The 128,485-nt window shown below is 56.4% G+C and overlaps 37 protein-coding genes and 1 non-coding gene across 38 annotated transcripts in view; 21 read left to right on the forward strand and 17 right to left on the reverse strand.

Annotated features, from left to right (window-relative positions):
- Positions 1-2,141, forward strand: part of DICSQDRAFT_147584 (uncharacterized protein) — a gene marked incomplete at both ends in the record, with an annotated part of 2,232 nt that extends 91 nt beyond the window's left edge. The window contains 6 exons of the mRNA XM_007366328.1: positions 1,036-1,114; positions 1,184-1,283; positions 1,388-1,541; positions 1,648-1,699; positions 1,750-1,793; positions 1,865-2,141. Coding sequence (XP_007366390.1) covers positions 1,036-1,114; positions 1,184-1,283; positions 1,388-1,541; positions 1,648-1,699; positions 1,750-1,793; positions 1,865-2,141 — 706 coding nt within the window. The remainder of the gene's footprint in view (positions 1-1,035; positions 1,115-1,183; positions 1,284-1,387; positions 1,542-1,647; positions 1,700-1,749; positions 1,794-1,864) is intronic.
- An 8,516-nt stretch (positions 2,142-10,657) lies between these two features.
- Positions 10,658-11,428, reverse strand: DICSQDRAFT_155538 (uncharacterized protein; the record flags this gene model as incomplete). Its single annotated transcript, XM_007366329.1, has 2 exons — positions 10,658-11,001; positions 11,032-11,428. 2 exons carry the CDS (start codon positions 11,426-11,428, stop codon positions 10,934-10,936), a joined length of 465 nt encoding a protein of 154 aa, XP_007366391.1. The 3' UTR covers positions 10,658-10,933.
- Positions 11,429-12,433: 1,005 nt separating this feature from the next.
- On the reverse strand, positions 12,434-12,784 carry DICSQDRAFT_36115 (uncharacterized protein; the record flags this gene model as incomplete). Its single annotated transcript, XM_007366330.1, has 1 exon — positions 12,434-12,784. A coding segment is annotated over one exon (351 nt), but the record flags the coding sequence as incomplete, so codon positions are not given.
- A 520-nt stretch (positions 12,785-13,304) lies between these two features.
- Positions 13,305-16,142, forward strand: DICSQDRAFT_137081 (uncharacterized protein). Its single transcript, XM_007366331.1, has 3 exons — positions 13,305-13,739; positions 13,797-15,090; positions 15,155-16,142. The coding sequence occupies exons 1-3, from the start codon at positions 13,665-13,667 to the stop codon at positions 15,511-15,513; spliced, it is 1,728 nt and encodes a 575-aa protein (XP_007366393.1). The 5' UTR covers positions 13,305-13,664; the 3' UTR covers positions 15,514-16,142.
- A 5,646-nt stretch (positions 16,143-21,788) lies between these two features.
- Positions 21,789-23,845, forward strand: DICSQDRAFT_147611 (O-acetylhomoserine ami; the record flags this gene model as incomplete). The annotated part of the gene is made up of 14 exons (XM_007366332.1): positions 21,789-21,823; positions 21,879-21,993; positions 22,050-22,075; positions 22,132-22,174; positions 22,229-22,356; positions 22,417-22,435; positions 22,502-22,520; positions 22,573-22,727; positions 22,779-22,833; positions 22,886-22,993; positions 23,056-23,299; positions 23,362-23,558; positions 23,612-23,712; positions 23,774-23,845. The coding sequence occupies 14 exons, from the start codon at positions 21,789-21,791 to the stop codon at positions 23,843-23,845; spliced, it is 1,317 nt and encodes a 438-aa protein (XP_007366394.1).
- A 115-nt stretch (positions 23,846-23,960) lies between these two features.
- DICSQDRAFT_137082 (uncharacterized protein) lies at positions 23,961-25,055 on the reverse strand. Its single transcript, XM_007366333.1, has 3 exons — positions 24,806-25,055; positions 24,538-24,746; positions 23,961-24,481 (listed from the first exon to the last, which is right to left on the reverse strand). The coding sequence occupies exons 1-3, from the start codon at positions 25,031-25,033 to the stop codon at positions 24,256-24,258; spliced, it is 663 nt and encodes a 220-aa protein (XP_007366395.1). The 5' UTR covers positions 25,034-25,055; the 3' UTR covers positions 23,961-24,255.
- Positions 25,056-25,989: 934 nt separating this feature from the next.
- On the forward strand, positions 25,990-26,573 carry DICSQDRAFT_170721 (uncharacterized protein; the record flags this gene model as incomplete). The annotated part of the gene is made up of 2 exons (XM_007366334.1): positions 25,990-26,308; positions 26,335-26,573. 2 exons carry the CDS (start codon positions 25,990-25,992, stop codon positions 26,571-26,573), a joined length of 558 nt encoding a protein of 185 aa, XP_007366396.1.
- Positions 26,574-27,194: 621 nt separating this feature from the next.
- On the forward strand, positions 27,195-27,503 carry DICSQDRAFT_170722 (uncharacterized protein; the record flags this gene model as incomplete). Its single annotated transcript, XM_007366335.1, has 1 exon — positions 27,195-27,503. One exon carries the CDS (start codon positions 27,195-27,197, stop codon positions 27,501-27,503), a length of 309 nt encoding a protein of 102 aa, XP_007366397.1.
- Positions 27,504-30,486: 2,983 nt separating this feature from the next.
- Positions 30,487-34,412, forward strand: DICSQDRAFT_155541 (argonaute-like protein; the record flags this gene model as incomplete). The annotated part of the gene is made up of 16 exons (XM_007366336.1): positions 30,487-30,829; positions 30,956-31,122; positions 31,194-31,312; positions 31,368-31,431; positions 31,493-32,005; positions 32,064-32,252; positions 32,311-32,418; positions 32,474-32,633; positions 32,686-32,747; positions 32,806-32,924; positions 32,977-33,072; positions 33,126-33,502; positions 33,562-33,579; positions 33,648-33,837; positions 33,901-34,049; positions 34,115-34,412. 16 exons carry the CDS (start codon positions 30,487-30,489, stop codon positions 34,288-34,290), a joined length of 2,850 nt encoding a protein of 949 aa, XP_007366398.1. The 3' UTR covers positions 34,291-34,412.
- A 1,249-nt stretch (positions 34,413-35,661) lies between these two features.
- Positions 35,662-38,738, reverse strand: DICSQDRAFT_181100 (uncharacterized protein; the record flags this gene model as incomplete). The annotated part of the gene is made up of 7 exons (XM_007366337.1): positions 35,662-35,990; positions 36,051-37,714; positions 37,777-37,918; positions 37,975-38,282; positions 38,338-38,462; positions 38,517-38,646; positions 38,708-38,738. The coding sequence occupies 7 exons, from the start codon at positions 38,736-38,738 to the stop codon at positions 35,847-35,849; spliced, it is 2,544 nt and encodes an 847-aa protein (XP_007366399.1). The 3' UTR covers positions 35,662-35,846.
- A 1,528-nt stretch (positions 38,739-40,266) lies between these two features.
- Positions 40,267-41,828, forward strand: DICSQDRAFT_62065 (uncharacterized protein; the record flags this gene model as incomplete). Its single annotated transcript, XM_007366338.1, is given in 7 exon segments — positions 40,267-40,517; positions 40,576-40,620; positions 40,680-40,833; positions 40,887-41,005; positions 41,073-41,313; positions 41,330-41,478; positions 41,582-41,828. 7 exon segments carry the CDS (start codon positions 40,267-40,269, stop codon positions 41,826-41,828), a joined length of 1,206 nt encoding a protein of 401 aa, XP_007366400.1.
- A 1,054-nt stretch (positions 41,829-42,882) lies between these two features.
- DICSQDRAFT_137086 (uncharacterized protein) lies at positions 42,883-43,487 on the forward strand. Its single transcript, XM_007366339.1, has 2 exons — positions 42,883-43,080; positions 43,147-43,487. The coding sequence occupies exon 2, from the start codon at positions 43,203-43,205 to the stop codon at positions 43,428-43,430; it is 228 nt and encodes a 75-aa protein (XP_007366401.1). The 5' UTR covers positions 42,883-43,080; positions 43,147-43,202; the 3' UTR covers positions 43,431-43,487.
- Positions 43,488-45,267: 1,780 nt separating this feature from the next.
- DICSQDRAFT_61852 (uncharacterized protein) lies at positions 45,268-46,980 on the forward strand (the record flags this gene model as incomplete). The annotated part of the gene is made up of 5 exons (XM_007366340.1): positions 45,268-45,728; positions 45,912-46,074; positions 46,162-46,322; positions 46,401-46,560; positions 46,864-46,980. 5 exons carry the CDS (start codon positions 45,268-45,270, stop codon positions 46,978-46,980), a joined length of 1,062 nt encoding a protein of 353 aa, XP_007366402.1.
- A 1,192-nt stretch (positions 46,981-48,172) lies between these two features.
- Positions 48,173-52,294, reverse strand: DICSQDRAFT_106929 (5-oxoprolinase). The gene is made up of 14 exons (XM_007366341.1): positions 52,053-52,294; positions 51,861-51,977; positions 51,400-51,777; positions 50,865-51,312; positions 50,590-50,805; positions 50,326-50,529; positions 50,187-50,270; positions 50,001-50,129; positions 49,101-49,947; positions 49,023-49,046; positions 48,888-48,960; positions 48,745-48,829; positions 48,350-48,683; positions 48,173-48,280 (listed from the first exon to the last, which is right to left on the reverse strand). The coding sequence occupies exons 1-9, from the start codon at positions 52,183-52,185 to the stop codon at positions 49,326-49,328; spliced, it is 2,331 nt and encodes a 776-aa protein (XP_007366403.1). The 5' UTR covers positions 52,186-52,294; the 3' UTR covers positions 48,173-48,280; positions 48,350-48,683; positions 48,745-48,829; positions 48,888-48,960; positions 49,023-49,046; positions 49,101-49,325.
- Positions 52,295-52,509: 215 nt separating this feature from the next.
- Positions 52,510-54,623, reverse strand: DICSQDRAFT_137089 (beta-tubulin 1 tubb1). The gene is made up of 7 exons (XM_007366342.1): positions 54,568-54,623; positions 54,410-54,443; positions 54,336-54,351; positions 53,930-54,274; positions 53,481-53,858; positions 52,913-53,426; positions 52,510-52,856 (listed from the first exon to the last, which is right to left on the reverse strand). The coding sequence occupies exons 2-7, from the start codon at positions 54,440-54,442 to the stop codon at positions 52,802-52,804; spliced, it is 1,341 nt and encodes a 446-aa protein (XP_007366404.1). The 5' UTR covers position 54,443; positions 54,568-54,623; the 3' UTR covers positions 52,510-52,801.
- An 859-nt stretch (positions 54,624-55,482) lies between these two features.
- On the forward strand, positions 55,483-56,503 carry DICSQDRAFT_170730 (Coproporphyrinogen oxidase; the record flags this gene model as incomplete). The annotated part of the gene is made up of 2 exons (XM_007366343.1): positions 55,483-55,830; positions 55,907-56,503. 2 exons carry the CDS (start codon positions 55,483-55,485, stop codon positions 56,501-56,503), a joined length of 945 nt encoding a protein of 314 aa, XP_007366405.1.
- Positions 56,504-56,805: 302 nt separating this feature from the next.
- Positions 56,806-59,060, reverse strand: DICSQDRAFT_137092 (ENTH-domain-containing protein). Its single transcript, XM_007366344.1, has 5 exons — positions 58,798-59,060; positions 58,670-58,748; positions 57,913-58,593; positions 57,667-57,857; positions 56,806-57,616 (listed from the first exon to the last, which is right to left on the reverse strand). The coding sequence occupies exons 1-5, from the start codon at positions 58,959-58,961 to the stop codon at positions 57,010-57,012; spliced, it is 1,722 nt and encodes a 573-aa protein (XP_007366406.1). The 5' UTR covers positions 58,962-59,060; the 3' UTR covers positions 56,806-57,009.
- A 2,079-nt stretch (positions 59,061-61,139) lies between these two features.
- DICSQDRAFT_155547 (uncharacterized protein) lies at positions 61,140-61,946 on the reverse strand. The gene is made up of 3 exons (XM_007366345.1): positions 61,903-61,946; positions 61,297-61,850; positions 61,140-61,234 (listed from the first exon to the last, which is right to left on the reverse strand). Exons 1-2 carry the CDS (start codon positions 61,936-61,938, stop codon positions 61,308-61,310), a joined length of 579 nt encoding a protein of 192 aa, XP_007366407.1. The 5' UTR covers positions 61,939-61,946; the 3' UTR covers positions 61,140-61,234; positions 61,297-61,307.
- Positions 61,947-62,814: 868 nt separating this feature from the next.
- DICSQDRAFT_170733 (uncharacterized protein) lies at positions 62,815-63,441 on the reverse strand (the record flags this gene model as incomplete). The annotated part of the gene is made up of 2 exons (XM_007366346.1): positions 62,815-63,354; positions 63,406-63,441. The coding sequence occupies 2 exons, from the start codon at positions 63,439-63,441 to the stop codon at positions 62,815-62,817; spliced, it is 576 nt and encodes a 191-aa protein (XP_007366408.1).
- Positions 63,442-63,701: 260 nt separating this feature from the next.
- Positions 63,702-65,869, forward strand: DICSQDRAFT_181107 (uncharacterized protein). The gene is made up of 4 exons (XM_007366347.1): positions 63,702-64,644; positions 64,699-64,762; positions 64,816-65,611; positions 65,671-65,869. The coding sequence occupies exons 1-4, from the start codon at positions 63,779-63,781 to the stop codon at positions 65,703-65,705; spliced, it is 1,761 nt and encodes a 586-aa protein (XP_007366409.1). The 5' UTR covers positions 63,702-63,778; the 3' UTR covers positions 65,706-65,869.
- A 621-nt stretch (positions 65,870-66,490) lies between these two features.
- On the reverse strand, positions 66,491-74,147 carry DICSQDRAFT_87357 (uncharacterized protein). Its single transcript, XM_007366348.1, has 22 exons — positions 73,348-74,147; positions 72,379-73,252; positions 72,245-72,327; positions 71,996-72,194; positions 71,843-71,935; positions 71,613-71,788; positions 71,109-71,550; positions 70,758-71,043; positions 70,431-70,699; positions 70,190-70,374; positions 69,070-70,140; positions 68,782-69,012; positions 68,682-68,725; positions 68,363-68,627; positions 68,099-68,305; positions 67,938-68,043; positions 67,700-67,882; positions 67,335-67,645; positions 67,122-67,276; positions 66,825-67,068; positions 66,685-66,767; positions 66,491-66,624 (listed from the first exon to the last, which is right to left on the reverse strand). The coding sequence occupies exons 1-22, from the start codon at positions 73,884-73,886 to the stop codon at positions 66,584-66,586; spliced, it is 6,087 nt and encodes a 2,028-aa protein (XP_007366410.1). The 5' UTR covers positions 73,887-74,147; the 3' UTR covers positions 66,491-66,583.
- Positions 74,148-74,460: 313 nt separating this feature from the next.
- On the forward strand, positions 74,461-76,672 carry DICSQDRAFT_137097 (uncharacterized protein). The gene is made up of 12 exons (XM_007366349.1): positions 74,461-74,845; positions 74,916-74,933; positions 75,040-75,071; positions 75,125-75,202; positions 75,277-75,428; positions 75,481-75,628; positions 75,684-75,721; positions 75,774-75,864; positions 75,921-76,014; positions 76,062-76,127; positions 76,183-76,287; positions 76,347-76,672. Exons 1-12 carry the CDS (start codon positions 74,540-74,542, stop codon positions 76,521-76,523), a joined length of 1,305 nt encoding a protein of 434 aa, XP_007366411.1. The 5' UTR covers positions 74,461-74,539; the 3' UTR covers positions 76,524-76,672.
- Positions 76,673-78,325: 1,653 nt separating this feature from the next.
- Positions 78,326-79,100, reverse strand: DICSQDRAFT_170737 (uncharacterized protein; the record flags this gene model as incomplete). The annotated part of the gene is made up of 6 exons (XM_007366350.1): positions 78,326-78,376; positions 78,430-78,447; positions 78,507-78,516; positions 78,774-78,787; positions 78,842-78,917; positions 78,976-79,100. 6 exons carry the CDS (start codon positions 79,098-79,100, stop codon positions 78,326-78,328), a joined length of 294 nt encoding a protein of 97 aa, XP_007366412.1.
- A 534-nt stretch (positions 79,101-79,634) lies between these two features.
- Positions 79,635-83,252, reverse strand: DICSQDRAFT_106945 (uncharacterized protein). Its single transcript, XM_007366351.1, has 5 exons — positions 82,676-83,252; positions 82,043-82,618; positions 81,118-81,981; positions 80,567-81,062; positions 79,635-80,509 (listed from the first exon to the last, which is right to left on the reverse strand). The coding sequence occupies exons 1-5, from the start codon at positions 83,201-83,203 to the stop codon at positions 79,938-79,940; spliced, it is 3,036 nt and encodes a 1,011-aa protein (XP_007366413.1). The 5' UTR covers positions 83,204-83,252; the 3' UTR covers positions 79,635-79,937.
- Positions 83,253-83,613: 361 nt separating this feature from the next.
- On the forward strand, positions 83,614-84,984 carry DICSQDRAFT_137099 (uncharacterized protein). Its single transcript, XM_007366352.1, has 6 exons — positions 83,614-83,807; positions 83,868-84,043; positions 84,108-84,322; positions 84,381-84,505; positions 84,558-84,747; positions 84,803-84,984. Exons 1-6 carry the CDS (start codon positions 83,733-83,735, stop codon positions 84,838-84,840), a joined length of 819 nt encoding a protein of 272 aa, XP_007366414.1. The 5' UTR covers positions 83,614-83,732; the 3' UTR covers positions 84,841-84,984.
- Positions 84,985-85,754: 770 nt separating this feature from the next.
- Positions 85,755-86,156, reverse strand: DICSQDRAFT_170740 (uncharacterized protein; the record flags this gene model as incomplete). The annotated part of the gene is made up of 3 exons (XM_007366353.1): positions 85,755-85,801; positions 85,904-86,045; positions 86,121-86,156. The coding sequence occupies 3 exons, from the start codon at positions 86,154-86,156 to the stop codon at positions 85,755-85,757; spliced, it is 225 nt and encodes a 74-aa protein (XP_007366415.1).
- A 512-nt stretch (positions 86,157-86,668) lies between these two features.
- Positions 86,669-88,104, reverse strand: DICSQDRAFT_61988 (drug/metabolite transporter; the record flags this gene model as incomplete). The annotated part of the gene is made up of 10 exons (XM_007366354.1): positions 86,669-86,788; positions 86,850-86,915; positions 86,976-87,069; positions 87,129-87,219; positions 87,282-87,319; positions 87,376-87,508; positions 87,560-87,711; positions 87,770-87,847; positions 87,912-87,961; positions 88,048-88,104. 10 exons carry the CDS (start codon positions 88,102-88,104, stop codon positions 86,669-86,671), a joined length of 879 nt encoding a protein of 292 aa, XP_007366416.1.
- A 1,131-nt stretch (positions 88,105-89,235) lies between these two features.
- DICSQDRAFT_155555 (uncharacterized protein) lies at positions 89,236-92,241 on the forward strand (the record flags this gene model as incomplete). The annotated part of the gene is made up of 21 exons (XM_007366355.1): positions 89,236-90,174; positions 90,225-90,303; positions 90,354-90,367; positions 90,440-90,481; positions 90,540-90,596; positions 90,657-90,666; positions 90,731-90,748; positions 90,839-90,864; positions 90,927-90,952; positions 91,002-91,036; positions 91,091-91,115; positions 91,186-91,197; positions 91,257-91,272; positions 91,329-91,365; positions 91,416-91,516; positions 91,574-91,633; positions 91,698-91,725; positions 91,838-91,895; positions 91,946-91,970; positions 92,028-92,154; positions 92,223-92,241. Coding segments are annotated over exons 1-21 (990 nt in total), but the record flags the coding sequence as incomplete, so codon positions are not given.
- Positions 92,242-92,660: 419 nt separating this feature from the next.
- DICSQDRAFT_87372 (uncharacterized protein) lies at positions 92,661-95,173 on the forward strand. Its single transcript, XM_007366356.1, has 9 exons — positions 92,661-93,001; positions 93,070-93,136; positions 93,198-93,480; positions 93,541-93,615; positions 93,684-93,698; positions 93,758-93,904; positions 93,968-94,028; positions 94,089-94,182; positions 94,243-95,173. The coding sequence occupies exons 1-9, from the start codon at positions 92,721-92,723 to the stop codon at positions 94,387-94,389; spliced, it is 1,170 nt and encodes a 389-aa protein (XP_007366418.1). The 5' UTR covers positions 92,661-92,720; the 3' UTR covers positions 94,390-95,173.
- A 344-nt stretch (positions 95,174-95,517) lies between these two features.
- DICSQDRAFT_t96 lies at positions 95,518-95,589 on the reverse strand. The gene has a single exon. It is a non-coding gene; the product is annotated as a tRNA-Glu (tRNA).
- A 110-nt stretch (positions 95,590-95,699) lies between these two features.
- Positions 95,700-96,818, forward strand: DICSQDRAFT_61984 (ribosomal protein S5 domain 2-like protein; the record flags this gene model as incomplete). The annotated part of the gene is made up of 5 exons (XM_007366357.1): positions 95,700-95,863; positions 95,942-96,061; positions 96,133-96,235; positions 96,285-96,422; positions 96,498-96,818. The coding sequence occupies 5 exons, from the start codon at positions 95,700-95,702 to the stop codon at positions 96,816-96,818; spliced, it is 846 nt and encodes a 281-aa protein (XP_007366419.1).
- Positions 96,819-97,062: 244 nt separating this feature from the next.
- On the reverse strand, positions 97,063-102,558 carry DICSQDRAFT_137105 (uncharacterized protein). The gene is made up of 2 exons (XM_007366358.1): positions 98,012-102,558; positions 97,063-97,953 (listed from the first exon to the last, which is right to left on the reverse strand). Exon 1 carries the CDS (start codon positions 102,479-102,481, stop codon positions 100,571-100,573), a length of 1,911 nt encoding a protein of 636 aa, XP_007366420.1. The 5' UTR covers positions 102,482-102,558; the 3' UTR covers positions 97,063-97,953; positions 98,012-100,570.
- A 2,538-nt stretch (positions 102,559-105,096) lies between these two features.
- On the forward strand, positions 105,097-106,458 carry DICSQDRAFT_62097 (uncharacterized protein; the record flags this gene model as incomplete). The annotated part of the gene is made up of 6 exons (XM_007366359.1): positions 105,097-105,192; positions 105,331-105,407; positions 105,573-105,780; positions 105,846-105,955; positions 106,011-106,057; positions 106,166-106,458. 6 exons carry the CDS (start codon positions 105,097-105,099, stop codon positions 106,456-106,458), a joined length of 831 nt encoding a protein of 276 aa, XP_007366421.1.
- Positions 106,459-109,033: 2,575 nt separating this feature from the next.
- On the forward strand, positions 109,034-111,031 carry DICSQDRAFT_147615 (glycoside hydrolase; the record flags this gene model as incomplete). Its single annotated transcript, XM_007366360.1, has 12 exons — positions 109,034-109,215; positions 109,281-109,309; positions 109,379-109,467; positions 109,529-109,659; positions 109,721-109,812; positions 109,935-109,972; positions 110,026-110,048; positions 110,101-110,136; positions 110,194-110,281; positions 110,340-110,459; positions 110,550-110,612; positions 110,672-111,031. 12 exons carry the CDS (start codon positions 109,034-109,036, stop codon positions 111,029-111,031), a joined length of 1,251 nt encoding a protein of 416 aa, XP_007366422.1.
- A 2,035-nt stretch (positions 111,032-113,066) lies between these two features.
- DICSQDRAFT_137113 (uncharacterized protein) lies at positions 113,067-115,338 on the forward strand. Its single transcript, XM_007366361.1, has 3 exons — positions 113,067-114,689; positions 114,745-115,219; positions 115,274-115,338. The coding sequence occupies exon 1, from the start codon at positions 113,993-113,995 to the stop codon at positions 114,320-114,322; it is 330 nt and encodes a 109-aa protein (XP_007366423.1). The 5' UTR covers positions 113,067-113,992; the 3' UTR covers positions 114,323-114,689; positions 114,745-115,219; positions 115,274-115,338.
- Positions 115,339-115,820: 482 nt separating this feature from the next.
- On the forward strand, positions 115,821-117,707 carry DICSQDRAFT_137120 (peroxiredoxin). Its single transcript, XM_007366362.1, has 6 exons — positions 115,821-116,056; positions 116,117-116,140; positions 116,208-116,293; positions 116,350-116,548; positions 116,742-116,820; positions 116,885-117,707. Exons 1-6 carry the CDS (start codon positions 115,956-115,958, stop codon positions 117,038-117,040), a joined length of 645 nt encoding a protein of 214 aa, XP_007366424.1. The 5' UTR covers positions 115,821-115,955; the 3' UTR covers positions 117,041-117,707.
- A 1,709-nt stretch (positions 117,708-119,416) lies between these two features.
- Positions 119,417-120,484, forward strand: DICSQDRAFT_24287 (HET-domain-containing protein; the record flags this gene model as incomplete). The annotated part of the gene is made up of 2 exons (XM_007366363.1): positions 119,417-119,576; positions 119,868-120,484. Coding segments are annotated over 2 exons (777 nt in total), but the record flags the coding sequence as incomplete, so codon positions are not given.
- Positions 120,485-125,199: 4,715 nt separating this feature from the next.
- Positions 125,200-127,806, reverse strand: DICSQDRAFT_61886 (uncharacterized protein; the record flags this gene model as incomplete). The annotated part of the gene is made up of 14 exons (XM_007366364.1): positions 125,200-125,351; positions 125,426-125,499; positions 125,564-125,657; positions 125,715-125,767; positions 125,823-125,924; positions 125,987-126,075; positions 126,102-126,243; positions 126,306-126,327; positions 126,394-126,686; positions 126,748-126,875; positions 126,941-127,188; positions 127,246-127,339; positions 127,404-127,577; positions 127,639-127,806. 14 exons carry the CDS (start codon positions 127,804-127,806, stop codon positions 125,200-125,202), a joined length of 1,833 nt encoding a protein of 610 aa, XP_007366426.1.
- Between the last annotated feature and the right edge of the window lie 679 nt (positions 127,807-128,485).

The raw sequence follows: 128,485 nt of genomic DNA on the forward strand, positions 1-128,485 counted from the left end.
ACAGGAGTTGGCTACTATGCATACCATACGCGCTCAGAAGTCGAGCGTTGAGTCACGGCAGCTGCGGATACGGAAGCATCCGACTCAGATGGGGCGCTTTCACGCGCCTCTTGACCTTCTACAGCACCCGGTCGCCGGCTCGAAGACTTGCCACTTGATCGTAAGCCAACTCCGGTACGTCGATTCAGGCTTCGTCGCCCCATTTCTATACAGTTCGCGGACGAAGATAGAACACGTTGTGACTCACCCGTAGGTAGTCGGATACTTCTCCTTCGACACGCAGTTGTCCACCCAGAGGCAAAGCGTCAGCACTGTCGCGGCCGGTGCCATCGGAGCCGTTATTATAATGGTCTATGTGTACCGCATTTCGGGAACCTATTGCACTATATAGTCAGGTGCTATGGTGGTGTATACTCTCCCAGGTGCCCACGTTTCCTTCGTGCCGATGGCCTCGTCTGAGCTTGGTATAGATGGAATGCTATCCTCCTATACCTGGGCGTAAGTTCCTGAGTGGCAGAAAGAGAAAGTCATTGACAATATCCCCTTCAGGTCGTTCCTGATCTACTGGAGCGTTGCCATAGGAGGTACGTTCTGTTGAGTTTTTATTTTGACACTCTAACATGCGATTGCAGCGTTGACGGTTTATGACTCAATGATTACGCTCTCTCGGGAAATACGCCTTTTCTTCCCAGTGAAAGCGAGAAATATATCGGCATGGCTATACTTCTTCAACAGATATATCAATCTCCTTGGTACACTGGTCAGTCTAACGCTATATGGCAGGTGGTCTGCTGAGGTATGCTTCTTGTTTCTGCTAGGGCGCATATCAGTCGTTGACTAGGGCAATACAAGAGGTGTGTTGTGATAGCAGGGTCATGAACCTGCAGTAATAAACCGAAACGACTCTTATTTCTTCAGCTGTAACCGCATCCTGATAGCAAACAGCATCTTAGGGTACGTCATGATGGTCCCTCCCGCAGGTACGCACTGGACAAGGTGTCTTGGTGATACCCTTCGTTGAAGTCTCGCGTGCAGCGTTCAGTGGGTTGAGAGCTCTTGCACTCAGCCGATCTTGGAAGATATCAACGCCTATATTAGTTCTCTCGCTAATGCCGTGTGCTACTGGGATGGTGCGTCCATCCATTCCATCACAGAACGATATTGAGCTGCACGTATTCATCAGACATCATTTGCATACGGTTTCACCGGGATCCAAGTTACCAAACCAAGCTTCCCCGGGTGTGGGGTTATTGTCGGCTACCCTCTTGCTCTCGCCCACAGGTGTGTCGACTTCTCTCATCCCACGTGCTGTACTTGATGTAGCCATGCCAGGAGTATGTACTCAATGTCGGCATCTGCTCACCTCACTCACTCCACCATCTATCAGTGACAATCATCAATCGAATATGTGCTATCGTTGCCGATACCCTACTCATTATCCTTACCTGGCGATCACTTGGCGGAGGGGATGTGATACGCGCATCTAGCGTCCTGACCGGACGGGGTCTCATAGGTGTTTTCCTCCGAAATGGTACGTTTCTGTCTGCTTTCCATATCACATACTGACATACCGTATATAGGGATTATGTATTTTGTGTGGGTGCGGGCGGCTGGCTCCTGTAAACCTTCTATTGATGTCCCCTCAAGCGGGATCCTTGCGTCGAATATTTCAATTCTAACCATTCTGCGACAATCGGAGGTGAGTACCCGACATATACTCAATGACGGCTAGAGCTAACGGTGAAATAGTTGCACAACGTCACTGCCGACATAGCCTCGACTTATGTCACTCCGTATGTCTCCCCTTCAAAACGGTCTGAAAGGTGGACCTGCATCTGTCTCTGGTTGAATCCCTATCATGCAGGTTGTCGTCTATCCTTGTGTCACACTTCATGCTAGACCTTCAAGAAGCATATCAAAAATCAAATATGGTTCTGGATTCGGACAATCCCCTGAATACACTGACAAGCCCCAATCCTGGTTCGAGGAACTTTTCTCCCGCACTAGGCTCGTTTTCGGCACACTTCGACAATCTGGGTACCAACGCATCATACGCGGAACGGGAAAACGCAGGCGAGGAAGCTGTGGATATGACAGCTGACCCGTCAACGTTGGGTGGTGCAGGACCCGTCTCAACATAAAGCCCCGCGAGCCGGCCTCAGTACTGTGGGGCATGTCACAACAGAAGTAGATATATGTGAGGCGAAGGAAGCTTGGAGGGAGGCAGAAGTGTTCCGGGAGGGTTTCGAAGCTTGGTAGAACTATTCGAGCTTAGTGGTCAGGGCCTGGCAGCGCTTCGAAGGCTAGAGCGCACATGTATACGTCTCAACGCACTCGTACTCCAGTCTCCCCCACCCTCCGCGCGACGAAGTCGTCTGAAGTGGGCGCCACTAGTATTGTTTGTCATTGCAATTCCACTGAGCCCGAGCCTGCGCCGGGCTTTGCGCTGTGGCGATCCTGTTGGATGTGATTCCCCCGACCGCCATCAGATCGTATCCTTGACGTAGTGGTGAGTACGGACTCGTTACACACTACACAATACATGGGACACAGCGTGTTGCACAGACGGTAGCGGCCTCCGCGGCCAGCGCAGACGACACTAGGGGCGCTGAGTGATTTGGTGGATATAATTGGACTTGCAACTGGCACAGCCGCTACCCGGATGCCTGTGCGGATGAACACAGGACCCCCGGCAATAGGCCCAAATGTATGATGCCTGATCCGGACGAAATTGGCCCCTCAAAAAGGCCTATGCCTGGTCCAGTCCGGTCAAATCGACCAAAAATTTGCGGATGGCCTGCGCCATACTCCGGACAAATCTGACGTGCTCAGGTCGAGGCCTGATCCCAGGCGGCTGTCGGGAGAGGACCGGTCCGGGGAGGCCTTGAGGATATAATGTCGTTGGCGCACTTACTTATACGTCCTTATACCTATGTTTATCTGTTGCTACTTACTTCGTGTCACAGCCATCCATGTGTGTAATATAGGTTGTTGTACATCTAGCCCGAAGTGTGACACCTCCTTACTCAGTCTATCTCCCAATGTCACACCTGTGCAGGCGGCGGACAACGTCAGGAGCATTTCGAATCGCAAGAAGACAAACGAGCTATTGCTAGCCTACGCCGTCACTTAATACTGCTCGCTATAATCCCTATGTCTAGAAGCTCAACTATATTCATCTCCGATGACGACCCTCCCAGCAGCGACACACGAACCTTCGTTCCATCTGAATGGATTGCCTGCGCAAAGACATACCCTGCTCTTGAGACACCACCCTTCATCCTCGCTGCACGTCAGGCCGCTCTTACCATCCCCCCGGAATACAACACCCTCATGCCCAACCCCCACACTTCCGTGCTGCATTTGCTCTGCACAGATCTTCCCCCTCGTCCATCGGCACTCACCTCTCAGAAGGCCTCACATGCATTCAGCGAAGATCCTCCGAACGAGACCCTTCGTACACTCTTCGGTGAATGTAGCGCCGGACATCTAGAGTGCCGTATGCGAGCTCCTCCTTGCGTCCTTACATTATACCTCTATCTACGACCTCTCCTGCATGCTATCCCACTCCTGTAGTCAATATCAGCATGGTTACAGCGGTCCCCGACGAAAATCTGCTTTCAGGAGGCCTGATCCAGCGAATCCGGACAATTTTGGACCTCCCGATGGCCTGATCCAGAGTCCGGCCAAATTTGAGCGAAAATCTGGAGGCCTGGTCAAATCCGGACGAATTTGGCCTCAGACAAGGCCTGATCCATCGGACAATTTTGGCCGGATTCAAGGATTTTGGATCATACATTTGGGTCTATTGCCGGGGGTCCTATGAACACCTCTGGCAAATATATCACTGGCATTCATCCCACCCGAGCATTACAATTATGGCTTATGTATCCTGATCCAAAGACGGCCAGACTACCCAAATATAGGCCCCAATTCCGAGTGTATACCGTTGGAGCAACAATGGCCACGGAAGATATGTTTACTGCGACAGTGTGTTCATTCTGCCATACACCGGTTCGCTTGTATTCTGACTTACTCTGGGTTGAAACGTGACATCAAGCGTAACATGCACCCCGCAAAACGACGACGATCACTGTGACACATGGATGGAAGGGCCCCGCAAGAGATCTGTAACATCAACGTTGGCATGGTTAGCGACACTCTCCTAAGAAAACCCCATAATTTACACTACCTGGAAGTGGAGAAACGCGATCGAGACATTGTTCACCAGACGATGCAGGAGGTCGGGTCCTGATACGCCCACCTTGGACGGATCAAGGGGATAAGTCGAGTGGTTCACATTCCGCTTCGATGATCATGACTTCACGCCCTGTGGAGGTTGTCAACACTCCGCTTCGCGCACCTTCCAGATGTCAGTGCCCCAAGAAGAGATCGCTCTAGTGAAATCACTGAAGCACGCATGGACGAGTCGCTGGAAAGTACCATACGATCGGCAGGCGCCACTAAAGGCCATCTCCAGCAAACTACTCACGATCGCTTCGGTAGCGGGGCAGGCGTCTACCTCTCTCCCTCAGCTCGGGCAGATCTCCGCGCCAGCAAGGATACTGACATACCTGCATTTCGTGCTCTGTTATGGCGCACATTGACAAGCCAACGTCGTCGCGCCGTTCTATGATCTGCTCAGGCACCCAGCGCGATTGGCCAGAGTCAGCCAGGGCCACTGCGTTGTCTCTGCCCATGCATGCAGTCGTGACAATTGCTGCCGAACGGGACCCAAAAAAGATATCGACGCACGCCCCGGTGGTATTAGAACAGTGATTCCTTGAATGGAGGGTGAATCTGGCCCGTGGAGCAAAGCAGTGTCTGACGACAGATCGGAGTGGCTTAAGCGCTGTGCGTGAAAGATGAAGCGGGGATCCCGAAACATATGGTTAATAACGCTACTCGCCATCCAATCATTAGGCAGTCCCGGCGGGCGCAATGAATGACACAAATCCACCGAGGCGGGCACCAGTAGCCTCGCGTGCGAAGCCAGCGTCGAGTATAGACATACCGGATGGAGAGAAAGTCGTTTTTTGGATGCAAAGACGATCGCAGCTAGCGGTCGTATGACGTGCCTTGTTGACGTCGATGGCACTCTATGGCACGCACTAGTATCAGACTGGCAGAGTGCGCGAATTGCAGAGAACGGTTGAGAATTTGCCTGGGGACTTGACTGGTCCAAGCGTCACCAGTGTCCAACGGCATCGGAGACGTTTCCTCGGTGAGCTAGAGCCAGCCTCCTGCACTCACGAACATACGAGAAATCGATTCGGTAGCAGCACCCTCTTCTGAGTGCCCCCGATCACACACAGGAGCGTCGACCACCGGCGACTCCTGGCCGGCAGCCAGTGACATTCTCTCAACCGTGACGCTGCGCGAGACTCGGCGCGACACCAGATCGCGGCGCCGTCCAGACCAAACGCCTAGCATCGTCATTTGCCATTGACAGGAGACACCCCCAGCGCACGAATGCGAACTGAACGTCACACACGTCGGCCCGCCGTGCGTGATCCAATCCGCCCGCAGTGCCTGTCAGCGCCCTGCACTGAAAGTTCCAGCGCGATCGGGGGGCGTCGCGCCAGCAGCGCGCGGCGGACGCCCCTACCCAAACCAGGAGACCCACGTCCCAAACCATTCCACGCGCGAGCCCCGAGGCGTCGCACCTCACGACGCGCTCGACGTGCGCGTAGCACACCCCCAAAGCTCCTCCGCTGGTGATGGCAGACTCGGCTCCCGGCGACGAAACCATTCCTCGCAGGGCCAGCGCGCGGCGCCTGTCGCATTTGGGTATAAGGCCATGGCTAAACGTCGGCCCGTGGCCTCTTGTTTCGCGCGCACCGTCCACGTTCGACTCGCACCTGTACCGGGCACGCAACGGCCCCTGCCGAGGAGCTTGTGACATGCAAAACCTCCTTCGTATGAGTATGATGAATGGATGCGGGAGCGATCGCAGAATGTAAGCCCTCTCAGCGTGCGACCGGACGGGGAAGAAAGGTGTGGGGTGGGACGGGCCGCGGGAGAACGCAAACTGCGACCCGGGGCGGTGCTGTGTTGCGTGTCTAGTGTGTCTAGCAACGTAACGTCGAGTTGGAAATTAGGATGGCGTTGAACTGAACGCGTAACGACCGCCCCCGCACGTATAGATCGTGTCACGCCGGAGAACGGGAAAACAGCGAGTTTGAAGGAACGACACGGGGCCCGCTCCGGCCGTGCGCGCTGTCGTCGTGGCTCTCCGCCTTGAACGCTTCCGCGAATGCAGGCCACCCAAATTTGAATTCGGGTGATCCACAGGGGGAAGGGGCAGAGGCAAGGAACGCCAATGGAAACGGGATTACGACGACGATGCACCAGATCCGCGGGCCAGCATGCACCACAACGACCCGAGCGCAGTTCGGAGGGGGAGGGGGTAAACGACTCGCCGCACAGCACTGGGGCACGCGCAGGACCTTGCCAGCTTCGCGAAGCACGCAACGGCGTGCTCACAGACGTCCTGAAACGTACACGAGGGCATGCACTCGGGACTTCTGCCCGAGTCGGATGCACTTGGGGAGGAAGAACTCTGGAGCCGGGCGTCGTGGACGCTGGTATCATCGCTGCGGAGGACCCTTGGCGGGTCTCATGCGCGATTCGAGCGGATGGCGAGGGGGGACGATGTCACGAGAGGAACAAGGACGTGGAGGGGAGCATTCCACGTCAATGTATGCGCGCGAACACGTACCCTCCGGGCCTCAATACAGGGTAGGTGTGCCACGGTGACGCCAAAGTGAGCCTAACGCAGCAGTAAGACCCGGGCAACACATGGTGCCAGACGTCTCGTGCAACCACAAGAACTGTCGAGACATTCCGCAGCATATGACGAAGCACGTACGTGTACGCATAGGTGCCGGGATCGGGCGGTGAGTGCGTCCGATGGCGAGGAGTCGACTATATGCGCTGAAATGAGTCGCTTCTGACCGCTAGCGTCATCCAGGGCTTCTCGAGACGAAGTTTTCGAATTGGAAATGGGGTACTCATATGTCACAGACGTTATTGAATGAACACACAAATGCGACATACCTACGACCGCTTCCGACGAGCTCCGGGCGCAGTGCGCTGGTCAGCAAGCCAGAGCACCTCCAGACGCTGAGTAAGCGAGAGCCCTGCATGCACCGGAGCCCCGTATGGATTGGAAGGAGCTGCAAAGTACGTATCAACGAGAGAGGCATGTGCAAAAAAGGACAGGATGGAGGAGACGAACCCGGCCCCGAACGCGCCCGTACGCGTCAGCGTGGTCGAAGTCCGCACTCGAAGCCGCGAAAGCCCGGTCGTCCCTGGAGGAATTGTACAGATCAGGCGACAAGTACGCATAACATGGAGCTCTGGAAGGAGGTTGCTCGGTCAGCACGCACTGCAGTGAGGTGCCCGACCGCGAAAGACCGACTCCCGATGGCGGGCGCTCATATTCTATGACGTCGGTGAGCGCGGGAAAGGGAGCTGGCGGTGGGCGACGGAATTTGGCATCCGAAGCGCCGTTGAAACAAGCGAAGCACGAGTAAGTACAACAGACGGCACACACCTGTCACACTTATCACCCCGCTGGCAGCTTCCCGTCGCACATCCATTCATCGTTCCCGCGCCGGCCTAGCCACCGCGACCACATCCTGTCCGTCCATTCACGTTTGCACCCGGGACCCTGCGTGTCTGCGCGCTCCGTGGTGACAATGTTGTCGAGGGTGACATTGCAATGCTCTGTTTCTCCGAGGTTCCTCCTCCTCCTCGTGCGACTCGCCCCATTCCCCCCGACGAGGGCGGAGGGGCGGGGCTTTCGATGCAGATTTGGACGCGGTCGCAGGACGGGTTGACTGGGAACAGCGAAGGAAGATCTGAGCGGAGGGTCTAGGCAGATCGTAATGAACTGACCGACTGAGACTGACATAGGAGAGCCTGGACCGCTCACCACCGTGCGAGCCCTCTCTCATCCAATCACCAACGTTGAATCGAATCGCGAGACCTCCCCGATGCTGGGCGCAGCTGGGATACTGAATGAAGGCCGAGGCACTCGACGCGGACGAGGCTGCACCGCCTTCGTAGAACGAGTCGGAAAGCACTGTGGAGCAGCAGCAGCACACGGATCCCGAGCTTCGCTGTCAAGTAAGGTACAAAGCCAGCTGTAATCGCACCCCGGCAACCGACGCGTGCAGCACACGGAACAGGTCGCATGTTCTGTGGGCATTCGGCCGTGGACGCGTTCGCCAATTCACGGGGCCAGGGACGAGTCGTTGTACTGTGGAGGCAATGCTGCACGTATGGGTGGGGCCCGTTCGTTCCGCACGCCAGGTGCCACCCGGTGTACATTGTGGATCGCCGGAGACACGCTTCGTGGGGGATCAACAGAAAGGTTTGACAGTGAGGAAAAGAGGAGGAGCCGAGTGGACAGGCCAGGCCTCCAGCTTCCCAGACGAGGCGCACAATATTCAGATCAGCCAAGCTGAGAGCGAGCTGCAACTGCGAAGGGTCGAACAAGAGGCGACTCTCGACGTGGCCAGCGACGACCCCGGCAGACCAATCCCATCTGTCCATCCAATCACGATCATCATCCGATTACGATTACCGATCCCAGGAACATCCTCCAAAACAGGGAAAACGGATCCCACACGGGGCTCTGATACAACTCCCACCTTCCAAGCGAGCGGGCCACGCTGCCCCGGGGGCGTCCGCCGTCGGCTCTCACTCGGATCAGCTTATCGAGATCGACAGCCAATGCCCCAATGGTCCGAGTCCTCGGCGCCTGGTGCGGTTGACGCGGACAGGCGACTCGTGCCTCCGACGCTGGCGGCTTACTTATGGACGCGATTTGGCTCGGACGCAGAAGTACGCGGGCGGACAGTACTGATGCCGACATTTACCTCAGTCATCCGAGGAAGAACTCGCCGAGTGGAGTCAGAGGCTGACTAAATCATGGGCCGGGAGGGCGCACAGCTTCTTTGGAGCTACGGAATTCGGAATTGCGGGACTCGAACCTTGCTATGTAGTGCGACGCAACTTCTAGAGCGACAGGAGGGGAGGAGGCGGATAGAGTGGACGCTGCTCGAGCGCGAATGCTATCTGCCTTTTGGGACTGAGCACGTTATCCGGATGTCTCGAAACCCTCCGAGGACGGCGTAGCCGTATGATTATGAATGCCATCCCCAGAGCGTCCTGACTCACCGAAGCGGAAGATGAACGGCGTGGATGAGCTGACTGCAGTGTCTCCGATCGTGGTTTGACTAATCTTTGGGAACGAGAATCTCGAAGGGGAAGGAGTAGCTATTCGGGTGCCTACATGCGGGGGTGCCGGATTCCTTTCTGTGGCCATCGTTGACTATTACAGCACGTTGATGTCGGACGGAAACGTAGCATTGCATGTTTCCTTTCGGACTGTCCACCAGGTGAGCCCTCGTGCTCACCCCGGGCTGACAGCACGACCCCGGACAAGTTCTGCACGCCCTGCGCACATCAGCGCTGTGACACGGCCCCGCACCCAAGCAAAGTCCAGCCAATGGATTACCGCTCTCAGCGCTCAGCGCTCAGCAGGGAATTAGAATCATCCGGCCTGTCGACGTCGTACTAAAGTTCGAACCGTATACGAGGTAACGAGGGAACACTTACATGCGAGGCGCATCCCCCGCGCTACCAGTCCTCGCGAATCCAGCAAGGCCGTCTTCCAATCGGGCTCTATACCGCCACGCGGCAACTCATCTCGTCCCGCAAACGCGCGAACGAGCGGTAACTCGCATGACGAGCGGCGGGGCCGTGTCTGCAGCCTTCGAGCGAATCGCCTACAGTCTATGGCACGGGCGTCCCGTCGCGCACGCGTCCCGCGCGCGCAGAGATCTGCTCCAGCACGCACAGGCCTGCGTTTGCCATCAGCTCAGGACAGGACGGAATCGGGCTACCCCTTGGCACGCAGGGAACGCGCAGGGGACGCTCGAGAAGTCGACGACGATCGCGAAAGTCGCGGACGATCTCGCGCACAGCGTGCGACCGCAATCTCCGCACCGTCCACGTGCGACCGCACTGTCCTTCAAGTCAAGGGCCACATACACTGGGATCGGGTGCCCCGCACACTTTGGGGATGAACAGCGGGAAGGGTGAGGATGCGGGGGCTACCAGACGGCGGTCAGACGCACGCGCCGCGCCTCCGAGCCTCCGACGCCCTCCATGCCGTCGTCACGGCGGGGTTCTCTGCCATGGTCAGAGACTAGCACTCGGTCTGCCTTATGCGCACATGAGCGCTCGGCGGGTGGGAGCGGACAGCAGAGGATGCGGCAGTGCGTACGTACACGTCGTGCATGCGACGAAGGGACGCAGGACATGCCCCCGCCTTCCCCTCTCGTCCTGCCGTTCTTCTTCTGTTGTGGTGGCATGATCGTAGGTGCCCGGCGCGCTGGAGGAGACGACATGTTGATACTGTCCAGGGACGCTGGGCCAGCGCTGCGTACGACTATGACGTCCCTCGAGCGCTCAGGGTTGTACAGTACTTGCTTTCTGTGCTCGACGCGACAACGTTGCTGTGCATACCGTTCAAACTGCATGTCCGATGCCTGAGACAGTATCAGATCTAGGGTCTCCGTCAGTCGAATTCGGCTCCGCGGTCCTCCGGGGGCCCGGCGTACGTACCTGGCCTTGTCGTGCAGCAACATTGGACTCGCGTGGGCGGTCGTGCCGCGCCCCTCGAGCGCGAGCGCCCTGCGCTGTCTCTCTCTCTGTCTCGTAGCGGAAGGATAGCGTCTCCCAGGCTGGCCCGCGACGGGACGTAGCGGCACTCTGTGTAGCTTGTGGCCCATCGCTGTTTGTGTCGACTCGACCCGGATCGCAGACGTATCGCGGACAACCTTGCACGCATGCTCACGTGCGCAACGCACAAGTGCACACATACAGGAGCAGCAGCAGACGAGGTGCAGAGACGGCGTCAGGCCCCCTCGTTGCCACGCGCGACGCGACGGGCCCCGCGCGCCCGCGTGCGCGGCTGCGTACATACTGCAAGTAAGTAAAACGGGCACTACATACGTACGGGACCGAGCCTGATCGCGTGCATCTCGTCAGGGCACCACGCGAGCGTGGCATGATCCACGGACGCATCAAGCTCGACGGTGTTGGCGTCGTTGGCGGTCGTCAACGTTCGACGTCCGATGCTTGATGTCGTCGATCGCGGCGTCACACACACGACGGCGCCAGTGGCTGCGACGCGCAGAGCAAAAAGTCGACGGCGTCGTGTGTAGTGTGTGCGTATCAGAGTCGGGCCCCGGGCGAACAGCAGGATCAGGGTGGTATGTACATACGGGCCCGGGCGCCCGTGGATACGGGAGCTGCCACGATCGCGGGTCGACGTCGCAGGTGGGCTGACGGCTACGGGACGCGTACGGTCGTCCTCGTCAACCCCGCAGCCGCCCTGGGGGATGTACATAGAAGTTCACGTGTACGGATATGTGGGCTGCCGGGCCCGAAGCTGCACAAAGTCTCGATTATGCCTCCTACATGATGCTGTGGCAGGTAGCAAGAGTAGAAGTTGCCTCAGACGGTCATGCCACATGCGAGTACAGCGGATGCGCATCGATGCGAGGCGTGCTTATGGTGATAGAACACTGCTCGCCAGGCGCGAGGCAGCGCACCGGATCGTCGCGGTCGACACTGGCCGTCCGGCTGCAGCTTGGGTCCTAGTCCGCAAGTAGATAATCCGCTTGGCGGCCCCGCGCGTGCGATGCGCGTGCCGCGGTGCCAGTGGATCGCTGCGGCATCGTGAACAGAACCATATCCTCATCCTTGTGCCGGGGCGAGCCTTGTCGGCCCCGCTGGCGATGGGGATCATAGCTAAGTATGCTGTCGTCGTCAACGACTATCCGGGACACAAGTGCCAAGAGACGCTCGCAGGTATTTCTGCCATCTGAGACGAGCATTCCCACAGCGCGACGACGGTATAAGCGTGACCAGCAACGTGCACCGTTGGGGGGGCGGCCGACGACGCATCGAGTGTGTCCTGTGTGCAGCCAGTGCGGCACGCTGGCCCGCGTTCCGAGCGTCACTGTCACCGGGACACTCGCGCGTGCGCGCCGTGTGCGGAGATGGGGATCAGGAAGCGTGCCCCAGGCGCGGTGCAGTGTGGTCTGAGCTCGAAGGTCTCGCGTCTTGGCCACGCGTGTGCGAACGGCTGGGCGGACAATGAAACGGCTCGGAGGGGTGCTGGGAACGCGGGAGGGACGGGAGGGCGTATGTGCATGTACGGTACGTCTCTGCAGACTCGGGACGCGAACGCGTGCACGGTCCGCAGGGCGCAGCGTCAGACGTTTCCTGGATGACTATGGTTTGCCAGGGGGCGGAAAGGTGGGCTCGCGGATGCGCCTGTGCACAGGACGGCACGAAGGCCAAGTTCACTTATTGGGATTTCAGCCTGACAGCTGTCGGGCTGACGAGGAGGCAGGGCGGGTGGACGTGCGCGGCGGCGCCTTGGGAGGAGCGTGTGGGGGATCGCATTGGGAGTGGTCGGGGCGGGTGGGCAGAGGGCATTGGCTGCGAGATGAGGCGCATGGGCGGTGCGGGATGGTGGACCGAGGGGGCGGGGGAGCATAGTTGGCAGACGTCGGCCTGGATCGCGGATGCTTGGCGTGGAGGGAGCAGTGCCCCGCGGCCGTTGTCCGCGCTCGAGAGGCTGTCCAACCCCTCGCGCGCGAAGAGCAGTCAGCAGGGGCTCGGGTCGGCGACTGGGGGTTGCCGTACGGAGAGTGCCGGACGCGGGAGCCATTGAGCCGGGCGGGCGGGCGGGCGACTGGAGGGGGCGTGACTGTGACTGGTGTTTGGGGGTGTTTGGCGGGCGGCTGCTGGGGATGTCGACTTGGTGGGCGGTGGGAGAGGAGAGTATATTACGGATAGTCGTCGTCGCACTCGGCAGATCGCTCATCTCCCCAGTCTCTCGACTTCATCCCGCCGTCCTCTTCCTCCCTCATCCCGCGCACTTTCCTCTGCGTGTCCCGCCGCTCCCTAGCACGCCCTACACTCCTCCTGCCTCCTGCTTTGCTCATATAGACCCTCCTCCGCTCTTCCATCCTCCTCTCTCACGACCTCTCGCACCAGCTTCGTCCGCACCCAACATCTCTTCTACTCCAACGCATACTTTACCAGCCATGGCTACCGCACAGCCAATATCCTACAACTCCGCCGACCCCCAGGACTTCATCATGGGCTCCGGCTCCTTCACTGGCCAGAACGGCTCCTTTAATGCCGCCTCCTCCCTGACCCGGCACATCCTCGGTGGTTCCCCTCTATCCTTCCGCGCTGGCTCCTTCGGCAGCCGTTTCTACCCTGGCATGTCTCCTGGCCAGCTCCTTGGCCCATTAGAGTGAGTGTTCATTCCTGGCTTCATCCTTCGTTTGGCATCCCACCATCTCGGCAATGTGATTGTTGGCGTCCTGGTCGGATTGGCGGTCTCCACATGTGATCCCGCCTAACGCCTATCATTTCTTCCATTGTGCTTGGTCGCTTCCCGTGCACACTCCTTCATGGATCGCCCTTCCGCTCTCGCACCCGACTGTCGGCATATCGTGCATGAGCGGTTATCACCTGTTTCGCCACATCCTTGCCGCCTTTCACGTCGAACGGCCTTCCACTAATCACTCCTATTCAGTCCCAATGACTTCAAGTTCACCAAAATGTCCTCGTCGGTAGAGAGCGACCGGGGTCCTATCGTGAATGCCCTGGCCATGCTCGAGAGGCAAGATGAGCTCGTAAGTAACACGGACTTCTCCCAGATACTGACTTGGTCGGCTGACACGAACACCAAGTGTCGCGACTACACCTGCTGTGGACTCAACCTCACCGATCTTCACGCCCTCGTCGAGCACTTCGAAGAGTGCCATGTCGTTGTCCTCGACCCTTACGCTCCTCAGCAGCTCCCTCCTCAGACGTCCGCCGCTCTCCCCAACTCCGCAGGTCAGCAGGCTGTAGCGTCATATTTCCCCGACGGAGCCGGCGTTCCCTCTACTTCCTCGCAACAACAGCCCCAGCGCATCCAGACTCAGCAGCAACAGCAGCAGCAGGCTATCGCCTACCAGGGATTCGACCCCGACGATATGGAACTAGACGTCGATCAGAACGCCAGCGCCCCGTCGTCCGGAGCGCCCTCCCCTCCAGACACCCCCATCTCCACCCCACTCTCCGGCTACCCTTCGCCCACCGCGTACTCCGCCGCCTCGTCCCCGCACCAGAGCCAGCCCGCGTCCCCCATCTCGGCGTTCGAGACCGCGACCGTGCTGCCTTCGCGCAGCGCCCACTCGGCCGCCCTCGGCGGCTTCCGCTCGAGCATGGGCGGGGCCCCCGCGGGGTCCGCGGCGCGCGCCGAAGACGCGTTCAACGCGTACGCGGGCTACTCCGACTACTCGAGCCTCCTCCCCGGCGCGGCGCCGCTCGGCTCCGGGCCCAACGCGATGTTCATGCAGCAGGGCATGACGCTGGGTGCGATGAACGGCGGCGGCAGCGCGAGTCAGAACGGGCAGACGGTGTGCGCGCCCACGGCGCTGCTCCTCAGCGGGAGCGCGGGCAACACGCCGGACAGCACACCCGCGTCCTCCCGCGTGGCTTCGCCGATCCCGGGCGGATCTGGCGCGGGGTACAGGAACGGCGCGCCGAACGCGCACGCGTCCTCCTCTTCGTCCGGCGCGGGCGCGTCCGCGTCCAGCTCGGGCGCGAATGCGAACGCGGGGGCTTCGACGGCGCGCGCGTCGACGACGCTGTCGCGGCCCGCGTCGTCGCTGCTGCTCTCGAAACCGTTCAAGTGCCCGAAGCCGAACTGCAACAAGTCGTACAAGCAGGCGAACGGGCTCAAGTACCACATGACGCACGGGAGCTGCAACTTCGCGCCGCCGAAGGACCTCGAGCACCTCCAGGAGCTGCTCGCGAGCAAGCGCAGCGAGAAGGCGCGCGCGCAGGGCGGCCAGGGCGCGACGGGCGCGGAGGGCGAGGTCACGCTGAGCGACGCGGAGCTGCGCGAGGTCGAGAAGGAGGCGGAGCGGCGGCTGAGGCCGTACGCGTGCGGCGTCGGCGAATGCCAGAGAAGGTACAAGAACATGAACGGGCTGCGTGAGTCTCTTTGTTCGCTTTTGATTGGTCTGGAGGGAGCGCGGAGCTGACGCGGGGCGCGCAGGGTACCACTACCAGCACTCGGGCGACCACGGCGCGATCGGGCTCGCGCTGCTCGCGAGCGGGCAGCACGAGTGCCTGCAGCACAACCGGTCGCGGCACGCGACACCGTCGCACTCGGCGTCGAACTCGGTCTCGGGCACGCCGAGCCAGCCGCGGACGCCCGCGCCCCAGCAGTCGTTTGCGGGGCAGCAGCAGCAGCAGGCCCAGCAGGCCGCGTTCGCGCAGCCGCCGACGTACCAGAGCGCGATGGCGAGCCCGCCCGCGTACGCGTACCAGCCGCAGCAGTATGCGCAGTACGCGCAGGCGCAACAGTATGTCGTTGGCATGCAGCAGCAACAGCAGCAGCAGCAGCAGCAGTGAGCGTACGGTTGCTGGTCTGTGTTCCGTTTGGTCTTCGACACGTTGTCGTCGACGCCGTCCGGCGTGTGCTCTGTGCTCCATTTATACTGCTACGTCTCCTGCCCGCCACGGTGTCCCTGCTGTCCTCTGGCCGGCCAGCTACGGTTCCCCTGCTGTCATTTCGCCGGCCAGCCAGCCTCGACGAGGGACAGGAGGGGTCGTTTACATCTCTGCCGCCTTTTTTTCTTCCGCTCGCTCGCTCGTAATGCCAACTCTACTGCCTGGTCGCACAACAAAAGTACAGGTACATCGCGCGATATAGCGGCGTACATAATTAGAGTACCTTTACTTCCCTTACCTACGTACGTAGTTCGTCTTGTGTCCCTCTCCCCTCTCGTTCGTGTCTTTCGGTCGTGCAGTGTGTATAGTCCGCCTCTCGTTCTGCGCTGTCGTATTCGATCTCGATTTTCTTTCTCCTGTCCGCCCCGGTTTCTCTCACCTCTCACTGTATAATTTGTCCCTGTCCCTGTCTCTGTCTTGTCTCCGCCTGTGTCCGAATTTCCTCTCTATCTCTCTTGCGATGCTCGACACTTACATATCCTCGTCGAGACCAGTGTCCCATCCGATCCCACGTTGCTCCCTCCCCCCCCCACCCTCGCTAATGATGTCACCCACCCCACCGTTGTCCCCTGTCGATGACCCGTTGTTGTTGTTGTCTGTCGTGTCTGCGCCCTTGGTCGCCGGCTGCGTCCGGCTGTTGTTGTCTTGCCCCACACGCGTATAATACCACCGTTCCGCCCCCACTTATTCTGTCTCTCGCGCCGTTACGAATCCGCATTTGATTGCTGTCCGACGACGACGCTCGCGCACACGATTCGGAAAAAAAAAGTAGGGTACGATACGTCTGGACGTACTCGCTATGTACGGCTACGGTTACGGCACTGCACGGTACGACTGGGGCGCGTCGTCTCTGCCGTCGACGTATCTATGACCTACACCAAAAGTAGCATCACCACACCAATAGAGAATAGAGTCCCCAGTTTTCCTCCACCGCGTGGGCGAGTGTTCTCGCCGTTTCGAGATCGAGCGACCGAGCGACCGAGCGACCGAGCGCAGACGCGCCGTGCGCCGTCGTGCCCCCCACTTCCCATTAGCCACGCGGTTCGGGGCCTCGGAGCCGGGGGTCAACCGGTCACAGATGGGCCTGCAGGTGCGCCACCCGCACGCAGCTCGCGCTCCGCACTTTCTCCCCGCCCGCCATCCTTCGCTGAGCGGGCACCCGCGGTCCGCCCCGCCGACTGGCCGGTGGACGATCGACCGTCCTCGTACGTCCGCGAGCGTGGTTGACAACGTTGACGTCGTGGCGATCGTGCAACCCCTCCGCAGGTGCGAGACTACGCACCTGTGCGGGCGGGCGAGAAGTCCCGGAAGACGAGCTGGAGGCTGAAGCCCATCCGGATATGTTGCGCGACGCGGCTATGCCCCTTTGCGCGTACATAGACTTACCTTGCCGGCTTCCTCGTCCGCGCGCTGCCGCCCCTGTTGCACGACGTCGACGTGTCCGGTCCCGCGACCCCCTTTCTTTAGGACTCGAACTCACCGCATGCGCCACCGCCGGCCGCACCGTAGGCACGCAACCCACCCAGGCAACGACTTCCGGAACGGCTGCGGGGCGGGGGTCTCCTCACCGTCCACCGCGCCCCTCGCACTCTCCCCGGTCTGCGCAGCGAGGGTGTGAGGTCGATAGGCCCGCTGTCACGGCGACCTGCGGCCGAGTGTTGTCCCGCGTCTTCCCAGGTCGCCCCCGTGCGCGCGTGAAAGTGGGCCCGGCGTACCCGACGCACCTGACAGACTTACCGTAGGACGACCGCTCGCGTCGGATAGCTAGCTTGAGCCTCTCGATGGAGAGCAGGTGCTTCGTCGTCCCGAGTCCGTAGAGCTTCGCGAATCGTGATGTGTGTGACCTACTCGCTATGTGGCCTCGTTCCTCCATTGGGTGTGCGCTATATCTGGATAGATAGATGCCGGTTTGGGTGAGCTCGTCCTGTCGCCTCCACCTGCGTTCATTGTCTCCTTACAGGGCTCCCGTGTTAGATCGCAGCCATCGCGCCGAATTCATAGATATTCCGCCTGCCGTATTGACCGTACTATTGGCTCATGCCTCAAGCTTCGAGGTCCGCTTGAGTCGCGCAAGGTTCGCAAGCGACCCTGCGTGTCAACGACTGCAATCTTAGACTGTCCGCGTGAGTGTGTTGAGGTAAGGTAAGTAACGATTGAGTGTGTTGTATACGCACGAGTCCAGTGTATGATGGTGTGTGGCTTCGGCGAGTGCGGGCAGGTGTTCCGATGCATACAGCTTAGTGATAGTCAGCCGTACGTACTGGAGCGTCGTGGTCGGCGGGCCAGCGACCGATGTGGCGATCGATAGGAACAGGATAGCACGGCTGAGGACTGTCACCCGCGATACCGTCCCCGTGCGGTGTCAGCCGAGCGTGAGCCACATTGCCATGAGTCGCGGGCCACGGGCGCGCTTCCGGGATGGGTCAGATGCGAAGGGTGATCAGCAGCGATGAGCCTACTCTAGCCGTCTAGGACGTGTGAAGGGTAAACGTAAGATAGCCTACCATAGCGATTGATGTCCACCTGGGCATGTCGCTTGCCGACATGTCAGGTTGAGAGAGGGCGTCACTGTGCGCCGCTCGGCCCTTGAGAGCGTCGTCGGTGCATTGCAATCCTCCGGAAACGAGCGCACCGGCGGGAAACCGCAGCCGTTTCATCTTCGTTAACCAACCGTGACATCAATGCGTGGCTGAGCAGCCTCGGGAGGAACCTCCGAGATGCGTTCGATGAGACCGGATCGTCCCTCCGCAGGTGCAAGTTAGCCGTTGCAGCGTTTCGGCGATATGGCAAGTCAGGCCCAGAGGCCGGTACCCGATTTCGTCTGGCAGGACGTCGTACGATCGCATCGCCAGACCACGCCTGAATCGCATGGACTCCTCGAGTGACGCCGTGAGACGGGAGACTACACTGAGTGCGCGAGGTTGTCCACACCGCCGTTCTGACGGAGGGTCGATAATTGCGATGTACGTAAGTGCGAGCCGGAGCTTGAGGGCTCGTCCGGCAGATCGATGGCCTCTTCAAGCGCTATTGGTGCTAGATCGCCGGAGGTTCATCACAGACAAGGAGATAAGGCCAAACGGACGCGTGTGTTGTAAGAAGAAGAGCACGGCGGCGGCCGTTGGGCGCGCTTTGTGCCTGCGATTCCGCGATTCCATGGGCAGCCGTGGCTTCGAGTTACGGCGATGTGCGTCGACCAGGACCATCTGCGCGACTCCGCGTGTTTGTGGCCTGACAGTTGAGGTCATCGCCCATTCGGCTCGGCTGGAGAGTAAACGCGATAGATGCAAGATAGCTTCGTGACGCTGAGATACTTGTAGAAGTAGTTGATCACTGGGTACCGGTACACGCGATGACCAGGTGGGCGAAGGACACGTGCCAGCGCAACGTGCCCTCGCTGATAGGCGCTTCCAGGGACGTCCGTCTCTCTGAGCTGAGCCTGAACGACTCAGCTCGGGGAGCGAGTGATACCATGTGCGGAGCTGCGAGCCCACGCGCGCTCGAAGAGGGTCCGGAGGCTGTTCTGAAGTGGAGTTGGAGAGAGCGGAAAGCCACGGGATCCGGCAGCGCAGCAGCGGAGACATTAGTGTGCTTCCGTGACTGTGCGTCAGGCCCGAGCGGAGAAGGGGAAGCAGAGGGATGGCAGATGCGCGTGTCGGCGCGTAACGACGATGGGGATAGGCGGGCTCTTGCTGGTTGGCCAGAAGAGACTCTCGATCCTCGTTTATGGAAATGGGGCGCCTGGCATGCGCAGTGGTGAGAAGACAGACATGGGAGGGTATCACCACGAGTACGTATGGAAGCTACGTACGCACAGGTATGCACAAACGCCTGGGAGCCTGGATATGAATAGAGCGTGGATGCGATAAGTCCAATCGGTACCCCAACGCAATGAGTCCAAGAGTGGAGCGTAGCCTGTAGTGAGCTGCAACTGGATTGACGATCCGCCCGAACATAACCTCGGCACCAGACGGAACGTGCTATCTCCGAAGATAGGTTCCGAGCAAGACAGTGCAGTGTGGAGTGGAGATAAGTTGGTGGGAATTAGGCGAGCGGAGACACCGGTATCAAGGAGAGGTGCAAGTTTATAGACCGCTGCAAGCCCAGGGCCGCCGAGACTAAGGCAAGATGTTAGAGATTGACATGAGGCTGAAGCGATAACTGAGAAACTGAGAAGACGTTCTGTGGAAAACGCACCTGCGGATATGGCGAAGAGCGTTCGGACGGCTGAACGTACGACTGTCTCAGTACAACTGGCACTATGCTGAGGCTCTTTTCGTTTAAGCTTGAACGCGATACGATATAAGAGATCATCATTTGTGTACAACTCCACTACAAGCCGCAAGAACGTACGTGGAAGGTTTCGGTGTTTCAGGGCACGTTGTCTCTGCAAGCCGCTAGGTAAGTGATTCTAGAGTTGAGCTTGTAACCTTGCAAAGCAAAGGAGATTTGCTTACTTCTCATAGAAGCGCCGAACGATCTCAGTGCAAGTATAGCGAGGAAGAAGTTCGCGCGGTAATGGCATGTCCTCCAATTCCACAGAAGCCTGGTGATGAGTGGAGCGGTCGTAGCGTATCAGGTATGAGGAGAAGGAGAATAGCAGTGGTGTCGTCGAGACATTACTACGTCCGAGAAACAGGACTGTTAGTTTACCATTCAACTTGTATGATTTACGGCGTACCGTTCATATTAAATCAGAGGGGGATGAGGCCGCTACTAGACCATCGCGCGTAGCACGTGAAGTAGAATATATGCGAGAGATAGATCCGGTTGGGGCGAGGAAAGAGTAGAAGTTAATGTAGCATCGGAGGCTCCATTGATGGGAGTTAGGCGCCGCCCACCGTCGACCACTTACCGTAAGACCTGGGCACCTGAATAACCTCTCCCACATATGAACGAGTCCAAGGCCAGCTTCACACTGAGAAAGAAAGCACTATGGATGGAGATAATGATGGTGGCAGAGAAATAAGAACAGAAAATTTCCTTGCTCGCGCGAGCTTCTGTGAGCGCTCAGTGCGTAGGCCTCGGCGCGGCCCTCGACGGCATCCTCCGGAACTCCTTCCAGATCTGGATAGCAGTGTGTAGTTGGTTTAGCGCTTCTTCTCGCGGCTTGCCAGCGATGGCGGCCCTGAGTTCTCACACCTTGCCTAACTGAGCTCGCCATGCACTCCTCATCATACACACACCAGAGGCTGTCAGTACGACTGAGCTACTCACGCTGCTACAGCTCTGCGAATACACCCGATGCGTGGCAACAAGTCGGAGGAGTCGCGATTCGAATGATCTGGGGCCCTCGCTTTGCTAGACGTTACGATTGCCAGACTCCGACCCAGCTCAACCATATGTGTTGACATCCAGGCTCGCTTTCATACGAATGCTGTATTTAACCGATCTCTGTAGTGCGATACCGTTCTTGCACGTCAGACGACGAGAGCGATCGATGGGTGCCAGCAATGTCCCATCATCCGGTGAACCCCTGCGGCTTGTGCACTCACGTGCAGTTTGAACAGCGTAGCGAATGTCCGCGGTGCGCTCCGACATCTTGTGGAGGGCATTAGCGTACACTGTGCCTGTCCACCACGGTCGTTTTTAGAGTGACCCGTCTCACTCCGAAGAATAGCACCCTGGGTTCTCACAGAATTCATCTCATTTAGATCTATCCTCAAGCGATATGAGTAACGTAGGTTAGTACTCATTTTGCACAATATAACTCATGCTCATGTGTGCAGGTAATAATGAGACAGGAGAGTGTGCACAAGATATCTTATCATGGGTTTGCCCTCCGTGGGCCCTACTTTCGACACGCTCTGCAATGCTGCCTCCTCAGTCGTGGGTGCGGGCGGGCATTCTCGGCTAAGTACCGACTCTGCCCCCTTTCTGAGATACCTGCTTTGAATGTATGCGGAAGCCAGGATACTCTAAAGCCGCGAGTTGTCCACGGGCGTACGGAAAGCTTAGGGATTGGCGTACAGGTATTTTCCAGCGCCTACCATTCGGCATCCACGTCTTCGTTGTAGATGTTAGAAGATGCGTTGCAATGCTCCGGGTTGCTCCTCTGTACTCAATGGGGCAGCCATCACTTCAGCCTTTTTGCAGCTGCTATTGCCTACGCTCCCCGCATGCATAAAAGGCAGAGCGGACGAGGTGGGGAGGCAGCAATCACTCCCATATACCTCTAAATGATTCCGCCGCAAGCTACAAACACCTTCTATAGGTGAACAGGGTACACCATCATGTCTCGATAATACTGACGTTCTGACTGCTTGCAGGGAGCCTGAGTTCGAGACTCTCCAGCTTCATGCTGGTCAAGAAGTCGACTCCGCTACAAACGCACGCGCTCCTCCCATCTATGCCAGCACTAGCTTCGTATTCAACAACTCCAAGGCATTCCTTCCGCTTCATGTATACCACCGTCTTCAGCGCTAAACTGGTGTCATCAGCATGGCGCAGATCTATTCGGCCTCAGGTGTGTTGCTGCGTGCTCGCGGAACCCTTGGGATGACTGAATGACGCATTATACAGATCTCTAGGGAACATATACTCTCGTATGGGGAACCCAACTGTGGTAGGGACAAGACTTACGCCTGGAATCTGTTCTTGGTTTCATGGAGACATCCAGGGCGTTTTCGAACGGCGAATGGCAGCCCTCGAAGGAGGTGTCGCCGCCGTAGCGGCGTCCAGCGGCCATGCTGCACAATTTATGGCTATCGCTGCGATTGCACGCGCAGGCGACAATATAGTATCCTCGTGAGTCACCCTACCTGTTTCTGTTCCGTTTCGTTTTGTCGCTCATATTGGAATGTCTAGGTCCTACCTCTATGGCGGAGTATGTTGGCGTTGTATCTCTATCTACAACTATGAGCGCACAGACTGACATTCCTCGGTTTTGGAGACATATAACCAGTTCAATGGTAGGTCACCGCACATGATGTTATAGATCAGTTCTAACGTACTGGACTCTAGTCTTTCTTAAGAAGTTCGATATTCGTGTCAAGTTTGTCCCAAGCCTTGAGCCCGAGTCATTCGCTGCTGCAATAGATTACAGAACCAAAGCACTGTATGTTGAAAGCATTGGGAACCCCAAGAACACTGTTGCTCCCCTTCCTGAACTGGCTAAAGTACCTCATTCCCTTGTTCACCTTTGTTTTGTTGCGCTGATGTCTTCCTAGGTAGCTCACGACCATGGTATTCCCCTGATCGTGGACAGCACGTTTGGGATGGGAGGTGACTGTGTAGTACTATGCCGAGAAGCTCATGAGACTAACCGGAGGCTTAGGCTACCTCATCCGACCCATCGAGCACGGTGCAGATATCGTTACCCATAGCGCAACCAAGTGGATCGGCGGGCACGGCACGGTCCTCGGGGGCGTTGTGATCGACGGCGGTACCTCTCACTTCTAACATTGCAGTTCCAAACGATATTGACGCATAGGTGTCTTGCTACAGGAAAGTTTGACTGGGCCGCATCCGGGAAGTTTCCGGACTTCACCGAACCTGCAGAGGGCTATCACGGCATGCGATTCGTCGATACGTTCGGCAAGGCCGTCCTTGCCGTCAAGGTCCGGCTGGACGTTCTCCGCGATCTCGGCCCTGCTATGGATCCCTTCGCAGCGTTCCTTATGCTACAAGGATTGGAGACTCTGAGCCTGCGCGCACAGCGTCACTCGGACAACGCTCTCGCACTTGCCAAGTAAGCTCCGCTTTTCCTGCCAGCACGGTCGTTCTAGGTCTGACCGGACCACTGTGACGAAGGTGGCTGGAGAAGCACCCAAAAGTCTCCTGGGTATCCTATCTTGGACTCGAGTCGCACGAGTCGTACCGAGATGCGCTTCGCCTCTTCCGGCCGAATGCATTCGGTGGGATGCTCACATTCGGTGTCAAGGGGGACGCGCAAGTGGGGAGCGAGGTTGTTGATAAGTTGAAGCTTGCGAGTAATCTCGCTAACGTCGGTCAGTCTTACTTCCTCTTCCTGCCTCAAGGGAGTTCTGAAGGGCTTTGATAGGCGATGCGAAGACGCTTGTGATTCATCCAGCTACCACAACTCACCAACAGTTAACTGTCGAGGAACAGCTCGCGTCGGGAGTAACCCCGGACTTGATTAGGGTACGCCGCAACATCAATGGGAGTGTCGTGGGCATGCCTTGACATTAATCGCTGTTTCCAGGTTTCTGTCGGCATCGAAAACATAGCCGACATTATCGCCGACTTCGACAACGCCCTCAAGATTGTGCCGTGATCCCTCGTGGACAAGCGGTCCTAGGGCATATGCAGCCAAGATGGACTCTACATGTACCTGCCCCCGCAGGCGTACAGCATTGTGACCCTTGAACCACAGACTCATTTGTGGAAGGGCGATAACGAAGACTGACATTATGACATGACGGCGTGATGCTACAAGACAAAGACAAAGAAACAAACAACAACAATGACTACGAGTACAATGGCTGAGTGGGACGGATCCGAGAGGTGTGACTAGTGCAAAGCAAGAGATAATGGTGCATTACAGCCGCCACGAGCGCATCACAATCGCAAAAGGAGCTGCGTCGGTCGATGTCCGACGTGTACAGTGTGCGGGGTGAAAGGAGTGGAGAGGAGGTGGCGACTATATATAGGAATATATAATCTCGACGTGATAATGGCCGAGGCTCACAGGCTCGTCACCCTCGTTACCGGCATCGGACCGTCATGAATGTAGGGGGTCGACGGAATGAAGACATGCGGGCCGTTTAGCATCTTCTCCAAGTACTCCAGGTCATCGTCCAGGGCCACCTGGGTCTTCTCTACGAGCCGCGTCGCGATATCGCTCAAGTCGGGTTCCGAAGCCGTGACCGAGAAGTCGAACCACTGTCCCGAGGTGAGCTTCTTGCTCGTACTGCCAAGAATCGGATTCATATATAAAGCTTCACATAGAGCCAGGCCATGACTTACCTCTTGTCTCCGTAAAAAGCGTAGTCATTCTTATACGACGGCGCACGCGAAAGAGTATTGACCGGCGTGGCGGGACCGTCGGAATCCGACCCTTCGGATGACAAGTGAGAGAACACTTGACACAGCGCCGGCATAGGGACTACGCTGTCGTCCTTAGCTGGATGCATGGATGCGCTTTCCGCCCCGGTATCTTCTTTCTCCGGCAGAGGCTGTAGCAGCCAGCACACGGTCAATTCAACATACTACAGTCTATGTAGGAAGAGCCTACCGGAAGCGTGTCCGTCTGACACGTCCATGAACACTGCCCGAACTCTTGGATGGAATGCCTCCGCTTTTCGTAAAGAAGCTTGCGCCTCCCAAAGCTACGCCCCAGTTTGGTCCAGCTGATCTTGCTCGAAGCTTGCTCCCGGACAGACGTCTCCGCGGTGCCCTTGCTCGGCTTACCCACCGTCAAGCTCCTGAAAGGTGCGGGGAGTGGTATATCGAAGAAAGGCATTGTACAATGGGATGTGGGGAATGGTGGCGAAGTACCGGGGAAGAGACTTGCCGGTGAGGGCGGGGCGGGGAGAGTCAAAGGGAGGGACGGGGCGGTACTCAAGTGGCAGTTAGGGGAAGAACGGAGAGCGTCTTTTATAGGCCAGACTAAGCGGTCCATGTGGCCTGTGGTTCAGTCAACAATCTGATAATGAGAATGGGGCATGACATACAAAGCCGACCTGTAGTTCAGATGAATGTGTCTGTCTTACCAACAGGTATTTGAGAACAATACGCGTACGTCCTAATAGTTTAGCGACATGTGCTCGACATAAGGTCGAAATGTCCAAAGACATTCGAAGTTTTAGCCCCGGAACGCGAGAATGAGAGTGGCGTGGAATAACGATCATTGTCTATTGTCTATTTGTCGTCAGTGACCTCGAAACAGACCATATGCGCTTGGTACTCTCCAAGCGTGTCAAATCGCTTTGCCCGGTCCAGTAGTTTCCGTTTTGGTATGTGACAGGCAAGGTGCTATGGTCCGAGCGGGGAAACACATCTGGGGGTCTTCCACTGGTAGCCGCACGATGAGTTGTCAACCGGCCAATGCACTCCCTTTTGCCTTCCAGGAAAGGCTGTTAACGCCTTAGATCAGATCAGGGCCTGAGATACAGCGAATGTTTTCTTCCCTCGACCATCGCGCTGTGCCTGCTAGTTGTATGTGTACTCGAGTGTATCGGTGTGCACAGTGTGCACTCGTCCTCACCGATTGTTAGGCAGGGATTGCGTTGAATCTGGCCGTCAGACTCTGCAAAAGCTCTCCGAAACAGCTTGCGAACGACGGCGAACGACGCACCCAGCGCCCTAGTTGACGCGTTCTTCGATAAGAAGGGACGCCAGCTTCGCAACCACGACGTCCTGGAGGTCGGTGCTCGCCGATGGCGGACAATGCCGGTACTGGCAGTTGCTGAGTGCATGATGCCCTACCCCGTAAAAGAGGTCTGGCCATCGGAGAGTGTGGAATGTGCGATGTTCGAGCCCTTCGAGAACGCCGTCCAAAGCTTCCGCGTCCAGGCCAATCAGAAGCATCGGTACCCGTATTCGCCCTCCCAGCATTTCGACGCCATCCGCCAGAATGGGCGTAGACCGCTGCGGAAGCTTAGTGCCCGTACTGTCGCTGACGTCCTGGCCGACTTCTCCGAGAATCACGTCATCCTGTACGTGCGCAGCGACAAAAATAATCATTTTGAATACCGGCTTCGCCCTGCGAGAGATCCCAAGGCACTCTCCCATAATGGTGCGTGAGGCCCGATCACTGGATAGAGCCCATCCCGCCACCCAGATACGTCGAGCACTGCGATGCGCCACCCGCACCCAAAGAGCGGTCCTACAGAACGGTACCGACGCTGCGCATGGCGGGGACCGGCCGCCAGATCGTCCCGGCGGCGAGAAAACCAGAAACCATCGCCCCCTCGGTTTTCGTCCCAGTCCAAGACTACCACCAGTGGTCTGAGACCCGCGCCGTACGGTACGCAGCTTCTCCTGGCGAGATCACCCTGTAGGACGCGAGCACGCTGCATGGACGCGTCGTACGGTCGTCTGAGGCAACCCGCACAGACCCTGACGCAGCCCGGGCGGGAAGGCGCAAGGTGAACAAGGAGCCCGTGCCGCACATGATCGGGATTGCGTGGGACATCGGAATGGAGGAAGGAGGCACACTGCGTGCCGCACATCGGCGGGGAATCGGTCAATACGTGCTCGATCCGACAGGGACAAAGCGGGGCACATACGATGATCCATCTCCACTGCTGCTCAGGCTAATCGGATGCGCCTCGGTTGGCGCAACAGTTTTCCCTGCATATCGGGAGGCGATACATGGCGTCCAGCAAAGGGCCGAAAGCGCTGGTGGAGGCACCAACCAGCTACCCGCGAAACGAACCCTGATGAAAGCAGTCGTACGTTTGACGCCTGGCACGCCAAGACGAAGTGGATCCGTGAATAAGAAACAAATTGCGCCAATTGTCCAATAATGCTTTATTGTCTGCATTCGACCTTGGCTTTACCGAATATCATTCCCAGGTGGGTGCAGACGGTACGTTCGTAGGCGGTGACCACGGGACGTCGAAGATGACGAAGACAAATTCGAGGCTAAAATCGCAGGCGCAAAGCCGTGTATCTGGCTCATGTCCGTCGAGGCCGAAGAGACTGGTAGGGGCAGCGGAGACGAGCTCGCAGATGATGCACCCAAGCCCACCCGACCCGTCCAGAAGGGCGATGGCACAGTAAATTACGCCGCTCTCCTGCGCGCATCTAATATACGCGGCAACCTTGTTAGGGCGGATGAGTCTGCGGAGTTGGAGGTTGTGGGCAGCTTCATCGTCGATTCCGGCCTGGCGTTCCTGTTCTTCAAGCACGCGCTCGAGCAGCCCCTTTCCGCTGTACCGCGGGAAGACCGGGAAGCGATGATAGAGACATTCATTGACGACGAGTGAGACGGAACCGTCTGGTGAGTCCACTTACCTCGCTTGTCTGCCATTCGAACCTGTCCATTTTTAGTCTCGAATAGTGATGGTGGAGTATTGATCGAAGGAAAGCGGGACACCGAAGGGCGCACGATCGAGTTGAAAATCTGTTCATGACTGAAGCTGGTGGATTTCGACTACGGCGCGACATGCTTGGCATGCAGCAGCCTGCTACTGGGGTTCGTCGATGTCACTGCAGCTCGGGACTCACCTTCGATAACAAGGAGATTCGAGTCTGATTTCTCCAGCAGCATTGGCCTGGAGGCGAGACCCTCGACGCGCGTTCGAGAAGGGCCAAAGTCGGTCAGAAACCTATCGCGCCGCCTGTGAACCTCGCCAAAGCGACCGCATATACTCCAACGACTGTACGTGCAGATAACGGCAGCTCAATAGACGTTATCTTGTGTCTTATCCAAATCATGACACTCACACACAGGAGGATTGGTATTGTTCTGTATCCCTACCGGAGGGCCACCGTTTTCAATAAGGTTCAACGGATTACCGCAGTCGGATGCCAAAACAACTTCGGCAATTCGCGCGCCTTAGTCACGCGGCGCGCGGAGACGTTTGGGTTCGGGTCCGGCCGGGTTCATCTCCAGCGTCTCCATTGATTTCGCGTCTCGTACTATTGCCTTGCATGTACTGTTCTCAGAGATTTACTCTCCACAGCCTTGCTGACCACACCCATCGCACTCAACATCCTGTCTTTTAGAAATGGATACATATGACTCGCTGATTGCACACGAAGCTCATCGGAACTTGTCGTCGGTATGTTACGCCCCCACTATTCATGATGCAACATCTGTGCAACGTAAATTGAGTTGAGCTAGTGAGTCATCAACTACCTCTGGGCGGAATAAACGACTGATTCAAATACATACAGTCAACTGTCACCGTCCGACGCATTCGTCGGTGGCGCATATTTGTACATATATGCACTTCAAGTTCGACTTTGGATGCCTCGACTACTCCTAACCGTATACGAGCCATCTTGGAAGCCACGCGCCTCTCGAGCTTGACCATTGTGCTGCGCTTCACCCGGCGTTGATGTAGGACGCCTATTAGTAAAAGGACTCAGTGAGTACGCGGAATACTTTCCTCCGTGTTCTCGCGAGTCTGTGTCCCATCCTTCCCTCGTCGCGACCACTCCAGTGTGAGGGGGTCTGGTTTCATAACGCCCCCCCGCTGAGATACCCCATTCCTACCTCATCGAGGTCGGGCAGATGTCCCGAGTCCATGCCTTCGTGTACGTTCGTCTCTTCGACTCTAGTCCAAATTGTGCCGGGGTTGACGGGTCTGCGCTGGTCCGCAGCTATATGCTCGCTGCGTTACTCCTGGATTCAGTCGTGTTCCTAGGCCCTTCTATTGATGGCTCAGCTGGATCGAGTCGCTCCCGTGGCTTGTGGAGGCGTAGACTATGACGGTTAAGGTTGGGCACGGTTTATGCTTCATGCCTTCTATGCGGCTAGGTTTGCCAGCCTGACATGATTCATCCACCCCATGTCCTGGCATATCGCGTCGTAGCTTCGTTCTCCCGTTACAAATCCTCCCTTCTCTGGTGTCCAGTTGCGAACCAACGACATCACTACGTCTCGACTTCAAGCTATCGCTCGTTGCTATGTTTGACGCAGCCTCTGCGCCAATGCTTGAGTCACGAAGCGATATATGGAAACAGGGCTCGGGTCTCTAGACACTATAGGCTTAGCGGCTATTCGTCGGCGTGCAGCCCCAGAGCCTAACGGCCTCGTGGTACGGAGTCGAGCCATTAAAGACAAACGGAGCCGTTTAGCGCATCTCTCTACACTCTACGCGGATCTAAAGGAATGGTTTGAGTGTCGTATCAGCGTCACCGCAGTACGGACGCTGCGCACTGCCGTCGCGGGTCAGACTTGACCAAAACCCTGCGGCTGTTGCACGATGACGCTCGTATAGCTGGCGTGTGGTCTATGCGCGAGGGGACTGCGGTAGCTTTGCGTCCGTCACAGAAAGGTATGGGAATCAGAGGGAGGATGAGTCACTCCTGCGGCTCTGGGGATCACCCAGTGCCATATATGTGCTGGAGGATTTGGGCGCACTGGCTCATAATGACGCCTTCTGGCTCCTGTCGTCCCCCGGATCTAACTGCAAGTAAAACATTGCAGTCCGTTCTGTTGCACAATTTGGAATAGAACATGCTCTCTGCGATGTTCAGAGTCCTCTCTTGTAACGGCACTTGGAAGATGCGTACAAGAAAGCAAGGTGAGTGAGAACTACCCGTATCTGGTGTGAGGCGGAATTCTCACAGATGTGCGCCGGAAAGTTTCGCCAGAGAACAGGCAAGAGGTGCTTCTCGTGCAATCCTCGCATGATCATTTGACGGAGAGCCTCCCGATTATGGACGCACGCGTTGCCGGCGCAGGGCAATGCGCTGCGGTGACAATGTACACCTGGAGAGAACGCCTTCTCGCCCTAAGTGGGAGGCTGGAAGTCCACAAGCTGCGGTAGCGCAATGCACTTGGGAATGTGGTGGTAGATCTCTTACCGCAAAGAAGACACCTGTGAAGATATAGGGTACTCTGACGCCGCGAGCGAGAGCAAGGAACGGAAGACAAGACAGGGAGACGAAGCGCGCAGCACGGCAGGCGTCTCTCCTGAACAGCGCGAGCGACACGGAACGATGGCCCGGGGAGGCTAGCGACACTTGTGTGGCGACTTCAACGAAGGCAGATCAAACGGGCCGACGTGGAGTTGGATATAGCACAAGGCGTCAGCAAGATATCAAATAGCCATCTGCGGCAGGTGCGCGGTCATATACGCTCATTAAGATTGCTAATCTCTAGCTGCAGCACAGAGTCACAACTCCCCTTCCTACTATAAAGCCCTTCCTAGCTCTATAATCCCGGCCACCTCGCTTCTCCTGTCTCTTCCATCACACGTCCGGCTCTCCTACGTCTCGGCAAAGACCTCTAGTATAATGCCTCCTCGTCGGGCTACAGGCAGTGGTCGCGGCAGCAGTCGCGGGAGGGGTTCGCAGGCTGGTGGGGGTACATCTGGTCGAGGTCGAGGTGGCCGAGGTAGCGCTCAAGGCGATCCTTTAGGTGGGAGTGATCGTAGTGGCAGCCGCTCTAGAGGTCGCGCTACTGGCATATCTACAGATGTTAGTCGCATCTCCGCAAGTCGTATGCCAGACATCAGCGAACATATCTCGACTATCGGGGTCAGGAGGCCATCCTATGGCGAGAGTGGTCGCCATCTGGTCGTCTGGACCAATCATTACGAGGTGAAGATACCGGAGGCCAATATCTACCACTATGATGGTGTGTTCATCTTCGTAGGGTTCGAATTACTGACGTACTTAGAATGGCCATGCCCCCGCTTAGTCGGTGTGTATAGCTCTCTACTTATGGTTCGCTCTCGTCATATTGACAGACGCTTTGTGAAAGCAATCTCGCCCTCCGAAAAGCCGTTGCCTGCCCGGTTGAACATGGAGATTGTCAAGAGGCTCCAATGTGATATTGCTCCGGAAATATTCACGCCTCGTGCCGTTTACGATGGCCGCAAGAATATGTTTACGTCCCATGAGCTGCCGTTTCCAGACGGGGCACAAGAGGTATCTTATTCATGTTCCATCGTGTGGTAGTTTGAGTATAACCCTCGCTAACCTCACTTCTGATGGAATAGTTTGGCTTCACCCTCACGGATCGAGCATCATCGGGCGAAGCCACTGGAGGCGGCGAGGGAAGGCGCGGTCCAAAGATCTACAATGTCAGACTAACACATGTTGCTACTATCAACCCTGAGTAAGTCTTTCACCATTGCCCAAGGTATAAGCATTGTTTGACCAACTCTGTCAAGGGTGCTCGCGCGTTTCCTACAGGGTAGGCAGTCACATGACAATGCGGTCCTCACTGCAACCACTGTGGGTCATCTAGACATTATTTACCTCATCTTTCCGCTTACGATATCCTGGCCTGTCTCAGGCCCTGAACGTAGCTATTCGCATGGAGCCCACCATGCGCTATCCCTTCAACGTTCGTTCCTTTTTCACTAACAGGGAGACATCTGCTATTGGTGCCGGCATCATCCTCTGGCGAGGGTACTTCCAATCCGTCCGACCAGCGGCTGGTCGTATGTTGATCAATGTAGACATCTCTACTGCGGCTATGTATAGGCCAGGATCCGTCATCGAGGTCGCCCTCGAATTCCTCAACATGATGCAAAGAGGCCCGCTCGCCCTCTCCCCGAACCACGGCCTCCCTGACCGTGAGCTTATTAGGCTGCAGCGGTACCTTTCGGGAGTCCGCGTCAATATAGAGATTCCAGGACAGTCATCTGTCTCTCGACGCCCACCTCGCCCCATCAAAAAGCTCACTAGGACGGGCGCAGGTCATCTCGAGTTCACAATGCGCGACGGCCAGACTGTAACAGTCGCTCAATACTTTGAAATGACCCATAACTACAAGCTGCGCTGGCCCGATATTGTGTGTATCGAGGTATGTCGTTGTCCTCAGCAACATATGGAGGTGCTATTGTTCAACTTGATCTCCGTAGTTCGGTTCGGGCGCGATCATCCCGATGGAATGTTGCATCATTCCGGAGGGTCAAATCATGCGCAAACAAATCCCGCCAGAAAGAATGAAAGATGTTCTGAACTTTGCGACGAAACGGCCCCACGAACGGCTTCAGAGCATTCGCCAGGCCCTTGAAGTCCTTGACTACGGACAGTCCGAATACCTTCGGGTAAGTAGAACAATCCTCAGTCGTGATAGCAGCTTCTCACCCGATATATTTGTGCAAGCACTTCGGCATGGAAGTCAGTCCGAATGCGGAGGTTGAATCGATTCAAGCACGTATACTTGACCCGCCGACCCTGATGTATGGTCAAGGAAGCCGTCAGCCTACCATCGTAAGTCCGTGTTTATCTGCACCTGCATGCAACTCATGTCATATCTTCCTCGAAGACGCCCCGCGATGGCGCGTGGAACATGGTTGACAAGAAGCTCTATCGGCCTGCTGCTATAAATAGATGGGTCATCGTGATTTACGAGCGCGAGCAGCGCTTCAACAGGGCCGCCGCACAGGAACTGGCTAGGAATTTTCTGGGTGCCTTTGAAGCCGTCGGTCAGTTTTCGTCACTCATCCGCCTTGTTGTGCCTATTCTAATTGCTCGTAGGCGTGAATGTCACCGAGAATGATCCAGTGATAATCCACGATCAGCCGCAGCGGATTTATGACGTGAGTCAGTATCCCCATCCAGCGACTTCCGTGATACTGATCGGCCGTGTTTCCTTAGTCGCTCCAAGCTTCCGGGAGGAGATGCATCGAGAAGCACAACGGCAAGGGTCCTGGACCCGACCTCATTGTCGTCGTTGTTCCCGAGTCATCAGCGGATGTGTACCAGGCTGTTAAACAGTAAGTGTTATTTACGCTCTCCTTCTACAACCTTCTTGCTCATATCACATAGTTTTGGTGACGTTCAGCGCGGTGTTGCGACACAATGCCTGAAAAGTTACAAGTGTAAGGGGGCGAACAGGCAGTATTTCTCAAATGTCGTACTCAAGTAGGTTGTTCGATATCTTTGTGTACGAATTCCTGCTGATACGGGTCGCATAGGATCAATGTGAAGTTGGGCGGCGTCAACGTCATTCCTGACCCACGTTCGGTGTCCGCCCTCACTGACCCGCACAACCCCACGATCGTGATGGGTGCCGACATCATGCACCCTGCTCCCGGGGCTGACGGTCGTCCCTCCTTCACAGCACTAGTGGGAAACGTGGACCACGAGACGGCCAAGTACATCGCCGACTGCCGCATACAGACTTCGCGTCAAGAGATGATCGATGATCTCGAGTCCATGGCTACTGCGCACATCGAGATGTACAAGAAGTACCGCGCTGTTGTGGAGAAGAAGTTTCCGGCTGATCCCACGCGACTAATCTTCTTCCGGGACGGCGTATCTGAAGGGGAGTTCAAGCAAGTCCTGGAATACGGTGTGTTGCCCTTTCTATTTGCTCTGGCGGACCTTTCTCTCACCCACGTCCGACCCTAGAACTACCTCAGTTGAAAAGTATGCGAGCTCCGAAAGGGCTCTTTACACGCCTTGGAGTCTGACGCCTTCGTTCGTTTGCTTTACAGGGGCTCTTGCGAATAACAATGTAGACGCCAAGATCACTGTGGTCGTCGTGGGCAAGGCCCATCACGTTCGTTTCTTTCCAAAGAGGCGAGAAGATGAGGATAGAAGTCGGAATTGCCCAGCGGGAACTGTGGTGGACCGGGACATCACACATCCCACGGAGTTTGACTTCTATTTGCAGAGCCACGCTGGATAAGTACCTTCACTCCGTGCTCAATCATTCCTCGACTCACACGATCTCTTTTGGGTATATACAATTCTCGGAACGTCTCGTCCGGCACACTACAATGTGCTCTACGACGAGAACAAGTTCACGCCTGACGCACTCCAAGCGCTGTCGTTCGCGCTGTGCCACGTCTACGCCCGCTGTACGCGCTCCGTATCGATCCCTGCCCCGATCTACTGTGAGCGTCGTTGCTATGCTGGGAACTGACCTTCGCCAACGACTGACAACCTCGTCTGCCACTAGATGCGGATCTTGTATGCTCGCGGGCTAAGAACCACTACAGTCCGGACGGCGACTTTGACCTGACGGGTTCAGGCACGCAGCTAGCGTCGAGCGATGCGCGTGGCCAACTTGAGTCCTACCGGGAGAACTTTAGGCCCCTGCACGAGAAGATGAGGAGGCTCATGTACTTTAGTTGAAATTACGGCCGCCTTCGCCAGCGTCTCCAAGTTGGGAAGTGCCGGGGTTGTATTGTCATTGACCGCGCAGTGTCGTCCTCTTGTAGGAATTCAGGCATTACTGTATCCCGTTCACGTGCTGCATTCCCTGTTTCTGTGCCGAGATCGTTTTTTCTTCAGTTACATTTGTCGTCTTGCATCCCGTGGTCTGTTAACCAGTCTCGCGGTTCACGCAACACTCTGTCGGGTGTCCTATTGTAGTCAACATGTACTGGAATTATCGCGTATAAACCCAGAGTGTCCATCTTAAAACTAATACTGCAATTCCCGATCAAGAGGCACCGTTGGCAAATGGCGAGGCTGCAGATGAAACAGGCTGGATATGCGACATGCATTGTCTCTCTCCTTGAATGCAAGCCACAGTTCACCATTAGCCCTTCATCAACATGAAACGCACCTCAAGCTTAGCTCGTAGTAGTAGCTCGTCTTGCCATGTTCCCGGGGTCCATCAATATCGGCAGCGGCATCGCTGACGCTAGCCTACGGCCCTAACGATTGCGCGCTTATTGGGCGGTCCTGGCTCCTTGTCTTGCCAGTGAATGGCCCATCCACACGATCAGCTCTGCCACGCCCCAGCGAAGCGTTGTCACCTATACTTCCTTCTCCTTGTGCCTGTGCTACGCCGTAAACATGGTAGCGAATGAAAGATGTTACAATCCTCTCCAGGCTATGGCGGCCCTCCACACATCACTATATGCGTTCCCCGCCTATCAGTACCTAGGTCGAGTCCAAGTCTGGGATCCAAGCCGTGGCATGCGAAGCGCCGGCTACCCTTTCTCTAGAAGAACGATTATTGGTACGATCTGGCATTTGGAACGGGAGAGACTCGCTCGTGACATATGTGGCAAGCACACGCAGGCGCAGTGTGGAATGAGGAGACTGAAGTCGCCATGTATGGGTGAGCGACCACTATCTATGAATGTACGATGGCCCCCAATTCAAAAGCCGGCACCACGCCACGTCTGTTCAGTCCCCAGGAACATCGCCCTCGACACTCATTCTCGCCGAAATCGATTTTCCCGTTCACGCGGTCACGAGGGGGGAGGATGTGTGCATGTACCCATGGTACGTCTTACCTCCCAGCAGCGAGCTCGACATTACGCTAGGTGGGTCCCACAGGTGGAAACGTACCTGCAGATGAGAGCGAGCGGAAGGTAGGGGCAAGCGGCGCGCGTGAATGATCCCGATGAATGTGCCAATGGGGACGATATCCTCCTGCGCCGAAGACCCTACGAAGACCTGGTACTAACCTGGAGCTTAGGATGACCGGAAGGGCGACAGATACGGGGACTTCCTCCCGCGTCTCGATCCCCTGCACCCAAGACTGTACATGCCGGCACTCCGAGCCTATCTCTTCTACCCACGAACGCAGGAACGGCTGGATGTCATGGTATTGCCATTTGCGCAGCTGCACAGCGTGGAGGATATGGTCGAGAAGTGTTGCGGAGAGCACAAGGATCGTCCGCTCGCGGCCTCGGTACGCCATTCTCATCAGTCATACTCACTCGTACCGTTCCTCAGCGTGTCAAGCACTTCCAAACCGACTTCAGCCCACTTCCCATTTTCATGTTGAGTTCCTTGATGTTCCACTTGGCTTTGTTCTTAACCTGCGATACACCCAGAATCACCATCATGTGCGCGACTTCAGGCGTCGAAGTACGCTACAGAATAGTATGCAGCATAAACTCGCCAGATAGAGCAGATGCGTCCACGACAAGTACTGTACCCTGGTTCTCCAGAGCGCCTGAGTCGTTCCTCTTGCAGCCAAAACACAACAACGCAGACCTCGTATTGAGGTGCATATCCTCCTTATCCATCGGAAAACCTCCCGCTGACAGGATGCCCACCCCGATCTCCACGAACTCCATTGTCGTGTCATACAAAAACCCTTCGTCTAGGTATTCTTCATCAGTCATCGTCATAGAACCGTCCAGGACGATGACTTTGAGGTCCTTGTCCGGGATTGTAGAGGCATCCAGGTCGGCGCAATGGGGGTTGTCGAGCAGACTCGTGGCGAACAAGATCATCAGCCTAGAGTCACCGCCCATCATTCCACGCATCACTCCGAGACTTCTTGACTGTCTGCGCGCGACGTCTTTCCAAACACGAAACCGCTCCGTCCTTGCGCGCATCGTCGTCCCGATCGTTCGAGAGAACTTCGCGTCGGTGATCGTAACTTCTTCCATGGTAATGCCGACGATGGGATGCGAGTTGTAGATGCGAGGAAGGGCCGAGTCTCGATTGGCAGAGATATTAGGACCCCAGTCCGTACAGAGCACGGAGGCCAGTGTCTGGGAGGGCATCGCTTCAAAGACAGCCAGGCGGGCGTCTTCGGCGGAGAGGGAGTATGACACGGGAAAATCCTCCATGTCTAAGATTCCGAGGATCGAGTAGAGCATATCGACGGCAAGCGTGGCCTGGCGGCCTCCGTGCAACATGAGGGGGGTTCTTATCTTCTCTAGGGGAGATGACGTTCCCTGCCGTAGGGCAAAGATGGATTTGTACAGGCTAGTTCGCCCTATGGCCCGTCGACTGTTGTCCCAACGTTGGTGCCTCTCTATCTCGATCCCGAAAAAGGCGTGGGTAGGAAGACCACCATCCCAGGACTCGTTCTCCAGAACGCACGTCGTAATATGCTCTGTGCTCTGCCAGAGCACGCAGATCATGCCTGACTCCGTCTGCATGCCGTCCGCCTGGGTCACCATGCGGCCACCCAGTGCCCATGGAGGCAAAGACGTGGAGGTCGTGGACGGAGTGAGACCGATGACCTCGTCAGTCATGTCCCCTTCGAAGAGGTATACAAAAGTGACGGAGCGCGACAGAATTTGCTCTTGGAGTGTCCATGCCCTCGACTCCCAGATCGGGAAGTACAGTTCGGGTGATTCCAACGTAGAAAGGGGACTGGTGCCGGTGGGATATGCGTGAGTGGCGGCGGCACTCGAGTATAGTGTTCCCATCTTCGAAACGAAGAATTGCTTCTCCTCGAGGACGTCCTGGTCGATACAGACGATGTCCATCCAGAAGTACTGATAGCCGGTTATCATGACGTTGAGAGCGATCTGTGCGAGAAACCTCTGACCTTCGATCGCAGAGGCATCGTCAATCAGAGTGTCCAGGGTTAGGGTGGAGAAGAACAAGGAGCCGAGCGCCAGCTTCGTTTCGTAGTTGAGATCACTGTCGTGAGCGTTGCCATACTCCACAATCTGCGCCCTCCAGTCGGTGACTGCCTTGGTCCATCGGTAAGAGATGGCGACAAATGGCTTCTCTTGCAGGCTAGACACTTGTACAAGCTTGAGCACGCCACTGCTCACAAAGATGTTGGCGTCAATGAGCCTCCATTTGTACGACGGATCCCTCATTGGCTCTCCCGTCGATGGCGATGGGGCTGCTATTCGGTTGGAAAACGTCAACCAAAGAAACTATGCGAAATTTAGAATAGATGCTCACAGTCAGGTTGGCTGACGATGTTTGGAACGGGCTGGCGAGGGCCTGCCTCCCCTCGATCACGCTCATCGTCAGGAACAGCGCTAGATACGTCGAACCCAGAACCAGCGCGGGAGATAGATTGCCACGTTTCAGAGTCTGTTGACTGCTGCGAGCAGTCAGTCCTTGTAAGCGCTGTTGAACGTGTGGATCAGGATTCACCTGACGGCATATGTTGCAGAGCGTCAGCAACTTTGCGAGGTAAACTCTCATCTTGCCCGTCACTCTCGTCAGTGGGTTCGTATTCGATGGAGAGTCAGCACTTTTAGGCAAAGCCACAAGTTCCTGAGGGTTCGCCAACTTGATACCTCCTAGGGGTGCTACGTCCATGTCTCTGTGCTCGCAGAGGTCTTCTACTGAGACGGGGGATGCGATAGGTTCGATCTTGAACGGTCTGATCTCCACCATCAAAGAGAAGTCAATGCGGAGGCTTCTGTGGATATCTGGACCATGCAGGGTCCTAGAAAGCTCTGAAGAATGGCTTCAAGCTGGGTTTACCATTCACGCAAACAGAGGTCCCCGTACCTTGTCCTTCATCCGCATCATACAGTAGCGCCATGTCTTCTTGATGTTCCCCTATGACAGTGTGGGTCCATCCGGGTGATTTCCTAGTTATGGCCCTGAACGTGATCCAGGTATCAAACAGGGGACTATGAACTGGTAGTGAGGTCAGGTAATAGGAGAAAGGAAAAAGGTTCGCCCACAACTCCAAGGTTTCGTTGCAGTATGCATGATCACCGTGCACGCTTCTCTGCGTCTTCTTCGTGATACAGCCGACCTTCACTTGCACATAGGAATCCCATTCTGCAGGTACTAACCCGTAGAGTCGAAGGACTGCAAGCGGCAAATCAAGGCCATGAGCCGCATATCAAAACGATGAGGATTGTTGCCTCACTTTTGACGTGGAGCAGTGTGCTGAGCGACATGGTGATACTGTCGGCATTACATTGCATAGAAAAAGGTGCTCTACTAACTCACCAGGTTCTAATTCCATCTCGTTCAGTTTCGCCGCTCTTATCCATTGTTTAATATCCTTGTGACTTTGATTGGACAAGGACGGTATCGATACACATAGAGTAGTTGGATTGCGCTACAAGGCTTCAGTGAGTTGGTATGCAATGAAGGTGGAGTCTAATGGAGGGCCCCAGCAGCGAAAGAGCCACACCACTAGTGGCACTAGCTGCAAGCATCCACCACGATGACACATTGCAGCCGAGTTTCACGTCGGATTGATCACATGAAACTGTCACAGAAGCGCAAAATGCATGCTGCCTAAGACGGAGATGAATGCTAGACGGGGACACTCGGGGAAGCTTGAGCTCGCATCTGTAAAGTTTGGAAGGTATGCCAGCCAATCCGTACTCTCGAGATAAGGATCCATCCTCCAGGCCAACAGGATTCAATTCTCTCACAGAGCTCTTCCCTGTTAATACTCACATAAATGCTCAGGAAGCTTGTCTCGGCGTGGCACCGATCCCCACCTCGTGTACATTGCGCTGATTGAGACCACCCTCGGAAGCTTTTTGAACAACGTGCATGTCTTCTCTTCGCAGAGTGTTCCAAGGTTCAAATGCTACAGAAATAATTTGAGGAGCTATGTGGAGAAGCCCCATGATAAGCTGTGCACACGTTGGTAGGATGGATCTGGGTGCGCACCCCCGGGCCCAAATGCAGGATGTCCGCCTGTAGGATAAAGCAAATTCCTTGCAGGATTCTCCAAAAAGTTGTAATTTTTTCTAGAGTATACTAGTAATATATTGCAGCATCAAGAGCCACAGACGCACTCCGAGTCATGGATAGACTTTGCCGAGAAGTTCATCCGGACGGGTGGAGAGTTCATATTGAACCTGGGCTGTGGAACACCAGCTGTGGGGCATGCCGCAAGACTGTGGAGAGCGGAAAGAGGCTGTACGTACAAGAAATGAGGTCTAGATCTGTCTTGTACGAAATGCACGAGGCGATGAGTGGAACGGCGAATGACATTGGTGATAGATCTCGACAGCCTGAGAAGGTGGACTCTGTCCGCCAGCGTCTACTACTACCGGCTATCACCGGACGTGCATTGGCGCTAGGTAACACTGGCTCAGATTGCCCCGTATCCGCGAATATGCACCTTCATACTCTTCGCGGCATGTCTACTCGAGCATAGGAAGTGGTAACGGAGATAAATAATATATCTACGCATTCGCGTTCAGGGCACTCGTCTGATACTAGTCACTGGTACACAGTTTCACGCTCAGAATAGCACTATCACTACTAGCCCCTTCCCATTGAATCAGGCTCGATCATATGTCTCCAAGCAGGCGATACACAGAGGCGCACTGAACCATGCCGGATATGATGAAGCTACTGATCTCCGTAGAAAGCGCGCATCCCAAAGCTATAAATCGGCAAGTCAACCCCCACTTCCGCACGCGCTCACGTATATTTGCATCGCTCCGCTTTAACCTGACCATGCCTGTGACCTTCAACGTCGCGCAGCACGATGCAGACTCTGCTATCATTGCAGAAGGCTACGCGAGTCCCACAGAGAAGGATATCCTCAAGAGTATCTGTCACAGAGAACAGTGGAAGGAGGTTGGAGAAATCCTGCAGTCTTCCGTACCCAAAGACACTTTGGAGTCCTCCGTAATGACACCTGCGAAGAATAGGTTTGTGAGCACGGTGATTGAGGCGTATGGGAAACATCATCATCTGAAGATCCGGTACTCCATCATCATGCATGTCATGGAGATGCGCTAAAGCCCTACTGCACTACCGTAGACCAGACGACGTTTGGATTGCGATACTGTCCCAGCTCAGTTTCTCGTACGTCACCGCTACCTATAAGCACTATCATTGTCTTGCTGTTTCTATCCTCTTTGTAGCGTAAATAGGCACTCCGAAGAGCTGCGCAACTACTTTGTTGCACACGAGGGAAAGAAGGAACTCATGGTAGAGAGACGCGGTCGAGATGTCAATCGTTACACCATCGACTTCGCTTCCATCGCGCGAGACATGTCGGGAGAGATTGACAAGCACGTGCGTATATGCGTCCTCCTGATGTGATCCCTGCCAGTCAATCCTGAACTAAGAATCGTGTCCCGCCGGTCGTTGACAAGACCCTAGTCAAATGGATACTTCCCGACTTCAGTACGTCTACGTGGCAGGACGTGACAATATGCTCTGTTCAGCTCATGTCAACACTCAAGTCGTATGTATCTCGACTCCAATCCGAATCTATGTTACCGGCCACGCGCTGACATATTCATGCTTTACAGCTATTTCTCATACAAGGCTAGGCTCCTGTGCGGCATCCCTTCGGTAACGCTCGAAGGCGAAAAGGCAGACTGGGAGCGGCTTCCCAAGCGCCTAGATCGCCTGCCCGAACTGGGAGAGGAGCCCGAGCGGTGGGCCTCGATGCTCCGCCCGATCCTGCGCCGTTTTGTGGACGCGTTGTACGGGCGGCCGGACGCGACGTTTTGGGAGCACGTTGTGCACCGCGAAATCCCGCATTTGTGGGTCTGGATCGCAGAAGGAGCACCTACTTTCGGGGTGGATCACCGCGTTCTGCGTGTGGGACACGAAGGGGACGTGGCTTGCGGGTCCGCGTCCGGACCCCAAGGGCCATTCCGCCATGCGCGCGGTCAGCACTGCTATAGGGAGAGAGATGACCTCTGCCGGTGAGTGTTGTATCCCAGAATAGTATATGCTTCTTGCTCATTGTTGAATTGACAGGGGGGCATGTGTGGAATCTCGTAGCTCCCAGTCGTGCGTTCCGGGGAAACAGTGACTCGGACTACGTACTGGACGGCGTTGAGTACTTCACACTCGACATGGACGACGTGGCTGAGGGCTACTGCGAGGTAGACGTGCTTCTGGATGACAACGGAGAGGAAATCAAGTGTAAGATGCTCTCCGGCCACGTCGCGATGACTATATCGGAAGGACAAGAGGGCTCAGGATCATATGATACACTGAGCCCTGCTCCGCAGTGGTTCTTGTATGTCAAGCAGCCCCTAGAGCTTGAAGCCTGAAGACAGTATGGCGCGCAGTGAGGAATGATGCGATGTCGATGAAGGAGGACTGCTGTGGAGGTATGATTTGTCAGGAGTAAAAAGGTGTAGTGAGATTACGACCTGTAGTTACCTGAAATCGAGCTTAGTGGATGACGGTGACCCAGAAACGCAGAGCCGGTTGAGGTACATAGATTTGTAGCAATAGCGTGCTGGTCTACTAGTGAAAGACAGGCCCGAACGTTGTACGCACGCAAGGCTCGAGCGCGCTTGCTTTGTGGTCAGAGTTATCAGTGTCAGCGTGTTACAAACGCTATCATATCTTGAGAAACTCACCAGGTTTCTGTACGAGCCTCAGCTGCAGTATCGGCGTTCGGGTCCATGATCTGCGCTCTCGCGACACTGCTCCGCTTCGGGATGATACTATGGTGTTCAAACGATCAGCTGGCAAGTCGGGTAGCGGTGTCTCAGCTCGGAACTGACGGACCGCATGAGACAGTGTCGGAATCGGACGAGTGAGACCGGTTGCGCTTCACTCGGTGCAACCGTTGTGGAAGCATAATCCGAGAAAAGTCCCGGAAGTCAAATAGAAAGGTCAGCAACCAGGTCGCAGGCACGCACCTCTCCACATGGCAGTTGAACCAAAGTTCAACGTCAACGTTCAACTCGCGGGTCGTCGGAGAATTCCGGAGGTCGTGAGGACCCCGCTGCGAACATATAGAAGGAGCGCGGACTCAGAGCAGTTGAGCACGATTGCAGCGAGCATGAAGCGATGTCTCCGCATACACATGGTTGGGGAAAATGTACCTGCGGTGCAGTGACGATGGCGATCACAGTTGAGATGGGCGTGGGCGCTACCCTTTGGTTGTGTCGGCACAAGGCTCAAGCACTCGGCCGGCCCTGGGCCGACGGCAGCTCACCAGTACTAGTACTGCCAGTGGACGGTGCCGGATTTTCTCTCTCTCCCGTCATTCCATGCAGTGTTGAGCCTCCGCCTTCCTCGTGTATCTCAAAATTGACCTATATTCTCTGTCTTTCTTCCTGTCGTTCCTCGTATCTCTGTTGTCTCATACCGCAGCATTGCCATCCGTGCTCAAGTTCGCAAACATCATTCAAGGAAGTACAACAATAGCCTTCACGAGGTATTGGTGAGCCTCGCAATTTCCAACTCCAGAGATCTCCGCTGCCCGCACTCAGAGCGATGCGTAAAAATGGCCGTTTTGTAACGCCGCCAGGCGGACGATCGCATACTCTCTGGTGCAGACCTGCAGTGGTACGCACTCTCCACAAATCTGCTCCTGTCCTCTCTGTATAATTGGGTGACGCGATACAAGTGCAGGACGTACATGCTGTCATTGAGGATGCTCCGTGCGAACGCATGAGCGGCTCAATGCCATGGTGTGGTCTTCCGAGGCCGGCATACCGGGTACCTTTGCGAGCGTCTTGTCAATCTCCTATCGAGGGCCCCGGTTCTGCCACGCCCACAAGTATAAGTCAGTGCTCGATGTGACAAGGGTCAAAGCCCTCGTCGAATGGGTCCTTCCCGACTTCACTGCCTCTACCTTGCAGAACGTGACGGCCTACTCCGTTCAGCTCATGTCAACGCTGAAGCCGTACGCATAACAACCGACGACTCAAAATCTGCTAGGTGCTTGTAGCTTGCACTACCCGAATCTGAGATCCCTAGCGTGTGCTAGCTTTTTAGCAGGGAAAGCTAGTTTGTCACCCGGGAGACCCGTTGATGGGAGCTAGCGTGAGCTCACCTTGGGCTCTAGCACACCTTCCTTTGGGCGCAGATACATCTTGTCAGTACTGTGCGATGTAAAGATATCCAAAGAGGGAAAACCAGACTCCAAATTCGCTCTGTCCATATATCGACTAGGACCGAATCGCATGCTTCCCCTTGTTGTACAGCTACTTCACGTTCAAATTCATTCTCGGATGCCGCATCCCTTCCATAACGCTTGAGGGTGAGGAAGCAGATTGGGAACCGCTCTACAAGCGTTTCAATCGCCTTCTTGAGCTCGACGCAGAACCTGAGCAATGGGCCATGATGCTTCGTCCTATCCTGCGTCGTTTCATCGATGGAAGGCCCGGTACGACGTTCTGGGAACACGTCGCTCACCGTAACTCTTAAGGATCTTGCGGATCCGGTCCGGGGCCACGGTATTTGCCTTCAGGGTGGATTGCCGCGTTTTGCGTGTGGGACAAGGAGGGGACGTGGCTCGCCGGCCTGCAGCCCCTGTGTGAGGAAATCCCGGGATGTCTCGCTATGGGGAGGAGCGTGATGACTTTGACCGGTGGGTGCTGAGTGCCTTCCCTGCGAATACCCTCTACTTCTCTGCTGGTCACTGATCGGACTTGGACTCGCTCGCGGACGCCGGCAGCTCTTCCGTTCCGACATAACTCGGAGAGCGCAGAGTACGTGCTGGACGGCGTGCGGTACTTCTCGCTCGACGTGGACAAGATCCCCGAGGGGTTCTGAGAAGTCGACGTGCGCCTTGTTGACAATGGAGAGGAGTTCAAGTGCAACATGCTGCCGGGATATGTCGCAGCCAACGTCTCGGAGGCGCAGGAGAGTTCCGGTCCTGCTCCGCAGTGGTTCTTGTACATCAAGGCTGAGGAGCCTTGATTCGCTTGATGGCTAGGTACTTGGGGTGACAGAATGTCAATTTTGTTGGACACGTTCGATAAATTACGAGCCTACTGCATAGATATGCGCCGTTCGCGATCGCAAGCGTGGCTCAGGCGGGATTTACAGAACCTGGACGAACAAATATATTTTGAGCATCACATCGAATTAACGCCAAGGTGCAGAGTCGATCCACCAGCAATTCCTAAGGCATGCTTGACATCCCTCAGGAGGTCTATGAGACTGGGACGGACCACTGATACTAGAAGTACTTACTACATAGTCGCAATCGACTCTCGAGGAATCACTGCTGGTGAACGAGCTCATTCGCCTCGCGGGCGCTTCTCTTGTCACATGATGGGATTTCTTGGTGAGCGCCCTAGTGGCCTCTCTCTCGTTCTCGCCCTCATCGTCTCAAACAGCCTGTAGCCCGTTGTTGCCCTCGAGCATTGTCAAGCTGCTCTCTCACACTCCAGTGTCTGCTCGCCAAGCCTTACGGCTCAGCTGTCTCATGCCACGGCATCGCCGCCCCCACGCAACGTCTGGACGCCACAGGATGTACGCGTCTGAGGCTACCGCAGCACACAGCGAGGGTGAGGCATCCCAAATGCCACCCTCGTCCTCCCAAACGTCTCACAATGACAATGGTTCGTCCGTCACTTTACCAGACCACCTCTTACCGTCGACCCATCATCTCGCGGCCACGAAATCGCAGGGGGTATGCGCGACGCTAAACGCCGCAAGTACGGAACCGACCACGACCAGCGAGGCCTTGGTGAGCCTAGCAGTATTCGACCCCTGAGGTCACCGCCACGCGCCCCCAGAGCTATGCGCGATGATGCGCGCTCCGTGACCCCCCCTCTATCGCAGGCACCGTCCTCGAGTTACCTCGCACTGGCGGAGCAGGATCCTTCCCGCGTCGAAGACTCTACGCGTTCACGAAAACTGCTTGTCCTCGATCTAAATGGCACTCTGCTACATCGCTCTCCCCATAACTTCCAACCGAAGAGTAGATATCGCCCTGGAGTTCAGGAGGACAGAAAGCGCGACAGACACGGGAACTTCCTCCCGCGTCTCCGTCCCGTGCATCCAAGACCGTACATGCCGGCTTTCAGAGACTACCTATTCCACCCGGAGACGAAGGAGTGGCTGGATGTCATGGTGTGGTCATCCGCGCAGCCGCACAGCGTGGAGGACATGGTCGAGAGGTGTTTCGGAGAGCACAAGGATCGTCTGCTCGCAGTGTGGGCGCGAGATACGCTCGGATTGTCTAGCGATCACTACTGTGAGTTACCTATATCGTCCACGCAGATCAACCGACTGATGGCGCATACAGTCCGCAAAGTACAGACGATCAAAGACCTCGCCAAGCCCTGGTCCCTCCTCTCTCCCAAACCCACTCTTCCTAATCCCCCATCTTCTCCGCGTCCATCCATCGCGAGTACCCCCCGCAGCTCCCCGGAACGTTCCAGCCCTTCTCGGCCGAGCGACGACAGCACACGTCCTCCTGACGTCGACGTTTCCGCTCAAGCGCACTCGGCACTGACGACGCTCCTCCTGGACGACTCCCCACGTAAGGCGGAGCTGCAGCCCTTCAACCACGTCTGCATCGGGGAGTACTCCGGGGAGCAGCGGGTCAAAGACCTCGACAGCCTCCAGAAGGAGCAAGACTGGGATGCTGCCCTCGACGCGCGCAGGCGGCTGCAAGCGCACATCGCAGAGACCGCCGCTGCCTCTGCCTCTGCCTCTGCCTCTGCCTCTGCCTCTGCCTCTGCCTCCGCCGCCGCCGCCGCCGCCGCCGAAGCGGCCGGCGAGACCCTTGAAGCGAGCGGCGAACAGGCCACCGCCACGGTAGCCACAGAATCCGATGCGCCCCCGGCCGAGTCGCCGAAGAAACGGAAGCGAAAGGAGAGGAAGCTCGAGAAGCGCGCCGCGCTCCTCGAGCAGATCGCCAGCGGCAGTGCGATGCCCGACGTCGTTTATGACTCGACGCTCCTCGCCGTCATTGGTGTCCTCGACGAGGTCAAGTCGCAGGCGAACGTCGCTGCTTGGATCCGTGCGGGAGGACTCTGGGGTCCGCACGGACCGCCTTCGGAGAAAGGGCCACATGAGGTCGGAGTTGTCGAGAGCCGGGCTGCTCCACACTCTTCGGCTGAAGCCGCGTCGAATGGGAAGGGCGTCAGAAAGAGGGAAGATGAGGAAGGAGCGCAGTCGGACGACAGTACGCTCTCTGTGGACAAGGGCAAGTCGTCGAAGGGCCAGAAGCGCCCGAAGAAGCGTCAACGCGTGCGCGGGCCCACTCCCGATCCCGGGACCGAACGGACAGGACACGCGGATGAGGACGTCGCCGCGGTGGGGAACGACGAGGCTACCGCTGTTCCGACGTCGTCGCTGCTCTCTCCCCTGGCCGCAGCGAAACCGGAGCCGGAAGAGCAGAAGATGTGGTTCGAGCACGCGGATGTGCTAGCGTACTGGACTGGGAGGGGGAGGAAGGCGCTGGAGGAGTTGGGCATCCCGGTCGAGCATGGGATTGAGCGGTGACGACAGTAGGTGAGCGGAATACGCCACGGGAGCTCCGAAGATCTTTCTCATACCGTCGCTTTTCATTCAAGGTCGATGTTCACACCTTGTACTATCTTGAGCTGCTCTTGTCATTGCTTTGAATCATGCTATCCTATGCAGCCTCTGAAGTCATCCGCACATTGATAATAAGGTCATTCTTTCGCACATACGAGACCGCTACAGGTCGGGGTCACAGGAATCCAAGACATTTGATACGCCGTGAGTGAGTGGCAGGAGTCGGGACCAGGATAGGCCGGGTGCTGAGTGCCGATTTCCTGTCAAGTACAGGTGTTTCATACAACCGAAACGACTTTTCCTTTGAACCCATCATAGAATCGTCAGCACAGCCGCTCACGCCCTGGTGCGGCGCCTTTCAGTGTGGCCTCGTTCTGCATAATCGTGACCCAGTCGCATATCGGGTCCATTCAGCCCCTCTCATTCAGGGTGCCGAGCGAACTTGAGCTTCTTTGACTGGTGTACTTTACGGTAGTCGCCGCAGAAAGTGCTGGACTGTGAGTGCAATGCTTCCCACTGTGTCATCTTCTGCTGCATGTGGATGGACTAGGGTAGGATGATTCCGCGCGTCAATCAATGCTCGAACATGGTGACACAGCTGCACTTCTCGAAAATCGGACACCGCCAAACTACTTGTGAGCGTTCTCTCTATCATCTGACATAGTTATGCCGCACGTCACCCCAAAAGTTGACACATCACAACAACGGCTCATAGTCGTTCGCCCGTCGGACGACGGCTCCAGGACCAGTGTCATATACTCGACGCATACAACCTCATGTGCATGTGTTCGCAAATCCATTCGTCAATGGTTTTCGGGGCATGTAATCGGAAGTTTCTTGAATATTAACTTGGGCAATCTTCGGAAATCCCGGTCTCCATATGAATTGGCACTCTGAGACGCGTCACCTGATGCTCTCTCCTCTACACTAGAAGCTACTCTTCGGCGACCGTTGTCATGGGCGGCCCTTTTCGACAATGAATACGCATACATTCAAAGGGTGTCTTCGGGAGAAACTCCGACATTTCGTCTTCAGGTGCCCTGGTCAGAGGGTGATACGATCACGTTCCGGCTTCGAAGACATGTCGCGACCATGTATAAAGCGTGATCCCAAAGGTTTGACATCAGGATCACTGAACCATCGCACGGGTCGTCTGCAGAATGTTCACTTCTCGCGCCCTCTTCCTCGGTATCCTTGCAGCTCTCTCCGCCGCGACCTGCCTGCATGCTCAAACCTCAGGCACGACGACTACTACATGGGACTGGTACGTGCCGTCTCCCATCTTCTCCCCCGCTTGTATGTATATCTGAACGTGACATACGTCTCACCGCAGCTGTGAGCCCGCATGCGGGTACGCCTCCAACCTCTCCTCGGGCGCCAAGGGCCCCGTGAAGTCCTGTAACAAAAGCAATGGCCCCGCCGCGTCGGGCGCGCAGAACGCGTGTTTTGCTTCCTCAGGAAACCTAGCCTTCTCGTGCGACAAGTACCAGCCGATCATCGTGAACAACACGCTCTCGTACGGCTTCGCGGGCCACGGCAACACCGCGACGTCAACGTGCTGCAAGTGCTACCAGTTTACGTGGACGTCCGGCGCCGCCGCGGGCAAGTCGATGATCGTCCAGGCCATCAACGCGGGTGGTATTACGGACACCGACTTTGATATTTACGTATGTTCTGACCCTTGTCTGATTACGATGCGAGAGGTTGATAGAGGTGGCTTCCCCCTAGACACCTGGCGGAGGCGTAGGAGACTACAACGCCTGCACGGCACAATACGGCGCGCCCTCTGGCGGTTGGGGACGTCAGTATGGAGGTAGGAGCCACCCGTTGGTCGAAACTGCCATCTCTGATTGGCATCTTCCCTACTCTAGGTGTCACATCTGACTCCCAGTGCTCGGAGTTGCCCTCCAACTTGCAGGCCGGGTGCCATTGGCGCTGGCAATGGTACGTGCATGCCTTGTGTCTCCGGTGCGTAGCGTTCTGAATTTGCGAATCGCATAATGTAGGGCGGGAGGTGACGTGAATGAGTGGTGGGTGTTGCGCGACTAAGCGCTACGATATGTGCACTGACGTCGTCGTTGCAGGCAAATCACTTACAAACAAGTCAACTGCCCGTCTCAGCTCACCAGCATCTCCGGCTGCACGCCTGCGTCCATCTAACATGGAACCTCGAAAGACTGAGGACATGATCAAGAATCTTGACAGGTGCATCGGGTTAACACTATAGCTACAGCGAAGTTCACTTCACTTCTACGATGCATGGCATACTACAGCCGGGCAATCCTACACAACGTCTATATCCTACTTGTTTATTTCTTCTCCTTATCGTCCTCGAGCGTGATATACAACTGCTTGCTCGTCAAGACAGCCGTCGCCCCGGGTATGAGCACGATCGTCTGCGTGTTGTCAATAATCATGGCCGGGCCCTTGATCGTGTCCCCGAGCTTCAACGACGTGAGCAAGAACACCGGGGTATCCTGCACGCGTCCAACGCCGTCAAAGTACGTGCTGTATGTCGAGTCCGCCCTCGACCTATCGACCGGCTTCCTCTCGAGCCTCTCGACCTCCTTGTACACGGACTCGCCGAGGGTGTCGAACGTCTTCCCGATCCCGCGCACCTTCACGTCGTCAACGATGATCGACTTCGTGTCAAGGAGGAACCCAAACTCGGCCTTGTACACGCGCCGGAACGCGGCCTCGAAGTCCTCGTGCCCGTCGCCGTCCTCGGGCGCGGGGACGACCATGAGCGCGGTGTCGGTGCCGTCGAAGCGCATGTTGAGCATGCGCTCGGTGTGGACGCGCGCGTCCTCGAAGCCTTGGCGCTTGAGCTCCTCGCGCACTTGGGCATCGAGCCTGTCCAGACGTGCCTTGAGGGTGGGGCGGTTTTCGGCGGTGTAGAAGGTCGACGAGGGCTCTTGCAGCTCATACGCACTAGGGGTAGGTGCGTTAGCGACACTCGACAAGACAAGTGTGTATATGCGTACCGATCTGCGAGAGCGAGACCGTACGCGGAGAGGATGGAGCTGTAATGGTGGATGAGGATGGTCTTGATCCCGAGCAGCTGGGCAATCTCGCATGCGTGTTGGCCGCCTGCGCCTCCGAAGCTTGCGAGGCTGGCGCGGAGTGCGTCAGCAAGTGGGACAGCGTGCATAGAATTGAATATGGTTCACATGTGTCTCGACGTCGCGTACCCTCTCGCCTCAGTGAGAGCACGGATCGGCCTGCACATCGTTTCATTGGCGACCTTGATGAACCTATCAATCCCACGTTATTCCTGAGCGCGGTATGTCCTAGATGCTCTGCACCTACCCGTAGACAATCTCATCGAGATCCATCTTCTTGTCCTCGCTGACAGAAGCGTTGATCTCCTGAGCGAGCTTGTCGAACGCAGATCGCGACGCCTCGATGTCAAGGGGCTCCTTCTCCGACTTGCCAAAGATCTTCGGGAAGTAGTCCGGTACGAGACGACCGAGCACCAGGTTCGCGTCCGTCACCGCCAAGGGACCGCCCTTGCTGTGGACGAGGAACTTCTCAGTCTACCACTCAAGCAGCAGTAGAGCAAGAGCGACGCACCGATAGCATGCCGGACCAGGCTCGGCACCCGCACTGTGTGGGCCCGCGAGGAAGAGACCATTCTGGAAGGTGAGGCAGGACCCTCCACCTGCGGCGACGGTGTTGATGTCCAGCTGAGGAGACTGGATCGTGACGCCAGCAGTAGTCGTCTCATACACGACCTCGTAGCGTCCGGCGTAGCGCGATACGTCCGTGGAAGTCCCTCCGACATCGATGCTGCAAGCGCATGGTCAGTTCGGGGTAGCAATAAGATGCCGAGGAGACCATATGCGCACCCAATGATCGGAATCTTCCTCTCCTCGTCCCAGCTCGTCAGCGCATACCCCACCACGCCCCCAGCGGGCCCGCTCAATATGCTCTTGAGCCCCGAGAAGTTGGTCAGGTCCAGCAAGCCCCCGTCGCTGCCCATGAACTCCACCCGCGGGCTCATCACCTTGCCGTCTCTCAGCTTCGCGTCGAAGCCCGAGAAGAACCCGTCGAGGTACTCGCGCAGGATCGGGGTGAGGTACGCGTCCGCGGTGGACGACACGCCCCGCGGCACCATCTTGATCATCGGCAGCAGCTGCGAAGACGCGGAGACGTGCGTGAAGCCGAGCGCGCGCGCGAGCGCGGCGACCTGGAGCTCGTGCTCGGGATATGTGTACGAGTGCGCGAAGACGATCGCGATCGAGCGGTAACCGTCGGCGTGGAGCTTCTGCAGGTCTTCGCGCACCTTGACCATGTCTGTAACGTATGTGCGTGCGCCCGACAGCGACCGGAATTTCAAAGGAGTATGAGACGTATGCGCTCGACAGGGAGGAGGAAACGCACCAGGTCTCCGCATGATCCTCACCGCCTCGCCCGACAACCCCTGCACGACCTCCCCCGTGCCCTCCGCGTCGCCCTGCCCGTCCCACCCCTTCCCTCTGTACCCCCTCTTCACCCTCCCCTGCTCGTCGAACTGGACCGCATGTTGCTCGGCCTTCGGGTCAGACGTGTACCCCACCAGCGTCACCCGCTCGTCGACCTCCAAGACGGTCGAGTACAGCGGGGGCGGCCGGCGGATGTTCAGATCGAATATCTTCGGGCGGGACTGGTTCCCTATCAGCAAGAGGTCGCGGAAGCCGCGCGTGATGAGCAGCGCGTGCTTGTGGCCCTTGCGCTCGAGGAGCGCGTTTGTCGCGACCGTCGTCGACAGCCGGATGTAGTCTGCGCGCGCCGTCGCAGGATGCGCTCAGCACGCTGGCTCGGGGCGCACGAGGACGACAGAAAGGTGTCTGAGACGGACGCACCGATCTTGTCTGTGTTCAGGGTGCTGCCCCTGGCTATCTGCTCGCCAGTAACGATCTCGAGCACGCGCCGGATGCCCTCCGTCGGGGCATCGCTGTAGTTCCCCGGGTCCTGCGATACTGTTCGCATCCAAATCCCCATCAGTTCCTGAATGGCCTCTCGTTAGAAACATACATCGGAACAAAGCGACTCACGCAGCTTCACAACGATCTCCTTCCTCTCGTCTGGCCTCTCGGGGTCAGGGAACGACGCGTGCACGTCGCAGAACGTGCCGCCGCGGTCGGCGCATATCTTGATGGACCGGTCGGGTACTGTCTTCGCGGGCATCGCAGATTCCCTAGCACTTAGAATGAGTCGAGCACTGCGGTGGGCGTCGATAGACACAGCTCCGAGCTCATGAATCTATATCAACCTGGAGCCGGCGAGCCGCTAGAGGTCTCATGTGTCTGCCCAGCTGGGACCGCAAGCAGGAGTCATATGTATTTGCCTTCCGCTGACGATAAGTGCGACTGTATACATATCTGTAAATCGATGACGCGCGGGCGACCTCGACGGGCATCCGTTCTCCCCATTCCCACCGTCTCACATCCCGATTCACGAATTCGCATTCTAAGCAGACGCCTCCGACGGGTGACACGAGTTCAAGCAGAATTCCGGCAATTTGACATAAATTTCGTGAATAGTGTCGACAGACAACGAATCGACAGACAGGTATGCAGACTAGGGTAACTTCGGTAATGCCAACCGGAGGGCGATCGCATGATCGTGTAAAGCGAGGGTGAGGAGGATGTTACGTGCGGTGCGTCATGTCGGACGACAGCAGGGTAAGCGGTAGAGGGAAACGTGCAGAGAACACTGAAAGCGACCAATATAATGTGTATACGATGTAGACCTTTTCGGGTGAACAGAGCAGCAAGCGAGGCACAACCCAGGTGCGACACGCTTATTCCTCCTCAACAGGGACCTCCTCCTCCCCATACTCGCCCTCCTCCTCGACGCTGTGAAGACATCAATCAGATAAGACATTGCATGAAATATAATCCACGGTACGTACGTGGCGTCCTGGTACTGCTGGTACTCGGCGACAAGATCCTGCATATTGGACTCCGCCTCGGTGAACTCCATCTCGTCCATACCCTCCTGGGTGTACCAGTGCAAGAAGGCCTTGCGCTTGAACATGGCAGTGAACTGCTCACTGACACGCTTGAAGAGCTCCTGGATGGCGGTCGAGTTGCCGAGGAAGGTGACGGCCATCTTGAGGCCGCGGGGTGCGATGTCACACTGCGCGGTGAGGACGTTGTTAGGGATCCACTCGACGAAGTATGCAGAGTTCTTGTTCTGGACGTTCTGCATCTGTTCCTCAACCTCCTTCATCGCGACCTTGCCACGGAAGACAGCCGCGACGGTGAGGTACCGACCATGCCTCGGGTCGCAGGCAGCCATCATGTTCTTGGCATCGAACATCTGCTGCGTGAGCTCGGGGACGGTGACAGCACGATACTGTTGGCTGCCGCGAGCAGTGAGGGGAGCGAAACCGGTCATGAAGAAGTGAAGACGAGGGAATGGAACTGCGCGACGAGAACGTAAGCGTCTTCTACGTGTGGAAGCAACCAAATACTTACCCATGTTGACAGCCAACTTCCTGAGGTCGGAGTTAAGCTGTCCAGGGAAGCGCAAACACGTCGTGATACCGGACATGACAATCGAGACGAGGTGGTTGAGATCACCGTAGGTGGGTGTCGTGAGCTTGAGTGTGCGGAAGCAGATATCGTAGAGCGCCTCGTTGTCAATGCAGAACGTCTGATCCGAGTTCTCGACGAGCTGGTGAACGGACAGGGTTGCGTTGTACGGCTCAACGACGGTGTCAGACACCTTCGGCGAAGGGACAACGGAGAACGTGGCCATCATACGGTCGGGGTATTCTTCCCTGATCTTCGAGATCAGGAGGGTACCCATGCCTGCACCGGTACCACCACCCAGCGAGTGGGTGATCTGGAAGCCTGCCAACAGCTAGGCGTCAGTTTATGCAGTCACATGTGACATGTGTGACGACGTCACAATAGACACGCACCCTGCAGGCAGTCGGTGCCCTCAGCCTCCTTGCGGACAACGTCGAGAACGGAGTCGACAAGCTCAGCGCCCTCCGTGTAGTGACCCTTCGCCCAGTTGTTACCGGCACCGCTCTGGCCGAAGACGAAGTTGTCGGGGCGGAAGAGGTTGCCGAGGGGACCGGAGCGGACAGAGTCCATGGTTCCAGGCTCGAGATCAACGAGAACCGCACGAGGCACATACTTATTTGCGCCGACTTCGTTGTAGTAGACGTTGACACGCTCGAGCTGGAGATCGTTGTTGCCCTTGTAAACACCATCCGCCTCAATGCCGTGCTCATCGGAGACGACCTCCCAGAACTTGGCACCTGCGCAGAAGCATGCATGAGCGATCGAAGATGGATATCGCTGGCTGTCGACGCCGCTCACCAATCTGGTTACCACACTATAATGCACCAACGAGTCAGATTTGGGGCCACGTCCGAACGACACGTCATACTCACCTGGCCAGTCTGCAGATGGACGATTTCGCGCATTCTGCAAGTCCAACGTCAGCGCGACTGAACAAGAAAACTGCGGATCGACGCGTCGGACGCCCTCGGCGCCATCTCTACCACCGCTGCGATCCTGCACACGCCCGAGCAAAACGAAAGACACGTACATGAAGAAATAGAACCGGGACTAGAGGAGGGATGGGTCGTCAGAGGATGGAGGGTACCGGAGGGACAAGGTCAAGGTGGAAACGCTGTCGAGGTCAAGGGCATCTATATTCGGTCGGAGCTCGAATCGCTAAACTCAACGTGGCTTCCCCCGCCCCAAACGCTTCTCAGACTCTCCACATCCCTGCCTTCCCCTCCTTCCCCGTTCCCTGTCTTCCCGCATCCTGATGATAATCTTGCATTGCCTTTGAACCCCTACGAGTCGCCTCGAATAGCTTTGGGGCAGGAGAAAGAGGGAACCTTCAAGGGTTAACATAACACGCTGTTATCACGCGCCGCATGTTCTGAAGCGCCCATGAAAGATGTCGGACGATTTTAACATGTCTAGAGCATGCTTCTTGGCGAACTCCTTTGTTGAAGCCGCTTTTCAACGTGTCTGTCCCTCTTCCGCGCTCATTCAATGAATGGCGAAGACCATAGCAGCTTGAGCGACCCATAGTACGCGTGATTGAAAGCGCTGAGACGCGACTGACTCGGGCCTCCAATATCTCTTGCGCAGTCCGAAAGATCAGTTGGTTATCAACCCTCGGAAGGAAACACACACAGATCAACTAAAGAGCGAACACACATATGAGCATAATCATGGTCCACCGTTCAGAAGCATCTGCATGAAGGCCCCACAGCGCGAGGTAAATGACTAGATACTGTTGATTAGTCGTCCCATCTGACGTTGAGCACAACTCCAGGTCCGTATATGGGTCCATGCGACTGACCATTGTCTCCATGCTATGTTATCGATGGTAGACAACTCACGCGCACCCACAAACACTGCTTCTCAATCACCAGGTGATTGTGCACGACACAGCCGATGAGTAGTCAAGTAATTTGAAACAACGGATGACTGACATATGACGACCATGCGCGAGCGGATGACATTCTACATCGAGAACCTGCAAACCACCATCGTGGCCGCGCTCGAAGCTGCAGACCCGACCGCCCCAGCCTTCAAGCGACGCGCCTGGGACCGCGCACAGGGGGGGCGAGGCGTCTCGTGCACGTTCAGCGCCCCCGACCATCCAGGCAGCCTGCTCGAGAAGGCGGGCGTGAACATCTCGATGATCCACGGGCAGCTCCCCCCAGCCGCGATCGCGAACATGGCGACGGAGCACGCGCTCGCAGCGTGCACAGGCAGCATGGGCATCCTGCCCTTTTCCGCGGGCGGCCTTAGCCTCGTCATCCACCCGCGCAACCCGAGCGTGCCCACCGTGCACGCGAACTACCGCTACTTCGAGATCACCGAGTAGCCGCCTGCCGACGGCTCCGGCGGCGGCTCTCCCCCAGCTCGTCGCATGGTGGTTTGGGGGCATCACGGACCTCACCCCGTGCTACCTCTTCGAAGAGGACGTCGTGCACTTCCACTCGACGCTCAAGGCCGCGTGCGACGCGTACGGTCCCGAGCTCTATCCTGCGTTCAAGAAGTCGTGCGACAGCTATCTCTTCATCCCGCACCGTGGCGAGCACAGGGGCGTGGGCGGCATTCGGTTCGACGATCTCTGCGACGAGCCACTCCCGCTCCTCACCGACGCGTCTGCCCCTCGTCCGCGGACACCTGACGAGATCTTCGCGTTCGTCAAGTCCTGCGCCGATGCGTTTTTGCCGTCATACATGCCAATACTGGAACGCCGTAGAGACACGCCGGTCGACGAGCGCAAGCGGCGATGGCAGCTTATCCGCCGGGGCCGCTACGTCGAGTTCAACCTCGTATACGACCGCGGGACAAAGTTCGGCCTGTCGACACCAGGCGTACAGGTCGAGAACGTTCTTATGAGCCTGCCGGAGACGGCGCGCTGGGAATACATGTCGGAAATAGGTACCGAGGAGGGTAGTGAAGAGTTCAAGATGCTCGAAGTGTTTAAGAGTCCACGACAGTGGGTATAACCTAGAGAAAGGTCGTCGGTATTGGTACTTTACAAGAATGCGGAAGAAATCCGTTCTTGAGTGCATCGAGCTAACCTGCAAAGAAGGCTGAGTGCATGTCGAGTAGGGCCTGAACCGAGCACGGGCATGAGCATAAGGCATCCCAAAGATCATCGATTATCCTTCTCATGGGTCGCGTCGCAACACCACGTCGCGTTGTAGCATCGTCTCCGCTCAATCTTACGACACCAAGGAGGGCGTGTTAACGTCCCTCGTGCTGTACTAGTCTTTCACCAGCTGCCGCCCTCTGCCAATTAAGCATCATACATACCCCCCTCCACGCTCCCATTCATAGTCGCACTGGGTATACGAGAATATACAGCAGCAGCTTAGCGACCACAGAAACTAGAACAGTACAGTATCTTCGGGTACTCGTCATCAACAGCGTCGTGATATATCAGTTTAGCGGGCGTCGCGTGTTCGGTGAAATCCTAGGGACACGAATACGGAACAGAAGGAGCAGTGCATCAACCTGGCTTAAAAGATGCGAGGGCGCGCGGACGGGGACATAGTGACACGGTGAACGGGGAAGGAACGCAATAAAGAATACTAACAAGAACACATACACAAACGTAGACGCGCAAACTAGATCGAGAAGAACGGCTGATCGCTGTTGACCTGCTGCTGTTGCTGTTGCTGTTGGGCCGCGAATGGATTGTGGCTGTTGTGCTGCGCCCCCGTCGGCTGCCCGACAAGCCGCGCAGCCTGCTGTCCGTATCTACATAACAGATCCAAATCAGTTGCGCCAGCTTTGAGTAAGAATAGTCAAGGGAAACCCACCGCAGGTTCCCCCAGTTGCCGAACGTGTCAATGCCTTCCTCACGGTTCGCGAGCAGGCTCGCGAGCCTCGAGTGCTCGTCATCCGCCCGCGTCTTGACCGCAGGGATCGTGTTCTGACGCTGCGCCGGAGGCGCTGAGTGCGACGTCGGGGGCGGAGACGTCGACTGGGGCCCGTTCGCGTACGTGCCCTGGAGGTTAAACGAGACTGGGCTCGCGGTCTGTGGTCCTGGAGAGGGATTTGGCTGTTGCAACGACGGCGAGACGGAGAGCGTGGGTGCGAAGGGATTATTCGAGCTAACGAGATGTCAAATAATGTCGTGGCGGAAAAGTCTAAGAAAGCGTACCCGAATCCAGTCGCCTGAGGCATGAGCGGCTGCTGCTGTGGCATCAGGAACTGCGAATGCTGTTGCTGCTGCTGGTATTGGAGCAATTGTTGCTGGCGCATCCATTCCTCTTGTTGCTGTTGTTGTTGCAACTGCTGCGCCTGGAGTTGCTGCTGCATCTGCCACTCCTGCTGCTGACGCATATACTCCGCCTGCACGTCTGCCCGTGAGAGGTCGCCGCAATTACGATGTACCAAAAGTGCGCACCTGCATCGCCTCCTGTTGCGCCTGCTGCTGGTACGGGTTGAAAGACGTGAACTGCTGAGGGACAGCGGTATACTGCTGCTGGAGAAATTGCGGCTGTGCTTGGAACGACGTGTCAACGAGCGGGAACGGATTCGTGCTCTGCTGCTGCTGCTGCTGCGACTCATCGAACAAGGACGCGGCGTTCGTGTCCGACAGCGCCGCGTTCCGCTTCGCCTCCTCCTCCTCGCTCAGCCGGATCGCCTGTTGCAAGTCCCGCTCCTCTGCCGTCAACCTCTGCCGCGCCATCTCCTCCTCCGCTGTCCGCTTGCTCTCCTCAAGCGCCTTCCGCAGGTCGTCGTCCTCGCGGTTGCCATTCCGCCTCCGCCCGCCCCCGGGCACGCTCTGTGATCGCCTCCGGGTATTCTCGTCACCTTCGTCATCGTCGCCGCCGTCAGGACGCCCGCGGGCCATACGATCGCGCATCGAAGCACGGTCGCGCCGTTCCCGGCGCAGACGAGACTCATCCTGGAGGAGGTTGGTGATGTCTTTGGCCTTCTGGCGAACATTGGCCCCCTGGTCTTTACCTTCCTCGTCGATGTACTGGAACTCCTTCAGCGTTTTGATGATGTAGATGTTGTCCTTGAAGTAGACTACAACGTTCTCCGAGCCCGCGTGCAGCAGGTAGTCGAGCACCGTGAGAGACTGATAGTGGTTACGCATGCGACGCGACATGAGCTTTGGAGGCAATACGAACACAGAGAAACATAGATAAGCTGACCTTGAAAACGTGCCTCCAGTTCTTGCCCTTGTCGTTCAACCGCTTGTCCAGCATCTCCATGATCTCCACGAAGTGGTCTCTGCCGGTAGATGAGGCGACTGCGGACAGCGTCTCGGGGGACCACTCACTGGTTGTAGCTCATCTGTGCCAACTCGTTCATCTGCGTGCCCGATGGACCCCATGGGTCGTTTGATGTCGCCTCACGGACTTTTGCCTGGACGTCCGAGTATCCCTTGGTATAGTTCTTGGCGGCGCGGACGATGCCCTTGCCGAGATGCTGCATACTGGACATATTTGGAACCTAGGACGAGCCCGCTGGATTGGCTCCGCGAGTGAGTAAAGAGAAGCTGGCTGGATCGCGGGGCGTCCGCGCTGAGTACGGTGGTGGTGGTAGCGGACGGAGTCGTGTGTTTCCGCGTTCCCGACTCGCAAGCGCTAACCAGTATCTCCCGGTCTTCCATGACTTATGCCGCAGTCTGACTACGAGGAAACTCTCTTCCTCTCTCCAAGACTCTCCAGCGATTAAGCTGCTGTGCTTCTAAAGCTCCTCCGAGTGGTGGAAGTTGGACTATGGAACCTGCATAGTAACCTAGCACCAGCCCCAGGTACCATGTTACCCTTGGGCGTATTCACAGGTGCAGTGCCTTTTCCTCTCCGCTTTCAATCGACTTGGAAGATCCCGAGCGAGGCTTCAATCAGTGGTGCGAAGATTTTCTGAGATCTCATAGGATCCAATTCTGGCATCAGGACATGGATATATACAGCAGATCATAAGACGCGATGTTGCACGTATGCTCGTGCACCCGTCTCGATAGCTTTTCCGGGTTGATAACTCTGTATTTACGGCATTTACAGTGATGAAAAGAGTGACCTGAACCCCGCTATTATCGTAAGACAGCTGGGCTAGTGGTGCTCCGCGGTGCTAGTCCTGTCGCCCAATCTATCGTTTCGAGGGCAGATCATGCACTGACATAGTAAGTTCTTTATCAGCTGGAGGGACACGTCGACTCATAACCTCGTACAATGATAGAAACCACTACGAACGAAGGACGACCACGCGCGGTCGGAAGGTCTCATCTAACGACGAGCACAGTCATGTTATGTCTTCGTAGGATCAGATTGAATCATGCATATAGGGCAGCGACGGGGAACAACGGAACAGCAAGATGACCACACAGCATCCGGCACAAAGCGCACCTTGCAGATCTGGGGGTGGACAAGACTCAACGTTCAACGCTAATGGCACAGCAATGGATAGCCAATCCACATACCCGTCTACTCTCCTTCGGTCACCTGGGAAATCCTCCACCACGTTGGCGGGGTCCCAAAAAGCTTGCTGATCTTATTAGCCCCTTCCTGAGTGATTCTTCTCTCAAAAGCCTCCCTGTCCAGTGGAAACAACCCTAGGACGAGAACAGAAGCGCCGACGGGTTCCTGTATTGAAAGAATCTGGTCTTTGACGCGCTGAGACACGACCCCGACATGGAGTTCGAGTTCATCGCATTTAGTGATCGCGCGAAGGTACAGGAGGGCGGGCCAGAGGATGGAGATGTCGTCTGGGTACCTGTTCCCGAATTCCTCAGGGAAGGAGGAGATCAACGCCTTCTGGACTCCGTCGCGGCCAGCGTAGAAGCCGAAATACATGCAGTGTTTCGCTCTCTTAGCCTCGAGGCATTCCTCGAGCGGCGGCAACGGGTAAGGACTGACTTGGAGATCGTCCTTCGATTGGTGCGATAATTCTGTCTGCGCGTGTGGCTCAGCTCCCGTTTTCGACTTGTCGCTATCCCGTTGTTGACTAACTTCGTGACGCTCCTCTAGCTATGCAACGTAACAGATCCCGTCTCATTGTAGGTCCATTTAGCAGGAGGACTCACCGACATCGCTTGCATTTGAGACCTGAACGAGGACATGGCGGGGATGTAGGCAGAGTACCATAGCGTCGGTTGGAAAGGTTGCGTTCGCCGTATTGTCTACAAGCGATTTCCCACGGAGAGGCGTGTGGATAACAGCCCTTTCGTCGCTTCGGACCGCAAGTACATACTCATGATCTTTGGGCAGAGATTGAGTCTCGTACGATGGGATAAACGCTTCTATGGTTTACATAACCTGTTCTTCCGAGAGTTATATTAGAGCAGACTCGCGAAGTTGCTGTAGCTGAAAGGGCGGACCCTGCGGTTTCACATGAATTCGAAGAATGGAGTCGAGCTCCCGCTATGCAATCCTACCCGCCACCATGTCCCCCTTCCCCGAGGTACTGTGTCGCAGCGTACAATCCGACACGCATATTCACGAGCCCAATGCTGAGCCGGGTAGGTGAGCGACGTCAAGACATGACCTTGGGAGTCTGTTACTAGTACGACGTGGTTTCCAGATTAAGCACAGATGTGCCAGAATATTCAAAGCGATGCGACGTCTAGCTACCCTTACGATCACACGCACATCGTGTTCACGAACATCGAGCAAAGTGCCAGTATGCCATTGCGATAGGTGAGAGGAGAGTAGCAACACGATGATGAGAACGGACACGGTCATAGAGGAAATCCCAGCAGAGCGCACACTACAGATCTGGCGCAGCAGGGGAATAAGCATTCGGAGCAAACCAATGATGAGATAACCAATCTACGTACCGGTTCCCCTCTCAAACAAGCAGTTGCGCCCCCCACCACGTTGGGGGCATCCCAACAAGTCGGCTGATTTCATCAGCACCTTCCTGTGTGATCCTTCTTTCATATGTCTCCAATTCCAGCGTGAATAAACCGAGGATCAAGACGGAGGTGCCGACATCGTCCTCGATCGAAGAAATCTGATCCTTTACTCGCTGGGAAACAATCCCGGCATGGAGATCGATTTCTGCGCATCCAGTAATCCTGCGAAGATACAACACGGTCGGCCAGAGCAAGGTTATGTTATATGGATCTCTGCCTTTGAGCTGGTCGGGGAAGCGGGAAATCATCGCCTTCTGGAGAGCACCTCGGCCGGCGTAGAAGCCAAAGCACATGCACATTCCGCGCCTCTTGGCCTGGAGGCACTCCTCGAGCGGAGGTAATGGATAAGGACTAACTCGGCGAGGACCGCGGCGTGTACGAAGGCGCGTGGTCTTTTTCTGCACGTCAGCGTCGTCGACCTCTGCATCCTTTAACGGATGCCGTGGTTGGGCAGTGGTGGTTGGGGTCTCCTCGAGCTATGCAACATAAACCGGACTTGCATCAATACAAGAGATTAGGCAAACTCACCGAAAGTGCTTGCAGCTGAGCCGTTACCGAGGACATGGCAATGCTTTCGACGAGGTGCTGTAGCGTACGTGGACAAAGGTCGGGGCCAGGCCTGGATTTATTGACATCTACTGTTCCCACGACTAGGCGCTGATGTGATATTCCTCCGCAGACTCGACAATGTCGCCACGAACACCGGTAAAGTACTTGAAGGTTATCATCCCAGGCGAAAAAGCAAAGTTTATTGGTCGCGTTTACGCAGACAAACGTCCGTTAGATGGACTGAACTGTTGTTTCAGTCAAATCACGTCCAAGCTTAGTCGACACCATCAGCACGACAACGGCGAAGGATGGATGTCAGCTACACATGCGTAGAGTGGCAAGGGCAAGTCCTTCGTCACGCTCGGTGGAGGCCTAGTGTTCTGTGCATAAGGGCGCGAGCGGGAGAGAACGCATGTCCTCTAGGCCCATGACAGATTCAGCTGGAGGCACAGTTGAGGAACAGCACAGACGGGCCACAATACTCAACCATAGTCACCCTTACGATCACACGGACATTGTGTTCCTGAACACTGGAGTGAAGCGGACTGACACTAACACACTAGCATTGCGATAGAAAGCAGGAGAGTATCAATATGATCATAAAACTCGTCATGCCATAGGAGATCCAAGCCTAGTGCAACATACAGTATACTACTTCATAATGCATGAGGTCATATCTGATGATGCATATCGCCGCAGAGGCTACCAAACTGGCGCTTCGTGCTCAATAGGCCGTCTGAACATGCATAGTGTCCCATAAAGCATACGGAAATGGGGGTACCGACCCTATGCATTATGAGGTAGTCTACTGTATAGATCTGGCGCAGCCGAGGAATAAGCCTTCGGGGGTACTCAATGTTAAAGTGACCGATCCACGTACCCGTTCACCTCTCAACAGAGCAGTTTCGCCTCCCACCACGTTGGGGGCATCCCAACAAATCGGCTGATTTCATCTGCACCTTCTTGTGTGATCCTCCTCTCATATGCCTCCACATCTAGCGGGAATAAACCGACAATCATGACCGACTCGCCGACGTCGTCCTCGATCGAAGGGATCTGATCCTTCACTCGCTGAGAGACAGTTCCAATATGGAGATCGAGGTCTGCGCATCCAATGATCCTGCGAAGGTATAGCACAGTCGACCAGAGCAATGTCATGTCATATGGATCTCTGTCTTTGAGCTGGTCGGGGAAGCGGGAAATCATCGCCTTTTGAAAAGTACCTGCGTCGGCGTAGAAGCCAAAGCACATGCACTTTCCGCGGCTCTTGGCCTCGAGACACTCCTCGCGCGGCGGCAATGGGTAAGGACTAACTCGGCGAGGACGGCGGCGCGACGACCTGCGCGAAGACTTGTTCTGGGTGTGTGGCTCAGCTGTGCCCCCCGACCTGTCGCTGTGCTGTTGTCGGGGAGTAGCTGGGGCCTCGTCGAGCTGTACACGGTCATTGGTACAGCGACCATCAAGAAAATGGGGAGAACTTACCGAAAGCGTTTGCATCTGGGCTGTTACTGAAGGCATGACAGAAACGAAGCCGAGTGAAGGCTACAGCGTGGAGAGATTGGAGACGAGGCATCAAGTGCGCGTTGAAGAGGTCTTATGTGGTGGCTTCCCACGGTTGTTCACGTGATTATATCAGATGAACCTTGCCTCGTTCACGTTTCCACTTTTGTTCTTGCTATTGTTTGCCCAAAGCGGCTTTCTTTGTTTGCCACTGCCAGATAGTCAAGTCCTTCTGTAGTTCTCGATTCAATCAATACCGTTTCTCATCGATGGCGTCCCACTCATTGGCAGTCATAAGACTTGCACGGCGCGATGGTATTCCAACAAGCTTGTGTTCGTTCCATCCACGTTCATCATGCCTCCTGACCCACGCGATATCTTCAGCCCCGATCCCATTGACTTATTCCACGTACCAGACAGCGCGCCACAAACACCTCGATCTGCAAATCCTGTCTCAGAAGAGGATTCCAGCCCAGTGGTTCGACCTCCAGGGCGACGACGTCGAGTCCCTCGCAATCCTGTCGACAGCGACGTTTCGGAGCAAGAGGAAGGCGGTAGGCAACTCGGTTTGCGGCTTGCACCAAGGGTTGGTTCTGTTGAGGACGAGGACGAGGACGAGGAGGACGAGGTCGATGAGGACGCGTACAACGAGGATGAGTACGAAGAGGACAACGACGACGACGACGACGACGACGATGACGACGACGACGACGACGACGATGACGACGACGACGACGACGACGAGGACCTTCCCCAGTTTCGTGGGTCGACGCACAACAACACGGAAAGCCCTTCTACCGATGCACTATCCACCCCTCCCTCCTTCCATGAACTGGCGCTAGAAGTACAATCGTCGCCCGACAACCCCGTCCCTCCTGTCTCCGCGCAGCATTCACCTTCGCCAGCCGCTGTGCCTCAGCTACCTTGCACACCACCAGCTATGTCACATTCGCCAGGCGAGAGTACTATTCTCGTACCAATCCGCAATCACGAGTTTCCTTCGCTGTTGAGGGCTGCAGAACGCAAGTTGGGTTCGCAAATCGCGTCTGCTCTCACCAATCCTCTCGATGAAGCACTCAATTCAGCGACGTTCCAAACACTGCTCGAAACCTTCCTTTTTCCGCGCCTTCGCAGCCGAGATTCTGAGAATGGAGGATTCAAACTTGATCAATACTCTCAGCTTCAGGCTGTGGCTTGGCACTGGGAAAAGGATGACAAGAGGTAACATGACCACCGTACAATTTTTGCTTTCCCTGCTTACCTATCACGACACAGAAAGCGCAAACGTTCCTCTTCGCGCCAACGGGGTCGCGCGGATTTGGATGCGGACGTCAGCAAGGTGAATGTCACGCTCGAAACGTTGTTGTAGCATTGCACTCAGTTTTCTTCTAGTACATCGAAGCTATCAAGGATCGACGCGTACCAGATATGACGACTGTCGTGATGTTTGAAGAAGAGGTCCCAGTGCCAGGTGGCCATGCGTACCAGGTGGTTACGCATAGGGGCCCCAAGCTGTGCATCACCGAGATCAAGTCGTTCGCTTGGTCGGCCTCCTCGGGAGATCGGGAGATGACTCTCAGTGGGGTGCTGACGAAGGCCCATCAACAGAACTTCATCGCCGGTCAGTACCTGTTCAGAGAGGACGAGTCTCTGGAACATATCGCCAGCTTCGTAGGCGCAGGCCCTGCCTGGTCTTACAGCGAGTTTCATAGGAATCAATATCCGCTCCTCGATTCACCACCGCTTCCCAACACCCATGCAGAATATCTCAGGTGGGAGGAGCGTGTGGCGGAGGAGACTCCGGAGAAACCAAAGAAGAAGAAGCGGAAGACTAGACGGTCTTCCGCACATGCGCGATTGGCGAGTTCGAGGGCGCGTAAACCGGATTTGGTTTCATCAGCTGAAGAAGGCACGCACGCTTCAGGTAGCGGAGTGCCCCCCAATAGGTTCCTCGAGGAAGCGCCACAGATGCCTCCCAAGGATAGTCCAGCGCTCCAGGCGATTTTCCGATCAGCTGGGCATTATTCCAGACAGAGATCAGCCTTCCTATACGTCCTTGATCGCGATGGACGGACGTATGAAGCGTTCGACGTCATAGTCAAGCGCATTAGGAAGTGGTACACCCATTCAAACGCCCACTATAAGTTGGACTTCGACAAAGACCCCTATGAAGAGGGCTCTTGCCCAGGTGGGTCTGCTGATATGCATGTGTCCAGTTCCATCTAACGAGCGGTGACCGGTGAACAGCGAGCAGGGGAAGGGCTCTCACCGATGAGCTCTGATGGCAGTTGGCTTTGGTATCTCGCGCGTCGGAGACTGCATGTTGTTGAGGAGAAAAACAGGTGCCCGTGTTGTATGTACAACAGTGTCCCTAGCATGGAAAGGTGAAAGGATGTCAATCTGTATCTTGTACTCGGAGGAGACCAATGAACTGATACTTCAATTGCATGAACTACGAGCGGGGAATTCAATGTAGGAACGCCTTCCATACGCACTGAGAAGTAATATCACGCGTCCTCGGTCTTTCTTGGCCAACTTCAGGAAGGGTGCGTTTGCCTGATATATAGGTAGACATCCGTGGACGTCGCTGCCCCATAAGGCGACAATACGAAGTGAGACACATACACCGTCAGTGCGGCGTAGGGAGATCTAGTCAGCTGCGACTCGAATAGCACTCAGGCACTTTTGCGGAACCGGTAAATTGTAGGACACATGCAGCGAGACGGGTGGGATATTGTTATTGGTCTGGGAGAGAGCAGCCTGGGCCCCTTACGCGCGAAATGTTGCCGATTGACAGGCTTTCCTTTCAAGATTCGAGTGCAGACCATATTTCCTGGCGTTGCGGAGCAGGTTGTTGTAATCGTAGGCACTGACCAACCAGTACAGGAGTTGTTACTATCGGAATTGCGTGCCAAGTATTTGCATCATACTCACAGTAATCGTCGAATAAGAGGTCAAGATACTTGCAGGGTACGTGAAAGGGCGGGATCAAATCCGAGTGTTCTCGAATAAGTTAGATGCAATGAATGGTCTACACTACTAATGCAATAACTCTACAGTAACGTGCGAGAGTATCCAGATGATGCATCCATAAGAGATGCGATATATGTAGACACGAAAGAGTAACGAGGGTTACAAACGCAACTAAGTCCAGTCTCAATTATAGATCTCCTTCCTCTTCTGCTGCTTCGAGCATCATGTCTAAAGAGATATCCAAATCAGCAAGGTTCCACATGATGCAGCACGCGTATGCTTCCTCACCTTGCCACATGGAATTCTGCATCGACGATAGGACGTCGTCGTCATCACCAGCCCGCGACTCTCTGTATATTGAGCCCTCCAATCTACGAAGTACTCATCAACATGTATGCCTAGGAGGACGCGACAGATCGGCAGCTCACCTGCTGCTCATGTCGATTGACAACATGCTGACATCACTCGTCCGCTGCCTTCGCTGTAGCGGGCGCGAAGGCGTATCCAGCACATACGACACGTCGGGAGATTGTAGAATGCCTGGCGTAATTGCCATTGGCGTGTCGTTGCCATCTAAGGATCGATGGATCGGGGTTTGGTATGGGGAAGTGATGTCTCGTGTCATCATCGGAGGCGTAGTGGGGAAGTCATCGACGATAATCGCAGGAATATCTACAAGGATGATTAGCCTTCGTTAGGACACGGTGAGAAGCCTGCGGATTCACCTGGCCCGCCCATTGCCCCCATGCGAGCCTGCTCTCGTTGGGCGAGGTACCGCCGGCGGTACAAGATCATCAGCAAAAGTGACTGAACGCGGTCGAAGTCGACAAGATCTGTGACAAGCTTGTTCGTCTCCGTTCGTACAACGAGGTCCTTCAGTCTGTACCAGGCCAATCATCAGGTCAAGCCTCTAAGTGACCGTACACACAACCACTTACACGAGCGCCTCCTTGTCCACAATGAGCTTGTGATGAGCGAGCAGTAAGAGCATATTCGTGAATGAAATGCCCTTGCCAGGCTCGTGAGAGATTCGAGCCTCGTGGTAGAGCCGATTGTAGAGATTCTTCCTCCGCTTGATGGCCATGCGATCCATGTTGCTCAGAACGAGCTCTGTCTTACTGAAGTCATATCCTTGAATGATCTTTTCCGACCACGAGTCCCGGTTGGCAAAATCCTTGGACACGGCCATGATTCGGGGAATGCTGAACTCCGTAGGATAGATCTTGACCTCGAAGATGCCGCTCAGTTTCTGCGATCGCGGTCAGCTCGACGACCAGGCAAATCATACTTGGTGGACACGTACTCCAAAGAAGCGCACGAAATTGTGGCGTTCCAAGTATCCTGTCTTCGGGTTGGCAAACTCGGCCCAGACCTTCTTGAAAGCACGCATCTCCTCTCGAGTGATAGATTTCGCTCCGCCGGACATCTGGAAAACGTAGTAGAAACTCTCGACGACAACACCAGTGAACAAGTTAGCGAAGATGTACTGAGGACCAAACGGGGTCAGAACGATACGCGAGGGTAGGACATGGCCCACTTACCATGCTGAGCAGATTCCACGCGATGAAGAGGGTGAACGCCCAGTAGACACTGCCACAATCTGTCTCTCCGGAAGCGGTAATGGTGCAACGAGGATAGTCCAGGGCACTGGGCGACGTCTGTCAGCATGCATCAGACAAGGAAGGCTGGAATGGTTACTTACAAGTCATGCATGTACCCGTTCCAGCCTTCTCCCGTCGTCATGAACGCTAACATGACTAGAGCGTTCGCCATACTGGAGTAGTTCTGGTTCACCGTCTCGCTTGTGTTCCACTTCGTCATGCTGAACACCTCAACAAAGAGGATCGCGAAGAATAAAAAGAGGATAATCCAGAGACCCAGCAGACTGAGGATGACCGGTAGACTACCACTGTTGACGGAGGCAGAATTAGCCTGGTATTTTGTCTACACAGTTCAAGGTACGTACACAGCTGTCTTGAAGAGCTTGTTGAGACTGTTCACTCGCTGCACGAGCTTGAGCGCAATGCTTGTGATAAAGAGCTTCTGCAACTGCTGAATAACGAAGCCACCTGCGTTGAACCGCACGACCAACGTAGTGAAAAGACTGCCCGCAGCGACCACGATGTCGAACATATTCCATCCGTTGGCGCTGTAACTGGACCAGCCAAGTCCAAAGAACCGAACGAGCACGTCCACGCAGTACATCACGGTGATAAAGATGAAGAAATCGCCTGATATAAGGGATGAGTAAATGGCCAGTCGACATGCGCAACACTAAGACTTACTCCGGAATTGATCAAGATAGTACTGTGGCGTGAATGTCTGTGTCCTGTGAGTAGTGAGGTGAACAAGGGAAACCAGTGCAGAAGGATGCCCAACACAAACATCAGAGCAATGACGTGCAGAGTGTACAGCACGGTCATCATCCGGGACCACCAGCCATGCTTGTGAACCGCACGGTCGTAGCACCACTGCCGGATACGCCATGTCGGCCGCTTCTTGGGACGCTTGGAAGGACGCTGCCGCTTGATCAGTTTTTGCAGGTCAATCCACTCCCGTTGTGGTTGCGTGAGTAGAGCGGAACCCGTCTTGGACGTGAAGTTGCCGATGATGATACTGGTATTGATCGTTAGCTCTCTTCCATCAGCTGCAGAACATTAGCACGGTCCTCACCTGACGAAAAGAGTGAAGATGACAACTCCCCCCATCAAATTGTAGAACAAGAAGAAGATCGAGTTGCCCAAGGACGCATTCGTCTGAGGCTGTTGATTCTCGCCAGTGACGCTGGTGGCGACGCCCATGACGTCAACCCAACCCTCTAGGGACACGATCTCGAACAAAATGAGAAGTGATTGCCGGAAGGTGTCGAACGAGAACGTCGTCGAGGGCGCTGGGTTCTCCCAGACACGGGGCACCAAGAAGCTGAACGCGTTGTCGCCATTGTCGTCGGAAACAAAGCTGGTGGAGAACTCGCCAATGCAGTCGCTAATACCGGAAGCATTGCCATCATTGCACTCGTTCGTGACGCCTGCGAAGATATTCAGTCCCCACACAGCGTACGGGATCATGTAGAGGATGGCAAGCAGAGCAGCGTCCATGATACGGACAATCCCCGAGATGATCAATGACTCGAAGGTCGACCGCATTTTGTCAATGAGTGTGATGAGGCGCAGTGCGCGCAAGGCTTTGAGAGACCGCGTGATACGACTGAGACCACCGATGAAGATGAGGCCGGTGATAGCGTTGACGAGGATTCCAGCAAGGATGAAAAAGTCAAGGATGTTCCAGATACTCCGGACATAGGCGTTTGGCGTGAACAGGAACCCGTCCGCAATGACTTTGATGATGAACTCCAAGAGCAGGACGATCGCGAAAGAGCCTTCTGCAATGTCAAACCACGTTCCTCGGAAGAGACCGTGTTCGGCGTAGAAATCGCGACGATACAGAGGAGTTGCGATGCTCTCGACGACGATCCCGCCAATGACGGTGAGGAGGAGCAATAGTTGGAAGATCGGATGGGCGATTGGCGAATGTGGGGTACCGAAAATACGATCTCCACCGGCTGGAGCAACGAGCTTCTGGCACGTCTTGCGTAGCCAGTTCTTCTGTGAGAAGATCCAGAAAGTCTTGTCGTATGTGGGATGATCGCGGATGAAGTCGGCTTTCTGAGCACGTCGCTCGTACAAAGCGTCGTTCAGTTCTTCCACGTCCACAGCATCGTTGTTCAATGCTGCCAAAACCTCCCTGTCACAGACTCAGATGACACTCATACTTGTGCAATGGAAACACTCACAGATGCCTCTCGGTTTCTTCGTCCACCGGGTCCGACGCTACCACAGAGTCACGGCGAGCATTCCTTAGAGTCGTGAGAGGGACATCTCCAGCTGTTATGTCGCCCGCGAATAAGCGCTGAAGCCGCCTTAGCGTCGACTTCGCGGAGTAGGACCGTGCCGTGCCTCCCCGCCTAGTAGATTGATCCTACAAAAAGCACACTCAGGTCCGACAAGACGGTTCACAAGGAGGAGCTGGCGCACCACAATGGAGTTGTCTCGCTTAGGGAGGCTATAATCCTGGACCAGCGCCTTCTGCATCGGCAACACGAGGTTGGACGGAAGTTCGACTTCAATGGCTTTCGGCTGCGCCTTGAGCCAACGGTACGGATTGAGCTTGCGGATCCAAGCCGCGCGAGCCTGCTGCGGCCGGTGAGAAGCCCAATAGTGGGATGCCTGCCTACTGCGCTTGGACTCCTCAGCAACATCGAAGTTCTCGTTGATGACGGCGATGAACATCTGAAGCACGATATCTGTCTTGGCATTCAGTACGAGGCCTACAAGCCCCATAAACGCGGCGCGAAGACTCACAGTTTGCGAAGAACATCCATCCGGCGATGAATAGGACGACCACCGCTGACTGGCGGAGCGGGACTTCGGGCACTGCAGCCGTATATAAGACGTCTGTCCAGTTCTCGGACGAGAAGACCTGGTAGATAGCCAGGAACGTGTTGTACAGCGTGCCAAAGTCGATGAGGTTGCCCTGCTTGACGTCCCCGCTAACCAGCTGCACAGCAAAGAGCGCCGCAAGCAGGTTGATTTCGATCAAGAACAGAGACATGTTCGCCAAACCGTACATGTTCCCGAATACGGCAAGCTAGGGGGTGGCAGACGTCAATTTGAGCCCGACTTCGGAAATCAGTTAGACGTAAGGGTACGAACCAGCAGCGGCTTCATCCTGGGAATTTCGAGAATGACGCGGTAAAACCGCATAAGCTGGAGGATCGTGAGCCAGGGGTAGACGCTAGATTCGTGGATGGCAGGAATCTGGATGACACTCGACCCTATCGCGAGAATTAGGTCGAGCACGTTCTGTCCTCGGAAGAAGAACTTCCGCCAGTCAGGTAGGTACGCTAGCACTCTGATCACAATCTCCACGTCGAACATGATCGTGAGTGCGAGCTCGCCCTTGTCCAGGATCTCAGCGTGAAGCGCCGACATGTCCACAGTACGCGTCGCCTGCAGAATCACGGAGGCAAGAGCGAAGCCCACCCAGCACCAGCGGATGTTCTCATAGATGTCTCGAACCCAATTCCGCCCAGCGACCCGCCTTCCATCGACCATCGACCATCCTTCCTCGTTTTCATCCACCATAGGGCCCAGACTATGAGTAAATCGTGTTAGAACCAACCTATAGTTAGCATGAGAAGTTCGAGCAGGACGCACGGTGCAGCTCCGAACGCGCTCTTCTTGGTGTCCGAGCGAATGGCCGAGAACGTGTTGGTTATGACCGCAACGAACAGGTTGATCAACCAAAAATTGAGGACAATGATGCAGACGATGTAAAAGAAGCAAGACACGAAGAACTCGGCATCCATCATCTGGTACATCATCCCGGACCACTACAACGTGCGTGAGCTGCCGTGCTGTCAAACATGGGAATGAATATCGCTCACCCCGTTCGCGGACGACACAATCACGACCTGAAGCGCGGCATAGTAGATCACATCGAAACTCTCCATATTCGCCTCGGGATTGTCGTTGTTCTCCTGAGGGCGCAGTCCATATCAACACTACGTACGGGCACGTTGCTGGACGGGTTTGCCTACCATGCATATCTGTCCGAGAGGGCATATGTAGCCTTTGACAGAACCATGCTCGCCATCGGCGTTGAGGTAGCCAACGGCTTGAAGAGTGACATTGTCGATGTGACCGCCGCAGTTCTGTGAGAGAGGATAGTCAACCCCGTCCACAAACAAATGGCAGGTGCGGCGAAAGGAGCCCTTGAACGACTGGATGCCGATAATGCTACGAATGGATCAATTGAAGGCTTATGACCTTGAAGGGCAGAGACTTACGAAAACAAAATCATGGCGAACAAGACGAAATATGCTACGCTGGCCAGTAATGGCCGCGCCGTCTTCAGCGAACGCATGATGGTCTGTAGACATTGTCAACAACATGCCCCGCTAGCGAGAGGGTGATTACCCACGGTAGTACCGGAAGTGATAGCCAATAGCCTAGCGCACCGGAGCACGCTCATGGCGCGAAACAATCCAATGTGGTACTTGCTGTGCTCCACGCCGGCGGACGATAGAGCAAAAGTGATCCAAAAACTGAGTATGGCGACGAAGTCTATTCTGGTCCAGCTGTGCCGAAGGAAGGGAAGATTGCGTTGCGTCTGATTCCTGGAGTCCTCGACGCTCAGTCGAAAGGGCAGCGCGAGGGTATCGCTGGGGTTATCGGAACGGAATGCTTTGGATAGGAATGTGGGCTCGGAGGGATTGCGAATATGCGCGTGGATGTTCTGCGCCTCGTTCAGTGCCTTTTCCATCATGGGCGATTTGGACTGGACGGTGTCCGAGCGGGCCCTGGATGTTGACGACTTCCCATTGTCCGCAGCCATTGGGGTCGTCACGGAGTGGTGGAGAACGAATGGTCGAGCGAGGTTTCGTCGGAGGTTGGAGAGACGTTGGGTAATAGTCTGTCCGCGGTGTAGTTGTGAGGTCGAGTGGGTCGTGTTAACAGACGGCGTACGAGCGAGATTAAAGCTGCCCTCTGCAGCAGTGTTCGGGGGTCGAGTAATGTCCGGGTATGCCGAGAACGGGGACTGAAAGAGCGTGGAGACGGAGATTTCCGGGTCTAACAGAAAGCCAGATACACACATTCGAGCGAAAGCTTCCAGGGTAAACAAGCAGAATAATACGAATAGCACGTAGTCTTCCCAAGAGTGGAAGTAGCCAGTGACGGGAGGAGGTCGAGCATCGTCTGGCCAGTCGGCCGGTAGAGCGTGGGGAATGGAGGCTTGGATGAAGAGGACGACAGCGTTCAAGATGATTAACAGCAGTATTACTGGCTCTGTCCATCTAGTGGTAGCGGCCGACCGTTGCAACGTGAGGTTGGAGGTCCAAAGCTTGTAAGTACAGGCAATCAAAACGGGCGGAATGATATCAGCACTCACGGGTATGTAAGGAACTTGTACATCGCAAGCCGTACCCTGCTGCGGGGTCCCAAACAACCCAGAGTACGCCCTCGTATAGGAAGTGCCTTAGACAGATCCGGTAGCACCTCGTCCTCGTCGGGCAAGTCGTCCTCATCCTTCTCCCTTCGCTCGTCCACGTCGTCCAAGCGTACGTGGTCCTCCAACCCGTACCCTCCGAAGTTTACGACGCGTAACGAAGCGCGTCTCAGGTTGCGAGACACGGTCTTGAGCGTCGTTCCCGTCTTCTTCAGCGGAGAAGTGCTGTATCGAACTGTCCTGCGCCGTGCCCCTCGCGACGCGCCTGACGCACCTGATTGTTCTGGATCCACGCTGTGGCTCATGCCCCATTCGCTGCCTGCGCCGTCACGGGACATGTTAGATGTGAGGTGAGCCTCGTCGTCGTCGCGAGTGCTGTCCGTGGTGTCGCCGGATTCTCGAAAGTGAGAGGAGATAAGAGAAGCCGATGACTGGCCCGGCTGAGGGTGCGAGTAGATCGCGCCGGTGTCCTGGTAGCGCATTCCGCCTGTACGATATGAATGTGTGTGGAACGGTGCTTCATCCTCCGTGGGTGAAAAGAACGGGTCTTCGGACGACCACGCCGAGTGCGAGGGACCTGCTATTGGTCCAGGTGGTGTATTTTTGGGCTGCACGTTGAAACGCAAGGGATCTTGGATGACGTTAGAGCCGCCCCAGCTAGTCCGGCGACGGGCAAGACTGTCGGCAGAGAGAGGTGTTGTCGGACGAGAGTTGACTAGCCCAGCAGGAGTCCCGGTGAAATCTACAGCGGAAGAGGAAGAGCGATGCAAGACAGAAGGCTGGCTAGCGTCCATGCAGTTGGAACGGGAAGAATTATACGAGCTCGCTGTACATGACGGCGGCGACGGGTCGATGAGCGTTGCTACCTTGTACGGGAACAGCGCCCAAAGTTGTCAGACTCCGCCGATCTGATTTTAAAATGCTGCGCAGAGGATGGTCAATCTTCAATCACAGCTGGTCGAACATGTAGCGGAGTCTGTATCTAAGTGTGGGGCACATTGGCCGCCCACGCTCGCGGCAAGCTCGCGCCTTGACCTTTCTCGTCGATCTTAGCGAGCGCATACACTCTTCTCATCATATCTGGGCGTGGAAAGATAGACGGAAATTACTGTCCGTGAAAGACCGAGACCGCAGCATGCCGTCGACGAGCAGGATGCCCTATGCAGCAAACACCCCGGACCGATCGGCATTCGATGTGTCAATCCCCCTCTCTCCCCAAGTCTCCTATATACCGGCACCCACAACCTCGGACACCGCAGATCCGACGTCATCGTATGTGCGAATACTGCGTGAAGCTTCCAGGTACAAGAGGCGTGCCCGCGAGGTCTTTGAGAGCAACATAGGCTTGCTACTCGTCGCTTCCGCCCAACTGTTCTTCTCTTTGATGAACGTGGGGGTGAAGCAGCTGAATAGCCTCGACCCACCTGTGCCCGCGGTTGAGGTGAGCCACCAATCACAGTAGTTGAGCAGAGGCAACAGGGCGCAATGCTCATGCACATGTTGCTCACCAGCTGATCTTCGTGCGAATGGTACGTCACCCACGCTTGAACATGGTACTTCCCGGTACCAGCCATCGTGAGCCATGTGAAGTATCACACTTCAGCCAAGGGCCGTTACTGATTTCCAAGATGGCAGGCTATCACTTGGGTGTGTTGTGTGTCATACATGTGGGTGTACCCGCAACAATTTCATGTTTAGGCGTGCTCTGACAATTTTACAGGCACATCATGAAGGTTCCGGACCCATTCTTTGGTCCGAAGGGTATTCGATGGTTTCTGGTTCAGCGCGGGCTCTTTGGGTGCGTCATTGACTATGCTTGATGAAATATAGCTGCTGGCAATCGGCACCGTGCTGACTATTACTTGGTTGCAGCTTCATGGGCATTTTCGGCCTGTACTACTCGCTTCAATACCTGTCGCTTTCGGATGCCACAGTCCTGCAGTTCTTATCTCCTATATTCACCGCAGTTGCGGGAGCTATCTTCCTGCACGAGACGTTCTCGTATCGTGAATTGTTGGCCGGACGTGCGCGCGACCAATATCCTACTCGCACCTGTACTAATCAACTTTATCATAGTGACCAGCCTAGTAGGGGTAGTTCTCATCGCACGTCCACACTTTCTGTTTGGTGCGACCCCGAATGAAGCGCCAACACTTCCTGATGACCTAATGAAGCGGGTTCCGGATGCCCAAGTCACTCCTGCACAGCGTCTTTTGGCGGTTGGGTATGAAATACCCTCAATCTAGTCATTTCCTTCCATGTCTGATTTGTCGCTCTAGCATTGCATTGTTCGGTGCGGTCGGCGCGGCGGGAGCTTGTCAGTGACCCTTTCGTTCCCTTGCAGCGGACTGCTCATAGACTGGCCATAGACACGACCATCCGTCTCATCGGAAAACGCGCGCACGCGCTACACAACCTGGTTGCGTACTCCATGCTGTGTATGATCGTCACCTCCATGGCGTGCGTCTCCCTGTACTATGACCTGCGCGTTGCTCATGTTCACCCTCCTCGACCAGGATGATAGCACTCAGGATCCCTGTCGTTGTCCCCATGAGATGGGATTGGCTCCTGATGCTTTGTTTCATAGGGCTTGCAGGATTCAGTGGCCAGGCATGTCTCCCTCACAATCACGACGTCAACGTTCTGACCCGTAGCAGGTATTGCTCACCATGGGCCTTCAACGCGAGACGGCCGGACGAGGATCCATCGCGGTATATGGACAGGGGAGTGAATCGGCATCTACGTACATGTTGGTGCGCTGACCTGAGAGGAGCGTAGATTGTCTTCGCGACGCTGTTCGAGCGTATCTTCCTCCACACCACCCCGTCCCCATTGTCCATACTCGGAACTGTCATAATCGTCGGCTCCGCGCTCTACGTTGTGGTGCGTCCTCCGTTCGCTCTCTGTCACTGACGACTGAGGCATTCCATCGGGCTCTCCAGCTCACCAAGAAAACAACACCTGAAGACGGCGCGCGTCCCACAACGTCAGATGACCCGTCCGTCGAGGAAGGCCTACTCGCAAGCCATGACACCGACGAGCCTGAAGGCGACACGATTCAGAGCCAGACGATTGTTCTCGCTGACAACCAACAGCTGAAGACGAAGGTCTTGAGCTAACGAGCCGTTGAGCAACGCCCGACCTATTGACGCAACCTCTCACACCTCTTGTTATATCCAATCAAATGTACCTTTCGCATTTAGTTGCTCCGCTCTGCTTGATATGTAGAACTTGCATTGTTGCATCAGATAGCTGTTGTAGAGATCCCCCGTATACCATTAGCCAATTTGGTGTTATATGAATCCATAACTCGTGGTGATGATGGCAAGTCCCACAACACAAGGTACATACTAGTAAGGATGCTTAGTTCTCGTCGGACAGGCGGTGTCCAAGCGACTACAAGCCACTCGCTCCTATTTTCTCGTCCTCCTTGGCCACGGGGTCCATGTCCTCGATGCATGCAGCTCCTGAATCTTCGTCACAATACTTCATATCGACCTCCGTCGTGATACTGATGTCAATCACGAATGGCGTGGGATGACTAGGACGGCGCTGAATGTGTGAGCAAACGCCTTGTTGTAAGCTACGCGGAAATGCACCCACTAAACTGGTCGGTTAACTGACCTCAGGTAGGTAGCTTGGGGATCCCGATGATGTCGCAGCGTACGAAGCGATCACTGTAGTCCTCTTGCACAGCCATCCAAGAGAGCCTCCAGTATCGTCGGTGAAGTTTTCCACACCATGATTTGTAGCCTGGGTGTCTGCGTCATTATTGCTGCGAGCATTTATGCTACAGGAAGACAAGAGGATCAGCCTTGGCCGAGGGTGCTTCAGACCGATCTTACATTGCCAATAGCATGTTCGTGTAGACTGCTCAAACGAGGTGTGTTGAGACGCTTTCTTCGTCATAGCAAGAAGTCAACTATCTCCACATACTCTTAGTAGCTGCGATGTCGATAGCAGTGAAAATTTGACTTTTCGGCAGTACGAAAGTCTACTACGTAGTCAACAATCTGTCTGAACTGAGCTATACCAGAAACTACTCACGACAATCAAAGAAACCAACGCCATCATGCTGCAAAGCAGAGCTCAGTCTATCATTAAACGAGATTGGAGTTGCGTCGTTCCTACAAGATCAAAATGCCTATGATATAGGCGAGCTCAGCCAAAGGCATAGGGACGCGATGGAAGGAACTAACCACCGTGGATCGTATATAGTACGAGGAGCCGTATCACAGACCCTGTTCTGAAAGCGTACGGATGTTCAGCTTCCTTGATTGGGCGGATTCGCATAACGACTAACTTCTGGAAGCCCGTCCGTTGGCTCAATAAGCGGTAGCTGAAGGCGACTGCTAATATGACATTAGCCGCTACAGCTAGGGCAGAGTGGGTGCAATTCAACAGCTGCATGTGGCAGTGAGCGAGAGGGCCAATTTCACGTGTATCAGGAGTGGAGTAAGCACTCACGCGGATGGCAAACGTGTCGTGATCCGCAGGCCAGAGGTAACTGCATTCACAATCAGTCCTGGCATATCTCCACCGACTTTCACTAAGATCCTCACAGTAGGACCGTGGCAGCTAGTCCAATCAAGATCAATAAGAGTTTTGAAGTACTGGAACCAAACGTTCGCTTACCTGTCACTAAGGCTACCTCACCAAACGGCGTTAGATGTAGGCCAAACCCGAAAAAAATACTTCACCGAATTGTCCCAGAGAAAGTACCAGCTGTATAATTGTTAGAACCGCCAGAGCGAAGCTGAAGAGCGCCATGGCACTAACCGCGGGAAAAACTATTGACCAGCCATGTCTCGTCCAGACTGATTGTACGATGAACCCTCGTATTGTCAAACAAGATCTGCAAATGTACTCACAATGGAGAACATAACGAGAAAGGAAGCTTTTGCGAAACATCAGAAATGAGTTATACGAAATTCTGGTGGCTGTACCTCTGGCATAAGACAATGATCAAACCCTATGTACGCCAGGTCAGAGCCAACAAACAGAGAGAATGAATCGCATGCGCACCGTAAATATCCCGAGCATCTACGGAGACGGAACGTCAGTATTCATTTGAGATAGGAAGGGTTGTACACGGATCTCACGTTGCCAGACCTACCAGACAATCAGTATGACGGAGAAGGTGTTTGACAGATAGCTCACCAGACTCGCCCAGTCAGTATACCGGTGTGGCTGTGGCTCTCCATCAGGAAGTGGTAGCTTGTGTAGTAAGCCGATGTCACTTCGAAGCAACTCGCAGATTAACAAACATGACAAACCACATATGCATGCAGAAGACACTGTGGAGCGTCTCCATAATCCTGCACCGTGTCATGCCTTTACCAGATGTTCATGATTGTGCAGGAACATACATGATCGACGACACCTGCAGAGCCAACCATATTGAGGCTAATCCCAGTGAGGCATCGAAGATCCTTACCCAACCCCGCAGCAGCTTTGTATCGGTCCCGAAAATGAAGTAGCGCCACGCTTGATGTGCAGCAATGCCAAACAGCCTATATTCAGGTCAGTGTGCTACTAATACTGTGTATGTACGAGTCAACGGTCACGTACACGAGGCCAAGGAACGTGCCGATAAGGAGGGCTCCGATGGTGGTCTCAAGTGGCTGGCCGTCGGGAATAGGACCGCTCGAGGGGTTCATGCAGGGAGAAGCGGAGGAATTCAGCAGGAGAGCCATGACAGTAGGAAGATTCACTTGTAGAGCACTCGGTCCACACGGCTACCTTATGAGGGGATGGGGAAGCCTCGACAGGCAAGATTAGGAGAATTGATTGTCGCAGAAGATGCTTGCCCTTATATGCTGGACCGTACCCGGATCCCGCATGAACTGAGGACAGTCCGAGTTACACTAGTCTGCCAAGGACCATCAGACATAATCGGATTTTGGGGAGGACTCAATGTCTTTCGATACCTAAGCGAATAGGGTATCGACCTATCTGTGACTGTAGGCGGAATATGAGTGGCTGGCATCCTATGCATCTGTCGCTTATCACACCAGCAGCAACTCCACTCATAGTATATCGTGCGAGCGTTCTTGCAGCGCTCGAGTGGTAGCGTTCGGGTACCTGGAATAGAACTTCGGTATCACTAGTGAATGGTTGCATGATCACAATAGGCGGGGATCTCACCTGTACGACCCAAAGGACCTTAGCGCCCCTTAGGTGTTTGCATGACGCATAGACGAAGGACTCATCCCAACAAGATGGCGAGGCCGAATTGAAAGCTACGTGTCATAAGAACTCTGGCTATACCACTACTGATACAGCAAAGACCATCAGTGCATCGCGTCCGTGTTGTGATCGGAACTCGTGAATGCATTCATAAGCCGTATGCGTCATGTGTAAACATGGTACATCATCGCAAGCAAACGGGGTGGGACATGACATTGGCATAGGGTGGTGAGAAGAAAACAGGTTCGAGAAATGGAAAGTGGGACACGACACACACAACTTACGATGCAGCGAGCGTAGAGCATGGACGATAACCATACAAGTTGGCGTGACACAGCGTCCGCTTATGCGGCCTTGCGAGCCTGGAGACGCGAGCTCCGCCACACTTTCTTCTCCACGGTCTGGAAGCCGTCGCCCTCCTTGGGTGCCTCCTCCCGGGTAGATGCAGGGGACGGTGGGGCGGGAGACGCAGACCTGACGGGGGTAGCATCCCCAGCACCGCCCTGTTGCTTAGCCGCATCACGCGCTCGCCACCCTCCTCCAGCACCACCGAGGGCGCCGGGACGGTACTTGCCTGCGGCAGGGGCTGGACTCTCGGACCTGGGCGGAATTTCGACGCCAGCGCGAGCAGACGGTACACCAGGGCGACGCCAGACTGACGGCTCCTCGCGAGCAGGGGGGGCGCGAGGGGCTGGGGCCTGAGCACTTTGCGCGGCCTTGCGCTCCGCCTGCCTCCGCAACGCCTCCTCCTCGCGCTGCTGCTGTCGGCGGGCGGCCTCCAGAGCCTGCTGACGCTCCTCCTCCCGCTGCTTGCGCAGAGCGACGGTACGCTCCTCTTCCTCCCGCTTCTTCTGCTCTGCGGCCACGCGGGCTGCTTCTTCCTCCGCTGCGATGCGCTCTTCCTCGGCACGACGCTCTGAAGAAGTGGACATGATCAGTAAAAATCGGCGAGACAGACATAGAGACCACAGACCTTCTTCCAAGCGCCTTTCCTCCTCCTCCTGTTCCCGACGTATCCTCTCCTCCTCTTCGAGGCGCTGGCGCTCTTCCTCGCGTGCCTTCAACACTGCCGCGCGGCGCTTCGTCTTCTCCTCTTCCATCTTCTTTTGCGCAAGCTCCTTCTTCTTCGCGAACTCCTCCCCGCGGCGGGCAGCGATGGTCTCCTTCATCTGCTCGTAGTCGCTCAGCATACGCGTCAGCCGCTTCTTCGTTTCCACGTCTTGCAAGTGCGCCTGCCGGTGGGCCTCCAGCCGGGCCTTCTGCGAAGCCTCGAACACCGCACGATCGTTCGCCTGCTGAATCTCGTAGTCCTTCGCAAGCAGAGGCCGCTCCTCCTTGCGGTAGGCGCGCTCGATGTGGTCTAGGCGCTTCGACATCACGCGCATCTTCTCGTTAAGCTCCTTCTTCTCCTTCTCGAGCTGCTCAACCTGGAGACGCATGAGGTTGTCCGTGTTGAGGCTCTCCAATTCCTAGATGCGTCGTATTAGCACCGCGACCATTTCGACCAGTAAGAAGGCAACGTACGTTGATGTCCACCTTGAGCGTCCCCTTCTCCTTCAGGCTCTGCGCAAGCTTCTTCGCCTCCTCGACACGGATGCTCTCGATCTCGCGTCGCGCCCGCTCGACCTCCTTGTTCCGCAGCTCCTGCGCCGCCTTGCGCGCCTCCTCCTCCTGTTGCTTGCGCATGATCTCCGCACGCCGGCTCGCCTGCTCCTTCTCCTTCCGCACCGACAACTCGGAGAGGAGCTCGCGACGGCGGGCCACGAGCGCACGGCGGATCTGTAGGGCTTTGCGCTCCGCCTCGGCGGCTGCAACGAGAGCCGCGAACTTTGCCTGCTGCTGCTCCTCGGTTGGCTGAATGGAAGGCTCAATCGCGGCAAGAGAATTGTGGAGCGTGGCAGCAATGGTGCCGAGACGAGTACGAACAAACTCGGAAGTTGAGGGCTGCACGGCACCCAGGGCTGCAGCAGAAGTTGACGAACTCGGGTCCTCGACCGCCGCGAAGGCGCTGTCCACGAATGTGATGCTGCCGTCGGCATGATCGACACGGATGTTTAATTCGCCACGACGCGCACAGCGCATCACGTATGCCTCGATCTGCTCGTCGTCGTAAGTGCCCTCGGCAGCGATGTCCCGCAAGGGAACAACGAGCTCGAGCAAATTGCTAATCTTGATGGTGCTGTACACTTGAGAGAGCTGAGAAAGAAGACGCGACAGCACAGCATGTTGAAGGAGAGGGACATAGTGAGCGTAAACGGTATCGGACGCAAGAGACTTGAGGAGCGGGGTGACGGAGGAGGAGAGCGTGAGAGGATCGAAGGTCACCTCCAGGACATTGTACAGCGACTTGACCGTAGTGGGAGAGAGCTTGAGCGCGTTACGCGACAACTATTGCGACAAAGTCAGGGACTATGCGTTGCAGACAAAATACTATGCATGAAAGACTCACAGCTTCACGCAGCAGGCTGGTACGAGTGGGCGTCCGAGTAAGACCGAGCAAGGCGCTCAGGCGAGCATTCTTTCCCTTGGTCTCCTCAGCGCCTTCTTCCCCTTGGATTCCAACGGGAACAGCGAGGGCGCTGACGAGGACCTGTCCGGCTAACCGGCTGAGCTCTTCCTCAGACTTGCCGCCCATTGCCGTCACGACAGCATAGTAACGACCCCAAGCCGCAGCGTGGTAGAGCGCATTGCCACTCATTAGGAAAATCTTCGTCAGCTTCTCGTAGTAATTAGCCATCATCGCCGGACGAGGAGCTTTCTTCGCCATGGTGAGGAGGTTATGAACATCCTCGACCGAGCGGAATGCTTCCTGCCAGAGCTCGAGCTCGACGGAGGTATTCAGTTGTGCGAAGCGGGTGTCGAGGTGGTGCTGAAGGGTATCGGGGTCCGACAGGTTGATGGAATGTGGCTGGTGTGCGTACTTGGCTACATTAGAGAGGTGCAAACGGAGGGTCTCGCACAGACGGCGGAACTCGACCTTCCGCTGGTGCTTCAAGCAGAACTTGAAGGCTTGCTGGGCGATTTGCTACACACACGATCTCGTTACGTCATGTCCAGAAATGTAGAATCAAGGGTAACGAACCTGGTAGATGGCCTCGAGCCTCGCGTTGTTTTTCAGCGTCTCCAGAGCAGTCCGGTAGCTCTCCCACAGGAACTTGAGCCAAGGAGTGACGAGGGCCCTGTCGGTTCTGTCCTTGGTCTGATCTCCACTGACGGCGCCGAGGAGAATGCTCTCCGGGGTTTCGCTGGCCTCGAGATCGTCTACGTCGAGAGCAACTGCCTTGTCTGCCTTTTCCTGTGCCTCCTGCACCTTCGCATCGGAGAGCTGAATGAAGCGGTTCACGACCACTTCGATCGACGCCACGCTGGAGTTTTGGGCGATGTTCTTGTATTGCATGAGACCCTCCTTCGCAGTCCGGCCCTTTCGCAGTTCAACACAGAGTTCGATGAATCGGAGCATTATGGGTTCCAAGGAGGCCAGAGGAGTAGAGCGGAATCGCTTGGATGAGAACATTTCGGTGAGGGATTGGAGTGCAGCATGGTTCTGTCCGACGGAGACGAGTCCCTCGGCTTGTTTAAGAACCGTCTCGGGCTTTGTAAAGGGCGCCATGTTGGGCGATTTTTGAGCGTGGCGTCGGCGAGAGCGTCGAGGACGGCGTGTACGACGACGAGAGTAAAAAGTTGCGCCAGTCACCGCCCCGGAGCCGATAAGGTTTGCCAGATTCAACCTCCGATCATCGGCGCTATATGATTATCTGCTTGCGCCCTTGAGCTCCTCGAGTCTCGACGTCAACAGACGGGGATTCCACTGAATGTCATGAGTTTATTAATCGGAAAGATACCTCAAGAAATACCTTTTCAGCTTATGCCAATAGACTTGCGAGAAGGAGGCGGGGTCTGACTCGATGATCAGTGAAAGTGCGGACATGGATGTACTAACGGTCCGAGGTGGTCCCACTGCACGATAGTCTAGATTAGCTACGTTGTACAGCTTCCGATCGCCTTGCTTGCGAAAGAATCTTCATTGCTGGTGTTGGGGCGAGAGGACTGTATTGGTGTACGACCGAGGTGTTCCTTAGTTGGCTGTGCTGCTATCGAAGTCTCAAGATCCTACCGACTCCTCGGCATCTCGAACCACCATGGCCACACAGGATGTATCGCCAACACTCCAGCTCCTCGAGAAGTCGGAGAAAATCTCCCAAGGAGCAGAAGCCGTGAGTACGAGTACGCGCAATGTGAATTATTCGCTAATCCCGACCTTTGTCCAATCTCAGAAAATCTACAGGGCGCAGCTTCATCCTACGCCATTCACATCCGAGTCCAATTCCGATGGGGAAAATGTGCTCCTAAAGTATCGCTTCCACAAGCAATACAGGCATCCGACGCTCGACGCGTCGTTAACAAAGTCGCGTGTAGCCGGGGAGGCGCGGGCTATCATCAAGTGTCTACGGCAAGTCTCCTGAACTCTGTTGCTCGTCCTCTCATGACTGAGGCCGTCTTCACCACACGTGCAGGTCAGGAGTGAACGTTCCAGGTATACGGATGGTCGACGCGGCCGAAGGTGTCCTCGGGATCGAGTGGATCGAGGGCAAGAGTGTACGGTTCCTTCTTGGGGGCGGCGCTGAATACGAGGGAGAGATCGTCGAGGATGCCGACGCACCCGAAGATGAAGACGAAGTCACAGAAGTGGAAGAGGAAGACCTCCTAAAGGAGTACGGGGTCTCAGCAGGTTTTCCCATTCTCTACCCCCGCCGTGATCTGCATGAAGGCTAAATCCATGATGCTAGACGTCGTAATGGAGATGATCGGGACAGAACTCGCGAAGATGCACCAGGCGGACATCGTCCACGGAGACCTCACGACGTCCAATATGATGCTCCGACATCCTGCATCGCCGAAAGGGCTCCAGCTGGTACACTCATCCATTCCCTCCTCGTCGACATGGCTGACGAATGCATGCGAAGGTGCTTATTGACTTCGGACTCGCATACATATCGACCCTTGTCGAGGACAAAGCTGTCGACCTCTACGTCCTGGAACGTGCTTTCTCGTCCACCCACCCAGCATCTGAGGGCCTCTTTGCTGGGGTATTAAAGGCTTACGAGAAGAAGATGGGCAAGGACTGGGCAGCCATCTTGCGCAGATTGGAGGACGGTCAGCCTCTAGTACCCCTGTATCTGTGTTTCATGTGACTGACACTACTTGACAGTACGACTCCGCGGGAGAAAGAGGAGTATGGTTGGCTAACGTACATAGACTGTATGTACGGAAACGACAAGAGCAGACAAGGATAACTACATGTAACATCAGAGAGCGCCCGTAGCGCCGACGACGAGGTGCATCGGTACGGGAAGGACCTGCGATAGAAGCAAGTCGTCAGTCACGAAGAACGCGCATGTATCAACCGTAACCAAAATTTGGAGGGTCTCAGAGAGAAGATAAACCCTAAGTAGGGCTCAATCATGCGAGAGCGTCGTACAACAACCTCTCGTCAGCAAGAACGCAGCGATACACATTTCTCATCATTGACAGCAGTCGCTAGTGTCCGGAACATAGCAGTGGTCAAGGAACAGAACGGTACTCACATACTATATGACAAGCCCTCTAGGATTGGGAACACCTACTCATGTAGACAGGATTGTATTTACGGCCTACCATGAGGCTCGGCCTCGCAGGGCAATAAACGGGATCTAGAAGAAGAAGAAGAAGAACACCTACTCATTGCTTGACGCGTAGAAAGGATCGACTCTAGGGGCTACGGACAGGTACAGCCAGAGAACGGGAATCGACTTACCTCCAACCGCTCTCTCATAAGCAAGGTTTTGACGCGTCTCTGATCGCGCAGGAGACAATACCGCAGGACTGTGACATGGGTCCCGTGCTAACGGACATCCAAACTGTAGAGCCCTAGTTGCTTCGATCGCTGCGTGGCATGCAGCACGGAGGAGACGCGCTTGCGCAGGCTAGGCTGGGTTTGGGTTAAATGCATCAGATAATGACCTGGTATGAAACCCTCGCATTTAGGGTCCCTAGGGCACACGTCTAGGGTGGCAGCATACAGGCGGGAAGCTGTTTGTGAGGTGAACTACAGAACCGTGTCACCCGGCGACTGCAAGACGTACCTCTACGAATAAGCAATGCGCCGCTACCCCCATGCCTACTCACTCGTCATCGTATCCTGAGATCGCTCTCCTGGGCCTGTTCGGAACTACACGGGCACGAGTGCGTGAGCTCAGGCTCTCCAAAGAAGCGGCGCGCATAGAGCGTTCCTCTTCCCGACCAACACATATGCACGAAGCGCAGTACTCACCAGGGTAAGACGTTGGAATGGGCTCTGCAGGTTTCCAGCCAAGCGATTTACGGATTGGCGGAACGGTGACGACCATGACGGGGCCAATGAGGCCTATGATGACGGAGTAGAAAATGACGGGCTGCTCGTGGGCTTGCCGTTGCTGATGTAGGACAACAAACAATCACATCAGTCGGGAAGATTGTCGCGAGCACTGGATTGGAGGGTTTATGCGCACAAGGTAGCGGTAGGTCCTGGTCCATGCAGCGGCCATGGTGGCGAATGTCGGAACGTTGGCCGTTGGCGTCTACCCGTCGTTGCAGAGTCACAGGCGTGAGTAACGTGTAGTGACGCTGTCACACTCTGCTGAACATCAGGTTGGGCGACCCGATACCGGTTAGCATGGGTATGCTGGGGTATGATATACTTCTAATTACTCAACGGGTATCCTGAAATTATATGATATGTATAAAATTGTTGCATATCCGCGCATATATCCCTCATATACTATTGCCTTCCGTACCATTGTCACTGCCAAAATCCGACGACCTTCAAGTTCAAAGTTGCGGTCTGCCAAGTATTTCCTCCGTTCCAACTAGAGACTTCGGTGATACTGGTGGGGGTGTATCTGAATCAGAACTATCACCTTCACCCATGGCATCCACGGCAAGTAGCCCCTCCTCCAGAGAGGCATCTTGAGAGACAGATCTGCTCTTCGCAGTACCTCTCGTGGGTGTTTGCTTGCTCAGCTAGAGAGGAAGTTATAAGCCACCAGATATTACATCATTATTGGACACTTACAGCTACGTATATTGCTGACGAAAGGATGATGACTGTGCCAATAATGGACAACGGCGGAGGAGTCGTGTGGAAGAACATTCGCTCGAAGACAAGTGCGAAGATGACCTAATCAGTGACGACAATTTATAGCACGAAAAGACCGAGCAAAGCATGTCAGACCGCTAACCTGGACATATATTGCCATGGTCCCTCTGCCTGCAGTTTCGCGCTGGAGTCCTGAGGTCATCGTCATCTATAGGTGGCGGCGGATCGGTTATCGTGTGCAGGATTAGCATCATCGAAAACAGCTCACCTGAGCAGCAAAACCGCAGCCACTGACGGCTAGAATCATGGCCGAGCAAGATACATTGTCAGGTACCACACATTGAATCTGTGCGAACACCATCCTGCGAATGTCTCTCAGTTGTCGAGACTGTCGCTGCAGTACCCACAGCATAGGACGTACAGTATTGGCGCGGTGAGAATGCAAAACAACGAGAACGCGCCAAGGTTGTGCATTGGATGCGCGCGCTTGCCAATTGCACGGATGGTCGTATCTGCAAGTGTGCCGCGAGTCGTATTGCTCAGATGGGATCCCGACTTGACTAGGAATACTCACAAGCACTCGTAAGTCCCACGACTCCCAACAGAGCGACGCTGCAATAATAGAAGTGTGAGTGATGGGCGCAACGGTAGCATGCCTATGCACATACCTCACAGCAACCAGACGTTGCGCCGATGTGACAATTCTCAGAGATTCTGCCTCGTCGATTTGTTCATTCTGATGTTGTCGCCCAAATAGAAACTCGGGTCGTGCAATTAGAACGACTCCAACGAAGCTGAACACTAGAGCAGATCGCAACAGATCAGTGCCTCAAGAAGGTCAAGAAAACTCACCGCTTGCAATCATCTGTCTGGCAGTTAGATTCTCCTTGAGCAGAAGTGCCCCAGTGGCCGCAGTGCACATAGGCGTCAGGAAGGACAGCACGGTCACATCCGACAGCGAGAGATATTGCAGAGCATAGTAAGTCCCAAACAAGCCGACGAATCTTCAGGTAGAGATACATCAGTCATGATCTGGTCCTATCGGCGAACTCTTGAACTCACCCTGACAAGCCCCGATACGCCAACAATGTTCGAATTCCCTTCGGGCCCAGTACCGGCTTTGGGACCTTGGTCACCGACCTGCAGCAAAGGTGATGATTTCATGACAGCCAACGCCTTCCCACCTCTGTTAGTGCAAACTCACATATATGCGACACAGACTACCCATGTCATCACCATCCGAACCCAAATGAGCTGCGCCGGTCCGAATTAAAGACATCCATCAGCAGTGTACGTCTACAGAGCTTCCAACGACGCCCATCCTATCCACTTGGACTCACCTCTAGTGGATGCACCGGCGGATCGACTTCGTTGAGCTTCTTCACGAAGACGCTCATCAAGGATGCAAAGCCTTGCGACAGCGCGATCAGAAGTAATCCTGCATTGTCCCTGAAGAATGCGGTGAAGAGGCGTAGATAACGCCTCAGTGGCGTTCGTGCCGCAAGATCTTCGCCTCCAACAAGCTCCGGGCCCTCCAAGATATTCTCGCCCTCATCCGCTTCGTCAAGAGTTGCAAGGGACAAATATTCGTGGCCTGCGTCAGTTGTTTCGTCGTGCTGTGATCGCATGCCTAACTACCAGGACCGCAGAGGGAGGCTAGACGCAGAGACGATCTCGTGAGAACTTCGCTGTGTGTACCGATTGTACGAGGTAGGTAGTGCGGCACCGCGCGCTGTCGTGCGCTGATGATATTCCACCCAGGACTCGTACTCTCAATTCCTATAGCGTCCGGTGTGTGAGAGCGTCACCTAGATGAATGTGGACATGCCGGCGGCCGTCAGTAAATCTTCCGAGGTTTCACAGCTCTTGAGACTTGTGGGATCTGTCGAGCACTTCTTGTTCCGCCGGCACTCCTGTCGTTTTCTACAGCCGACGCCTGAGGGGTTTATGGTCAAATCTGTATGTGGTGTCAATGTGAGTACTCGTGAGCGTGCGGTGCCACCGCGAGGTGTGTAGCTGGGTTGGCAGGAAGCCAGGCCCTGCCGCCGTAGCAGAGACCGATTAGTTTCATTGCACCTGTTAACCTTCCACGATCCCAAGTGGTACTTGGTCGTTATCAGGTTGCACTGCACCTTCTCGGCCCGCATACACAAGAAGCGCCAGCACCGTCGCTCCGGCGCCACCGGTGCATATCTGCAACGGCCTTCCATGTTACCACCATTGCTCTTGATTGGAAGACGGTATGAGACGTGTCGCAGGTGCGTCTTCTTTGACTCATGATCCTGGATAGACTTGAAGCTCAAAGCCGAGGATATTGTCGACGCGGCGCTCCTTGGGTAGGCTTCCATATCCGAGTCTGAGCCGCATTCCAATCGCTCAACACTGCGTACGTCACGGAGCCGTTCTCAGATTCGGGTCTCGACTGGTAGGTAGGCACTACTGTTGAATGTCGACCGTTCAGAATGTGAGCAAATTCTTAGCAGCTTGATCATCTCAGTCGACTGATGCAATCGCGGTGCACATCATAGACGGGTTTACGACTTGGTTTGTCTTTCAAGATGCATCCCCTTTCATTCCATGTGCGATGCTCGACGCGATTGTTCGCTAATTGTTTTTCAGACGATTTCGGGTATAACTCTAACTACAGATATAGCAGGCTTTCCCCCGTTCATCGACGCCACGCCTTGTGCGCAGTAGAAAATAACGTCTCAGTGCTATGTATCAAATTTGCACAGTGCCTGCGAATTAGGTCAATGTTCAGTGACAACTCACCATCGAATGCACACCAAGAGTTTCCAGCGGCGCTCAGCTCAAGGGCTTCTCCTGCAGCGTTGTCCACGGGCGTGGCACGCCTCAAACAGACAGCTCGGATGACGACGTAGTGACCCCCGAGTCCTTACCCCATATTCCAACTTACCGTTCTAAGGATCACACATCATCGTGCGGCTCGCAACAAAAAGCTCCCGCCGGCAACCTCACGACTGTCTGCCTTCGTTTCGGTGCTGGGCGCTGATATCTCACAGTTCACAGGGAATCTCCGTGTTACTGCCGATCTGCTCCCATACGGGGGACCGCAGTCAGGACGAGCGGGAGATTGACTCCGCGATCATCCGGATCCGTGTCCGCTGCAATGGATGTCCGTGTACTCACAGCCAATACTCGGACTTGGTCTTAGGTGTCAGTGGGACGGACCAGATGATTGACAGCAGCGAGCCGCCCGTGCCTTCTCCCATGTCCCACTGGCGTCCCCGGCATCAAGCGTGGTAGACTTATAATCAGGTTGTATGCGGAATGCACACGACCTGGATCCTAATCCCCGCGCTCGATATGGCTGCTCCTCCCTCTGCGTCAAACACTACGGTCCCTTCAGGCAGTGCCTCCGCTAACCCGTTTGCAGCTCTCCCGGCGATCCCACCACTCGACGACACATTTGGCGCTCTGCTCATTGGGACATTTGTCGGGCTCATGTGAGTAACGCCTCTGTTATAGTCATGTTCCACTTTCATAGCCCACTCAGTCAGTATGGCTGGACCACGCATCAATGCTACCGCTACTTTCGCATGTACCCCGAAGATACATGGCTGTTGAAAAGTCTTGTGCGTTCCTCAACTGAGCCTACCCGCGTTCATAGCTGACATAGCTCAAGGTTGCGGGTGTTCTGTAAGTCCCTCATGCGTGGCTGAGGACTCACACCACGTCTCGATTCACCTTCTTCGAACTTCGTATTTTTAGCCTTCTGGAGACATTTCACAGCGTCTTGTGCATGCACATATGGTGAGCTGATCGGTGGCGCCGCGGCCTCAGTTTTCGCGGCTGACATCGTAGCGTCTAGCTACTTCTATCTGACAACTAACTACTTCCATCCGCTGGCTTTGCAAAGCGGGGTCTGGTGAGTCAAATGAACGTGACTGCTGTTCCGTAAGGCGCAGCTAACGCCGGTCATTATTAGGTCGATCAGCGTAAGTCGCGCATCTAGTGCGTCGAAGAACGAAGCACGAAGAGCTGACGCCCTTCCGACGGAAGCTATTGGGTGTAGTCACGGTACGCCTCTCTCACATGAACTCGCCGCTCGCGCCACTTCGTCCAAGCTGGCGCACGGGTCCTCTGAGATACTAACAGGTAAATTGTCAGGGGGCGGTTATCTTCCTGTCACAATTGTACGTCAGTCTCGCTATCTCGCCCTATTGGACGGCACGCGAATGATGCGACGTTTGTTTAGATTCTTCCTGCGCCGAGTTTATCTGAGTACGTGCACTACATCCCGCATGGCCATGTCATTCCTGAAGCGCAGCAGTTGGAAAGAAGTTCCGGCCCCTAGTATTTCTCTGCGTGAGTACGGTTTATTTCGTATCAGAAAAATGGGTCCCCTCATGGCTTCCTTAGGCACTATTTCTTTTGACAGAGCTTGGTGAGAAAGCATCTGGATGTAACATCGTGCAATCTATTGATCGCTCCAATCTTGCGCGTGTCATCTTCAGGCCTCGCGACCAGTGAGTGAAATAAGACTATATGACCTTCTATTGATCACCGTCAACTATGAACCAATCAGGCGTGACCGTCGATACGTATGTCAAGCATCTGGTCATTCGTGCAGCGGTTGATCACTCACACGCTTCTGCAGCTTCATCCATCCGACTTTGCATAACTCGGACCAAGCGGTATGTGCTCCAAAGCCGACTGTGCGAAGCATACACTTAGCCCTGCTTAGTGGATGAATTCCGCAGGAGTCGGGATAGCCGCGCTCTCGGACACGCTCGTTACTGCTGCTCTTACGTTCTCATTGCACCGCAGCCGCACTGGTATCAAGCGGTATGGACACATTTTTGGCTCCTGAGTCCTCACGCTGATTTTGTTCTCATCGCACAGTACGGACTCGCTCATCGACGTCTTAATCATGTATGCGATCAACACTGGGCTCGTCACCGGGTAAGAATTGTAGCTCTGTTCTTCTCTTCTCCTTTTCTGAGTGCCCATGATCTCTGGTCTTCAGAATCGCGAATATCTTATCCTTCTGCTTCGTGAGTCTCCTTTTGCCTCTAGCGAGCACGCGGAGCATACCTCCCCGTCCTCTCTAGCGCCGATTGAGTACCTGTCTCTATGCGAAAATGGCTTACGAGAATTGCATCGCAGGCCATAGCCATGCCCAACAATCTCATCTATGCCGGCATCGACATCGTGGCTACAAAATGTAGGTCCCGTGAGCGCCGCACAGATCCTCGAACTGATGTGTGGTCGTAGTCTACGCGAACTCTCTGATGGCCGTGTACGTTTCCCGCTGTGACACTGTCGGATCCTTCTAATCTCACTTATCACTGATCAGGCTCAACTCCCGCCGGGCACTCGCCCAAAGCACGTCCGGGCTCGTGACTTCAAGCTCGATGAACATGTCTGTCCTCCCGCGGAATCGGGGGACGCGGGGAACGTTGAATCGAGGCCACCGCTCAAGTGTATGTCGACTGCTCCCCTCTACTGATACCGTAAAGTTGTATGCTGACGAAGATGGGCTGGGCTGTAGCCGACAATCGACATCATGGTCACAAAAGAAACGGTCGGCGGCGATGTGTCCTCTCATTCTTTGGCCAGATATGAGGACCATAAAGAGGAAATGCTTGGTATGGCCGTCTGATGTTTGGTAATTTATCACGCAGCGTGTTCCCATCTGTATTGATATCCCGACTATCTTTGCCCGGGAGCATGCGTTTAATTCCATCATTCTCGGAGGGTCAGCACTACCGTCCTTACAGTTGTTGTACTATTATGTTATACACTGAAGTCCTATCTATTGCGTCCGTAATGTTTCCCGATGATGATGATAATATGGTGGTGGGCTGAGTTTTGGGCCAGCCGAAGGTGAACATGAATCGACGGTTTCGGTTCGTGACTGGAGTCACGAAGTTTTGACGGCGCGGGAGGCCGCGTCGACGCGCGATGTCTTCGCCGCTTGCCGCGAACAAGCACGCGTGCTCCCAGCCCGCTACCGCTTCCTTCCCGTCATCCTTCACAGTCCCTTCCTATGCTTGCTAGTCGTCTCGCCCGCTGCTCTCGGTTCTCGTCTTCACCTTCATCATCGTCCAGAGCAATTCCTAAGCCGCTGCACCCAGTCGCGCGACAAGCCAAAGTCCGGAAATACAGTAATACCCCCTTCGACCGGCCTCGCTATGTGCGCTTCGGGGCGTCTGGCCCCGAAGAACCCGGGCAAGGGAAGGGGAGCCCATGGGACGTGCGGAACTGGGATAGGAATACGAAGGTAGCGGCGGGCATCGGGGCATTCGTCGTGGGGTACTATGTGACGCAGTACGTATGTGCAGGCTTTGTATCTTGCGCCGACGATTTGTCCTAACGGACACGTTCGTTGCGTGAAGTCTTGAGAGGGTGCCAGAGACGGGTCGATGGCGTTTCATGGACATCAGCCCGAAGTACGAGTCTCAGGTGCGTTTTCCCATCTCCATGATGTAAGAATGGAACGAGATATATCTCCTCTGTTTGATAGCTCGCAGAGGCGTCGCATCAAGAGCTGCTGCAAGAATTCAAGGGCAAGGTCCTCCCACCAAAGCACCCCATCACCAGACACGTCCGCCGGGTCACACAGCGCATCCTGGAAGCAAATGACCTTGGCACACTCGACGCTCCAGACGTCCATCGCCCAAAGGGAGCCGACGACGTGTGGTCGTTTGACCAGCAGGACCAGCTGCCACCCGAGGTCGGTGGGCCGAAGCAGTGGCATCTCTTTGTGGTGGCGGACGACAAGGTTGTTAACGCTATGGCGGCGTACGGTGAGTGGACAGGAAGTGTATGCCGTACAATCTAGAGTCGTTGACCTATCAGACGCGTAGGGAACATCGTGGTTTTTACTGGCATTCTGCCAGTAGCTAAGGACGAGGACGGACTGGCTGCTGTTCTAGGTCACGGTAAGCTTCTCGTAACCAATACAGTGCTCGTGGTTCTGTTAGCTCTCGCTGACCTGCTACCCCCATAGAAATCGGACATGCAGGTACATCTCTGAGCAGCTGTATGCGCGCATACACCTATGACTGACGTTTGTATGTACAGTCGCGCGGCATGCATCAGAACGATATTCGTCGTTGAAGGTCTTCATCCTTCTCGCGCTCATTCTCGACATGGTAGGTATCCCCTTCTCAAGTGCCACAACCCGTCTCCTGTACGACCTGCCGAATTCCCGGACAATGGAGTATGAAGGTCCGTGGCCTAAATCTACTCAAAGCCATCTTGCGATCTAAATCCTCTGGCGTTTTGCTTCAGCCGACAAGATCGGCATCCGCCTTTCCTCTCGCGCATGTTTCGACCCGAACGCAGTACCAGAGTACGTCCTCCCTGCGCACGCTCGCGACCTATCGGCCATATATGACGTCTGTTGCTACAGGATGTTCAGCCGTCTCGGCAAGCTGGAACAAGCCATGGGCAGCCGGCACATCGACTTCCTCACCACACACCCGGCCTCAGAGAAGCGTTCTGCGGTGTGTTGTGTCAATCTCGCCCAATGCCCTATACGCGAGTGCTCACGATCGCTTTCTCAGATTTTGCGGGAAATGCTGCCAGAAGCGTACGCGGTGCAAGCGGCAAGCCCTACGTGCGGGGCCACGGCGGACCACATGGCTGCATTCAGGGATTCGTGGCTGGGCGACCTGAATCCCGACAGGATGTCGGAAACTCGATGGTCATAAAGAACGGGGCAGCGCATGACGGCCTAGCTAGAGCGGACATACTCGAGACGACGGGGGCTGTGACCTGTTCTCATTGGGGAGGGAGACGTCAACTACACACTACTCATTATCACCGTTGCATATCCTGACCCTAGCAGGGAGTTAACATGAGCAAAAGATCACGTCGGTCTCCACAGCGCCCTCGCCTGTCCCGTGCGTTCCGAGTCCTTCCAACTCCTCCCCTCTTGCCACACAACGAGCGCCGAATCGTTTGCAGCCATACCATCGTGCCCAACGATACGGACCGACCCGATTTCCCAGTCTCAGTATCGCGCCGGCTCAGTGCAGCCTCTAATTCTGCGCGCGAGATTCGTTGTGAGCTTGAGCGGCCCTTCCTGATTCTCTGGTAATTCGCAAGTCTCAATCGCCTCACTTCGACGTCCTCGACGTCCAAGCTATACGGAATGACGCACTTTGTTCTCGTGACAAAATTCACGAGATGACGAGTAGACTCCTTATCTCAGAGGGATGGGCCGTCCTCGCAAGCAAGCCGCACCACGACATAGTCCGCTGAAGATGTTCTAGTCCCCAAGGCAAACACGCTGCGAGCGAAAATCCTCCGCATCATCGTGATTCACTCCTGCAGTCGCCTGAAGGCCTGTTCGCTTCACCGTAAAGCGCAGGCGTGTTGATCCCGAAGATACCCAACATTCAGCATACTGATGATCAAATAGCGGTTCACTGTTTTGAGGTCACTAAAGAGATAATGCTGACACGAGTAACGTAACAAGAAGTTATGATACTTCTCGCCGAATACGAAAGGGTTGTAAGGAAAAGTGGAACGACCTTATGTTAATGCGGCCTCTAAGGTTAAAACCAAAGTTTTGTCTGATGAGTATGAAAAACAGTGTCCTTTTCCATCGATTTTCCGATTTTAATGAAGGATGGGTCAGGAAGATGATATATTGATGCTCTCGCCGATCTGGGAGCTGCTGGTCTTCTCGATGCAGGACAAGCCGACTCAGGTGTAGTCGCCGTTGCGGCAGGCAATCTATAAATACTGGCGTATTGAGTAGGACAGGGAGCTCTCGAAGCAAAACAATGCCGCCTATTACGTAGGGAAGCAAAAGATCTTTCTCAGTCACACAGTTCCGACACGGGGAATCGAACCCCGGGCTATCGCGTGAGAGGCGATAATGTTAGCCACTACACCATATCGGACGACATTCTGGAGACAAACATGCTGATCTCAAGATTTATAAAGCCCCAACTGTCCTAGGCAGCGAGGCCCAACCTCACCAGGTCGAGCGGGCGCAACACCAACGCTTGCTATGCCTCGTCCACCATCGCCTTCAATACCTGAGAAAGAATTTGTCTATGGCGCTCTCAAGCAATCACTCCGTCTCGACGGACGCGCCATGCTCGAAATGCGCACGCCGACCTTGAGCTTCGGTCCGGAGCTCGGTTGGGTCGAATGCGCGATGGGCAAGACTCGGTACGCCCCGACTCTCGCCCTCTCAACGCCCAATATCACGCTTACAAGCCGCATATATGCGCCCGCTGACATCTGCAGGGTGCTAGCGCAGGTCGACGGCAAAATGGTGAAACCCCCTCCCGAGCGGCCGCTCGAAGGAATCATCTCCATCCACTCCGAGCTCTCCCCGATGGCGTCCAACGAGTATGAGCCCGGCCGGTAGGTAGGTGTGCCCTCAGCGCGACTGCTCTTGCGCCTCACCCACTCTGTCTCTTGCTGTGGGTGTGTAGGCCGACGGAGGAAGAAGTCGCCTTGACCCGGATGCTGGACAAGGTCCTAAGACGGAGCGACGCGGTGGACAAGGAGAGCTTGTGCGTGCTTGCCGGGCAGAGGGTGCGTTTTCTGTCATATACCACCATACGAGGCATTCAACTGTAGGCAGGTGTGGCACATCCGACTGACGATCCATGTCCTGTCCGACGCGGGCAACATGGTCGATTGCGCCTGTCTCGCCGGTATCGTCGCGCTCAAACACTTCCGGAGGCCAGAGGTCGAAGTCGAAGGCGACGAGATCACTGTCGTACGTCCTCGCGAATTCTCTCCTCCTTTGATCCCGTTCGCGACCCCACCAACCCCTCCCCTCTCTCATCCATAGCACCACCCTTCCGAGCGCGCCCCGGTGCCGCTCTCGATGCACCACACGCCCTTCTGCTTCACTTTCGCCTTCTTCCCCGACGCCCCGCCTCTGGTGGACCCCGCGCGCCTCGAAGAGACCCTCAGCGCGGGTCTTCTCTCCGTCGCACTCAACGCACAAAAGGAGCTGTGCGTGGTGCAGAAGGCCGGGGGTTCGCCCCTCCCCGCGGAGGAAGTGCTCGCGATCATGGACATAGCCGTCGCGAAGGCGCGCGAGCTTGACAGGCTTGTCGAGGCCCGGTTGCAGGAGGACTGGAAGGGGAGGGTCGTCGAGGTCCGGTAGTCCAGCGTGCGAAAAGGAACAAACACAAAAACGTATTCGGGCGATGTGCGAATTGAAAGTACAGTATGAGCAAGGTAATATGCAGGGTCGCAATGTATGAGACGATGGTGGCAAGGTGCAGTTTTCCAGGTGTGCAAATGGCGATGTTTGTAATTTGGATGACACGTATCCCTTCGCCGTTTGAATGCAGTACGTCTATCGTCTCTAATTACGAGCGGAGCGGTTGATCGCAAATACACAGGAGACACCATCCAAGTTAACGCACCTAAGTAAGTGCATCCATGAGTACTACTTACGTAAGCGTGAGTCAAGGAGAGCAGACGCCGAGCGGCCTGGTCAAACACCGCCACGCCTCCCGGGCTCAGTGCCGCTGATTATGGCTAATAATCCTCCCTCCCCCGATGTCCAATCTGCTACAGAACTGTGGCAGAAAGCATGAGGACACCTCTGGCCCCACCGCTCCTCAGGGAAGATCTCTTTGGCCGATATCTCTCCTAGTAAGGACGTACTGATGCCGACGAGAGCGTCGGTCCTGCTGCCAACCGCGATGTCGACAGTCCCCAACTCGAGTGGGAATACAATTGTCTACACAACATCCGCTCGATCGTAGAGGAATGTGGTGGAAACCCCGCAATCCAGGACTTCCTCGTTGTCCGTCCCGAATACCTCTGGCTCAGGGAGGCTATTGTAACCGGGTACTTGCAGAACACAGACGCAATGGTCGTCACGGGCCAGCCGTGCATCGGTTCGTGCAATCGCTTCATGTGCCTTTGTTCGTGCTAATCTGTATGTGCTCCGGCAAGACCGTCTTCCTCCTATACCTGCTCCTCTACCGTCTGGAGCGCAAATTGCCTACGGCGATTCAACTGAACAAGGACAGTATCGTCGTCTTCAACGCTGATGGTGCGGCCGTGTACGATGACCGTGCAAGGATACGCTTCGACCGCCAGTACTGGGCTCTAGCGGATTCCAACGCTACGGTCATCAGTCCATGCGAAGCCTTCCAGTATTCCCGCGCACGCCTTATCCAGGCTTCTCCGCCGAGGCCCGACAGATGGGAGGAGTGAATAAAGCAGCGCGATGGCGAGGTCGTAGTCTCAGACTTGCCGACCCCACTCGAGATAGGGGCTATCTCGTCAGTTGCTCTTTGTATTTCTGATGGTATATGTCTTGCTTATATGGCTTGTCAGCAGGAAAGAGGCCGGGCTGGACTACTCCCAGGCGTACCACTTCATCAGCAAGTGGGGGCCGTGTACTCGATCGATCCTCCGTCTCATGCGCAAACACCCTGAGTTTCGCGACAGCGCTGAGAGAGACCTGCGCAGAGAGGCCTGGAAGGCTGCGGCCGCCGTCTGCGAGAACCTCGCCGCGTTCTGTTATATCAACGACCCTCGGGGCGCCCTCAACACAGTTCCCAGTATCGTGTTCATTCGCCCGCATCGTCCTCGGCGCCTGCGTACCTCCTTGATGCTGAGTTCCTCGATGGCCTGGGCTGTATACACCATTCCTACCCCCCTACCTTACCGACATCTTCTACGACCAACGCCAGCAGAACGACAATCGGCAAGGGTCTGTAGTTCTTCCACATGCCTAGCTCGCACAGAGATCACCTACCGGACGGATCTCCGAGCGACGCGCGTGCAATCTCCTCCAGCACCCACCCCCCGTCGTGCCCGCGGGCTTCTCGCCCTCTTCCCGTGGCAGCGAGTCGAAGACGTCCCCGCCTTCGTCGCAACAGCTGCTCGCTCGCCTCGCCAGCGCGCGCCCATAGCGCATCCCTCTCTCTCTCTCTCCTGGGCTTCGTCCGGGTCTGACGGGTGTCGACGGCGTTCTTGCGGGGGCATCAGACACGTCTAAGCCGGACGCGCAGCGACGGCGGGACGACCGCTTTCGCTTCGGATAAGGGAGGACCGAGGTGTGCGAACGAAACCGGCGCGCGTTCGACGTCCCGTCGCCACGACTCGCCGCCGCGGAGGAGCGGTCGAGCCGTGCCCCTGCGGACGAGTCTGCGCGGGGGGTGGAGGCCAAAAACCCCTCGGCAGGGCGAAGAGGCCGGTCCAGGTCTGGGGCGGCGTCCTGCCGTCGCTTTCGGCCTAGTCTGCCGACGCTTCTCGTCGGCGGAACGAACAGGAGCAGGAGGGCGCGCGGCGCGAAGCAAAGCAAAGCAGCCTCGATTGTGGAATGTGGAAAGGGGGCCCAGGGCCGGAGAGGAGCGGCAGCGGCCGTCCATCAGATCGTGTACTCCTATGCGAGACGTCTACCTTCGCAGCGTGCGACCTGCGCGCCCTCGATGCGCGGTCCGGCCGTGTGCACTGTGCGCAAGTCTGATATCGGTGGGTGTGCAGTTGGTACGCTTACAGGGACGACAGGATCCGCGGGGTGCTGCCGTCGCCGCCATGTCGGCGTGCAAGATGACGGCGTTCCCGGTTCCCCGGGCCCGTCCTCGTTCTCAAACGTGCACTCCCAGAAACCAGGGGAAACGAGCTCGGGGGGTCTGTGACCGCCCATACACGGGGGCCCGAGGCCAAGCCGCCGCTCGCGCGAGAGCCACCGTTGAGACATGGGCTCGCCGTTATTCTCATGCGGACGGGCCGTCCGCTCACGTTAGGGGGGCATGCTGGGCTGCGGTTCGCCAAGTGCTTTCAGTGAAGCAGTCGCGAATACCTGGAGCCGTGGGCCTGGTCATGTGCATGTAGACGTGCATCATGTCCGGGGGGTCAGCACACGACCCCGGCAGACCCTCCGGACCGGAAAGTCTCGTCGACGTTCCGGCAGGAGCAGGACGAGGGCGGCGCGAAGCGCACCCCCAGATAAGCGAATGCTAGAATACGTGGTCGACCTCGTGTGCTCAGGAGGTGTGTTCAGGACGCGCAAGGGAGCTCTGACGTCTGGAAGTTTTGTATATGTGGACGACATCTGTGAGACGTCTGTAGACTACGTCGAGTACATCGGCGGCGGCAGACGGGATCCGATGCGATGAGTGAGCGACGGTGCTTAGAGTAACTAGAGCAGTGCGAGAGCAAAGAGCGTCGACGAGAGGACATTCTAAACGAGCGGCGCATGCGTATCGTCAGCAAGCTTCAAAGAACGTCAGAGAGAAGACGGGCCGGACACAGAGACACCCGCGGCGGCGCAGCCCCGCCCACGAAACGCGCCCCCGCGTCCATCCGTCAGCAAGAGGCCCGCTGCCCGCGGGGCCAAACACTATCGCTATTGCGGCGCGTACCCCACGAACTCGAACTCTGGCCCGCCCTCGCCCTCGCCCTCGCCCTCGCGGCCGGCCTCCTGCGGCGCCGGGTCCGGCCACACCGCCCACTCCGCCCCGCTGAGGAAGAGGACGCGCCGCAGGCCGGGGCACGTCTTGTGCCACAGCGCGAGGTGCGCGCGCTCGTGCACGCGCGGGAACGGGGTGTCCGCCCCCGCCCCCGTCGACCGCGCGCTCAACGGGGGGCCGCCGCCTCCGCCCCCGCCCACGCTTGCACCCGCCCCTGCCCCGACGCCCGCGCTGGCGCGGGGGGAGAGGTACGCGGACGAGTAGGACGCGGTGGACGCCCTGCGCGCGGCCTTGGTCGAGGCGGCCGCGGCGGGGTTGGGGGAGATGGGCGGGGAGGCGGGGGGCAGGGGGAACTCGAGGAGGGGCGAGGGCGGGTGCGGGGGCGGGGAGTCGCGGAGGAGGGCGAGGGTGCGGAGGGCGCGGAAGCGGGCGAGGAAGGACGCGACGAGCTTGTAGAGGACCTGGCAGATGGGGAGATTCAGCGGACGGTTCGCGAAGGAGAGAACGGAGGGGGGAAGCGGGGATGGGGCGGAGGGGGAGGCGGCGAGGCGCGGCGGTGGGGTTCGCGACGCGGGGATGGGGTTCGCGATGCGGGGATGGGGTTCGCGACGCAGGGATGGGCAGATGGCGGATGGGGAACGGGCGGAGAAGCGGCGTGCCAGGCACCGCATCTCGCACGGGAGAAGATAGAACGCGCGAGGAAGGGGCGCATACACGGCCGCGCGAAGATGCAGAACCCGCGACCGATAGATGTCGACAGCGAGCAGCAGCAACGAGGGCGACACGCGCCTGGAAACAGCGACGAACACGCGGCACGTCGAACAGAGCACGGACCACTCACCTCGTCGTCGAGCACCCAATGCACCTCGAGCGTCTCCACAAAGTCCCCCAGCTCCGCCCCCGCGGACATCACCACGCGCTCGATCGTCCGCTGGTCGATCTTCGCGCTCGCCGGCTGGATCGTCACCGTCCGGAGCGTCTCGCGCGCGCACGCCAGCGCAGACATCAGCGCCGACGGCCGCAGCCCGTCGTACAGCGTGCTCTGTATCGGGATCCGCACGCGCTCCAGCGGCCGCCCGGGCACCAGCGCCGCCGCGATCGCCACCGGGCCGTCGTACTCTCGTAGTTGCGGGAGGAGCCCCAGGGGGAAGAGCGCGGGCGCGGGCGTGTCGGAACCGGAACCGGAACTAGGGCTGGGGTCGTGGGTCGGGGTATCGGGCGTGTGCGGGGTATGCGGGCGCGAGGGCGCCTTGCTGCCATCTACAGGCCGGAGCGGCGCGGGGGGCAGCACGGGCATCACGAGCTGCGGGAGCGCGAGCGTGCGCAGCGCGGGGTGGCCGCCGAGCCACGCGACGAGCGCGTGGAAGTCGTCCGCCGCGAGGCTTGTGCAGTGCAGCGTGAGGGCGTGCAGCGAGAACGTGGTGTGGCGGAGGAGCCGGAGGTCGAAGCGGGGGAGCGCGAGCGCGCGCAGCTGGTCCATGTTCGTGAGCGCGATCGCGAGCGCCACGACGCTGAGTGACGAGCCGGCGTCGGGCGGGGGCAAGTCTCTGCATGCGAACCGGCGCACGAGCGACGCGAGCGGCCGGCGCGAGGCGAGCGACGCGATGCATTGCTCCACGCGCGCGTCGTCGATGTCGCGCAGGTCGAGGTCGTCGTAGAGCGCGCGCAGCGCCGCCTGCGACCACCGGGTGGACACCTGCGCGAGAGCGAGGACGTCTGAGCGGGGTGCGTACGCGAACACGGACGCGAGGAGCTCCGTGGAGATGCGTGCGAGCGGCGGCTGCTTGGGCGTGGGTTGTGGGGGCTGGGGCTCGACCGGGGACGGCGCCGCCGAGTTCGAGCTCGAGTTCGCAGCGCGCCATCGCGCCGCCTGGGCCGCCGCGGGCAGCGAGATGCTGCGCTTGCGTTCCGGGCGCGGCTGCTGCTCCCGCTCCCACTGCTGCTGCTGCTGCTGCTGCTGCTGCTGGTCGACGTACTGCTCGAAGAACTCCTCCCGCTCGCCCAGCTCGCTCGCCCTTCGCCCCAGCCCGGCGGGCATCCGGATGTCCAGCGAGGGCGCGGGGGACGGCGAGCGGCTGCGCCAGTACGCGAGGGGGCCCCCCCCACCGCCGCCGTTCCGCACGGGCACGTTCGTGATGCCGGCCGAGGGCGGTCTGGCGGAGGTGAGCTTCGCGGCGAGCTTGTTGAACGAGCTGGGAAAGTGGATGTGTCGCCTGCGGAGCGAGGGCGGCTTCTCGACCGAATAGATCGACGCGGGGGCGGGGGTGCCCGTGCCGCTCTTGCTCGTGCTCTTGCTCGTGCGGGGGACGTTGGCCGAGTCTTGGAGGGGCGCACTGGGCTGGGTGCTGTGTGCGGCGCCGTTCGTCTTGCGGCGCGAGAGGAAGGGCATGGCGGTCAGCGGTCAGGTCTCGGAGGCGGGGCGGAGGCAGGCAGCAGACGAGGGGGACTTCAAGAGGAAGGAGGGAAGGGGCATGTACAAGGTGGTGTCAACTAGGCTGTCGGGGTGACGGACGGGTGGAAGCAGAGCGGCCGCTGGCCAGAGAAGGCGATGGGGAAGACGAGAAGTGCAAAGTGTGCGTGCAGCCCGACGCTGGCCGGGCTGTGGGACTCGCTGACTGGCTTTCTTTTGCCGCGCGCTGCTCGTTCCGGGTGTGCAAGCGTCGGCAACAATATTCGCGACCAGTGCTAGTACTTACTTGCCCTTTCCGCTCAGCACTTGTCTGTCGCGCCCGCACGTCGCTCGTCCCTTGTCGTCGGTGGCGTCCACGGCTGCACAAATACTGCTTTTCTGGACTCTGGCGGGTGCATTCATAGACCCGCTCAGTCCGAGCGCGTGCGCACGTCACACCACGCTTCATGCCTTCTCAAGCTCATGTCATGTCGGATAACGCGCGGCGCGCAAGCGGTCGCCCTCCTGCAGCTGCGCGGCGGCTACCATCAATCCAATAGTTGCGTTGCCTGGCCTCGCTCACGTCGCGCGATCTCCGATAGCGATCGAGATGCGGCCAGCGAGATGCCAATTGTCTCCGCTCTGGACTGGCAGTCTGTACCATGATCGTGCACTTCTGCATCCGACGCCTGGACTCTCCGGAGCCCTGACGCTTGCGATCGGATAGAAACGCTGAGGGACGACGCTCCTTAGAGCAGGACCTCGGTAACAGTTCTACAGTAGAATCACCATGATTCTCATCTTATTGGTGTTGATCAGTGCCGCCACAAAGCCATGACCGTCCTCCAATATCCCCCGGTCTCGTACTAGAGCACGCAAGCAAACCATGTTCGTATGCACGACGCCTTTCAGCTCGCGATGCAACATTCTTCCCTCGCCTCAACTCCGGTCCGGCATGGAATGTAGCAGTGAAATCGATCGTCGCTTCTCCCGAGTCAGTCGACGAATGTTGTACATGCATACAGCCGCCGACTAACCACCGCGCACGCTTCAATATGCCACTGAAATGGTCTGGAGCGAGCGTCCGGAGTGCGAGCGGCACTCTCCTTGCCACTCCGAGCCGCTCACGTCCATCAGTCGTTCGTACATAGCCTCATGGACAGGAGTATTTCTACGCCTTTACCTCATCCTCCTTCGTCTCAGCCAGAGCAACTACTAGGGCGGATGTATGCACATGGCCTGTGTAGACTAGATATACGCACCACGAGAAACGAGCCGAGTCGACGCGCGCAGATGTTGTTCTGACGCTACTGCAGGGAACAGCTCGGGCCCGGGACGGGAGTATGGACGAGGCACGGAATCACCTGTTCGTCTGCTTTCGCTCGAAGGCGACGCATTGACGGTCAATGGATCTGTCAAGGGACTACGCAGCAGCAACTGTAAGATACCCCGCATATAACTCGAATGACCTCAAAGCTTCGGAGGGACCTTCCTGCATGCTGGCTGGCAGCACCTAGTGCCATTGCAGCTCGACGCAAGCTCAGACCGTGTCAACAGAGCGATGAAGGCCAAGGGGTGAACTCGGATGGGGTCGAGGAGAGTTGTTGCCACGGCCTACGAACGACGCAGCCAAGTGGGCGATTGGCGAGTCACGTGCCGCTTGGCCTGGATGCACGCCTGATGGATCGGTACTGTAGGCTGCGAAGGGGTGTATTTTGCGTAGGATGCCGAGAAGGCGGCGAGGCCTGCGAGCGTCCTGTCGGCTAGCATGGGTCCCCCCACAGTGCAGCTATACGGTCTGAAAAGACCAATCTGCTCATGATCCCCACTTGGCGAGAGCCAACACCGCTCCGGAGACTCAGCTCACGGGAAGCATTCGGAGAGCGACCGAGAGTCTGCATCGCACTGTGCCTGTCTCCTCTTGCTGATCATCAGCGGAAGAAGCGGTGTAAGTGAAGTCAATGCTGGAGATTAGGTTCGAGAGCCTTGTGGCCTCGGTATGATCCTTGTTGCCATTCTTGTACGCGTGGGAAAAACAAGTCTGGTAGCGCACGCAGACAAAGTTGGCGCACAGTGCCCGACCCTCTTCTCACGTCGCACCCACGAGTCTACGACACAGCCTGTTGATGCAATGCAAGCAATGCAGACCGCACCCGCTCCGCACAGACAACACCCAGAAGCGTCCACTCGTCCATCCTTGCGAGCAGGAGAACACCGGAGACGAGGTGTGGCTATGTTCAGTTCAGCGCTTCCCGGTGTGCTGGAGAATTCATGAGGTCGAGGCGCTGTGCTAGGTTTGTCGTGAACAGTGATGCATGTCCGACTTGGACGATGCATGATCGTGCGCACGCTGTCTTCTCGATGCTGTGTCCCCCGTACGGGCACCCACCCGTGGCGCGGCGTAGCCCCTTCTATTGTTACGCTCGTCGACGCCGACCGTGTCCACTGTCCTTACCTCCGCCTTCGTCTTCATCTGCGCCTGTGCGCCCGTCAGATCCCTCCTTCTCCTTCGACCCTTCCTCTCTCTCTCTCTCTCTTTTCGTTTAGCTTTCTTGGCGTGCCTTAGCGTCGACCTGGTACCGCTGGCCGAGTTCCTCTGGGAGACATAGCACAACATGCCGCTGAACACGACCGTCTCCCACGTCAGCCCCCTCCTCTCGTACATCCCCCGGACCTCATGGTATGAGGGCAACTCAAGCGACCCGGAGTTGGTACGTCAGCGACAGACGACCGCGCTGTTCCCGCATCCGCTCACGCAGCTCTATGCACCCCCCCCCCCGTTGATTGAATTGTGGCCGACTCGTACGGCGATCACGGTGGGTCTGTGTGCGTCGCTCGCTCTCTTGCAGAACAGGTATTCGAACCAGAGCTACCACTACAGCGACTCGCCCGCGAGCGTAACGTTCTCTTGGTGGGGGACAGGTGCGTCTCCTCTCCCGACGTTCCATGGAAAACTTCGACTCACGTTGCGCTCGGCCCGCAGGCATCTGGTATGTCATTCCTCGTCCCCATTGGGAAAGAGGCTTCTCTTCCTTCGCTAACACATCGCGATTTCCCTGCTTTGATGGTTACTTGACACCTGGCACCGTAGGGTGTTCGGCGGCTACAGGAACAGGACGGGCGCGTACCAGGTCGTCGTCGACAGCCAGGCGGCGACGTCGTTCCCTGGGTATACTGGGGGCCCGGACGAGTTCGAGCGCGTCCTGTACGCGAACGATGGCCTCTCCTATGGACAGCACCAGATCCGGATCACGAACACGGGCGGGGGTGGGCCGCAGTCTGTATTGGATATCGATTACGTGGGTGTCCCTGATTCACGTCCGGGTGCCATTAGAGTGATCTTTTGCTTCTGTGACACGCACAGCTTGTGTACGAGACGACACAAGATGACGGTGGTGAGATCCAGCATAACGACCCTGGCTGCAGTTGGTCCCCGGCAAGTCCGAACACCTGGCAGGTGGACGCGGCGTCTCAGTATGTCTTTTTTCGAGCGACTTGTTGTTCGTCCTGTTGTTCATGAGGCCTTCAGTACCACTACTGATACCTTCGGAGCAATGGAACTAAACTTCACGGTAAGTCTGCAACTATCTCCTCGCAAGAATGTGCGCTCAGTGTCGTGTCTGTAGGGTACGCTTGCCTTACTGTCTTACGGCCTCGGACGGATCTGAGTATGGCCACGTGCAGGTTCCGGAATCATTCTCTACGGATACCTCGACGGAACGAGTGCCCCGCTCACCGTCTCCGTTGACGGTTGGGCATCCACGCCTGTTGCGCCCAACACCGCGATAGCTCCTATCGTCCACAACGTCCCCCAGGTTCTATACACAAAATCTGGTCTCCAGAACGGCCCGCACACGTTGCGAGTGGAAAACAACCCGCTCGGCATAAACGGCACGGGCTCGAAAATGAGCATTGCGTTCAGCCGGACCCTGTCTGACGCACCCGCAGGCTCGGCCCCGCAGCAGGAAACACCGTGAGTGCTCCCATGTCATGCTCCCGTCCGGCGTGTGCGTATTGATGTTCTTGGCGCAGGCCATCGAGTCCCGGAGACCTGTAAGCTCACCCCCACTGTGAACAGCGTCATCCTGCTGACCAGGTTTCTTGCAGCCACGACCCTCGCCACACCGTCGTGCTCGCCGCTTCCTGCAGCGCGCTCGGCACCTTCCTCCTGTCCCTGCTCATTTGGCGCCTCGTGGTCTACTACCGCCTCCGGCGGAAGCTGAGCAAAGAGAAGTTCTCCGCAAGGCCATTCTACGCGCGCACAAACCCCGCGTCCCCACCGCGAACACCGCGGACGCCGTACAGCAGCGGCGCGAGCAGCTCGCGACAGCGGCGACGTAAGCGGGGGGACGATATCGAGGGCGAGATCGCCTCGCTGCAGCGGGCGTTCTCCCAGACCGTTCCCCGGGCAGGCGATGCCAGGCGGACGGGGACACGGCACCACGGCAGACACCACGCTCACGCCCCGCCGTCCGACATCGAGTTCGCGCACTCCCGGGAGTCGAGCAGAGTCGAGGAGACGCACCGCCGCAGCCGCAGCTACGACGACTTCGGGGTCTCGTACGCGGACGAGGAGGAGCTCCTCGCCTACTCCCGCCGCGGCCAGCACAGTCCGAACGAGTCCCTGTCGGGCTCGTCCGTATCCACCTCGCCCACCGTGGTGCGCGACTGGGACTCGCTCTCGATGCACGTCACCGCGCCGCCGTCGCCCGCCGACTTCGCAGACGACGGCTTCCGGGGCCCCCTGCCAGCGCCGACCGTCCTGCCCCTGCGCGTGAACAGCAGCAACAGGCAGGGGCAGGGGCAGGAGCGCGAGCGGGCGAGACGGGCGCGGAGGTCGATCGAGAAGCCGCCGCTGGAGCAGTTCGAGCAGCAGCTCGCGTTCCTGGAGTCGAGCTCGCGCGCGCGGCGCGCGGAGATGCGCCTCGTCGGCTCCCCCGTCGCGAGCCTGCCCTCGGCGGCCCCGACGTCGACCTCCTCGCGGCCGTCGACGGGAACGGGGACGGGCGCGGGGATGGGGACGTTCTCGAGGCCGCTCCCGAGCCCGCCCGCGCCGCCTGTCCCGCCGCTCCCGATGCACCTGCGTGCGGCGCTGGGGCGGAGCCCGCGGCAGGGCGGGTTCGACCCGGGAGAGGTGGGGCTGGGGCTGCCGCCCCCGTACCGGTTGTTGGACTTGCATTGATGTTGGGCGGGGCGTTCGCCGCATTCCTGCGTATGCTGCGTATGGGACCGTCCGCGCGTGCTACGTCTCTTCGCTTCGCACTTCGCCTCTCCGCGCGGGCCACGTTTGGTCTGACCTTTGTGTATATGTAGCGGTGCTCCTGCGTGTTGGATACGACACCGTGTCTTTGGGCTTATTGTTCAGACGCCATGCTGTATCAGGGTCTCTGCATACTCGCTGTGAGCACGTCATCATGATTCCGGGGCCCCATGGTAGGCCTGGAGCACTCTCATTGAGTGAGGGTAGCTGGGCAGCTGGTGTTACACGGGCATTGGCCAACGTCCCGGACCCAAACTGGGACAGAGAAATGGCCTGGGAATGGATGCCTGTCACAGGTTATGTCCCAAAGCCTAGCTCCGGACCTGAGCCATCCGGCGCTAAAATTCCTAAAGGGAAATACTAAGGCTGACAAAGCCAATGACATAAGCGTATATACCCCTTGTTAAACAGTCTCGAGCGCCAATATCCTCTTTATGGTATCAGAGCGCCCGCTGGCTCGGGTCCGGAGCTAGGCATTGGGACATGACCTGTGACAGGCATCCATTCCCAGGCCATTTCTCTGTCCCAGTTTGGGTCTGGGACATTGGCCAATGCCCGTCGTGTCTCCCGCAAAAGTTCCGTCTTTGGACGTGCGGCGCGCCCTCTGCCTAAACGGGGGTGTCGCCGTCGCCGTCGACAATTAATGGCCGTCCGTCGCCGATGAGGTGTAGGGCGTTGATAACACTTCGGCGGAGGGGACCGGACCTTGGTCGTTGCCTCAATTTCGATGTGGATCAGATGGCGGCCCGGACTCTGCACTTACGAGAACGCGCCTTGTCGATGTGCCGTGAACTGCGGCACCTGCTCTAGGTCCATTCTGACACAATTTGGTCCGAACCGCCTCTCCTCAACTTCACTCATCATGCAGCCGTTTCTCAAGACAGGGAAGGTAGGACGATGTCAGCGAGGTCAGCACACGGTGTGCTCTGCATGACCTGGATCGGCCCACTGGCTATCAAAGGATTCAAAGCTGCACCCACCGTTCGCTGACAAGAACGCTGGGCTGTTCGCGGCAGCTGCTTAAGCTCGGTGAATCCATACATTGATGAGCCCTACAGTGGACGACTTCGTCACACTGCACCGAGACTTTCCCGAATGCCCGTCCTCATGACCCTGATGTCGCGTTGAGACTTGCGTCCATGCGTCTCCGTGCTGTCAAGGCGGAATATCCACTTTACGTGTTGCATTGGAAGAAGCGGCGGGTGCGTCATAAGAACTGCTTCGCGGATCCTCCTAGCAGTACAAAGGCCCCGCTGGCCTGCCCGAAGGTTGGTGATCGCAAAGCCATCGCGATGGCTGTGTTCCTACTACGTCTCTTCTCCTGCGTTCTGGGCGCGCTCGTCGTCTCTGCAATAGTACATGCGTCAGCACCCTCCGCGACGACGACCGCTGCGACGAGCACCCTCACAGGCATCGCCGCAACCGCTCCCACCATCGGTCCCTCCCAACAAGTAGGCAGGTTGCCCGCTCTTGGGTGAGATCCTGCACGAGGTTGATCCCCGAATATGTCACAAGCTGATCCCTGCCGCCACCGTCTAGCTGGAACTCCTGGAATGCGTATGGATGCAGTACGTTTGCTTCTCGGAGTCGCTATATGCCTCTCAACCCGATCTCGGACTTACTGACTCTCTGGACAGATATTAACGAAACTAAGGTCGTTGACGCTGCAAACCTGTTCGTCTCCCTGGGCCTGGCCGACGCAGGCTACGAGTACGTAAACATCGACGTCAGTTGTCCTCTGTCCAACTCTCCTGCCATCCCCTTCGCTCGCTGAACTCGTTGTCTAGGACTGTTGGTCTCTCCAGACCCGAAACGCATCCACGGGCCGGATTGTGCCCGATCCGAGCAAGTTCCCGAACGGCATCAGCGGTGTCGCCGACCAGGTGCACGCCCTCGGCCTTAAGCTCGGGATATACAGGTCGGGTTCCGCTACGCATATGGGCAAAGTACGTTGCTGAGCTTGGTGTCTGGGCCGGTAGCGACGCTGGTACGAACACCTGTTCGGGATTCCCCGGCTCTCTCGGAAACGAAGCGGTGGACGCAGAGGCGTTCGCCGAATGGGGCGTCGACTGTAGGTCGCTCCTCCGATACCTGAGCTCTGATCCGATAATCTGACTATATTGCTCCGAAGATCTCAAATATGGTGCGTCAACTGACTTCTTGCCAACGTCGCGGTACTGACGTCTCTTTCAGATAATTGCAACGTTCCTGGTAACTGGACGGATACTTCTGTATGTTCATTTTGAATGCCTGTCTTGGGATCGACTGACGCATGTATCCGCAGACCCCGCCTGACAACGACTGGTAGTACGTGCCCCTCTCCCAGCCAAGCTACTGCCTTGCCTGACCCCTGCTCCAGCAACTCTAACTCCGCTATCCGCTACCGCCAAATGACGTACGTCTCCTTTCCATGACTTCAAAACTCATGCATGACACCCAACCGCTGTCCCAGCGCGGCGCTGAATCAGACCGGGCAGCCCGTCCACTTCAACCTCTGTATCTGGGGCAACGCGAACGTGTGGGAGTGGGGCGCTCGCGTCGTGGGCCTCTCTCAGCTTTGCTTGACCTCTGTCTACAGGGACTGACAAAGGTGCACAGGGCCACTCGTGGCGCATGACCGGCGACGTGAGCGCGTCATGGAGCTCCATCTCGAGCATCATCGCGGCGAACGCACAGCATCTCGATGCGGTCGACTTCTTTTCCCATAACGATATGTGCGTGGCTGACGTCGTATGAGAGAATGCTGCAGAAGCCAGATTGAGTTGCAGGGATATGATGGAGATCTGAAATGGCGGCTTGACGTTACAGGAGCAGCGAACCCACTTCGCCGCCTGGGCATTCCTGAAGAGCCCCATCCTCCTCGGGACCGATGTAAGCCACGTTCATGATGCATCTACCCGATATACGTCACGCTCAATCCTACTTCGTAGCTGAACAATCTCAACTCGACGCAGCTGGACATCATCACGAACGCCGAACTGCTCGCGTTCCACCAGGACCCCGATGTTGGAACCCCGGCTACACCATTCACCGCGACAGCGTCCGCTCCCACCACTTCGCCTCCTGAGTTCTACGCTGGAAATTCCTCGAAAGGAACGCACGTGTTCATCATCAACACCGGCACAATGGCCGCGAAGACGTTCGAGTTCGCAAACGTGCCAGGCCTCGGCTCCGGGAATTTCACGGTTCATGATATGTGGGCGGGCGAGGATCTGGGAACCTTTGCGGACAGCTTCTCGATCACTGTGAACACGCACGATACTGCCGCGCTCTTGATCGACCGTGCATAGCGCGTGCGTATCCAAGTAGTACGGGATAGTACGATAGAAGATGGAGTTACGAGAATTTCACGCGAGTCTGTAGGTGCACGAGTTCATACAGATGGGGCAAGCCTACAGCACATTCAGCTCATGCCCGTTGCGTTCTTGATACATCTCGATGAGGCTACCGAAGATGCGCACGAAGCCGTTGCGCCGAAAATGCGCCCTAGCACGACGTTGCCTGCCGTAACACCTGACAGTAGTTTTCAGCAAACGAGGGTAACGGCCCTGTGATCGCTATCGGGCGCTCACGATGACTCCTCCACATTTTTGCATACCTTGTGCGTTTTTAGCGAGAAGTAGAAGAGCACTAGAAGCTTCGATGCTGCATGACCGAGCACGCCAGCGAGGCTTCCCTCGCGAGGACTGAGCGCGTAAAGGTGAGTTGACTTGTCGTACACATGCGATTTGTACAACCTATTCCCTATTCAAGGTACGGTATTGGTCAAAGGAAGGGTTCGGGAGGCAACCCGTACAGTTCAGAATTTTCGTATAGCGTCCTCAGCATCCTCCCCATCGACTTCTTCGTGTCGCCTTCGGACTTCCCGACATCGTCTACATACACCGACCAAGGTTGTATCCGACGGCGTCGGATTGTAAGGAGCAACTGCCCATTACGGGGTGTCAGGGCCGCATGAGGGACCGGGGTGGGCCCGCGGGAAGGCTCATTTGGTCGGATAGGGTCATTGTCGACTGGACGGAGTATGCGAAGCACAACGGCGCGTTTTCCAGCATGCTCTGGCAGTGGTGATGGTTCGAAACAGCAAATGACTGAGCCTGTCATGGAGCGAAGCGTGATGAGTCAACTAAATGGCCGGTTATGAACCGAGAAGGGCACCTTTGAAAGGACTGTATTGACGGGGGACGTTCTCAGGCAGGTAGAACTCCCCAATATGGCGAGAATGTTTCCTCATGATCGAATCTTTGCCGAGGACCAAGAACATCCCGTTGTAGGAACCAAATCGGAAGATGAACTTCTGGCGGAAAGAGCTCAGAATTGTTGTCTGATGTCCGCCTACAGTATTGTGACGCCTGTAGTCTGTGTTCCTTATCGTCTCGGCTGCGGCTGTTGCAGTCTCTAGGAGCTTCTGTGTCACCAGTCCGTCCTGGAGTAGGAGGGCATGCAGACCCTTATAGTTGTCGCCGATCGTTGTATAGAGAAGCGGTATTCTCCAGGGCAGGCCGTGCTCTGTAAGCAAGTCGGACCCCACAGCAAAGCTGGCAGGGTCGGCGTCGGGCGTGACGCGGAAACGAACTTCCCCTGCGATGGGAGGAGAGTACGGCGGGATGTGGTAATAGAGGAATCCCGACGTGTTCGGAGGGAACGTCTTATCATGTAATCCCCTCGGATAGAGTAGTATGCCGCTATTGCGAATCGGTGAACTCGAGGCACTGCTAGGACCCTCAGACTGAGACACGAAATGGACTCGTGGAAGTACTGTTGTGCTGAGGTCCACGTAGTCGTCTGCAGTAAGCCGGGTGGGATCGAGGGTATAGACTTCCCGATGCCGGGTCTGGGGCGGCTTCAGGCTTCCTAGACGGAGAGAACCTCGATTTGTCTCATGAGACCTTGTCGTGAGCTGCCGCAGATAAGGAGAATTGGGGAATGTTTGCGATGCCTCGAATTGGGGAATGTTCTGCGGGCCACAGTGCTGAAGACATGAGATTGACCGGGAGCTTAGCGCGCGGCCGAGCAATGCTCTGGAGGTTAGACGTTGCATCTGAACAATGCGCCTTTGTCATATGGAGGTTTGACGATGTCAATGTCAGTTACACACCGAGGCTTCGCGATCGGTATAGCAGGCCACACCCTCCTCTCCGATGCTTCAAGCAGACTTCAAAGAAATCCCGGGTGGCACTGACAGACTGTGACTACATAGTTGACGTGGCGCTTGTGATCCAGGTCGGCCCGAATGGCCGCTCCGGCCCCATTCAGGCTCCGAAGTTTTCGACTTGGGTGCATGCACCTCACCCAGAATCCCAGATGATGATGGGGTCTCGTGAAGTAGCAATACACATGAAAAGAAAAGGGGAGTGGAACAAGCACGATATCGTGTTTCATCAGGAGTTCGTGACATCTCCCGAGTTGGAGATACGGACCAACGAGCCTGGGTTCATAGGCGCCTAGCGGACTATAAACCGGTCCCGCACGCTTGCGAATGAGGACAGCGGGCCACAGTCGGAACAACACCGTCATCTTACAGGCCGATATTGCGGCGACAGTTGCACGCCACAAATCCTGTCGGTCCTACAGACTCACCCGCTCCACGCATGGGCCTTGTGCACAGCAAGAGTGCATATTGCATGCCACGAAAGGAAATGTCTGGCCGGGTATACACCATATGGTTCGATAGACGACTGCCGCTCTGGACCCCCTTTCACGTTCGGAGGCTCCTTTGCACCACTGCCTGCCCTTCTGTTCGCCCCGCCAGCTATGAGGGATCCCCTCAACCCCCGCACAGACTGATTTGCAATGTGGCAAGCCACCTCCTCATCCGCTGCAGTCACGACAACGGGACAAGCCCGCCCCATTCGCAAATCTCGCTAAAGGTTTCCCAAACCTTCAAAACCCCGGTCCTCCAGGTCCATGTGGTCACCTGCGATGGTCGCTTGCACGCGGTAGACATCCTCGCAGTCCGCGAGTATGCTATCGACCCGCGATATCGGATTGGAACGAGACCCAGTTGCGAGACAGAAGGGCTTGGACAGCTGAGACGGACGCCGGCTCACACTCGACCCGCTTCCCCAGAAGAATCAGAAGAGCTACAAGAAGACCGGAGTCGTAGCATGGAGGACCGTGCACGCGTCTCTCGAAGATTGATCCCGCAAGCGACCCCATGCGGACTCGGGATCCAAGCGACCACGGCGCCTTACCAAGCTTTGTGCTGCCACCGCTGCTCGTGGAGGATGTCGGCGAGATACGGGCTCGGGATGCAGCACACTTGTCCGCCACGAGCTCAGCACCACGGACGTATCCCGGCGCAGAGGACGACGCCGGTGGACGAACAAAGGGCCGGAATACGCATCGTGAGCCCCCCGCGGATCGTCGATGTGCCCGAACGCGGCGGGGTGCTCGCAGACGGCGGCCGCGGCGGCCCTCGCCTCGCTGTGCAGCTCTCGCTCGGCATCGTCACGAGATTCGGGGTCTTTGCGCAGGAGGCGGAGGGTCGTCCCCGTGCACGGCCCCCACTTGCTGATGAAGTGGTACGCCTGGGAGCAGTCCAGCCCAGCCTCCTTCCTATTGACAAGTCGAATATATGAGCAAGATGCGTATCAGCATAAAACGACTGACGAGATGGCCTCTATCTCGAGCGGGGTCGGCAGGTCTGAGACCACGACCTCGCCATCGCGCTGCTCAATCGACTCCTTCCATCTGTAGGACCTTGGCGGCGAAGCCTGGATTTAGGCGTGCGGGGGAGCACCGGAAGGCCGCGCATGGACTGATGACGGTAACATTGGAATCCGCCAGAGCCCAGTACTGGTGGTCGAAGGTTAAGATTGCACGGTCATCGTACACGGCCGCGCCGTCGGCGTTGAAGGCAACGATGTTGATGCCCAATTGGATTACCGTGGGGCAATTTGTGCTCTAGACGGTAGTGGAGCAGGTAGAGGAGGAAGATGGTCTTGCCTGAGCACATACAGATTAGCACGAACGGGAGCACACACGACGCGATTGCACGAACCAATTCCCGGCTGGCCTGTGATGACCATCGCATCCTGAGTGTGTTCTGCAAGTATCCAGTTTCAATGCTCTCTCCGAGCCAGATGTATTCGGGACGGACGACGACCACATCCAGGAGTGCGGATTTCCACCACATGCCTGCATGACCGAGCGGATGTTGTGCAGACAGGCGTATTCCCACTCGAGTTGGGGACTGTCGCCATCGCGGACGGCGACGGGGACGCCGCTCTCATCAGCATCGCTGTCGAAGCTGGGCTGGGGCTGGTACCAATATGTCTTCATCAGGAGAGATGTCAGCTATAGAGATCTTCACTGTGGAGCGGTCGGGCCAGGGATGCCCCCATGCTTTCTCCCACAGTTGTGTAGCAAGTTGGATGTTGGGGTTAGGAGAAGCAGTGGCCATTTGTCAAGCTTGTCCCGGCGAGATGGTTATGGACGCCGGCTTATGTATCTGATTTGATTAGCCACGCCTGACTCTTGCGTGGTTGTTTGTCAGCAGCCATTCGCGATCACGTGCATGCACGACGCGCCTTAATGAGTCGCGCCTGGTGTCTGCTCTGTGGTGTTTGCAGGAGCACAGGCAACGTGCATGTCCTTCGCTGCCGTCCTTAGCGGACTAGTGCTGCATTTCTTCTGCGAGCGGTCTATGGGACAGACATTTCGTAAATCGGTAGGAGATCCCCGTAATCGCAGCGATCTAGACAATGTGTACCAACACCTTTTCGGAGGACAAGCAGGCGGGCGGACTTCTTGCGAATCTCGGAAGCAAAATATACTCTGCGCCCAACGTTCTCGGCGGACCAGGGCCTGCTCTCGCCCGGAATCGGAGACCAGGCGAATGCGCTCGAACACCATCGGATGGCGTAATGCTAGATCCATGACCTGCAGGCAACATCGACTGATACTATCAGCCCACAATCCTTGTTCTTGGAACTTTCGGCCGTTCGGAAGGCGGAGGCTGCTTGCCAATCGACGCACGCCGCACGGGCTAAACGGCGCCTCCGCCCAGTCCCGCTGTCAGCAGCGCACGTGAGGGAGACTTGCAGGGGACAAACAAGGCCAAAGAACGCGCGGGGGCGGATACAAATATTGCCTCGGCGCGTCTCGCCCTGCTTCAGTTTTGTTCTCGACTAGAATCGCTGTGCTTACTGCCGCCTGCTCGACGTGTCCTCTGCTCTTCCCTGCCCGACCGACACTCAGACATTCGTAGCCATGGTTGCCATCGTCCAGAAGCCCGCGCCCACCTTCAAGGCCACTGCTGTCGTCGACGGCCTCTTCAAGGACATCTCCTTGTCCGATTACCTCGGCCAGTGGTACGTCTCTCGAGACATCTTCCCACATAGAAAGGTTGCTCACGGAGCTTCGATGTGAAGGGTCGTCCTCTTTTTCTACCCGCTGTATGTATTCCTAGACGTTTCCAAGCACGTCCGGACCGAGATTGACAACACGTCCCTTTGTCTCTAGTGACTTCACCTTCGTCTGCCCGACGGAGATCCTCGCCTTCAACGATGCGCTGCCCCAGTTCCACCAGCTCAACACCGCTGTCCTTGGTACGTCCTTTGCGGTCCCCACGCATTCCGCACCTTTTCTCATTTCCAGCACGCAGGTGTGTCTACGGACTCGCACTTTGCCCACCTGGCCTGGGCCACTCAGCCGCGCAAGGAAGGCGGTCTCGGCCCTGACCTCAAGCTGCCCCTTATCGCAGACAAGAACTTGTCTATCTCGCGCGACTACAACGTCCTCATCGAAGAGGAGGGTGTCGCCCTCCGTGGACTTTTCATCATTGACCCAAAGGGCACCCTCAGGTCCGTCTTTGTTCCCCTTGTTACCTCCCTCCTCGTCTTCTATTCCCGCGGCATCTTCTTTGCCATCACCCCGTGTCCGAATCAGGACGTGTCCGGGTTTGGGGAACTTTGCCTGACAGCGGCCCTCCATGCGGGGTTCTAGAGCAATGGGGCTAACGTAAAGGACTGTGCTAATGCTGCGCGACATCAACAGGCAGATTACCGTGAACGACCTCCCCGTCGGCCGCTCCGTAGAGGAGACCATCCGTCTCGTCAAGGCCTTCCAGTTCACTGTACGTTAATCGCTTTTCCATTCTACGACTCACAGGCGCCCAAGACTAATCCTTATGCCGCCAGGACGAGCACGGCGAGGTCTGCCCCGCGAACTGGACCGAAGGCACCAAGACGATCAAGGCCGACCCCACGGGCAAGCTCGAGTACTTCTCGTCCGTGGGCGGCCAGGCGGCCACTGCCAACGGGAATGTGAGCAACAAGCGTCCCCGCACCGACTGATCCGCTTTCCGCCTTTCTGTCTCTGCGCGCGTGTGCATGGCTTCTGATCGTGTCCCTCCCACCCCCACGTTTGCTCCCCATGTATATATGCAGGCCCACTGAACCTCTTCTCCGTCAATCCCTGTTGATCGCCCCAAGCATGTACCAGGGGGGATCGACCGCCCCGTTCGCCGCGTACGCGTTCTATGTTTCTCTCCGTCGCGTCCGTGTCGTCCTCAGCTTTGCGCCTCTCTTTTGATCTAGTGTTTTCCGGTCCCTTACAAGCGCCGCGGAGCTCGCGCGTTCGTTCACGACTCTTGACGCTCCTTTTTTAGACCTAGATCACTAGATGTTGTCGCAATTATGCTTAGATACGCGCATACGTAGACGTAGAGTAAACGTTAGATGAGATATGATTGGCTTCGCGACTGATATACGTGTAGAGTAATGCCTACTTACAGCTTCTTGGTAGCGGTCGCTGCGGGGGTGGGCGGGGAGGAGGAAGCGGTGGGTGGGGAATTGCGTGGAGGAAAGGGGGGAGATGGGGCGAGTAGATTGAGTGTCGTGTTGCGCGTCAACTTTCATGCTAATGCAACCACCGCTCTTGTCCTGACCATCGTCTGCCGTCGATCCCTGTGAATTTTGAGCTGACGTCTTCGTTGCGGGACGGTTGTGAGGTCTGGAGGACGATCCATCGGCATTGAAGACGACGAAAATGGCTTTGCTCAGCCAGATTGCTATAGGCAGGTTTCTCTCAGCGCAGTAGAGGAGTCTTGCCTGAGCACACATTGTCACGATCAAGGACACATGAAGCGACTTGACCTACCAAGGCCGGGTTGGCCCACCATCATCGCGTCGGCATTCTTCGTATGTATAATCGTTCTCACCGGTCTCACGAAGCCAGACGTATTCTGGGCGGATGACGAGGACGTCTCGAGTTGGTTGGACGTTTTTGCCACACACCTCTAGAACCTAGTGAATCTTGTGCAGACAGATGTGGTCCCACACGCTTTCGGCAGGGAGGGAGACAGCGTCGTCGTTGTCGTCGGATTTTGTTGGCATTAGCGTGTCCTTGCCGAGAGAGGACTGGTGTCACCAATGACCCCAAGCGTTCGCCCACAGATCTGTGGCAAATGGCGAACAGCTAAGATGAAGATCAGACAAGGCGAGTATTGCTGAAGTGGTTTCGATAGAAGATGAGCCCAACGAGTGGCCGAAAGAAAGCAGGATGCTTGCCACTGTCAATGGACGGCGCCTCCGCGCAGGTCGGGGGACAAACAAGGTCAAAGAACGCGCCGAGCACTCTACTTCGCTTGCCTAATAGCATTCCCTTGCGACTGCGCTGCCCCTATTCTAATGGACCAATGCCATCCTTAACGTTTCTCCTCCATTCTCAAGGCCCTCGATGCATGGCATGACGGGAGTCGCATGCGGACAATATGCACAAGACTGAGCCTCCAATATCCTGATACTATGGGCCTTTACCCGTGAGACTCTCTCAGGAGGTACTGCAACTGGTATATGTGGCGTATAACGTACGATCTCACCCACGTCGGCTCTCTCGCGATTGCTGAAACTGTTCCTAGATCGCGTTGCGCGCGCATCCTCGACATACGCTATCTCAAGGATGAGCACATCGAGCGGGGTTGTACTTGAGCCACCTCGTCCAGGCGATTATATTGCGCAAGTTCGCCTACGGGGACTCTGCATTTCACAGCGAGTTGGGCGCGTCGACGTGTCGTTCGCGATCACATTGACAAATGCAATCTCGGGATCTTCGACTTCGACGCTCTCCGTGTTATGGATTCTTGTGGGGTGAATTGTTTTCCGACCTGACTAGACCGTCGTCCCTCCCTCGGTTCCCACCCTGGCACTTCAGTACATCTTGCTGTGTTTCCTACCCATTGTCGTCACGCATCAGCTCTCCAGCTTGCCTCTCGCTCGTTCTCCCTTCCTCCTTGCTCTTTCTTCCATTACGTTCTGGAAACTGTCGTTTGCTATTGCGCCGTTGCTCTCTGTTCCTCAAAAAGTGCTGTCATCTGCCGGCATGTTCCCTACATGTTCGAAGGGCTCGCACTTAGATCTCCCACTAGGCCTAATACATACGGTGCGCCTAATGTGCGACGAGCGACTAATGGCGGCTTCGCTGTCCTTACAGTTCCGGAATAGCTTGAGTTCGGAATCTGTCCCTATCTCCTTCCACACTACACGTGGCATCCCACCGGTGGTCCCATCGATATCACTGGACTTGAGCAGCGCTGGTAGTCAGGCTTCCCCCGTACATCCCGCGTAGTGACTTGAGTTATCCCTCCTCTGGGACACCCTGAACGGTACGCATGACTCAAATCTCCAGTTCCTAAGTGCTAATCTGGCTATCAGCTAGTCCGATCCCCAGCCATGCGGTTGTTGAACACATATACCGGAGAGTTTCGAGATTTCCCCAACCATTCGGAGATCCCGTTATACGCCATATTGTCCCATACCTGGGATCCGAACGGAGAACAGTCGTACCAAGATGTTAGGAGAATCCAGGATACGTACAAAATCAGTGCTGCGAGTCGTCAGATATCTTCCCCTTCACCGGCAGCCACCCCGCCTGCCGTTCCCCTGTCCAGCACCCAGCATCAACGTTCTTCCCACTCCCAACCGAGCGATGCACCCTTCTTAGGCCCTGACCCCCGGGCCTCCATCAGCGTAACGGACCATATATCGGCTGGAGGTGCGCATATCTGCCTAGACGTATGAGCTTTACTCATTCTACCACCAGAACTCTCAGATGCCTCACGGGCTGCAGATGGTCAAGATACGTTACCGACCATTGTCAGCACACCTTTCTACGCCTTGTCAGGTATCTGGGAGCAGAGGTGGGGACTATCGGCAAAGATCCGGAAGGCATGCGAAATGGCTCGCAACGACGGCTATGACTTCATCTGGATTGACTCGTCGTGCATCGACAAGACTAGCAGCTCCGAGTTGCAAGAGGCTATCAACTCGATGTACCCCTGGTACGGCAGTGCTCACACCTGCTATGCCTTCCTGTCGGATGTACCGTCCTCAACCCACGTAAAAGTGAAGGGCTCCGCATTCCGCGAGAGCCGATGGTTCAAGCGGGGATGGACGCTTCAAGAGCTCATCGCACCCCCGTGGATCGTCTTCCTTTCCTCAGAGTGGAAGGTCTTGGGAACAAAGGATGGGCTGGTGGACGTCATTCACGAGATCACGCTGATCAGCCGCCGCATCCTGCGACACGAGGATTCGCTAGACACGGCGAGCATCGCGCAGCGGATGTCGTGGGCGGCAGGACGCCAAACGACTCGAGTCGAGGATCAAGCGTATTCGCTGCAAGGTCTCTTAGGGATCAACATGCATACACTCTACGGAGAGGGCGAGCAGGCGTTTCGGCGACTGCAGGAGGAGATTCTCACGAGATACCCTGACCAGAGTATACTCGCATGGGGAACCGTTGCCAATCTCCCCACGGCCTCACCCAATGCTCATCCCGTTGATTGTCACCTCACTCGTAAGCTTACCAACTCGCTCCTCGCGCTGGCTCCTGGTCCGGAATTCTCGACGAGCAACAACATTGTCCCTACAAACGATACATCCTTAGACGCCTACCGTCTCCCTCCGCTTGAGTACACCCACACCCCTTACGGTATTCGCACGCGGCTCCGCCTTGTGAGCTTCAAGGCATTAGCGGACTCGGGTGCTCGACTCGTTGCCATTTATCCGCCCAACAACACAGTCGATTGGTATCTCGCCATTCTTGAATGTAGTCCCACTGGCCATGAGGAGAAGCGCCTTGGCAGGGTTTGCTACATCAGACGAGCCGATGAGCTTGCCAACCGCCCATGCCTCTACTCTGGAGAGGCAACGTTCGAAGTGGACGGGCGCCTGAGCAAAGCTGACCTCTTCGCTGTATCATCGAGTGACCTCCTCGACCTCGATGCACACTCTGAAACTAAGACCGTCTACCTTCCCTATCTGATACGGGGAACTGTCGGCGGTGTCCGGGGGTTGCTGGATCCAGAAGCTCATACCATCCGCCTGACAGTTCCGGTACAGCTTCGGGATGCCCTACGGGACTGTGGGTTCACCATCTCGAACACCCTGGGTCCCACCGAACGCCGTCCTCATTCTCATTTCTTCACGATCTCCGGCCACTCTCTCAATATCTACGTGGAGTTTGTGCATCTGTCATTCAATCAGCCTAGATTGTCTAGAGTCGTGAACCTGCTAATCGGTGCCCGCGTTTGGCTCTCCTGTCCTGGCGAGGATGGCCGTGTCCTGGCTCCGAGCCGCGGTGCTCCTCCGTATGCAGCCCTTACTTGGAGAGATTACAGATCGTGGCCTACCAAGCTCGCGTCGCGCAATGTCGTGCTCGATGCGGGAGAGAACATCTCGGTGCAACTCGGATTGGTCAGAAGAGAAGGTTCTTTCTATGGTCCCCTTCAAATTGACGTTGCGATCATGATGGGGGCAATTTGCGCACCGCCTCAAGAACCAACACTTCCCACCCCCTCCAGGTCGTGGAAGTTGTCATATGGCCTAATGCGTCCTCATCAAAGCATTTCGCTCACACTGCTAGGAGTCGACAGGAAGGCATTGCAATCGCAGGACTACAGCATCCGTCTAGACGCGCCGACCTCAAACAATCCTGATATGCATTCCCTCACCATGTCCACCTCTAACTACTCCATCGTCATGAATTTTTTTCATTTCCTCCATGTGCCGCCAGGCGACGAGGCGAGGAGTCAGTCTCTATTGCTGGCTGCTCGCGTCACCCTGAAGTCATCCGGGTCCGGCCAAGGCTTGCCAATATGCGAGGACGGACTCGGGACGTGTATTGTGGGGTGGCGCGACGACTATCGGGGGCGGAGCGGTAAGAGGTGGAGCTGGGAAATCGGCGTGCGGAATGTTGCTCTCACCACACCCTCCGGTATCCCGCTGACACTTTGCCTCGACTTGCATCTGGCGCAGCTATCCGAATACTACCTACGGGTGAATGTGGTCACTCCAGAGCACAACACACACAGTCAGGTGTCCGCGTAAGTATAGTACAGGTAGTTAGCACCAACCGAACGAAGTCCGTCATCGAGACATTGGCCATGCGACGCCACGGCGTGCGCGACTGCTAGAGCTCCAGTCACGGATCGTCAGCTCCTCAGCCCCTTCGCCTTACTCCGGATCAACTCCTCTTGAACTCAACAATTGGGCAGTACTCGGAGTGCCATACAAGCTCACAGCTCAGCGACATGCTCAGCTTCTCTCCAGTTGCCGATGTAAAGCCAACTGTCTGATCAGGCTCGAATCGCCATGGCCAGCCTGACTCTGTGGTATCTTCCCATAGAAAGGTATGCGTCTCCTGATGTTGCGATCCTCCTACGTCAGAGAGAGTCGACGCGATCTGGATGTCTGCTCGCAGAGACAGTTTCTCGAACTCCCCGTGGGGTATGATGCGCGGGTGATACTCGATGGTGATGACGGGATCAGGAAGGGAAAGTGTGAGACGGTAACAAGAGCCATGGTCGGACTCGTGCGGGTAAGGTCCTTCGAGCTTGAATTGAACGGGATAGTCGGGCAACTCCAACGCGCTCCTGAAATCGCCGTAGAGCGATAAGCCGAATTTGTCAATAGGCCTCGAGAGACAGGGTAGACGGTAGTGCCACGGCTGCGAAGACCTACCATTCGGACGTTCATGATCATGATATGCCTGATTCGCTCGTTCTGTGTATCCTCGATCGCTAGTACTTGACGTCTGTACTATTAGTAGCATGTTGTACGAAAGATCGCGCATTCGAGTGCTGGGGCTAAATTGCTACGTCTGTTATCCTATGAAGAGTGCCCTTTGATGTACCCGGTTTATACATAAGACACCATCCTGCTGTCGGAGGGAGAACAACTCGCTTAGCGGCGTCTTGAACCCAATGCTAGACATTTGCACCTCTGGATCTGCGCATAGTAGGCGGAGATCACCATAAACACATGCCGTCAGTTCAGCAACATGTGTGCGCACCGAGACCGATCTCCGGGGTAGGACTGCAGACACGCGCCCGCGGCTACAGGACTTGCGCATACGAGTGGCGAACAGCAGCCCCGCGCCGATGTATCTGGTAAAGCCAACCCGAGTATAGCACCACTCTTCTTCCCCTTCCATGGCACTACGCGCGGACATCCGGAGGCCGCAAGCCCATTGATTTACCCTCCGCGGTCTCTTCATGATCGACCCGAAGGCATCCAGAGCAGGTTCAAGTTCGTCCTTCTCTCCCAGTCTTCTACTTCCACCCCCTTCCCATCCCCTTCCGCCGCCCGTCTTCCAAACCCTCGCCCGTCGTTCCCACATCCGACTTGAGGGCGGCAGCGCATCGCGTCGGACCTGAGGCGCACCTGAACTCGGAGACCTTGCCTGAGAGCGCTCGCTCTTCGCGATCGGTTCCAGGACAATGAAGTCGACGGGAACGTGCCATGATCACGCTACGCGACAGCAACGTTCGACGGGCTCGCTACCGTGAACGACCTCTCCGTCCGCCGCCTCGTCTAAGGGATCACTCGCCTCGCCCCGGCTTTTGGGAGGATGGTGGCTCAGTGCGCCTACATGCATTTGAACGGGACGGAGCGTGGTCAGAAACCACGTACGTTTGCGTGGACGAGAAGAAGATATGCGGATCTGTCGGTGCGCTTATTGATGTCATCCCCATTGACAGCGGCCGCCTCGCCCTCGATGGACGGAGGGAGGTATTCGAGCGAGGCGTCGGGGTACCGGTAGGCCTTCTTTCGTGTTGCTGCCTTCGGTCGGTCCAGCTCATGAGGCAGACTGTCCGGGCGCGACCTAGATGTCAAGCCCTCGTGGGCCGCCAGACACCTGCAACGACGGAAAGCATAGTGAATGGAGAGACGTGTGGTGAACCGGATACATCCTTCCGCGCCTTCCTGCGACCCCTGTCATCTCACGCGCCTCGAGCAGGACGTGGTGTAGCTTCTGTAGGAACTCGTCGTCGATCATGTCCGGTTGTTCTGCGGGGAGCGAGCTATCTCCCAGCTATAGCCGGTCCCGCAATATTGTATCCCAAGGAAGTGCAGCAGAGCGAGTACGCGACGACGGGACAGAGCAAAGCAGAGGGCGCAGGGCGCGTCAATCGGCATGAAGAAGGCGAGAGCTGGAAACAAGACGCACCTGGCGCGCGGCGCCGACGAGGGCGGGCTACTCAAGGCGGGGGAGGAAGCCGCGTAGGAAGTCGGCGTTGAAGTCAGTGCCGCAGAGTTTGATGGAGACCTCCTGGAACTGGAGGGAAAAGTTATGAGAGGTGCAGCCCTTGGCATGGCAAGCAAGGAGATTGTGTGTTATCAGACGGACTATACTGCAGTGGGAGGAGGTCAGTTGCACCTCGCATAGGCCAAGAAGCCTCACTCCGAGCACGTCCACGCCTGTCTATGCCATTGAGGTGCAACGCAAGTCCGATGTGGTGTACAGTCATACACGGGTCCTCAGGACAGTCAAATGTTGTCGCTCATCCCAAACCATCCCCTACCTGTGCAGCCCATATCGGACAATGCCATTATGTATGGTACACAACAAGGCATTGCACGCCTAAGTTTCATGGTAATCCAACTATGTGTGAGAGGGATCGGGGACAATCATCCCAAATTTCTCTTATCGCACGTCCCTCGGTCCTCGGGACAGCGCTTACAGCTAACTGCAAAAACGTCATGTGCTCGTGCATTCAGCGCCCTGTCCTACTGATTCGGGCAGGTGGCCAAACAAGGCACGCGCGCACAGAGCGGACCCAAACGCTCTATGTTTTTGCAGTTAGCTGTAATTCCCTCGTATGGAACGAAATTGCTGTTGCCGAGGATAGCAGAACCCGGATGTGGACATCTAAACGCCCGATTGCTTGAGCGCAGGAACTAAGTATCGGAATGGACGATGAAGTTGGCGGTTTTTTGTGTTCATGCGCTGATCCCGAAGCTCAACATAGTACAACGGACATTTGAACACAATTGGATTTTGCAGTGGTCTTCGATTCGACACGTCTCGTCAAAATGATGTCCCCCCGTACGTACTACAATATACCTATTGCCACTGTCCTTTCCCATTCTCGTGCCATCGGGTGATTGACTAAGGCTGTTTGCGGCGACTCTCCTACTCTGCAGCCACTGACAAGATGATGTGGTCCACGAGCTCAGCAACCGGAAGGAACGGTGGAATCGTCTTTGTAAGCGGCGGCATTCGCGCCCAGCCCGCGGGACGCAAACTGCGTCCACAGCGTGCAGAAGTTCTTGCCGCCGAACCTGTTCTTATCCGCCTGGATCCAAGCGTTGCGGGCCGTTAGGACTACAGGGAGAGGACATAATCGTCAGCGATGGTGGTTATACATCAATCGTGAGCTAGGACGCTGGCATACGTACATGTCGGGTTGCAAGGCTGCAGGGTGAGCGCGTCCAGGAAGAGGTGCAAGAAAACGGTGTTGCCGCCGGTTGTCCTAAGTTCGGTATGTATCTCATCAGTGAAAGTGTAATCGACGAAAGTGAGGCAACGGAGCTTACGTTGGGTCCGTGAGCGCCGTGGCCGAGAAGCCGTGGACGCGTACGAGGCCAGCATAGACGTTGTGGAGCATGTTCGCCCAAACCTCGCCGATATCTTCATTTCCAGATCCATGAGACGGCTGAGGGTGGGAAAAAACGCTACGAAACATACCATGGACCTCAGTCAAGTTCTGCAGGCTTGAGTACCTCAGTGGGTTCGTGGTCCTAGCCAGTGATCGCCTCAGAACGAGGCAACAGTACCTCTAGCGTTTGTACTCACGCATTCGTCGAGTATGGGTGGCTGCGGATGCCCGCAGGGTCGTTCGTGACGTACTGTCCCACCACGAAGTCGACCACCGTCGCATTCTTGTGCTCGGTCCATCTGGCCACGCTTCATGAGCATTGCAGTTCCAGTTTTCGAGAAAACCATCCCGCGCGACTCACTCGGCCATCGCGTCCGACCACCCCTCACCCAAGCCGCCCGCTTCGTTCGTTTGGAGACAGCTGCCAACATTCAGCATGTCAAGATCACCCTTCCGTGCAAAATGCATGTAGAAACGTGCCGCCCAGTGCCCCCGCCCGTCATCCGGTTGCTGATCCCATGCGTGTTCTCGTGGACGATGATGTCGTTCTCGAGTGCACCGTCGCGCTCCGGGTTCGTGTAATCCCAGAGGAACATCCTCATGCGCCCGGATTGGCCACTTCAAGCGACGCATCTGATCAGCCAGCTCCAGCTGCGCCTAGGCGCGAATAACATGCTTACTCTGGCGGCGTAGCGAAATCGGCTGGATCATACCACCTTCAGCAACCCTGCGCACACATACAGTCCTCATCCACGACATCGCACTCACCATTGTCGGTCCCAGCAGAATCCTGCACCGAGATCGTGACGCGGTCGTTTCCGGCCCCGCCCTTGCCGAAGTTGTTGTTCTGGAAGTTGAACCCGGCCTCCGTGAAGCCGTACACGTACGAGATGTCGTGCACGGTATTGACGATGTAGAACGCGTTCGTGCGCGCGGCGTCGATGTTCGCCTGTGTCGTCGGAGCAGCTTTGGGGTTCTGGGTGAAACTGAAGTTCAAGCCCACGGACGACTGGGTGGTCGTGTTCGTTTGCGCGCCCTTGAACGCGACGGCGTTGTTGCCTCTGGAAACAGACGAGCGAGCTCATGTCAGACGGGAAGGGTAGCAGAGAAACTCCAGCGTACGCAGTGGAAGTCGTGTTCGTAGTGCCATCGCTGTGCCAGCCATCAGGAGACGCCGCGAGGTTCTGAGGGTTGTTCAGGACCTCGAAACCCTCGAGTAACGTCTCCTTAGTGATGGGGAGCACGAGGTACTACGGGCACAACGGACCGTCAGCGACCAGTGTTTCTTCTTACAAGGCATAGAGAGCACACTGACTGATGCCTTGGCGACGAAGTCTGTCAGCTGCACAAGCTCCCCCGAGTGCGCGTCCACAAAGGCCTCGAACCATGCGCCAGTCGTGTCGTTCTGGATTTGCACGACGTGCGTCAGGGCAAGCGAGCCGTCTTTCTTCGCCACGAACTCGACCGTCGGCGGGTGCTCGTTGAACTTGCCAGACAGCGCGCTCTCGGCCTTAGAGATCGCATCTTCGACAGAAATAGACGGGCTCGTGGAGGGCACGTTTGCTACGGTGGCTAGATTTCAGACGCGTGAGGGCAGAAAGCGGAGCAGCATCGACTTACAAGGGGTGGTCACGAAGGAGGAGCCGAATGAGACGACCTTGTTGGCCATGTTGAACGCGACGTTCGCGACCGCATTTGCAACCGGGATGCCGTTCTGGGCCCAGTCAATAGCGCGATCAGTTCTCGGGAGGCGCATTAACTTCGTAGAACGTTCTTACAATCTGCTGGCGGATGAACGCGTGCTGGGCCACGTCACTCGAGAAGCCCGTCCTGAAGCCGATGCTGTCCGCATCGATGTTCAGACGGGATTGGATGAACGAGACCGTCGCGTCCTTCAGGTCGAACTCGTCCCGCGCCGACAGCGGATGGTCAATCCCGTTCACGCCGAATGTCTAGTCAGACAAGAGTCAGTACTCTGTACTATGAGGTTGCGCGAGGGAAGCTGATGCGTACCTCAAAGGACGACTCAGGATGGAAGCTCTGGACGACCACACCCGGGCTGATTTCGCGGACCTGTAGGGTCGTATGCTTCAGACTGGCCGGGAATGGGGAGGCAGTAGCTGAAGTGGCAAGCACAACTGCTAGGAAGATAGACCGCAGAAAATTGCTCCAGAACTTCATGGCTGAATGCTGTCACCGTATGCGTGCGGGTCGACTAAGTCCTGCGAGGGGATAAGTGCCTGCCGCTCCGTCATGCGCATACTGGCTATTTGTATCGGTGAACGCGTGGCGGTGAAGTCTTCATGAGAATGTAGCACGTCGTGCTCGTAGGACCGGATTGTGATCGTAGAAGTGCCCTCCGGCCGCTGAGGATGATTACGGATGTGCTACAGACACTGCGTTCGCTCGAGGGTCCTCCGATCGTGGAAATGGTCAACCGTGCTGCCCGCTTCTTGCTCGAATGAGGTGAGCAGAGGACGTGGAAACAACAATGAACATACCGTTCTAGGACTCACGTTCACGACCCTGACATTGCGAAGGCGTTTTTATGGATGGTTCTGTCTCTGAGGTCCGTGTTCTGTCTCTGAGGTCCAGGTTCTGTCGCTGAGGTCCGGGTCACTTGATGAAGATAGCGGAGCAAACCATCGCGGCTCACTCAACTGTGGCCTTATCGAGGTCATAGAGCTCTGCTCTGGAGACAGAACGATGTTATTGGAGCACTGCGGCACAACAAGGTTCTTTCCGCTAGAAAATGACGCCACGATGAGATGCCTCGCCAACGTGAGCACAGCTGCGTTCCATGCTTGAAGAGAAGCATGGAAGGTAATATACGACAGAGTATCGCGAATCAGGGTGAGCA

The sequence above is a fragment of the Dichomitus squalens genome (genome assembly GCF_000275845.1).
Source record: "Dichomitus squalens LYAD-421 SS1 unplaced genomic scaffold DICSQscaffold_17, whole genome shotgun sequence".
In the NCBI taxonomy this organism is placed as follows: Eukaryota; Fungi; Basidiomycota; class Agaricomycetes; order Polyporales; family Polyporaceae; genus Dichomitus; species Dichomitus squalens.

What these genes read in the sequence shown, in the direction of transcription:
- DICSQDRAFT_137081 (XM_007366331.1), top strand. Translation starts at nt 13,665, where the DNA reads ATGTCCTCGTCGGTAGAGAGCGACCGGGGTCCTATCGTGAATGCCCTG. An exon ending in TCGAGAGGCAAGATGAGCTC is followed by an intron (nt 13,740 to 13,796) that starts GTAAGTAACACG and finishes ACGAACACCAAG; the next exon opens with TGTCGCGACTACACCTGCTG. An exon ending in CAAGAACATGAACGGGCTGC is followed by an intron (nt 15,091 to 15,154) that starts GTGAGTCTCTTT and finishes CGGGGCGCGCAG; the next exon opens with GGTACCACTACCAGCACTCG.
- DICSQDRAFT_137082 (XM_007366333.1), bottom strand. Translation starts at nt 25,033, where the DNA reads ATGCCTTTCTTCGATATACCACTCCCCGCACCTTTCAGGAGCTTGACG. An exon ending in GTCAGACGGACACGCTTCCG is followed by an intron (nt 24,747 to 24,805) that starts GTAGGCTCTTCC and finishes TGGCTGCTACAG; the next exon opens with CCTCTGCCGGAGAAAGAAGA. An exon ending in GCTTTTTACGGAGACAAGAG is followed by an intron (nt 24,482 to 24,537) that starts GTAAGTCATGGC and finishes GATTCTTGGCAG; the next exon opens with TACGAGCAAGAAGCTCACCT.
- DICSQDRAFT_137086 (XM_007366339.1), top strand. Translation starts at nt 43,203, where the DNA reads ATGGTGTGGTCTTCCGAGGCCGGCATACCGGGTACCTTTGCGAGCGTC.
- DICSQDRAFT_106929 (XM_007366341.1), bottom strand. Translation starts at nt 52,185, where the DNA reads ATGCCCGCGAAGACAGTACCCGACCGGTCCATCAAGATATGCGCCGAC. An exon ending in CCTGGTCCGGCATGCTATCG is followed by an intron (nt 50,530 to 50,589) that starts GTGCGTCGCTCT and finishes CCTCGTCCACAG; the next exon opens with CAAGGGCGGTCCCTTGGCGG. An exon ending in GGTCTCGCTCTCGCAGATCG is followed by an intron (nt 49,948 to 50,000) that starts GTACGCATATAC and finishes ACCTACCCCTAG; the next exon opens with TGCGTATGAGCTGCAAGAGC.
- DICSQDRAFT_137089 (XM_007366342.1), bottom strand. Translation starts at nt 54,442, where the DNA reads ATGCGCGAAATCGTCCATCTGCAGACTGGCCAG. An exon ending in GGGCACCGACTGCCTGCAGG is followed by an intron (nt 53,859 to 53,929) that starts GTGCGTGTCTAT and finishes AGCTGTTGGCAG; the next exon opens with GCTTCCAGATCACCCACTCG. An exon ending in CAGCAGTACCAGGACGCCAC is followed by an intron (nt 52,857 to 52,912) that starts GTACGTACCGTG and finishes ATGTCTTCACAG; the next exon opens with CGTCGAGGAGGAGGGCGAGT.
- DICSQDRAFT_137092 (XM_007366344.1), bottom strand. Translation starts at nt 58,961, where the DNA reads ATGTCCAGTATGCAGCATCTCGGCAAGGGCATCGTCCGCGCCGCCAAG. An exon ending in GCACAGATGAGCTACAACCA is followed by an intron (nt 58,749 to 58,797) that starts GTGAGTGGTCCC and finishes ATCTACCGGCAG; the next exon opens with AGACCACTTCGTGGAGATCA. An exon ending in ACTGGAGGCACGTTTTCAAG is followed by an intron (nt 58,594 to 58,669) that starts GTCAGCTTATCT and finishes AACCACTATCAG; the next exon opens with TCTCTCACGGTGCTCGACTA.
- DICSQDRAFT_155547 (XM_007366345.1), bottom strand. Translation starts at nt 61,938, where the DNA reads ATGTCCTCGGTAACGGCTCAGCTGCAAGCACTTTCG. An exon ending in CTCAGCTGCAAGCACTTTCG is followed by an intron (nt 61,851 to 61,902) that starts GTGAGTTTGCCT and finishes TATGTTGCATAG; the next exon opens with CTCGAGGAGACCCCAACCAC.
- DICSQDRAFT_181107 (XM_007366347.1), top strand. Translation starts at nt 63,779, where the DNA reads ATGCCTCCTGACCCACGCGATATCTTCAGCCCCGATCCCATTGACTTA. An exon ending in TGGGAAAAGGATGACAAGAG is followed by an intron (nt 64,645 to 64,698) that starts GTAACATGACCA and finishes ATCACGACACAG; the next exon opens with AAAGCGCAAACGTTCCTCTT. An exon ending in TGGATGCGGACGTCAGCAAG is followed by an intron (nt 64,763 to 64,815) that starts GTGAATGTCACG and finishes GTTTTCTTCTAG; the next exon opens with TACATCGAAGCTATCAAGGA.
- DICSQDRAFT_87357 (XM_007366348.1), bottom strand. Translation starts at nt 73,886, where the DNA reads ATGCGCTACCAGGACACCGGCGCGATCTACTCGCACCCTCAGCCGGGC. An exon ending in CGTGGAATCTGCTCAGCATG is followed by an intron (nt 67,883 to 67,937) that starts GTAAGTGGGCCA and finishes TTTGGTCCTCAG; the next exon opens with TACATCTTCGCTAACTTGTT. An exon ending in GCAGAATTCCATGTGGCAAG is followed by an intron (nt 66,625 to 66,684) that starts GTGAGGAAGCAT and finishes ATATCTCTTTAG; the next exon opens with ACATGATGCTCGAAGCAGCA.
- DICSQDRAFT_137097 (XM_007366349.1), top strand. Translation starts at nt 74,540, where the DNA reads ATGCCGTCGACGAGCAGGATGCCCTATGCAGCAAACACCCCGGACCGA. An exon ending in CAGCGTCTTTTGGCGGTTGG is followed by an intron (nt 75,629 to 75,683) that starts GTATGAAATACC and finishes TTGTCGCTCTAG; the next exon opens with CATTGCATTGTTCGGTGCGG. An exon ending in TTGCAGGATTCAGTGGCCAG is followed by an intron (nt 76,015 to 76,061) that starts GCATGTCTCCCT and finishes GACCCGTAGCAG; the next exon opens with GTATTGCTCACCATGGGCCT.
- DICSQDRAFT_106945 (XM_007366351.1), bottom strand. Translation starts at nt 83,203, where the DNA reads ATGGCGCCCTTTACAAAGCCCGAGACGGTTCTTAAACAAGCCGAGGGA. An exon ending in GGCTCGAGGCCATCTACCAG is followed by an intron (nt 82,619 to 82,675) that starts GTTCGTTACCCT and finishes TCGTGTGTGTAG; the next exon opens with CAAATCGCCCAGCAAGCCTT. An exon ending in GGAAAGGCGCTTGGAAGAAG is followed by an intron (nt 80,510 to 80,566) that starts GTCTGTGGTCTC and finishes CCACTTCTTCAG; the next exon opens with AGCGTCGTGCCGAGGAAGAG.
- DICSQDRAFT_137099 (XM_007366352.1), top strand. Translation starts at nt 83,733, where the DNA reads ATGGCCACACAGGATGTATCGCCAACACTCCAGCTCCTCGAGAAGTCG. An exon ending in GCTATCATCAAGTGTCTACG is followed by an intron (nt 84,044 to 84,107) that starts GCAAGTCTCCTG and finishes CCACACGTGCAG; the next exon opens with GTCAGGAGTGAACGTTCCAG. An exon ending in CTTGCGCAGATTGGAGGACG is followed by an intron (nt 84,748 to 84,802) that starts GTCAGCCTCTAG and finishes ACTACTTGACAG; the next exon opens with TACGACTCCGCGGGAGAAAG.
- DICSQDRAFT_87372 (XM_007366356.1), top strand. Translation starts at nt 92,721, where the DNA reads ATGCTTGCTAGTCGTCTCGCCCGCTGCTCTCGGTTCTCGTCTTCACCT. An exon ending in GTGGGGTACTATGTGACGCA is followed by an intron (nt 93,002 to 93,069) that starts GTACGTATGTGC and finishes CGTTGCGTGAAG; the next exon opens with TCTTGAGAGGGTGCCAGAGA. An exon ending in GACCCGAACGCAGTACCAGA is followed by an intron (nt 94,029 to 94,088) that starts GTACGTCCTCCC and finishes CTGTTGCTACAG; the next exon opens with GATGTTCAGCCGTCTCGGCA.
- DICSQDRAFT_137105 (XM_007366358.1), bottom strand. Translation starts at nt 102,481, where the DNA reads ATGCCCTTCCTCTCGCGCCGCAAGACGAACGGCGCCGCACACAGCACC.
- DICSQDRAFT_137113 (XM_007366361.1), top strand. Translation starts at nt 113,993, where the DNA reads ATGCAGCACACTTGTCCGCCACGAGCTCAGCACCACGGACGTATCCCG.
- DICSQDRAFT_137120 (XM_007366362.1), top strand. Translation starts at nt 115,956, where the DNA reads ATGGTTGCCATCGTCCAGAAGCCCGCGCCCACCTTCAAGGCCACTGCT. An exon ending in TCCGATTACCTCGGCCAGTG is followed by an intron (nt 116,057 to 116,116) that starts GTACGTCTCTCG and finishes TTCGATGTGAAG; the next exon opens with GGTCGTCCTCTTTTTCTACC. An exon ending in TCAAGGCCTTCCAGTTCACT is followed by an intron (nt 116,821 to 116,884) that starts GTACGTTAATCG and finishes TTATGCCGCCAG; the next exon opens with GACGAGCACGGCGAGGTCTG.